The 119,165-nt window shown below is 54.1% G+C and overlaps 5 protein-coding genes across 10 annotated transcripts; 2 read left to right on the forward strand and 3 right to left on the reverse strand.

Annotated features, from left to right (window-relative positions):
- The first annotated feature begins 2,616 nt into the window (after nt 1-2,616).
- Nucleotides 2,617-6,404, forward strand: GAST (gastrin). Its single transcript, XM_032163612.2, has 3 exons — nt 2,617-2,673; nt 5,867-6,082; nt 6,213-6,404. Exons 2-3 carry the CDS (start codon nt 5,872-5,874, stop codon nt 6,314-6,316), a joined length of 315 nt encoding a protein of 104 aa, XP_032019503.1. The 5' UTR covers nt 2,617-2,673; nt 5,867-5,871; the 3' UTR covers nt 6,317-6,404.
- An 8,551-nt stretch (nt 6,405-14,955) lies between these two features.
- On the reverse strand, nt 14,956-24,989 carry HAP1 (huntingtin associated protein 1). Its single transcript, XM_058444891.1, is given in 12 exon segments — nt 14,956-15,725; nt 16,430-16,468; nt 17,157-17,248; nt 17,402-17,536; nt 18,310-18,440; nt 21,789-21,855; nt 21,935-22,040; nt 22,222-22,388; nt 22,499-22,627; nt 22,630-22,668; nt 22,994-23,073; nt 24,407-24,989. Coding segments are annotated over 12 exon segments (1,932 nt in total). The 5' UTR covers nt 24,900-24,989; the 3' UTR covers nt 14,956-15,271.
- Nucleotides 24,990-46,343: 21,354 nt separating this feature from the next.
- Nucleotides 46,344-79,048, reverse strand: JUP (junction plakoglobin). Of its 3 annotated transcripts, none has more exons than XM_032163616.2 (15): nt 78,232-78,305; nt 63,983-64,198; nt 61,730-61,989; nt 61,281-61,519; nt 59,713-59,914; nt 56,684-56,828; nt 56,474-56,577; nt 54,749-55,087; nt 50,445-50,600; nt 50,130-50,249; nt 49,371-49,521; nt 49,152-49,273; nt 47,906-47,945; nt 47,461-47,626; nt 46,344-47,164 (listed from the first exon to the last, which is right to left on the reverse strand). In XM_032163616.2, the coding sequence occupies exons 2-14, from the start codon at nt 64,188-64,190 to the stop codon at nt 47,475-47,477; spliced, it is 2,238 nt and encodes a 745-aa protein (XP_032019507.1). In that variant the 5' UTR covers nt 64,191-64,198; nt 78,232-78,305; the 3' UTR covers nt 46,344-47,164; nt 47,461-47,474. The 3 variants fall into 3 exon arrangements, with proteins under 3 accessions (XP_032019507.1, XP_032019508.1, XP_032019505.1); XM_032163617.2 differs by lacking the exon at nt 78,232-78,305 and adding an exon at nt 65,048-65,118; XM_032163614.2 differs by lacking the exon at nt 78,232-78,305 and adding an exon at nt 78,916-79,048 and having other exon boundaries at nt 46,348-47,164.
- Nucleotides 79,049-95,002: 15,954 nt separating this feature from the next.
- On the reverse strand, nt 95,003-105,247 carry P3H4 (prolyl 3-hydroxylase family member 4 (inactive)). 4 transcript variants are annotated; one of them, XM_032163618.2, is made up of 8 exons: nt 104,512-105,242; nt 104,191-104,343; nt 103,936-104,107; nt 102,785-102,913; nt 100,944-101,089; nt 99,879-99,962; nt 96,352-96,496; nt 95,003-96,044 (listed from the first exon to the last, which is right to left on the reverse strand). In XM_032163618.2, the coding sequence occupies exons 1-8, from the start codon at nt 104,971-104,973 to the stop codon at nt 96,022-96,024; spliced, it is 1,314 nt and encodes a 437-aa protein (XP_032019509.2). In that variant the 5' UTR covers nt 104,974-105,242; the 3' UTR covers nt 95,003-96,021. The 4 variants fall into 4 exon arrangements, with proteins under 4 accessions (XP_032019509.2, XP_058301821.1, XP_032019510.1 ...); XM_058445838.1 differs by lacking the exon at nt 96,352-96,496 and having other exon boundaries at nt 104,512-105,244; XM_032163619.3 differs by lacking the exons at nt 95,003-96,044; nt 96,352-96,496 and adding an exon at nt 98,393-99,660 and having other exon boundaries at nt 104,512-105,245.
- Nucleotides 105,248-106,017: 770 nt separating this feature from the next.
- On the forward strand, nt 106,018-117,269 carry FKBP10 (FKBP prolyl isomerase 10). Its single transcript, XM_032163623.2, has 10 exons — nt 106,018-106,334; nt 110,398-110,543; nt 111,424-111,613; nt 111,717-111,862; nt 112,251-112,440; nt 112,571-112,716; nt 113,322-113,514; nt 114,009-114,151; nt 114,704-114,867; nt 115,255-117,269. Exons 1-10 carry the CDS (start codon nt 106,090-106,092, stop codon nt 115,438-115,440), a joined length of 1,749 nt encoding a protein of 582 aa, XP_032019514.1. The 5' UTR covers nt 106,018-106,089; the 3' UTR covers nt 115,441-117,269.
- Nucleotides 117,270-119,165: the final 1,896 nt, after the last annotated feature.

The following is a 119,165-nucleotide window of genomic DNA, read 5'->3' on the forward strand; positions in this document are numbered from 1 at the left end:
CCAGCTAATTTTTGTATTTTTAGTAGAAACGGGGCTTCACCATGTTGTTCAGGCTGGTCTCGAACTCCTGACCTCAGGCGATCTGCTTGCCTTGGCCTCCCAAAGTGCTGGGATCACAGGCATGAGCCACCGCGCCTGGCCAAATACCTGCAATGTTTCAAGCACCGTGCAGGGCGCTTTATGTACATCATCTTCACGAGACCCTCTTCCCCAAGTTACTTTCCTCATTTCCTAGAGGAGAAAACAGCTCAGAGAGGGGGAGAAATATGCTCAAAGCTCAACAGCTGGAAAAAAACAGGACCAGGAAACCCTTCCTTTTCTATCGGATGAGGTCCCCTCGTGAGGAGAGGGTGCAGTCCGTGACTGGGGAGCTCCTCAGGGTCAAGGATGCTCATCTCTGAATGCAACCCCTCTCCTGCAGACCTGGCAGGGTCTGCAAATAGTGACATTCTTTTTTTTTTTTTTTTTTAAGACAGAGTCTCGCTCTGTCGCCAAGCTGGAGTGCAATGGCATGATCTCAGCTCACTGCAACCTCTCTCTGCCTCCCAGGTTCAAGCGATTCTCCTGCCTCAGTCTCCCGAGTAGCTGGGATTACAGGCGCCCGCCACCATGTCCAGCTAATTTTTGTATTTTTAGTAGAGTCAAGGTTTCACCATGTTGGCCAGGATGGTCTCGATCTCTTGACTTCGTGATCCACCCGCCTCAGCCTCCCAAAGTGCTGGGATTACAGGAGTGAGCCACCACGCCCGGCCAAATAGTGACATTCTAACCATTGCCTGTGGAATAGGAGACATGCTTCTATTTGTTGAAATTGTCATCCCTCATGTAACCAGCCTGGGGACGAACATTCAAGGGGGCATAACCCCCTCCACGGGCACGAACTGAGTCTTGGGCTCTGGTACAACCAGGGTTCTACTGAAAGCTTATCATTTCCCATTAGTGTTACCATAGCAACACGAATGTCTTCATTCATTCCCCTAGTGTATGAACAGAGCTACACCCACCCCACCTGTTCTCCCAAGCCCCCTCAAAGTCCTTTCATCTCTGAGATTCTGTGATTCAATTAATTATCACCAATGCCTGCACTGCTTTTTGTCATTTTCATTTATTCCATCTGCTGAGTCACCGTGTCCTGCTCTAGATTAGAGTGGTTATTCACAACGGTTATTCAGCCGTCGGTTGCCATGGACACCGCAAAGCCTGCTTCCTTCATCATCCATTAATTCTCAGCGAGGCTGGCTGTAAGCGTGGGTACCACTGCCGTTACCCAATACCCAAGGGGGATCAAACTCTCTCAGAAAAGGAGGGGGCCCAATGACGCATGAACAGGAGCAAAATCTCTGCTCTCAACAATGGAAAAATCAAAAACAGCCTACAGCTCATTATATCTGGTCAAACCATGTGGAGGCAGCAGTTTATCAAATAAGTGAACAAGGTACCATTTTGTTTTCTGGTCCATCTTTGGCAAATGCTTTAGTCTGTTTGCTAACCATTTGAAGGTATGTTTTGACACTGAAAAGTTGTTGGCTGAGCGCAGTGGCTCACATCTGTAATCCCAGAACTTTGGGAGACCGAGCCGGGCCGACCACGAGGTCAGGAGTTCGAGACCAGCCCGCCGAACATGGTGAAATCCCATCTCTACTAAAAATACAAAAAATTAGCCAGGTGTGGGAGCATGCGCCTGTAATCCCAGCTACTAGGGAGGTTGAGGCAGAAGAATCGCTTTAACCCAGGAGGCGGAGGTTCCAGTGAGCCGAGATCACACCACTGCACTCCAACCTGCTGACAGAACTAGACTTTGTCTCAAAAAAAAAAAAGTTGTTATGCAGATTACTAGCTTCCCTCGAAAGCAAAATGAAGGAGGCTTGAAAGGCAGGACCCTCCAGGAATTGGTTCTGCATAGGGGGTTTGCAAGTGGTGGTGCATGGGCAGCTGACCTAGGAGACATGGGGCAGCCAGAAGCCAAACCCAGCCCAGCACAGAGGGCCTAAGGAGAAGAAGGCACCGAGGGTGTTCCATGGTAGGGGGAGGGTGAAAGGACTTCAGAGGTGACCAGGATGTGAGCCACTAGAAGGAGAGAACAGGGCCATCAGCCCACAACCCATTGCTCCTGGTAACATGTTATGTTTGCAGAGTCCAGAGGAGGGGACAGGGAATCAATACATCACCCCACATTCACACACTCACCAAACATCAGTGGATGGTGAAATCCACTTTCCCTGAATCTACGCCCATCAGGTTCACTCCCTCACCTACCACCACCCACAAAGGTCCCTATGTAGTTCGAGAGATGAGTGCCAGGCCTCTGACCCCCAGGATATGGTGGGGAGCATTGCTCTTGACCCAGGGAGCTTGGTTCCTGCCCCTCAGGTAGAGCTGGAGAGCTGCTGCCACCCCGCTCCAGCCCCTCACCATGAAGGTCAACTCCCCTGTCCTTCCCCCACATCCTGGATGACTGACCAACACTAAATGACAAGGCGGGGCAGGGTGATGGGCTGTACCTGTGCCCCACCCCATTCCTCTCGCCTGGACTCATATGGCAGGGTGAGGCGGGGGGGCACGGTTGGGAGGGACCTTGAGGGCTTTATAAGGCAGGCCTGGAGCACCAAGCAGAGCAGAGACCTGAGAGGCACCAGGCCCAGCCGCCACACCACACACCTCCCAGCTCTGCAGGTGAGAAAACCCAGGAGGAGAGGGCAGAGGCTGGGAAGTGGGTTGACAGGTCCTCTCCCCCATCAAGGTACCAGGCCACTGGCCAGAGTCTGGGACTCACCCCTTGGGGTCTCCAGAGCTGGGACCCTTTCTTTATCCCAGGATGCAACTAGGTCTTGGCTCCAGTACCTACCCTGGTATTCCCAGCCTTGCCTTCCACCTGCCCTTCTGCCGCAGCCGAGACCCTGCCCTTAGCCTCTCCCTTCACACTTTTCCCAGCCCTGGGAGGTGAGGAGGACTGGGGATCTTCTCCTCTCTCTCAGATGAGAAAACTGAGGCCCAGAGGCAAGATGTGACTTGCCCAAAGTCACAGGGATTATTAGGCAGGGCTGGGATAGGAATCCACAGCTCCTGGATCCCACTTCAAGCCCTTTCCTAGACCAGTGCCATCCAAAAGAACGTCCTATGATGCAGGAAATGGTCTTCATCTGCACTGTTCAATATGGTAGCCACTAGCCACGTGTGTGCTTGAAATGGGGTTAGTGTAAGGAAGTTTTTTGTTGTTGTTGTTGTTGTTTTTGAGACGGAGTCTTGCTCTGTCGCCCAGGCTAGAGTGCAGTGGCGCGATCTCGGCTCACTGCAAGCTCCGCCTCCCGGGTTCACGCCATTCTCCTGACTCAGCCTCTCCGAGTAGCTGAGACTACAGCCGCCCGCCACCAAGCCCAGCTAATATTTTTTGTATTTTTAGTAGAGACGGGGTTTCACTGTGGTCTCGATCTCCTGACCTCGTGATCCGCCCGCCTCGGCCTCCCAAAGTGCTGGGATTACAAGCGTGAGCCACCGCGCCCGGCCACACCCGGCTAATTTTTTATATTTTTGGTAGAGACAGAGTTTCACCATGTTGGCCAGGCTGGTCACAAACTCCTGACCTCAAGTGATCCGACCCCCTCAGCCTCCCAAAGTGCTGGGATTACAGGTGTGAGCCACTGCACCTGGCAGTAATTTTTTAATTTAATTAATCTAAATATAAAGAGCCACATGTGGCTGGTGGCTACAACACTGAACAACACATGTGGTTAGCATCTGACAGTACAGCTCCAGATCACTGATTTTTCAAACATTTCGTCAGCAGCAGAATTCTTTTCTTCCAAAGAAAACCTAACAGAAAACCTCATTATGAAAAACTTAATGGCCAGGCACTGTGGCTCATGCCTGTGATCACAACACTTTGGGAGGCTGAGGCAAGCAGATTGCTTGAGCTCAGGAGTTCCAGACCAGCCTGGGCAACATAGTGAGAACTCGTCTCTACTAAAACTAAAAACAAAAAAAATTAGCCGGGCATAGTAGTGTACACTTGTAGTCCCAACTACTCAGGAGGCTGAGGTGGGAGGATCTCTTGAGCCCAAGAGGTCGAGGCTGCAGTGAGCCAGGATCACGCCAGCCACTGCATCCCAGCCTGGGAGACAGAGCAAGATTCTGTCTCACAAAAAGAAAAAAAAAAGAAAAACTTAAAAGCAGTACAGTATTTTATTAATACAAATGTATTCTGACAAGAGAAAATTTTTATCATTTCCTTATGATAAGGCCAATCAGAATAGTGAGACAAAAAGAATACAAAAATAGTGAGTCCAGGGAAGAGATGACCATTTGAATTTTATGTTTGTTTGAGATTCCAGTTTAGTTCTGTATTATGTTTTCCCCAAACTTGATTCACCCTGATACATAATTGCTAATGGTGACAGCTTAATTTTTTCTTAACTGCTTCATTATAATCACAGGATATTCCTCAGTTAAGCAAAAATGACAGGAGAACCTTTCCTCTCAGGGCTGCACAAAAATCAGTGTGAGCTGGCCAAGGGTTGAATGTGCTGCAGTCTCCAAAGTGGTAACATGCGGTCTGTAACACAGTTGGATGTCTGTGTTCCTTTGGTATTACTATTTAAAAGTTTCACTTTTTGTTTTTATTTTTTTGAGACAAGGTCTTACTCTGTCGCCCAGGCTGGAGTACAGTGGTGCAATCTTGGCTCACTGCAACCTCCACCTCCCCGGCTCAAGCGATCCTCCCACTTCAGCCTCCCAAGTAGCTGGGAATACAGGTACATGCCACCATGCCTGGCTAATTTTTGTATTTTTTGTAGAGATGGGGTGTCGGTATGTTGCTGAGGCTGGTCTCAAACTCGTGGGCTCAAGGGATCCATCCTTCTCAGCCTCCCAAAGTGCTGGGATTACCATGCCTGGCCTAAAAAGTTCACTTTAAATAACAAGTCTTGGGCCGAGCGCAGTGGCTCACATCTGTAATCGCAGCACTTTGGGAGGCTGAGGCGGGAGGATTGCTTGAGCCCAAGAGTTCAAGATTAGTTTGGGCAACATGGTGAAACGCCGTTTCTACAAAAAATACAAAAAAAATTAGCCGGACATGGTGGTGCAAGCCTGTAGTCCCAGCTCTTCTGGAGGCTGAGGTGGGAGGATCACCTGAGCCCAGGAGGTAGAGGCTACAGTGAGCAGTGATTGCACTACCGCACTGCAGCCTGGGTGACAGAGTGAGACCCTGCCTCAGTAAATAAATAAATTACATGACTTAAACACCTACAGAGCCACTAACATGGCCTCAAATTCTGCAGAACAGAACCGAGGGAAACCATTGCCCTAGGATTTGACTTTCTCCAAGAGAAGCAGTGGCTGTAATCTGGGTAGGCAAAGAGAAAAAAACACAAGACTTCGGGGCTGCTGTGGAACTCACAGAAACTGGAGAACTGAACTGAAGAAATAGTTCACAGCTCCACACAGAACTGCAGACTCACGCGGGTGCGGTGGCTCACACCTGTAATCCCGGCATTTGAGAGGCCGAGGCGGGTGGATCACCTGAGGTCAGGAGTTCGAGACCAGCCTGGCCAACATGGTGAAACCCCATCTCTACTAAAAATTACAAAAATTAGCCAGGCATGGTGGCATGTGCCTATAGTCCCAGATATTCTGGAGGCTGAGGCAGGAGAATCACTTGAACCCAGGAGGCAGAAGTTACACTGAACCGAGATCCCGCCACTGCACTCTAGCCTGGGCAACAAGAGTGAAGCTCTGTCTCAAAAAAAAAAGAAAAAAAGAATTGCAGACTCATCAGCAGGTAGAGGCCTGGAGCCACGTGGTTCAGTCCCCTGCCTCTGGGCCTGTGTGGGGACAGCCTCACCCTTAAGCTAGTCCCTTCTCCCCTTTGCAGACGAGATGCAGCGACTGTGTGTGTATGCGCTGATCTTTGCACTGGCTCTGGCCGCCTTCTCTGAAGCTTCTTGGAAGCCCCGCTCCCAGCAGCCAGATGCACCCTTAGGTACAGGGGCCAACAGGGACCTGGAGCTACCCTGGCTGGACCAGCAGGGCCCAGCCTCTCACCACCGAAGGCAGCTGGGACCCCAGGGTCCCCCACACCTCGTGGCAGGTAGGAGCTGCTGACTGCCCTGCTTGCCTCACTCGGCCAGGTTTGGCCAAGGTCTCCCCAGACTGGCCCTGACTTCGGTTCCTGGAAGGTAGGCATCCTTCCCCCATTCTCGCCTCTCTCACCTCCCCAGACCCGTCCAAGAAGCAGGCACCATGGCTGGAGGAAGAAGAAGAAGCCTATGGATGGATGGACTTCGGTCGCCGCAGTGCTGAGGATGAGAACCAACAACCCTAGAACCAAGCTTCAGAGCCCAGCCACCTCCCGCTCCACCCCAGCCCTGTCCCCTGAAAAACTAATCAAAAATAAACTAGTTTCCAGTGGATCAATGGACTGTGTCAGTGCTGTAGGGCAGAGGAGGGGGACTCATTTGGGGGTGAAGTTGTGGCAGGGAGAAGAGCTGAGTGCCTCTTAGGGGCAGGGACCCTGGCTGATTCTTCTTAGGTCCCCCAGAGCCCCACATTGAACAAGAATCCACAGGTGTGGGCGGGATAATAGACGGTAGGGTTCATAGCCAGAGTAACATTTTTTTTATTTTTATTTTATTTTATTTTTGAGACGGAGTTTCGCTCTTGTGGCCCAGGCTGGAGTGCAATAATGAGACCTCGGCTCACTACAACCTCTGCCTCCTAGGTTCAAGCGATTCTCCTGCCTCAGCCTCCCAAGTAGCTGGGATTACAGGTGCCCACCACCACACCTGGCTAATCTTTTTGTATTTTTAGTGGGGACAGGGTTTCACCATGTTAGCCAGGCTGGTCTTTTTTTTTTTTGAGACAGAGTCTCACTGTCGCCCAGGCTGGAGTGCAATGGTGGGATCTCGGCTCACTGCAGCTCCGCCCCCCGGGGTTCACGCCATTCTTCTGCCTCAGCCTCCCGAGTAGCTGGGACTACAGGCGCACGCCACCTCGCCCGGCTAATTTTTTGTATTTTTTTAGTAGAGACGGGGTTTCACTGTGTTAGCCAGGATGGTCTCGATCTCCTGACCTCGTGATCCGCCCGCCTCGGCCTCCCAAAGTGCTGGGATTACAGGCATGAGCCACCGTGCCCAGCCTCACAGTAAGCTTTTTGAAAGATAAACCATGTCACTCTCAGTTTTAATCTTGCAATGTTTCCCAATGCACTTAGAATACAACCTGAACTCCCTGCCACGGCCCTGAAAGCTAGCCCCGAGGGTCTCCTCCCACTGTGCGCCACGTGGCTTCCTTCTCTTTGTCCTCTCGGTCCTTTCCCTTACACAGACATGCCATGTTCTCTCTTGCTCAGGGCCTCCGACCTTGCCGTTCCCTGTGCCTGCAACGCTCTTCCCCAGGCACGAATATGGTGGGCTCCCCTTTCCTCCTTAGCTCTTGGGTGAAATGCCTCTTTCTGAGAGACCTATCCTTTCTGCTCCTCACCCTTCACACACAGACCCAGTTATTCTCTACCACAGGGTCAAATAAAAGAGAAAAAAATCAAGCTTTTGAAAGAATGAATGCTAGTTGTATTCAGAAGTCCTACCAAGGACTATAGATTGAAGCCTCCAGCCCAGGAGCAGGCTCTGGCACAATGTTTCAGCCCACTGCTTATATACAGCTGGGGGCTGAAGGTGGAGGTTCCGTATGTGCAAAATCCCATCAGACTTGCTCACAATTACATGACAGCAGAATCACAGCAAGGTTTGGGTCCTAGATCACACAGGCATCATCACTAACCTCGTCAGATGTCATCTTGGAAATGTTCTATGTCGGAAAAGCCAAGGACTAGGATCGTTTCTCTTTTAAGAAATGTGAAGACTCAAGCCAGGCGCGGTGGCTCACGTCTGTAATCCCAGCACTTTGGGAGGTCAAGGAGGGTGGATCACTTTAGGTCAGGTGTTCGAGACCAGCCTGGCCAACAAGGTGAAACCCCTGCTCTACTAAAAACACAAAAATCAGCCAGGCATGTGCCTGTAGTCCCAGCTACTCGGGAGGCTGAGGCAGGAGAATTGCCTGAACCCGGGAGGCAGAGGTTGCAGTGAGCTGAGATCGTGCCACGGCACTCCAGCCTGGGCAACAAGAGCAAGACCCTCTCTCAAAGAAAAAAAAAAAAAAGAAGAAGAAGAAAAGAAACGTAGTGACTCAGCCAAGAGACATGGGGGGGCCTCAGGCTCTCTACTGTGCTGTCTGCAAAGCATCTTTCCAGAGGGCTGCACGTCTGTCTGTAGTCACAGAGTCAGGGGCTTTGTGAAACTATGCCGACAAGCAGAAAGGAGCAAACACGGCTTCTTAATGTTTGTTGCTTTGTCTCACAATAGCAGAATATTTTCTTTAGAACACATTTCACAATCTGTAGTTGTTTTGTTTGCCAGTTTATTGTCTGCCTCTCTGGTGAAACAGGAAACTGGGAGCGTGACAAGTCCCTCCTCCCTTCTGTATCCCCGGTGGCAAGAATAGGAGGAACCCAATAAATATTTGTAAATAATTGCCCATGAGTGGCTGGTGCAGACATTGCTGGTGTCTCACCCCATTCCATCATTGTTCTTGTGCCTGCTGAAACCATTACCTTGAGCTACCCTCCACCTGAGGGCTGTAGGGGAGGGAAAGTGTTTTTTTTTTACCCATCTTAGGTCCGTGGCTGGGGCTCTGTAATAAAAGACAGATTACAAGAGAAAAGCAAACAAGTTTATTAACATGTGTATCACACATTTAACACACAGAGTACCCAGAGATGAGTAACTCAGAGAGGTAGCTTAGAATTCAGGCTCACACTGTCTACGGCCATCCCACCCTGAACGCGCCCTGATCTTGGAAACTAAGCACGGTGGGGCCTGGTTAGTACTCAGATGGGAGAATTCAGGCTCACAGAGCATCTTCAACAAAGAATGATACATTTGTAGGCAAGATAAAGGACAGCAGTTTTTAGACTTCCAAGGGTGGCTAACTGTGTGTGGGAAACAGCTTTCTGCCCGTGGGAGCTGAGCCCTGTCCCCTCTCAGGGCTGGGTCTGGTAGCCAGTGGGCCTCCCCCGGCTTCTCCTGCCCCCTGGGCTGCCATGTGACCCATATCCAGCAGTCACAGCTCTTGTGCCAGCTGCAGAACAAGGGCTGGGGTTCCTACCGCCTGTCCCAGAAGAGGGCTGAGGTCCAGGCCCCCAAGCTCCAGCCTAGGTTGGACTTCCAAGGGTGGCTAACCGTGCATGGGAAAGCAGCTATATGGAAAACGAATGGTAAATAAAGGCTAGTGAGTCAAGTTTGTTATGTAGATTGCACTGGTGCCACTCCAGGCTGAAAGGAGTCTAAAGTTGTCTCTGACTTGTTCCAGACATTATGGAAGGAAAACATCCTATGTAAATGAAATTGTCAATCTGTGTCCTCCCACCAGAGCAGAAGATGTGTCCTTCCGTTGAGTGAGGGTAACCTTACGTCCACCAAGGATACTTTGAGAAAGTCTATGAGGAACAAGCTTCAGTCCCACAGTTTCAGACTATTTATTCTGTGAACACAAGAGTATTGGTTAATTATGTTCTCAGCTCTCCTCGTTGTTGTAAGTGTGCACTCATTGCAAGTAACTTTTTTTTTTATTTGAATGTATTTTATTTTTTTGAGATAGAGTTTTGCTCTATCACCCAGGCTGGAGTGCAGTAGTGCCATCTCAGCTCACTGCAACCTCCACCTCCCAGGTTCAAGCGATTCTCCTGCCTCAGCCTCCCAAGTAGCTGGGATTATAGGCGGGCACCACCATGCCAGGCTAACTTTTGTAATTTTTAGTAGAGATGGGGTTTCAGCATGTTGGCCAGGCTGGTCTTAAACTCCTGACCCCATGATCCACCCGCCTCGGCCTCCCAAAGTGCTAGGATTCTGGGTGTAAGCCGCCGCACCCAGGCTGAATGTATTTTAAAGCAGTAGATAGAATAACAAAGGAATATGAAAACCATGGATTGAATGGACCATTTTATGTATTCAAAGAGAGAAGCCACCATCATTGCCAGAAATACCATGTAAAAATTGGCAATTTGGCCAGGCGCGGTGGCTCACGTCTGTAATCCCAGCACTTTGGGAAGCCGAGGCAGGCGGATCACCTGAGATCAGGAGTTCGAGACCAGCCTGACCAATATGGTGAAACCCTGTCTCTACTAAAAATACAAAAATTAGCTGGGCATGGTGTTGTGCACCTGTAATCCCAGCTACTCAGGAGGCTGAGACAGGAGAATTGCTTGAGCCCGGGAGGCAGAGGTTGCAGTGAGCTGAGATCATGCCATTGCACTCCAGCCTGGGAGACAGGGCGAGACTGTGTCTCAAAAAAAAAAAAAAAAAAGGCAATTTGGAGATTGCAGTATTTAGTAAATAAATAAACAATCAACATTGTGCAACCACTACCAAAAAGTGTATTGTAATGCATCAAAAATCAACATTTTATTCACTGAGTATCAATAAAATAAGTCCAAATTATGGAAACCAAAAAAATAATAAAAAATAAAGTTGTCTCCAGATATTTAACTTTTTTTTTTTTGGAGATGGAGTCTCACTCTGTTGCCCAGGCTGGAGTGCAGTGGCACAATCTTGGCTCACTACAAGCTCTGCCTCCCAGGTTCACGCCATTCTCCTGCCTCAGCATCCCAAATAGCTGGGATTACAGGCGCCCACCACCAAGCCCGGCTAATTTTTTGTATTTTTAGGAAAGGCGGGGTTTCACCATGTTAGCCAGGATGGTCTCCATCTCCTGACCTCGTGATCCACCCGCCTCGGCCTCCCAAAGTGCTGGGATTACAGGCGTGAGCCACCGCGCCCAGCTTTTTTTTTTTTTTTTTTTTTGACACAGAGTTTCGCTCTTGTTGCCCAGGCTGGAGTGCAATGGGGCAATCTCGGCTCACTGCAACCTCCATCTCCCAGGTTCAAGTGATTCTTTTGCCTCAGCCTCCCAAGTAGCTGGGATTACAGGCATGTGCCACCACACTCGGCTAATTTTGTATTTTTAGTAGAGACAGGGTTTCTCCATGTTGCTCAGGCTGGTCTCGAACTCCCGACCTCAGGTGATCTGCCCACCTTGGCCTCCCAAAGTGTTAGGATTACAGGCATGAGCCACCGTGCCCAGCCCAGAGATTTAACTTTCATCCTTCCTGGTAGATGGACACAGTTGAAAATGTATGCCCTGTTTTTATGCAAATAGGAGGGCAGGGAGATCTTCTTGTATCTGCTTCTTCTCAATTGCCTTCAGCTCAAAATAGTCCCTATGCCAAAGTGGCGTATTTGGAGGTAACACATTCCAGTTTCCCTCAGGGCCAAGTGCAGGGCAGTTAAATGCCTCCAGAAGCATCTCTCAGTGTCAGATGACAGTTAAATACCCCAGCTCCCCAACCCAAGGGGTGGGATAACTCTGAGATATACATATATTTTTTTTTCCTTGAGACAGAGTTCCACTCTTATTGCCCAGGCTGGGGTGCAATGGTGCAATCTCGGCTCACCGCAACCTCCACCTCCTGGGTTCAAGCTATTCTCCTGCCTCAGCCTCCCGAGTAGCTGGGATTACAGGCATGTGTGCCACCACGCCCGGCTAATTTTGTACCTTTAGTAGAGATGGGGTTTCTCCATTGGTCAGGCTGGTCTCGAACTCCTGACCTCAGGTGATCCACCTGCCTCACCCTCCCAATGTGCTGAGATTACAGGTGTGAGCCACCTCGCCCAGGCTACTCTGAGATATATTCTACTGTCCCCCAGAGTTCCCAGCAGGACTGAGACCTGGTTAGCCACAGCAATAGCCTTCTCAATGATATTCTTTTGGCAGGGGGGGCCACAAAGTGTGTTTTATTTTTACTATTCATATAAACAATTTTCTATAATATCCTAGAGAAAACCAGAGAATTTGGCAGTCCCATTTGCGGGTCCCCTCAGAGACCCACAGGCCGGTGGCATCGGTGCGAGGTGCCCAGGTTCACAGAGCAGCTTGTGGCTTGCATCCACCTTGCAGGTTGCTTTTCTTCCACATCACCACTGGGGGCTTGAAGATAACAAGGGCAGGGAATCCTCCAGATTTTAGGAAATTTCACTGCTTCTCCTGCTCAGCAGTCTCTGGTCCACAAGGTGTTCTCCTGCATCTTCATTTCCTTCAAAGCTTTATCAAAGCTGGCAATTTCCCCCATGTCTCATTTGTCCATCATTTTCTTTTGAGACAGGTCTTACTCTGTCACCCAGGTTGGAGTGCAGTGGTGCAACCTCAGCTCACTGCAACCTCTGCCTTCCAAGCTCAAGTGATCTTCTCACCTCAGCCTCGCAAGTAGCTGGGATTACAGGGGCCCGCCACCATGCCTGGCTAATTTTTTTTGTATTTTTAGTAGAGACAGGGTTTCACCATGTTGACCAGGCTGGTCTCGAACTCCTGACCTCAAGTGATCCACCCACTTCAGCCTCCCAAAGTGCTGGGATTACAGGCATGAGCCACCACGCCTGGCCTCCCCCAGATATTTTCTCGTGTTTTCAGATGGAGTCTCGTTCTGTTGTTACCCAGACTGGAGTGCAGTGGCATGATCTCCGCTCACTGCAACCTCTGCCTCCTGGGTTCAAGTGATCCTCCTGCCTCAGCCTCCCAAGTAGCTGGGATTACAGGCGCCCACCACCACGCCCAGCTAATTTTTGTATTTTTAGTGGAGACGGGGTTTCACCATGTTGGCCAGGCTGGTATCAAACTCCTGACCTCAAGTGATCCACCCGCCTCGGCCTCCCAAAGTGCTAGGATTACAGGCATGAGCCACTGCACCCGGCCTCCCCCAAATATTTTCTATCTGTGGTTGGTTAAGTCCACGGATGCAGAGCCCGAGGATACGGAGGGCGACTATACTTGTTCCTAAACCCTGTTCCAGGTCTGCTCTGGGGACTTCACCCTAAGACAGTGGGTGACTCTCTCCCATCCTATCTTTCACAGCCAGGCCACTGAGTCAGTCTCTGGGGTGAAAGGATCAGGGAATCATGAGCTCAAATCCCAGCTCCACACCAGCCATGATCTGCTGGTGAGAACATCACTTAACCTACTCTGGCCTGAGTTTCTCCATCTGACAGACACTTACCACATCACCCACCGCCCTCTAGGAGCTGCTGCTGTGATTAAACAGTGTATTTAATACGAGTCCTTGGCATATCCTTCAATATTAGCATCCACCCTTTCTCCACAACTTCGCCCTGCCAAGTGCACACGCACATGCCTGCACACACACACTCCCTAGTAGAGACAGCTGGAGGCTGGGCCAGGAGCACATAGATCCTTCATTTCCCGCACCACACGCACACAGGCTGACAAGCAATAGGAGATTGAGAGGCGCTGTGTGGAGGGGGGCAGGCACCCGCGGGAGGCCTGAGTCCCAGCCCCTAGCTATTGAGGAACAAAGGTGTGGGAGAGGGCAGAACATGGAAGAGGAAGCCAGGGGCAGGGAGGGGGATCAAGAGGGAGGGGAGAGGGGCTGGGCCATGGGTGGGAGCCTGGACACCCCCAGGCCACTGGCAGAAGAGGGAGGGAGGGAGGGAGGGAGAGGAGACACACCACTGGACAGAGGGGCCCTCACCCACCCACACACAGAGACACTTGTGGTTACAAACAGTGTAAGTAGGGACTGAGAAGAAAGGATGAAGAACAGGGAAGACGGCCAGGTCCCTCAAGTCAACAAGAATCGGAGTGGCCACTGTTAGCATGGGCGTCAAGGGGTGAGGGGCACATTGTTGGGAGGGCGCTCACACCCTACCGGTGGAAGCTGGGCCCTGTTCCCCACTCAGAGCTGGGTCTGGTAGCCAGTGCGCCTCTCCCGGGCTTCTCCCACCCCTTGGGCTGCCATGTGACCCAGGCCTGGCAGCCACAGCTTTTGCACCAGCTGCAGAGCGAGGGCCAGGGTTCCTACCACCTGTCCCTGAAGAGGGTGGAGGCTCAGGTCCCCAGGCTCCAGCCCAGGTTCATGAACACAGAGGGTGGGCTGGTGACAGACACAGGGTCCCATTTCAGAGGATGGGAAGGAGGGTCTGTGGGTGTGGGGCTTGGCCAGGCAGCGGAAGGAGGGGCCTCAAGCTGTCTGTGGGGCCTCTGCAGGCTGCTGGGGAACAGCAAAGCCTAGAAGAGAAGCAGGTGGATGTGAACTGGGGCATTGATGACCACAAGCCTGCCTGGGTGGTGGGCAGGGGTCTGGTCAACTATATTGGAAGGACACGGAAAGTCGCCATTGATAATTATGCAGGTTGCCCCCTGCATGCACCATAAAGGTCATGGTTCAGTTTATAACCTGCACAAACTTACATGACAGGCCTGCTGAAGCCAGTGCTATTCCACCCGGCAGTGACCAAAGGGCCATGAGAATGGGGACAGGCTGGGGCGGGTACCAGGACAGCACTAGAGTGAAGGGATGGGCCAGTGAAGGTGCTACAGCACAGGAGTGGACAGGCTCAGATCTACCCCTCGCTGTGTGGCCCCGAGCAAGTGTCCTTAGCCCTCTGAGCCTCACCCTCCTCACCTAATCAATAGGGACACATCTCCTGCCACAGGGAGTGAGGCTGATGGGAGCTGACTATATATACATTGCACGTGCAAAGGCTGCTGTGCATGAGTGTCATGAGGTCATCTTTCATGTCCGGTGACTCCCCAAAGAGGCAGGGCTCACAAGGCCTGCAGTCAGCAGGTGCAGCTCCCAGACTCTGGGATTTCTGGCTGGGGAGAGGAGACCCTGTTCCACCCCCTAGCCCACCTTCCAATTCACCCAGGGGACTGGTCCAACTGTGGCCCTTGCTGGTGGAGGCCTTTGTCCCTGTAGCCTGGGCAGCCCCAGAAGGCCTCTCTTCCTCCCAGGCCGTGGGAGGGTGGCTGGCCCTGCCCTCCAGCCTGGGTCAGCCCCCGGGCTGCTCCACAATCCCCCCCAGCCACCCCCTAATTTGTTTTGACTGCTGCTGCCACTGCTGCAGGGTTGGAGAGCCTGGGGGATAGAGGAGGCAGGGGACAGGGGAAGCAGGTGGGCAGAGATGGGAAGCTGAGGCGCAGTGTGGGGGTACAGTCCCAGCCCTGACCCCCCAGCACAGCCCCCAGGAGAAAAGTGGATGGAGATCTGGAATCCTAAGCAAATGCCACATAACTGAGCACTGGCGCTACAGTTCCCACTGAAGGGGATGGGAGGTGCCTATGCAAATGATATGCAAAGTCCGTGCAAATCAGCACACCAGGTAGGGCCAGGCTGGGGAGCTGGGCACTCGGGGAGCTTATCCACCCTCTCTTTTCATCGGCACGACGATCTGCAGCTTGTCCCGCTGGCATCAGGGAGGCCCCCGTGGGGTCACTCACCTTTCTGGAGCATCTTCCGCCTCAGCTGCCACCTGTAATGGGCATCCTGCCAGTTGGCCAGCTGCTGGAAGACATACTTCATGTCCAGATGTGAAGGGCCCAAGCTGCTGGCCTCCAGGGCTGACGTCACCACATTCATCCGCGTTGCCTCATCCAGCTCCAGTTCCACCTCCTCCCAGCCCTCAATCTCCTCCGACACCAGCTCTGCCTCTTCCATCACCCCTTCCTCAGCCGGCACCTTCTCGGCAGCTCCCAGCTCCCCCTCGGGCACCAACTCCTCCGCAGGCGTGAAATCTTCCCCCCGCATAATATCCGCTGCCAGCATCAACCCTTCCTCAGCCTCAAACCCTTGCACCTGCTCTCGATCCTCGCTGTAGCGAAAATCATACCTGGGCGGGAGATAGCGACATCTTTTGAGGGGCTGGAAAGTCCAATCCCCCAGGCCCACCCCCACCCCTGTCTCCACACAGACCCTGATGGTTTCTCCCGGTTCTGTCCCAGCCAGGGGAGAGGGGAGCTGGGTACCAGCTCCAAGGCTTCAAACACCCAGCCCATCCCCCTGGTAGGAGGGAGGGAGAATGGTCACCAACACTGCATAGGCCCCACCTTCCTTTATGTCCCTGACCCTGCACAGAAGACACCAACAGGGCTAACACTCCCTTCTACCTCCCTCCTGCATGATTTAACCTTCATAGCCCACCCCACAGCTACCTGCCATAGGAACAAATCCATTCAGACAGGCTCAGACAGGTCAAATGACTTGCCCAAGGACGCACAGTCAGGAAAGGGACCACACTGGGCCTTAGTCCCACGTGTTCCCAGCTCCTAAGCCAGTGCCTGTCACCTCTCAGCCCCTGGTCAGGTGAAGAGAAAGCTTCAGTCCCCACTCAGAGCTGCCTAGAATCAGACAGCCACCCAGGGGGCAAGATTTGAAGGAAAAGGGGGACAGCTCCTTCCCAGAACAGTTCTCAGCTCAGCCAGCCGAGACAGCGGGGCCTTCTCTGGAGTTGCAGGGTGGCAGAACCAGAGGCAGGTGGCTGTCTGGCTGCTGAAAGCTGAGGGCAGGTGATGGGGGAGCCCCTGGCAGGCTGACCTTAGGCTGGACGTGTCCCCTCTGGGCATCTCATAATTCCTTCAAAGAGAAAAGGACCTTCATTATGAGACAATGGAAGCCGAAACTGCAGTCCCTGGGGCTCGGTCAAGCTGAAGAACCTTAGGCAGTGGCTCACGCCTGTAATCCCAGCACTTTGGGAAGCCGAGGTGGGCAGATCAGCTGAGATCAGGAGTTCAAGACCAGCCTAGCCAACATGGTGAAACCCTGTCTCTACTAAAAATACAAAAATTAGCTGGGCTTGGCCAGGTGCAATGGCTCACGCCTGTAATCCCAACACTTTGAGAGGCCCAGGCGGGTGGATCACAAGGTCAGGAGTTCGAGACCAGCCTGGCCAACATCTCTACTGGCCCATATCTACTAAAAATACAAAAATTAGCCGGGTGTGGTGATGGGCACCTGTAGTCCCAGCTACTCAGGAGGCTGAGGCAGGAGAATCGCTTGAACCCAGGAGGCGGAGGCTGCAGTAAGCCCAGATCATGCCACCCGGGGAGACAAAAAGAAACCCCCTCTAAAAAAAAAAAAAAAAAAAGTACCTCAGGGAGAAGTGATGGGTCCATATTCATAGAGAAGCAATGAGTGGAGGGGCTGACGCAGTGAACGAGGCGGGTATAGGGAAGCGTGGAAGGTCAGAGTATGAGGACAAACCTCCTCCCCACTACAGGAAAGGCCATGGCCTACGGGGCAGGGGAGGGCCCCAGCCACACACCTTTCCATAAAATACACAGGGTCTGAGATCATCCTCCTTAGAGACGTTCTGAGCTCCTCAGCCAGCGTCTCCTGGAAACCAGGAAGAGTCTCCTATGGTGGAGAGAACAGACGTTACCAGACGACCCCCACAGAACCCCCACCCATAGGCTCAGGCACAGAACGGAACTGGGATCTCAATCAGCCACCAAGGCTGAGACACAGGCACAGACGTAGAAAAGTGGGCAGCCAGGGGAGGGTCCTCACCAAAGGCACGCTGTACGGGTAATGGGTGGCAGATCCAGTGGACACCGGGGGTTGCTGGCGGAGGGTCTTCACCTCCTCCTGCGTCTCAATCAGCATGCCCCCACAATCCATGTACTTCTCCCGCAGGTCCTGCAGCTGGGAACCCACCCGCAGGCTCTTCTGGGACCCAGGCACACCCAGTCCAGCACTCCTGCCTATCTGCTCTCAGGCTGAGGCCAGAGGCCCAGGTTCTGGACTCTTGAGTGTCATGTAGGGGACCCAGGGCAGGTCCCTGCACTCCACACCACTCAGACCTTGATGGAACTGTCACCTGCTGGGCTGTGCCAGGCATGGAGGGGGTGGAAAGGGACAAGACTCAGTTCCTGCTAGTCCTCTCCAGAGTCAGGTAGCTGCCAAGGGACTGGGGTCCCCACTCTGGGCCAGCGGTTCTCCAGGGTAGGGGCAGGAGCCGGCAGGGAGACTCACCTCTTCCTGGAGCTGCATCTGGATTTCCTTCTCCGAAGCCAGCTGCTTCTGCAACCTTTCAGTCTCAGCCCCATACTGGAAGGACCCAAAACCAGTGAACCCCTATCTGAGGCCTACCCACTCAGGGCACCCCCTTCTTCCAGCAAGTCTTCCCAGGCGCATCAGTGAGTCCTTGGCAGTCCATGAAGTGAGAAGTCACACGGAAGGAGGGCAAAGAAGGCAGGGGAGTCACACAGCCTGGTTCCTAGAAGACTCCAGGACCCTCTCTGGGCCTTGGTCTCCTCCTTAAGACAACAAGGGGTCAAGATAAGGGGCTCTCTGAGGTCTCCTCTGACTGACACACAAAGGGACCTTGGGCCTGGTGGAGCCAAGTGGAGGCAGGGAGCAGGAAGCTAGGGTCCCATGGGGCCATGACAAGAGGGTTCCACACACACCTGACTCACCATCCGGCAGTGCTGCTGCAGCTTCAGCACCTGGGCCTGCAGCCGAGCGACCTCCTGCTGCTGCCGTTCATAGTTTTCCAGCCTGAGCACCAGCACCTCCGACAGCTCAGCCATCTGCTGGCTGGCCTCCGCTGGGAGGGCAGAGGACAGGTCAAGCCCTGGCTCCCCTGGCCTTCGGGGACCAGCTCTGGCCCTCCCAGATGCCTCTGTCTGCCCCACTCTCGGCTGCTGCGCTGTGCCAGCGGGTCCCACAGGGCTTTGCAGTCCTCACTCTGGTCTTCAAGAAATGTTCAAGGCCGGGCGCGGTGGCTCACGCCTGTAATCCCAGCACTTTGGGAGGCCGAGGCGGGCGGATCACGAGGTCAGAAGATCGAGACCATCCTGGCTAACACGGTGAAACCCCGTCTCTACTAAAAATACAAAAAATTAGCCGGGCGTGGTGGTGGGCGCCTGTAGTCCCAGCTACGCGGGAGGCTGAGGCAGGAGAATGGCGTGAACCCCGGGGGGCGGAGCCTGCAGTGAGCCGAGATCGCGCCACTGCACTCCAGCCTGGGTGAAAGAGCGAGACTCCGTCTCAAAAAAAAAAAAAAAAAAAAAAAAAGAAATGTTCATTGACTGATACTGAGCAGGGCACCGGGGTGAGTGGTCAATAAGACCCAGCCGCCACACTGAGGTAAAGTTGGTGGGGAGACAGACCACAATCACGCACCATACAGGCCATGATGGGCAAATGTCAAGGGTGTATGGGGCAGGGGCATCACAGTTACGGCACCCAACCCAACCTGCAAGGTATAGGAAGGATTCCTGGAGAAAGGAACCACTAAGCTAAGACCACAGGGCAAGTGAAGCTCAGCCAGGCAAAGAAGGAAAAACATGGGCCCAGGCTGACTGGAAAGGCCCAGAGGCCATCATAAGACACTGGGAGGGGGAGGGCCCAGAACAGTGCACAGGGGCCAGACCACAACGGTGGGCAAGGGGGTGGGGTTTATTCTTTGGCCAATGGAAAGCTATTTGGGAGTTTTAGGTACAATAATGACGTGGTCAGACTTGGGTTTGTTGGTTTATTTATTTATTTGAGACTGAATCTCTGTCGCCCAGGCAGGAGTACAATGGTGCAATCTGCACTGTAACTGCCTCCCAAGTTCAAGTGGTTTTCCTGCCTCAGCCTCCCGAGTAGCTGGGATTACAGGCATGTGCCACCACGCCCAGTTAATTTTTGTATTTTTAGTAGAGACAGGGTTTCACCATGTTGGCCAGGCTGGTCTCAAACTCCTGACCTCAAGAGATCCACCTGCCTCTGCCTCCCAAAGTGAGCCACCGCACCCAGCTACTTATTTTTTAAGAAACGAGGTCTTGGGCCAGGCACAGTGGCTCACACCTGTAATCTCAGCACTTTGAGAGGCCGAGGGGGATGGATCACTTGAGGTCAGGAGTTCAACACCAGCCTGGCCAACATGGTGAAACCCCATCTCTACTAAAAATACAAAACTTAGCCGTGCGTGGTGGCGCACACCTGTAATCCCAGCTACTCGGGAGGCTGAGGCAGGAGAATCGCTTAAACCCAGGAGGTGGAGGTTGCAGTAAGCAAAGACCGCACCACTGCACTCCAGCCTGGGTTACAGAGGGAGCCTCCATCTCAAAAAAAAAGGAAATGAGGTCTTGGCCGGGCGCAGTGGCTCACATCTGTAATCCTAGCATTGTGGGAGGTCAAGACAGGCGGATCACTTGAGGTCAGGAATTCAAGACCAACCTGGCCAACATGGTGAAACTCCATCTCTACTAAAAATACAAAAATTAGCTGGGCACGGTGGCACGTGCCTGTAATCCTAGCTACTCAGGAGGCTGAGGCAGGAGAATCACTTGAACCTGGGAGGCGGAGGTTGCAGTGAGCCGAGATCACGCCATTGCTCTAGCCTGGGCGACAGTGAGACTCTGTCTCAAAAAAAAAAATTTTGCCAGGCATGCGTGATGGCACACACCAGTAGTCCCAGCTACTCAGGAGGCTGAGGCAGGAGAATCACTTGAACCCAGGAGGCAGGGGTTGCAGTGAGCCAAGATGGCACCACTGTACTCCATCAAAAAAAAAAAAAAAAGAAAGAAAGAAAGAAATGAGGTCTTGCCAGGTTCCCAGGCTGGGGCTGGAGTACAGTGGCTATTCATAGGCACGATCCTATTACTGATCAGCATGGGAGTTTTGACCTGCTCTGTTTCTGATCTGAGCCAGTTCACCCCTCCTCGGGCAACCCAGTGGCACTCCACTCCCTGGACCATACTGACCCCATTGGCATAGTGTACTACAGCCCAGAATTCCCAGGCTCAACCAATCCTCCCACCTCAGCCTCCTGAGTAGCTGGGACCACAGGTGGGAGAGCCCCTGCACCTGGCCAGGTTTGGTTTTAGAAAACTCATTGAGGCTGTGTGCAGAAGTTCCTGGTAGGGCACGGGTAGAGGCAGTGCGACCAGTTAAGAGGTATCCTGGGCTAGAGGCAGTCAGAGTGGGGAGGGGGAAAAAGACTTAAGCCATTCCTAGGAGGTAAAAGCAACAGAGCTTGGGGACTGGTTCCTACTCCAGTAGCCTGGGGACCAGTGGGGCCATTCAGGGAGTTGCAGAACCCGGCAGGAAGGAAGGTCAGGTCTGGGGTAAAGGGAACAGCAGGAGTTCAGCTGTTGCCACTTCGCGTCTGCATCTCACCAGCTACACTTGAACTCCTCAGGCACAAACACTGCTCCTCACTCATCTTCATAAACACACATCACCTAGGATGATTCCAGGCACAGCCACTGCCCCGTGCATCACTCTGAACTGTCCCAACCCTGGGTGCCTGGTCTCTGGCAGCTCATGGCTCCCTCTTGCCTGCCCCAAATAAGAGGAGACAGGCTTGGAGGAGACCCACCACTTTTTTGTGTGTGTGTGTGTGTGATAGAGTCTTGCTCTATCGTCCAGGCTGGGGTGCAGTGGCGCGATCTAGGCTCACTGCAAACTGCCTCCCAGGTTCAAGCAATTCTCCCACCTCAACCTCCCAAGGAGCTGGGACTACAGGCTTGTGCCACCGCGTCTGGCTAATTTTTGTATTTTTAGTAGAGACAGGGTTTCTCCATGTTGGCCAGGCTGGTCCCAAACTCCTGACCTCAGGTGATCCGCCCGCCTCAGCCTCCCAAAGTGTTGGGATTACAGGCGTGAGCCACCGTGCCTGGCCTGAGACCCACAAATTCTGTATAGCTCTGTATAGTTTGCACAAAGTACTTCCTCAGCTGTTGACACTCTTAATCTTCATAAACCCTGGAGAGATCAGTGGGGCTGAGAAAAGTAATCCCCATTCTAAAGACAAAGGTTCAGAGAGGTCAAGGAATGTGTCCAAGTTCACACAGCTAGGAGTGCCAGATCTGGGACTTGAACTTGGATCTCCATACTCTGCATCTTGAGTTCTTTTCTCTGCTCCTTGGGACAACCCCCCACCCCAAGTGACAACATTACGTACAAAACTGCTCCACACACTCCAGAATGAGCATCTGTTCCTCATCCTCAAGGGTGTCGAATTAAGAGGCCTGGAGGGAGGCAAAGAGGAAGGGACAGGGAAGTCAACACCCTCTGCTAGCAGGGACACCCTCCTCCCCCCATTCTGACCTCTTCTCTCAGCTGATGATTCTCCTCCTCCAGCAGCCTCAGCTTCTCCTGCAAGGCTTCCAGCTGTGGGCAGTGGTGCTGGTGCAGCAATGCCTCCTGCGAAATCCTAGGGGAGGGAGGAATGGGAGTCAGGGTGCAGGGAGTGAGCCTCCCCACCAGGGCTAAGGGCAGTGTTCTCAATTAGTTCCAGCAACCCTGCTGGCAAGCACATCATCTGTGCCCCTCTTAACAAATGAGGAAATTGAGGCACAGAGAAAGGACTCGCAGATGCAAAGGCAAGAGCTCACAGCTTAGGGGCAACACAGGGATGAGCATGCTGCTGGTCTTCCTCTGCTTCCTCTTCTGCCTCCTCTTCTTCCTTCTCCTCTTCTTCATCCTCATCCTCCTCATCAGAATCTGAGTAGAGCTGGAGGAGGTCATCCCGCAAGTTCACCTGGTGTCTGAGGTGTAAAATCTGGCAGGAAGAGAGAGGAGCCATGGGCTGGGAGTGGGCAGGGACGGGAGAGGGTCCTGGCATGAGGCAGGTGTAGACTGGCCCCCATCCTCTCCTCCCCACCCAGTTACCTCCTCCTTGGCTGAGCCCAGCAGGGCTTCCAGCTTGCTGTTCTCCTCCATCAAAACACTGTTCTGTTTCACCAGCGACTGGCCGATGCGAGCTGCAGTGTTCAGGTCCCTCTCTCTCTGCAGAAGAACCATCACCCATAGGTAATGCTCTCCCAGACAAGTGGGAGAAGCTGGAGGGGGGACACAGGGGTCAGAGGGAGGCTAGGCACCTAAGAGAACTCTCCCCATCCCCTAGTTCTCTAGGGTACCAGACCAGAGTCTGCCATTAACCCACTGTGGAACCTGGCTCAGTTTCCCCTTTTGGAAAAAGAAGATCAGATCAGATTGGCTCTGAGAGCTCTTCCAGCCTGAACATCCATATCGACCTGTCTTCCATAAGAAGGACCCTTACCTGGGTCCCCAGAGAGACTGCCAATCAGGAAATAAACAAGACCCCCACCCCTACAGGACAAAACTAGAATAAGGGCCTGCCTGGATCAGGAAGGCAGTACACACCTCCTCCAGCAAATATAACACCACTTTGACGTCTTCCTGGGTGATCTTTTTGACTGGCGGAGGCAAGTTAGGACACAGTGCTGCAGGAGGCGGCAGGTGGGGAGAAAAGGCCCAGCCACGTCAGGAAAAAGGAGCAGATGCTACCAGCAACCAGCTGTTTCCCGTCCTATCGTCAGTTCTCCAACAAGGGTCATCGGGAGAGAAGACTGGGCTCCCCTCCTGCCCCCCACATCCTCCCCTTACCCCTCGGCACTCAACACTCCCTTCCCTGCTCCCAGGGCCAAGTGGACGGGGTTTTTGGGGGTTTTTGTTTTTTTGGGTTTTTTTTTTGAGACAAAGTTTTGCTCTTGTCCCCCAGGCTGGAGTGCAATGGCAAGATCTCGGCTCACTGCAACGTCTGCTTCCAGATTCAAGCAATTCTCCTGCCTCAGCCTCCCAGGTAGCTGGGGTTATACATGCCCGCCACCACGCCCAGCTTATTTTTGTATTTTTAGTAGAGACGGAGTTTCACCATGTTGGCCAGGCTGGTCTCGAACTCCTGACCTCCTGATCCGCCCGCCTCGGCCTCCCAAAGTGCTGGCTGGGATTACAGGCGTGAGCCACAGCGCCTGGCATTTTTTTTTTTTCTTTACCCCTGGAGGAGCCTGAGGTAAGGGGGTCACAGTCCTCCAGGCTCAGAAACTGGGCTCTGCGGACACCTGGGTCCCTGGCGTCTAGGAGAATGGAGACAGCCAGGGGAAGTACAGCCTCAGACTGGCTCATCACCCCCTACCCAGAAGGCAGTGCAATGGAGTCTCCTGGGTCATACAAACAGACGGAGCCACTCACCCTGCACCTGTTGCGTGTGCAGAGGGCAGGAGGAAGACTTCACCAGATTAGCCTCTAGGCCCAATCCAGAGATCGCTCCCGACCCGCAGGAGGATAGAAGGAGAGAGAACGGGCAGGAGAAGAGCGCGACCTTGCCCCCATACCCGCAACCAAAAAGTGGGCAAAACTTCCCGCTCCGCCCGCCCACCCACCCCTCCATCGCACGCAAGCCCGGTCGGCCAGCGCAGGCTCAGAGAGCGCGGGGCAGCGCCCTCCCGCAGACCCCCGCCCCTCTCCTGGCACTGCGGTAGACCCAGGAGAGGGGCGCTGAGGGGGTGCAGATCTGCCGCAGCAAGAGGCGCATGGAAGTGGGTGGGCGAGCGCGCAGGCCCCAGGACCTGACTCACGGGCACCAACCAGGGGACAAGAGCGGAGGAGGAGATGGAGAAGGGGCGACCAGACAGACGCCACAGTGACATCGCGGGGGTGGTGGACGGGTGACACTGAGTGCCAGAGGGGGCGGAGCGCCTGGACTCGATGGGGCCACTTCCTCCCTGGAGCTGCCCCAGTCCCCACCCCGTCCAGTACCCCGGGGGCCCGGTTTACCTTCCTCCAGCTCCCGAATAAAGGCGGCGCGCTCAGGGCCGGACACCCCGGGTCGCCGGCCTATGTAGGCGGCTGGCGTCTTCCAGATGCCGGCTGCCTTTCCAGTCCCCAGGCCAGTGGCCGGGGAACCAAACGGCCCTTGGAATACGAAGCGGGTCCACCGAGCGTCCGAATTGTCGGGCATAGACCGGACATCCCCTTGGATGGCCGAGAATGCGGACGGGCGCCGGGCTCCTGCCTTGGCTCCAGCCTCGGAGGCCGGGCGAGCTCCGGTGCGGGCTTCCGAGAGGAACTGGGATCCAGAGGCGGCTCGGGATCCTGCTCTCTGTCCAGTGCCCCGTGCCTGCGGCTGCGCAGAGGGCTCCGGAGCGGGACTGGCTGAGGGTGAAGGTGCACAAGTGAGTGCTGCTGGGTCCCCGGGTCCGAGCCCGGGTCCCGGTCCGGGTCCCGGCCGGCTCCCCGCGCAGCCCTGCCCTGAACCCTTCGGGCGCATCTCGAGTCCACTGTCCGCTGCTGCGGCGGTACCTTTATAACCTGCGCCAGCCGCCGGGCCGGACCACGCGTAGGGGTGGGAGCTGCCGAGAAGCAACTAGTGGCAAGCGGGACTCAGAGCCGCGCGGGAGGGAAGCTAATGGTGACGGAACAGAGCACAGTAAGAAAAGGACGGCAAGAAGGGCGAGTGCAGGTTCCGGATGGCTCCGAGTTGGGATGGGAGCGAAAGATTTCTTCTCCCCTCTCCATCTCCGGAGAATGGTTCTGCCCAAAGCCGCGGCTGCCCCAGGACTCGCGGGTCCCTGGCTGGGGGCAGCCCCTCCCCGGCTGCCGCACCGGGGTTCGGGTGCCTTCCCTGGTGTAGAAGCTGCCAACCCAACGTTGTGCATACGGTCTGGGGTGGCCAGTGCATTAGGGCAGCGCTGCGTCTTTCCCGGTTGACTGGAGAGAGACATTCCAAACTCCACTGCGCTTCCAACGTGCTGCAACCCTGCCTGGCGCTGCAACCCTGACCCTCGCGCTCACACCCCAGTGCTCGCGACAGTCGACATCTTCCATTTGATTGGATTAACTGTTCTTCACCTCCAACCCTAATTCGCTTTGTCCTCCTCTTGCCATGCTGGCGAACCCCTGTTCTCCTTGGGAGACGCCGCTTAAAATTCTCCCTGTAGCCGGGCGCAGTGGCTCACGCCTGTAATCCCAGCACTTTGGGAGGCCAGGGCAGGCGAATCACCTGAGGTCAGGAGTTCCAGACAAGCCTGGCCACCTGGTGAAACCCTGTCTCTACTAAAAATACAAAAATTAGCCGGGCATGGTGGCATGTGCCTGTAGTCCCAGCTACTCAAGAGGCTGAGGCAGGAGAATTGCTTGAACCTGGAAGGTAAAGGTTGCAGTGAACCGAGATTGTGCCAATGCACTCCAGCTGGGGCTACAGAGCGAGACTCCCCCTCAAAATAAATAAATAAATAGAATACTTTTTTTTTTTTTAAGTATCTTACTGGAAATGTTGGGTAGACAATTAGATGTATAAATCTGAGTGTAGGGGAGAGACCGGGCTGGAGATTTAAATGTAGGAGTCATTGTTCTTTGATGACCATTTAAAGCTATGAGACTGGGTGAGATCCCCGAGAGACTAAGACAGATAAGAGCGCCCAGGACTAACACCCCTAGGATTCAGAGGGCAGAAAGGAGGAGGAGGCATCAAAAGGAAGACTGGGATGAGTGCGGCAGTGAAGTAGAGGAAAACCAGGAAAGTTGGGTCCTAGAAAGTAAAGAAAATGTTTCATGTAGAGAGTGGCCACCTGTGTTGGGTGGTGCTGCTGGGCCAGGCAAAGACTGAGGACAGAGACTCAGCTTGGCAAACTGGGGTCATGGGCAACCTTGGTGAGCTGGGGTCATGGCCTCGGCAACAGCGGTCTTGCAGGGCCAGGCACAGTGGCTCACACCTGTAATCCTAACACTTTGGGAGGCCAAGGCGGGTGGATCACCTGAGGTCAGGAGTTCGAGACCAACCTGGCCAACATAGTGAAACCCCATCTCTACTAAAATACAAAAATTAGCTTGATGTGGTGGCACAAGCCTGTAAGCCCAGCTACCCGGAAGGCTGAGGCAGGAGAATTGCTTGAACCCAGAAGGCAGAAGTTTCAGTGAGCCAAGATTGCCCCACTGCACTCCGGCCTGGGAAACAGAGCAAGACTGTCTCAAAAAAAAAAAAGGAGTGGTCTTGGTAGTGGGGGTGAGAGAGACCAAAGAGGAGTGAGGAAATAACGAGAGGTAACAAAATGAAAACAGAAAAAAGGCTAGGCGCTGTGGCTCACACCTATCATCCCAGCACTTTGGGAGGCTTAGGAGGGTGAATTGCTTGAGCCCAGGAATTCGAGGCCAACCTGGGCAACATGGCAAAACCCTTTCGCTACGAAAAAATACAAAAATTGGTCGGGTGCAGTGACTCACACCTGTAATCCCAGCACTTTGGGAAGCCTAGGCGGTGGATCGCCTGAGGTCAAGAGTTCGATACCAGCCTGGGCAACATAGTGAAACCCCATCTCTACTAAAAATACAAAAAATTAGTTGAGCATGGTGGCGGGTGCCTGTAATCCCAGGTACTCGGGAGGCTGAGGCAGGAGAATCGCTTGAACCTGGGAGGCAGAGGTTGCAGTGAGCCGAGATTGTGCCATTGCACTCCAGCCTGGGAAACAAGAGCAAAACTCCGTCTCAAAAAAAAAAAAAAGAGCTGGGCATGGTGGTGCATACCTGTACTACTTCAGGGGCTGAGGTGGGAGGATCACCTCAGTACAGGTCGAGGCTGCACTCCAGCCTGGGTGACAGAGCAAGACCCTGTAGGAAGGAAGGAAGGAAGGAAGGAAGGAAGGAAGGAAGGAAGGAAGGAAGGAAGGAAGGAACGAAGGAACAAAGGAACGAAGGAAGGAAGGAAGGAAAGAGGGAAGGAGGGAAGGAGGGAGGGAGGGAGGGAAGGAAGGAAGAAAGGAAAGAAGGAAGGAAGGAAACAGTATAGAAAACTGTATTGAAGAAATCTGCAACAAAGGAGAGCTGGAAAAGGGCACGGGAGCTGAAGGAGGACATGAGCGCCGGGGAGTGTGTTTTGAAGATGGGAGAGAGGACAATATGTCTACATGCTGATGGAAATGTTCCCTCAGGGAGGAGAAAACAGGTGCAGAAAAGAAAGCCCATCTCCCAGAATAATTCTGGAAATGGAAGAACTTTCATAACATAACCCGTTCTTCTTGTTCAAAGTCTGCATGTTTTCTTTTTTTCTTTCTTTTTTTTTTTTTAAGACGGAGTTTTGCTCTTGTTGCCCAGGCTGGAGTGCAATGGCACAATCTTGGCTCACCGCATCCTCCACCTCCCATGTTCAAGCAATTCTCCTGTCTCAGCCTACCCAATAACATGTGTCACCACGCCCGGCTAATTTTGTCTTTTTAGTAGAGACGGGGTTTCTCCATGTTGGTCAGGCTGGTCTCGAACTCCCGACCTCATGTGATCCACCTCCCCGTTGGTCTCCCAAAGTGCTGGGATTACAGGTGTGAGCCACCGTGCCTGGCCCAAAGTCTGCATGATTTCTATAGTTTCTTTGTCAGCAGAAAGCTTGAAGGAGACACAACCCCAGGGTTTGCTACGACAGTGAGGTTGAAGAACATGAGGAGGTGGCTGTTCGGGCATCGGCACAGCCAGGCTGCAGCCCTGTAGGCTCTGCCGAGTGGTCCTCCCAGAGCCCAGCTCCCTTGACTGTCTCTCTGTGCCTTGGATATCTCTGCAACTCCAACCACCAAGCACAGAACAGGGCATACAGAAGAAGCCTATTACACTCCTGCTAAATTAAATTGTTTCTGGCCCATGAGGAAGAAGCCTTGGGAACCCCCTGGAGAGTTTGACGGGGAAGAAGGCAGAGGCAGTGGGATGGAGAAGACAGTGATGAAGTTAGGAGACCCTGAAAGCTCCCCCAGCTGACCACACCTCCAGGTCAGCGCACTGGCAGCCAGCAACTCTGGCTACGGCCACCAGAGGGCAGTGCCTGCCCGTGTACCTCCCCAAGCGGCTTCCTCACCTACAGGCTGTCGCCCTACAGCAGGTGGAGTAGGGGGGACAGTGACTCCATTTTACAGATGGAGAAACCAGGGCTCGGGCCCGTCATTCTGGAAGTAAGCATTTTGGCCTTTCCATGGCCTAGGGCTGTCCAGGAGACCGGGGGTGGTCTCTGATCCAGGCCTGTCGAGTGGTTTTCCTCTGTCCACCGCCCCCTCCCTCTCCTGCTTCTGGTCTAGGGGGAGAAATCAGACACAGCAAAGACCCTCGGCCTCCTGCCCTCCCTCCCAGTGTGCACCCATGGACCCTCCTGGATCCGAAAGAGGATAGGAGGGTGCAGAAGTCTTGCCAGGCTGCAAAGCCAGACCACCCACCACCTAATTGTGCACACCCCCGAACCTGGGGCACATTCACTCCAGTGCCCAGCCTTGGGCAGCACACAGGTGGCTCAGGCCCCTCCTCCTGCCCCCTCCCCTGGCCTGACCCTGGGAAAAAACACCTGGAACAGGGTAGGTCATAGAAAGAGCCCCTAAGGGTCGGTGCCAGGGACCTGGCGGGGATGGGGGGTGCAGGCACCAGGGTTACTTTCTGCAGGGGAGCAGGGTGGAGGGGCACCCTGAACTAGGGACAGGGGAGAACTCCTCACCCCTGCTGTCTCCTACAGGCTTTTCGGGGGCCATCCCCCATCTCTGATCCAGGCCTTCCCCTCCAGAACCAGGCAGTGGCCGCCATAGCCCTCACCCCCACCCCAGCACCCAGGTACAGTCCCTCCTCACATCAACGGAGAATGGGGGGCTTGAGGGCCTAGGCCCTCAGGGGTTCCCCTTTAACTTTTCTGTTTTTTTGAGAGGGAGTCTCACTCTGTCGCCCAGGCTGGAGTTCAGAGGCATGATCTCGGCTCACTGCAGCCTCTGCCTCCTGGGTTCAAGCGATTCTCCTGCCTCAGCCTCCCGAGTAGGTGGGACTACAGGCACATGCCACCATACCCATCTAATTTTTGTATTTTTAGTAGAGACAGGGTTTCACCATGTTGGCCAGGATAGTCTCAATCTCTTGACCTCATGATCCGCCCGCCTTGGCCTCCCAAAGTGCTGGGATTACAGGTGTGAGCCATCGTGCCCGGCCAGTTTTTTTGTATTTTTAGTAGAGACAGGATTTCACCATTTTGCCCAGGCTGGCCTCGAACTGCGGACCTCAAGTGATCCACCTAGCCTCGGCCTCCCAAAGTGCTGGGATTATAGGCGTGAGCCACCACGCCTGGCTCCCTTTAACTTTTCTCGTCTTCTTAAAGAGCGCAGCCCAACTCCTGGGCCACTGAGCCCCTCTGGCCTGGAGCAAGGAGGTAACGAGGTGCTGGGGGCAGCTGGGGGCACCTGGGGGCCTGAGCCCTCTGCCTGCTGTCTTCCACAGCCCCGCTGCTGGCCAGGACCGAAAGGGAGAGAGGCAAGGAGAGAAAGGACAGAGAGCAAGTGCCAGGGGCGAGGGCAAGGGGCTGAGGTGGCCGGGACCTCAGGTGGAGAGTACTGACCCCCACTCCGAAGTTCTTCCCCACCTGGGGGCTCCTATCCCGGAGGAAGGCCCCGCCTCCCACACAGGCTCACTCCTGCTCTTGGTTCTGATGTCTGACTCCTCCTCCGAGAAGCCCTTCCTGGTGGGGCTCACCTGTGTTAGGTCTTCTGTGCCAGATCGGGCCTCTCTGTGTCCTCCCCTCCCCTGGCATTCTCTCCCGACTCTGCCCGCTCACAGGGTAAGATGATGTCATTGACAAGATGATCTATTTAGTAACAATGAGAGCGGTATCTGTTTTGCTCACTTTTGTGTTCTCAGGACTCTAATGAGGCGTCCAATAAATATTTGTTGAATGAACACATCAGTGGATTCTCTGGGTATGGACGGCGGGAGTGGTAATCGCCCTGGGGAAGTGACTTCTGGTAAGGGTGAGATCCTGGACTCTGGACTCCCAAACCAGGGCTCCACATCCCCTGGCACAGGGGAGCCCCACCAGGAACCCTCCAGGGGCACCTGTGGGAGAGAGTGGAGACAGTCCAGGACGTGAGCCACAGATCCCCAGGGAGTGGCCCTCGGCACAGCCGGGTGCCCACTTCTTCCCTAGAGCCCTCAGCCCAGCCCCGCTCCTTTCCCCAGGGACCAGAGCAGGAGGTGTGGGCTGGCCTGATAGGGAGCTGGGTCCAACAGGTCGGCAGTACCCTGACCTGCGAGGCTTCGCGGGAAGCAGCTGGGAGTGAGGGGGACCACAGCACCCTCTGTGAGGGGGGCAGGACCATCAGCTGTGTCCAGCCTGCTGGACAGGCAATGCCAGGTGGTGGCGAGCCTAGAAGGATGTTCTCTGGCCCTTTGGCCTCCCTGAGCTACCTTCAGCCTCAGGGATAACACCAAGGAGCCCTTCGCTCCCTGACCTCTGTCCCCAGAGTCAACAATTCCCTCTCATCCCTGTGTCCATGTCCAGGCTCTGAGCCCTTCCAGGGACAATTTGTGGGTTTGGGGATAGAGACAGAGGGATAAATACACATTCACTGAGACCTGACTAGGTGCCGTATGGATTTTGGATATATTTCATTTTATCATCACTGGAAGGAAAAAAATATTACTGTGTTATAGATGAAAAACAGAAGCCCAGAGAAGTCAAGCAACTTATCCAAGGCCACACAGCCAGGAAGTATCAGGGAGGGAAGATCACAAAGGCTTGTCTTACCAACAGCCCATGTGCTGTCCATGGCCTCCCAGTTCAGAGAAGAAGCTGGGCGACCCTCCCTCTCCCATACCCGGGGGCTGCCCTGTGCTCACTGGATTTGCTTCCACATAATAGTACTTACGAGCCAACTGTTAGGTCTTATAATTTAGATGCCCACCGTGGGCATCTCCCCCCATGGCCTCTGGAGAAATCCTGCCAGAGGATGGAGATAAAGGAGGGACAAATACCATGTGCTTTTGCAGATGCTATGTCCGCTGTTCCTTCTTCAAGCCTCAGCTCAGACGCCACCCAGTCTTGGGAGCCTTCCCTGATCTCACCTGGCTGGATCTGGGTCCCTGCCTCCCAGATCCAATGTGCTTCCCTCTAACCCAGCCTTTCACACACTGGGGCAAAAGCAAGAAGGGCTTCTGTGCCCAGCTTTTAGTATCTGAGCCTGCCTTGGCCCATGCTTGATGGGCTCAGAGGGAAACACTTGTACTCTGACATAAATCCAAAATAACAGACTCATCCTGACTGGTTCCAGTCTTCAAAATAAGAAAGACTGAGTTTTCACCACAAACCTGGACTCCTGGCCAGGCGCGGTGGCTCACACCTGTAATCTAGCACTTCAGGAGGCCAAGGCAGGCAGATTGCTTGAGCCCAGGAGTTTGAGACCGGCCTAGGCAACATGGTGAAACCCTGTCTCTACAAAAAATACATAAATTAGGCCAGGCGCGGTGGCTCACGCTTGTAATCCCAGCACTTTGGGAGGCCGAGGCGGGCGGATCACGAGGTCAGGAGATCGAGACCACGGTGAAACCCCGTCTCTACTAAAAATACAAAAAAATTAGCCGGGCGTGGTGGCGGGCGCCTGTAGTCCCAGCTACTCAGAGAGGCTGAGGCAGGAGAATGGCGTGAACCCGGGAGGCGGAGCTTGCAGTGAGCCGAGATTGCGCCACTGCACTCCAGCCTGGGCGACAGAGCGAGACTCCGACTCAAAAAAAAAAACAAAACATAAATTAGATGGATGTGATTGTGCACGCCTGTAGTCCCAGCTACTTGCGGGGGCTGAGGCAGGAGGATTGCTTGAGCCCAGGAGGTCAAGGCTGCAGTTAGCCGTGTTCCCACCACTGCACTCCAGCCTGGATGACAGAGTGAGACCTTGTCATAAATAAATAAAGAAACAAACAAATAAATCTGAACTCCCTAACAAAAAATAAGCCTATTCCTAAAGCTAAGTCGTGACCTTTGTGATAAGGCAGTGAAATCATTGTGGTTCCCATGGCAGAACAGATAATGTCAGGCTTTCCTTTACATCCTTGCCGTGTTTTGTATCTGCCCCATCCAGGCCTTCTGAAAAGGAACCCCCTTTACTCCTCATAAGTAAACGTTCTTTTCCTCTATGTGTCTGTCTCTTTCTTTGACCTGGGCTATAAACACTGATTTCTCACCTGTGGGCCCCACTCAAGGCAGGGGTTGGCAGTCTTTATCTGTGCATTCCACAGCCTGGTGCAGGCTAGCAAGCTTGAGCGCTCAATAAATACTTACTGGATAACTTAGCAAACAAGGAGAGCAGGCTACACCCTGACCCCAGGCGCTTCCTCAAGGCCCAGCTCTCCCCAAACCCTCCTCCAGGAAGCCCAGAGCATCCTTTGCCTTCTCCAATCACATCACGCCCATTGGGCTACAGGAGGGCCTTGGGCTGCCTCGCAGGTGGCTATTTACACTCTCCTGTTTGTAGAGGTGTCAGCTTGACCAAAAGCTACAGCATCAAGAACAGAGACAGCTCCTCACATGCTTGTGGTCACCCCACCTAGGCACCTCGTACCTAGCAGGGGCTCCAGCAATGTGCGCTGATTCCTTAGTCTGGAGGGCAGGCTGTCATGGTGTAGGTGGGGCAAAGTGGCACCAGGGATGCCCTCAGGGCCTGGCTGGGCCGGTCACTGCTACAAGTGGTCTCCAAAGTGGAAGATGTTCACTGCTGCCCTGACCTCTCAACCTCTCAGCTCTCACTCAGCGGTAGACATCACAGAGAGTCTTTGCAGAGGTTTTTTTTCTTCTTTTTTTTTTTAGACGGAGTCTCAGTCTATCGCCCAGGCTGGGGTGCAATGGCATGATCTCGGCTCACTGCAACCTCCGCCTCCCGGGTTCAAGTGATTCTCCTGCCTCAGCCTCCCGAGTAGCTAGGATTACAGGCACACACCACCACGCCCAGCTAATTTTTTGTATTTTTAGTAGAGATGGGGTTTCTTTCTTTCTTTCTTTCTTTCTTTTTGAGACGGAGTCTCGCTCTGTCGCCCAGACTGGAGTGCAGTGGCGCAATCTCGGCTCACTGCAAGCTCTGCCTCCTGGGTTCACACCATTCTCTTGCCTCAGCCTCCTGAGTAGCTGGAACTACAGGCGCCTGCCACCACACCTGGCTAATTTTTTTGTATTTTTTAGTAGAGATGGGATTTCACCGTGTCAGCCAGAATGGTCTTGATCTCCTGACCTCGTGATCCGCCCGCCTCGGCCTCCCAAAGTGCTGGAATTACAGGCGTGAGCCACCACGCCCGGCATAGAGATGGGGTTTCATCATGTTGACCAGGCTGGTCTCGAACTCCTGACCTCAAGTGATCTGCCTACCTTGGCCTCCCAAAGTGCTGGGATTACAGGCATGAGCCACTTTGCCGGCCCCTTGGCAGAGATTTTTTTTTCTTTTTTCTTTTTTTGAGACGGAGTTTCGCTTTTGTTGCCCAAACGGGAGTACAATGGCACGATCTCAACTCACTGCAACCTCTGTCTCCTGGGTTCAAGCGATTCTCCTGCCTCAGCCTCCTGAGTAGCTAGGATTACAGGTGTGCGCCATCACGACCGGCTAATTTTTTGTATTTTTAGTAGAAATGGGTTTCACATGTTAGCCAGGCTGGTCTCAAACTCCTGACCTCAAGTCATCTGCCCGCCTCGGCCTCCCAGAGTGCTGGGATTACAGTAGGCATGAGCCACCACGCCTGGCCAGAGATTTTTATAAGACCTCCCTGGCTTTCAGTTTCCCTCATCTGTAAAATGGGGATAACGAATCCTAAGTCCTGCTTAGTAGAGACTTCCTATTAAGTGGGATAAGGAAAGTAAGGCACTTAGCAGCCACATAGCAGGTGCTCAGCAAGGGCTTCCCCTTTGACTCCCCAGCTGGCTCTTGGAGGGGAAAGGAATCCTCACCCGCTTCTCTCCACAGTGGAGGGCAGAGTGGGCAAAGCCGGGCAGAGGTAGGGCAGGGCCGAGCAGGCAGAGCCTAGAGGTCCCTTCCATCCCAGGGCATCAGAGTGCCGTGGCAGACCCAGGAACAGAGAGGCAGGAGGAGCCAGGACAGGATGTGATGGGAACCAGGCGTTCTCCACTACCCTCCAATCCTTAGCTCCCTGAGGACCAACTGGAGTTGGGCCTAACAGGAAGCCCAGGGACATACCTGGGCTCAAAGTCCACCTGCCCCCTGCCCTGTAGCTTTAACTCCAGCAGGCAGCTCCGTCTTACTGCAGTCGGTTTCTCCACATGTGAAATGGGGATAAGACCGCCTATATCACAGGGTTCATTCGAGAACGAATGAGACCACACACGCCAAGTTGCACTCCAAGAGCTCCCTCAACAGTGGTGGCTGTTGGCCAGGTGCGGTGGCTTACACCTGGAATCCCAGCACTTTGGGAGGCTGAGGAAGAAGGATCGCTTGAAGCCAGGAGTTCAAGAGCAGCTTGGGCAACATAATGAGATCCTGTCTCTATTAAAAAAAAAACTTTTTTTTTTTGAGACAGAGTCTCGCTCTGTCGCCAGGCTAGAGCTCAATAGTGCGTTGTCAGCTCACGGCAATGCAACCTCCACCTCCCGGGTTCAAGTGATTCTCCTGCCTCAGCCTCTCAAGTAGCTGGGACTGCAGGTACACACCACCACGCCCAGCTAATTTTTGTATTTTTTGTAGAGGCAGGGTTTCACCATGGTGGCTAGGATGGTCTCAATCTCTTGACCTTGTGATCCGCCCGCCTTGGCCTCCCAAAGTGCTGGGATTACAGGCATGAGCCACCGCGCCCAGCTGTTGTTGTTTTTTTTGAGACAGAGTTTCACTCTGTCACCCAGGCTGGAGTGCAGTGGCACAATCTCAGCTCATGGTAACCTCCACCTCCGGGTTCCAGCAATTCCCTGCCTCAGCCCCCTGAGTAGCTGGAATTACAGGCACATGCCACCATGCCTGGCTAATTTTTGTATTTTTAGTAGAGATGGAGTTTCACCATGTTGACCAGGCTGATCTCGAATTCCTGACCTCAGGTGGTCCACCTGCCTCAGCCTCCCAAATCCCAGTGCTAGGATTACAGGCATGAGCCACCGCACCCAGCCTAATTTTTTTTTTCTTTTTTGAGAGAGAGTCTCGCTCTGTGGCCCAGCCTGGAGTGAAGTGGCGCAATCTCTGCTCACTGCAACCTCAGCCTCCCAGGTTCAAGCAATTCTCCTGCCTCAGCCTCCCAAGTAGCTGAGACTACAGGCATGCATCACCACGCCCGGCTAATTTTTGTATTTTTAGTAGAGACGGGGTTTCACCATGTTGGCCAGGATGGTCTCCATCTCCTGACGTTGTGATCCGCCCACCTCGGCCTCCCAAAGTGCTGAGATTACAGGTGTAAGCCATCATCCCCGGCCTGATTTTTGTATTTTTAATAGAGATGGAATTTTGCCATGTTGGCCAGGCTAGTCTTCTTTTTTTTTTTTTTTTTGAAACGGGGTCTCGCTCTTTCGCCCAGCCCGGAGTACAGTGGCGCAATCTCGGCTCAGTGCAAGCTCCGCCTCCCAGGTTCACGCCATTCTTCTGCCTCAGCGCCCCCCCGAGTAGCTGGGACTGCAGGCGCCCACCACTGCGCCCGGCTAATTTTTTGTATTTTTAGTAGAGACGGGGTTTCACCGTGTTAACCAGGATGGTCTCGATCTCCTGACCTTGTGATCCGCCCACCTCGGCCTCCCAAAGTGCCGAGATTACAGGCGTGAGCCACCGCGCCCGACCTGGCCAGGCTAGTCTTGAACTTCTGACCTCAGGTGATGCCCCTGCCTCGGCTTCCCAAAGTGTTGGGATTACAGGCGTGAGCTACCATGCCCGGCCCTGCTTCTTGTATAATTGACCTTCATATTGCACAGCTGGCAGGGCTGTGGCACTTGAGATTATGCAGTAAAGCACCCAATGAGGGCTCAACAAATGGTAACAGTTATTGTTAATATGATTATTAAAAACAATAGAGTTGGCCAGGTGCATTGGCTCATGCCTGTAATCCCAGCACTTTGGGACACCAAAGCAAGTAGATAGCTTGAACCCAGGAGTTCGAGACCAGCCTGGCCAACATAGCAAAATCCCATCTCTACAAACAAAAAACCCCACAAAAATTAGCCAGGCGTGGTGGCACATGCCTGTAGTCCCAGCTACTCAGGAGGCTGAGGTGGGAGGAACACTTGAGCCCAGGAGGCAGAGGTTGCAGTGAGCCGTGATTTCGGCACGCCAGCCTGGGTAACAGAGTGAGACCTTGTCTCACAAAATAAAAGTCGGGGTGGGGGGCTGGGGGCAGTGGCTTACGTCTAATCCCAGCACTTGGGAGCCAGAGGCAGATGGACTGCCTGAGTCCAGGAGCTTGAAACCAGTCTCGACAACATAGAAAGACCCCCATTTCTGTTAAAAAAAAAAAAAAAAAACAGAAAGAAGAGGCCAATAGGGTCACTAGGCATGTCACTCAAACTTTTTTGGCCTCCAAAGTGAAATAAAGGAGAAACATCTCCAACCTCAAGGCTGTTAGAAGGAAGGTACTTACTTAGCACAGGGCCCAGCACAAAGAAAGCTTAGTCTATGATGGGCATGATCAGTAAGTGTCACCAGTCCCTGGCTCTCCAAGAATGACCCAGGACAGAACCTCACCTTCCAGGACAGGTCACAGCTACCTTGCAGTTAAAACCAATCAGGGGAATCAGGGGTTCCCACCCCCATCTTCTTTTTTTTGAGACAGAGTCTAGCTCTTATCACCCAGGCTGGAGTGCAATGGCGCGATATTGCTTCACCGCAACCTCCTCCTCCCAGGTTCAAGTGATTCTCCTGCCTCAGCCTCCCGAGTAGCTAGGATTACAGGCATGTGCCACCACGCCTGGCTAATTTTGTATTTTTAGTGGAGACGGGGTTTCACCATGTTGGTCAGGCTGGTCTCAAACCTCTGACCTCAGGTGATCAGCCCACCTCGGTCTCCCAAAGTGCTGGGATTACAGGCGTGAGCCACTGTGCCTGGCCTCCCACCCTCATCTTCTGCAGAACCAAATTCACAGACCTTGGTCTGACAGACAAAGGCCTCCCCATCTGACTTTTGCTTTACTTTCCAGCCTTGTTTCTGGCTGTCTTACCAGTTCCTCTCCCAGGCTGGTCACGTCAACCCACTGTCACTTCTCACACCCTCCCACCAGGTAGGTCTGATCTCCATGTCTTCAGTGCTCCAGCTGCCAGGAATGCCAATGCCTTCCCTGGGGCCCAGCGAACACCTCCTCCTCAAATCTCACTCACTCCTTCCTTCATTTGAATGACCCTCTTGCCTCCAGCTCCCAGACTCTTAAGCGCAATGCTCTCTCCCACACTTTTCTGTGGATTCTCATTGGAAGACAAGAAGGTTGGGCATCTCTATTCCTAGGACTTTGAACCAAGGCTGGCAAAGAGCAGCCCTTAGGACACATTTAGTGAAAGAATGAATGAATGACCAATGAATGCAATGAATGTAGCCAATGCAGTGCCCATTGCTTTCCTTGGGAGATATTACACTTCTCTTTTTTTTGAGACAGTTTTGCTTCTGTTGCCCAGGCTGGAGTGCAATGGCGCGATCTCGGCTCACCACAACCTCCGCCTCCCAGGTTCAAACGATTCTCCTGCCTCAGCCTCCCGAGTAGCTGGGACTACAGGCATGCACCACCACGCCCAGCTAATTTTATATTTTTAATAGAGATGGAGTTTCTCCATGTTGGTCAGGCTGGTCTTGAACTCCTGACCTCAGGTGATCCGCCTGCCTCGGCCTCCCAAAGTGCTGGGATTGCAGGCATGAGCCACTGCACCTGGATGGGAGACATTATACATCTATCAATACGAAGTAAGTGCCATGGTTAATTTTATGTGTCAACTTGACTGGCACGGGGTGCCCAGATTAAACATTATTTCTGGCCAGGGGCAGTGGTTCACGCCTATAATCCTAGCACTTTGGGAGACCGAGGAGGGCAGATCACTTGAGGAGTTTGAGACCAGCCTGGCCAACATGGTGAAACCCTGTTTCTTTTTTTTTTTTTTTTTTTCTTTTTTTTTTTGAGACGGAGTCATGCTCTGTCGCCCAGGCTGGAGTGCAGTGGCACGATCTCCACTCACTGCAAGCTCCGCCTCCGGGGTTCACACCATTCTCCTGCCTCAGCCTCCCGAGTAGCTGGGACTACAGGTGCCCGCCACCACGCCCGGCTAAATTTTTGTATTTTTAGTAGAGACAGGGTTTCAACGTGTTAGCCAGGATTGTCTTGATCTCCTGATCTCGTGATCCACCCGCCTCAGCCTCCCAAAGTGCTGTGATTACAAGTATGAGCTATTGCACCTGGCCGAAACCCTGTCTCTACTAAAAATATAAAAATTAGCCAGGCATGGTACCATACACCTGTAATTCCAGCTACTCAGGAGACTGAGGCACGAGAATCACTTGAAACCAGGAGGCAGAGGTTGCAGTGAGCTGAGATTGTGCCACCGCACTCTAGCCTGGGTGATGGAGTGAGACTCTGTCTCAAAACAAACAAGCAAACAAACAAAAAAAACCCACATTATTTCGGCTGGGTGCGGTGGCTCATGCCTGTAATCCCAGCACTTTGGGAGGCCAAGGCAGGCAGCTCACCTGAGGTCAGGAGTTCAAGACCAGCTTGTCCAACATGGCGAAACCCCGTCTCTACTAAAAAATACAAAAATTAACCCGGCGTGGTGGTGGGGGCCTGTAATCCCAGCTACTAGGGAGGATGAGGCAGGGAGAATTGCTTGAACCCGGAAGGTAGAGGTTGCCGTGAGCCAAGATCATGCCACTGTACTCCAGCTTGGTCGACAGAGCGAGACTCCCCCCAAAAAGAAAAAGGGGGGCCGGGCACAGTAGCTCACGCCTATAATCCCAGCACTTTGGGAGGCCAAGATGGGCAGATAACCTGAGGTCAGGAGTTCGAGACCAGCCTGACCAACATGGAGAAACCCCGTCTTTACTAAAAATACAAAAAAATTAGCCAGATGTGGTGGCACATGCCTATAATCCCAGTTCCTCAGGAGGCTGAGGCAGGAGAATCACTTGAACCCGGGAGGCAGGCGGAGGTTGCAGTGAGCCGAGATCGCGCCATTGTACTCCAGCCTGGGCAACAAGAGCGAAATTCCATCTCAAAAAAAAAATTATTTCATGCAGGTGTTTCAGGATTAGATGAAAGCATTTAAATTGGTAGACAGGCCAGGCACAGTGGCTCATGCCTGTAATCCCAGCACTTTGGGAGGCCGAGGCGGGCGGATCACAAGGTGAGGAGTTCAAGACCAGCCTGGCCAAGATGGTGAAACCACGTCTTTACTAAAACTACAAAAATTAGCCAGGCGTGGTGGCAGGCGCCTGTAATCCCAGCTACTCAGGAGGCTGAGGCAGGAGAATTGCTTGAACCCAGGTGACAGAGGTTGCAGCAAGCCGAGATCACGCCACTGCACTCCAGCCTGGGCAACAGAGAGAGACTCTGTCTCAAAAATAAATAAATAAATAAGTCAGTAGACAGCAAAGTAGATTGCTCTGGCCAATGTGGGTGGGTGTCCTTCAGTATGTTGAGGGCCTGAAGAGAACAAAAGAAATTGTCCCCTTTCTTCCGGCTTCACCACTTGAGCTGAGACATTTCATCTCATCTCCTGGGATTTACATCATCGGCTCCTCCAGTTCCCAGGCCTTTGGACTTAGATTGAATGGCACCCCCAGCTTGCCCATCTCTCTAGCTTATCATGGGGCTTCTTAGTCTCCATAATCAATTCCTCATAATAAATCAACTGGGCTGGGCATGGTGGCTTACACCTGTAATCCCAGCACTTTGGGAGGCCGAGGCAGATCACTTGAGGTCAGGAGTTCGAGACCAGACTGGACAACATGGCAAAACCCTGTCTCTACTAAAAATACAAAAATTAGCCGGGTGTGGTGGCATGTGCCTGTAGTCCCAGCTACTCGCGAGGCTGAGGCAGGAGAATCACTTGAACCCAGGAGGCACAGGTTGCAGTGAGCTAAGATCACACCACTGCACTCCAGCCTGGGCGACACAGCAAGCCTCCGTGTGAAAAAAAAAAAAAAAACACTGAGTCCTCATAATAAATCTCCATATATACGTGTGTGTGTGTGTGTGTGTGTAAGTCTCACTATGTTTCCCAGGCTTGTCTCATATTCCTGGCTCAATTGATCCTCCCACCTCAGCCTCCCAATTAGCTGCGACTATAGCCCCATATATATATATGCACACACACACATATACATGCACACACACGTATATATACACATGCACACATATACACACACTGACATACACACACAAACATATATATGTCCTATTGGTTCTGTTGTCTGAAAACCCTAATACACTGGACTGCATTTTTAGCTATTTTCCATTATATAAAATCATTGTATTAGTAATTTATTGTGAACTTGAGAGTCAACTGAGTTTCTCAAATCTGTCCCTCATGTCCTGGGTATAGCAGAATTTCCCCATACTTTCTATATGGGCATAGATGTTATTTATTTATTTATTTATTTATTTATTTATTTTTCAGATGGCGTTTCACTCTTGTTGCCCAGGATAGAGGGCAATGGCACGATCTTGGCTCACTGCAACCTCTGCCTCCCGGCTTCAAGTGATCCTCCTGCCTCAGCCTCTCAAGTAGCTGGGATTACAGGCATGCACCACCACGCCTGGCTAATTTTGTATTTTTAGTAGAGACAGGGCTTCTCCATGTTGGTCAGGCTGGTCTCGAACCCCCAACCTCAGGTGATCTGCCCGCCTCAGCCTCCCAAAGTGCTGGGATTACAGGCGTGATCCACCATGCCCAGCCTAAATAAAATAAATAAAATTTATTTATTTATTTATTTATTTATTTAATCTTGGCTCAATACAAGCTCCGCCTCCCGGGTTCACGCCATTCTCCTGCCTCAGCCTCTCCGAGTAGCTGGGACTACAGGCGCCCGCCACCACGCCCGGCTAATTTTTTGTCTTTTTTTTAGTAGAGACGGGGTTTCACCGTGGTCTCGATCTCCTGACCTCGTGATCCGCCCGCCTCGGCCTCCCAAAGTGCTGGGATTACAAGCGTGAGCCACCGTGCCCGGACAATTTATTGTATTTTATTTATTTTATTTATTTATTTTGAGATGGAATCTCACTCTGTCACCTAGTGGAGTGCAGTGGCATGATCTCGGCTCCCTGCAACCTCCACCTCCTGGGTTCAAGCGATTCTCCTGCCTCAGCCTCCCGGGTAGCTGGGATTACAGATGTGTGCCACCATGCCTGGCCAATTGTTTGTATTTTTAGTAGAGACGGGATTTCACCATGCTGGCCAGGCTGGTCTCGAACTCCTGACCTTGTGATCCACCTGCCTCGGCCTCCCAAAGTGCTGGGAGTACAGGTGTGAGCCACTGTGCCCAGACTTGGGCATAGATGTTTTAAGATTTCCTACCTATTGTTATTATTATTATTATTATTTTGAGACATGGTCTTGCTCTGTGAGTCACCCAGGCTGGAGAGCAGAGCGATCAAAGCTCACTACATGTCATTCACAGCTTCTCAAAGAATGAAAAAAACCAAAACCAAAACAAAACAAAACAAAAAAGCTCACTACATCCTTGACCTCCTGGGCTCCAGCAATCCTCCCACATCAGGCTCCGAGTAGCTGGGACCATAGGTGCCATCCGTGCTGGGCTAATTTTTTTTGTTGTTGTTTAATTTTTTTGTGGAGACAAGGTCTCACTATATTGCTTAGGCTGGTATTTTTTTTTTTCTGTCCTGCAGTGGCCTCTGTCCTGTGCCTCTGTCCTGCAGTGGCACAATCTCTGCTCACCACAACCTCCGCCTCCTGGGTTCAAGTGATTCTCCTGTGTCAGCCTCCCGAGTAGCTGGGACTACAGGTGCGTGCCACCATGCTGGCTAATTTTTGTATTTTTAGTAAAGACGGGGTTTTACCATGTTGGGCAGGCTAGTCTCAAACTCCTGACCTCAGGTAATCTGCCCACCTCAGCCTCCCAAAGTGCTTGGATTACAGGTGTGAGCCACTGTACCCGCCGACTGTCCTCTTTTAAGCCCAGTGACAGACTTTCTGGGATGAGATTGTTTACACGTTTTACAGTTTTTTGGTATGACTTTAATGACATTTATTTTTGAGCAACTGTTTTTAAAATGACACTTTTTTTTTCTTTTTTCTTTTTGAGACAAGGTCTCACTATGTTTCCCAGGCTGGTCTCAAATTCTTGGGCTCAAGTGATCCTCCTGCCTCAGCCTCCCAAGTAGCTGGGACTATAGGGCCGTGCCACCACACCTGGATTAACACAATTTTTAAGAGCAGTTTTAGTTTCACAGCTGATACATTATTTTTAAGACTTGTTTTAATAACTTGTCATTCAGTGTGGCACCTGCCTTTTTGATAGGTCTATCTCTGTCTCCACTGGTTCTGTAGATTCTGACATAGAAATGTTGGCCTTGGCAGATGGCAGATAGAGAGCTTCCTCCAGATGGACAGGACCACGTCTGCTACTCCCTGGGGACGGCTGCTCCACCAAGCCCGCTCACATCACTGAAGCCTGCATTTGCCCTCTGGTCTTGCTGAAACCCGGACACTCAGAGCTCTCCTGCCATCTCCCTGACCAAGCCTACCCAAGAAGAGGCAAGGTTAGTCTGGGGAGACTTGTTCCTAGCTGCGGCAGTCCCCTGTGGTGATGTACCCAATGCCTTACCCATCTTTTTCTTTCCTACTGTCAGAACCCTGAGTTTTATACCAGGTGCAGTGGCTCACACCTGTAATCCCAGAACCTTAGGAGGCCAAGGTGGAAGGATTGCTAGAGACCATGAGTTCAAGGCCAGCCTGGCCAACATAGCCAGACTTATCTTTACAAATCATTTACAAAAAAAAAAAAAATAGCCAGGCATTGTGGTGTGTACCTGTAGTCTGTAATCCCAATTACGCATGAGGCTGAGGCAGGAGGATCACTTGAACCCAGGAGTTTGAGGCTGCAGTGAGCTGTGATCATGCCACTGCGCTCCAGCCTGGGCAACAGAGCAAGACCCCGTCTATTAAAAATAAAACAAACAAAAAACCCTGATTCTTATCAAGGGGGCATGTGTGCAGCTAAAATAGTCTCCATTTCCCAGCTTTCCTTGCAGCAAAAGATGGGCATGTGACATAGCTCAGGCCAAGGTCCAGATAAGTCCCCAGGGTAGATGTCCCTTCTGAAAATCAAAAAGGCAAAACCTTTCCGGGAGATAGCCCATTGCCCTTCCCCCCTTCTGCCTACCTGGAATCCCTGTGCTTTCTCATTTCATCCTCACATTAGGTACATGAAGAAGGGATCATCCTCATTTTACATGTGAGGAAACTGACGTTCAGAGAAGCGAACTGACTTTCTCAAGGTTGCAAGGCTCAGCTAGCTCTTCCATGAAAACTGAAGTGGCCAACTCACTGCATTGAAATTAACTGGCCTGGCCGCGTGCGGTGGCTCACACCTGCAATCCCAGCACTTTGGCAGGCCGAGGCAGGCAGATCACCTGAGGTTGGGAGTTTGAGACCAGTCTGATCAACATGGAGAAACCCTGTCTCTACTAAAAATACAAAATTAGCCTGGCATGGTGGTGCATGCCTGTAATCCCAGCTACTCAGGAGGCTGAAGCAGGAGGATCTCTTGAACCCAGGAGGCAGAGGTTGCAGTGAGCTGAGATTGCGCCACTGCGCTCCAGCCTGGGCAACAAGAGTGAAACTCTGTCTCGAAAAAAGAAAGAAAAAAATTAATTGGCCTTAAGTTTCCCATTTTGGCCAGGCTGCCAGGAAGCTGAGGGCATACTGTGAAGCTCCAATCTAGCACTGCCCCTTAGCATGGGGACTTAGCTGTCTCCTTTCCCTTGTCCTCAGCACCTGTCATGAGGCTTGAGAGCAGTCCTTTTCTGTGGGGTGCCTCCGGCACTCTTTTGGAAAGCTGGGGTGGGGAAATGGCATTAATGTGTCAGTTATCTATCTTCATTGGCTTCTCCAGACCTTTTCTCCACTCTGCGCTGGGTGGTGGGAGATGACACAAATGGACATGAATGGGCTCTCGTTTCTGCTTGGGCTGGGCCAGTAGGGAGCTCTGGTAGGAGGGAGCACGGTCACAGCCTCCCCTTTTCAGGAAGCCTCATCCACAGGGTCTTGTCCCAGGGAGCACCCCCTCCTCCCAGTATCAGGCCAGAGGTGATGTCATTATAAATAGCCCAGCGCCCTGTCCTATCCCTTGCTCTTTCCTATACATGCCCACACCTTTGTAAACTGTCCCCTTACCACAGTCTCCTCAAATCACCCAATTCGAGTGTTTCCTGCCAGGGTCCTGAACACAGAGCACATATAAAGGGCATTGTTGGCTGGGGACGGTGGCTCATGCCTGTAATCCCAGTACTTTGAGAGGCTGAGGTGGGCAGAGAACCTGAGGTCAGGAGTTCGAGACCAGCCTGGCCAACACGGATAAACCCCATCTCTACTAAAAATACAAAAATTAGCTGGCCGGGCACAGTGGCTCACACCTATAATCCCAGCACTTTAGGAGGCCAAGGTGGGCGGATCACGAGGTCAGGAGATCAAGACCATCCTGGCTAACACGGTGAAACCCTGTAGTTCCAGCTACTCGGGAGGCTGAGGCAGGAGAATGGCGTGAACCTGGGAGGCGGAGGTTGCAGTGAGCCAAGATCGTGCCACTGCACTCCAGCGTGGGCGACAGAGCAAGACCCTGTCTAAAAAATAAAGAAATAAAAAATTAGCCAGGTGTGGTGATGCACGCCTGTAGTCCCAGCTATTGGGGAGCCTGAGGCAGGATAATCACTTGAACCCAAGAGGTGGAGGTTGTAGTGGGCCGCGATGGTGCCATTGTACTCCAGCCTGGGAGATAAGAGTGAAACTCCTCTCAAAAAAAAAAAACATAGGGTGTTGTTAAAAGATTTTCAGATCTTCCAGAGCTCTGAAAACTCTGTCCCCTCCCTGCTGCCCCAACTCTAGTCGGCAGAGCTCAGCTCTGTGTCTCATCCCCTCGTGTCTGGACCTTACAGCCAGCCCCAGCCCCGTATCCCACCAATCCTCTGTGAAGGAGGCCACGGCCTCCCTCCACTGCCCTGAGCTCCAGGTGGAATAGAAAGAAGGCATCGGGCCCTGGGCAGGCACACAGGCACCACAGGTTCTCAGGTTTGCTGGGTGCATTGTAACTAGCACCCCCTCAGAAAGGAGAATTTGGGGTTGTGGGCGGGGGAACTGTCACATGAGCTAAAGGACAGACCAACGTGATGGGGGAAATGACAGTTGTGCAAAGGGGCACCGTGGAGGACAGCAGGAGGGGCACCTGCTCATCCCTGCTGGGGGTGGAGGTCATGGAGCAAGCGTTTCTGGAGTCAGGTCTGAGCCAATCCCGGCAGGTGAACAGTGGAGGTACCCAGACAGTGGGAACAGCATGGACAAAGAACAGGAGGGGGCTGCTGGCTGTCACAGGCATGGCTGAGAGCAGAGTAGGTGGTGGGGGGAAGGAAAGGGGGAGGTGGGCAGGAGCTGGGGTGGGCCCACAGCTGACCAACAAGGGGCCTGGACTCAAAGCCATAAGCCTCGGGGAGCATTAGGCACAGGGCATCTGCCATATTCACTTTAAAGTCTGGACGGGAGGAGAGCCAGCCAGGAGCTTGCCTGTTTGAGAGAGAAACAAGGCCTGGCCTCCCGAAGTGAGGGACTCACCCCCATTCACCTCCTTCCCCGTCCTCGCCCTACAAGCACATATGGGGTTAAGTCCACTCCGGCTTCCCCAACACTCCTGGCTCCCCAGCTTGTCTCTTCTAGTCCTTCCCACATGCAAGGCAGCCCTGAGGACCCGCAGGACCCAGCCAAAGAGGGCGCCAGGCCGCTAGGGAAGCCCCTCAACTTTCCCACCCCACTCCCCTAAACAGCCTCCAATGCATCTGTGTTTTTATTTTCTTTGCTTTGGTCTATACAAAAAAACCAATAACCAAAAACATAAAGCGATAATAATAAAACACTCTGCTGGGACCTCCCCCAGTCCCCCACACCATGTGTGGGAGATGGGGGGGGTCTGAAACAGGAAGGGGAAGAGAAAGCCCCTCACCACACACCAGAGGGGTCAGCCAAGAGCACTTCTCGGGGTCAGCTAGGGCAGCTGTGTGGGTGGGACAGGGGTGTGAGGGAGCTGTCCCCAGAGCTCCCTGGGGAGTGAGGGGTGGGCAAAGCCAACTAAGCACCCTGGAGAGAGAAGCTGGCATCTTCTGGAGCGGGTGACTCACTCCATATCTCCTCCCCATCTCCCCTGGACGGTCCCTCAACTTTTCAAGAGAAGCTTTGGATTTTGGGGGTTTGGGTCTTGAACGTGGGCCCTGGAGATGCTGGGGGCTTAGGACAGTTGGTCAGTGGAGTTCAGTGAGAAAATCAGACCCAGAGAAGGAATCAAAGCCCTTCCGGGCCCAGGCAGCTGGAGACAGGAAGGCTGGAGGTTTGGGGGGGGTTGCTGGGGGAAAACAGAATGGGTGCTTGAGTCTGAAGCTTTAGTGGCCAGGGCCACAGGGGCAGGGAGGGGGTGTCAGGCCCTGGACCCATGCCCAGGACAGAAAAGCAGGAGCAGAACACTATCCCAAGAAAGACCCTATGGAGGACCTCTGGAGGCGCGGGGTGCAGCAGGAAGTTGCGCCCCGGCTTCCCCAGCTCAGGCACTTTTCTGTCTTGCCCCATCGCCTGCACGGAGAGCCTCTCAGATGAGGAACCGCACCTGTTAGGGGAGCGGGGACAGACAGGGGTCAGGGGCTCGGTGGACCTGCATCCCCAGAAGCTCAAGCCACTCCGTGTCACCTGCCCACCACCCCCAGAAGGGGACAGCAGGAATAGGCCTCCCCATCCCCACCAAAGACACAAGAAGAAGGCAGGCCAGGGCACACCGTGCTTGGGGAAGCTCAGCAGCAAAGGATCCCCCCAAAAAGGAGCGCAGATTTCAGCGGGGAGATGGGAGGGCCTCCAACAGAAGGAGGTTCTAGAGAGGAGGAAAAGCCGGCAAAGAGGGGGCCGTACTGGGGCCAGGCCGTCTAGGCCAGCATGTGGTCTGCAGTGGGGTACGGGGGCCTGAGGCCGTCGCTGTAGGTGTCGATGGGGTAGTCTCCGTCCATGTCCATATGCATCTCCAGCGGGTCAAGGGGCACATCGCTGGAGTACATGGGGCGGTAGGTGGCATCCATGTCTGGGGATGAAAAGTGGGGCTCAGTCCTAGGGTCTGCAAGCTACCCTGCAGGGGGCAGTTTGCACAGCCTTCAGTCGCCTCCTCTACCCATGCCCACCCCTGGTGGGCCTGACCCCCTCCCCAGACCCCACACTAGGGCATCTAGACTGGGGTACATGTGGATGCCACACAGCAGTTGCCACTGGTCCTCTGGCCGCAGAGACATAATATTGCCCCCTCACATACACCCACACAGCCGCCCAGGATCTCCAGAGTCCTGAAGAGCCCGCACACACTTACCATCTCCGTAGGGCTCATTGATGGGAATCATGCTCTGGGCCTGAAAAAGGAGAGAGAAACATGGAGGAGAGGTTTGAAAATGCAGGCTCCGAGCTGGATCTCAGTTGGGGGGCAGGGAGAGATGCTTCTAAAAGAGGGGGCCAGGCTGGGTGCCATGGCTCACGCCTGTAATCCCAGCACTCTGGGAGACCGAGGCAGGCGGATCACTTGAGGTCAGGAGTTCCAGACCAGCCTGGCCAACATGGTAAAACCCTGTCTCTACTAAAAATACAAAAAAAATTAGCTGGGCGTGGTGCTGCATGCCTGTGATCCCAGCTACTTGGGAGGCTGAGGCAGGAGAATTGGTTGAACGGGGAGGCAGAAGATGCAGTGAGCCGAGATTACACCATTGCACTCCAGCCTGGGCGACAAGAGTGAGACTCTGTCTTGAAAAAAATAAAAAATAGACCGGGCGCAGTGGCTCACGCCTGTAATCCCAGCACTTTGGGAGGCCAAGGCGGGCAGATCACAAGGTCAGGAGATCGAGACCATCCTGGCCAACATGGCGAAACCCCGTCTCTATCAAAAATACAAAAATTAGCTGGGTGTGGTAGTGTGCACCTGTAGTCCCAGTTACTCAGAAGGCTGAGGCAGGAGAATTGCTTGAAACCAGGAGGCGGAGGTTGCAGTGAGCCAAGATCATGCCACTGCACTCCAGCGTGGCGACGGAGCAAGACTCCATCTCAAAAAAAAAAATAAAAATAAATAAATAAATAAATAAAAGAGGGGGCCGGAGAAAGCAAAGAGGCCTTGGAGGAATAGAGGATGATGAAATGGGGTCACCCAGTGCCCTGATGTACTCGTGTCCTCGGTACTCCCCAAGGAGGAGGGTTCCCCATTCATGAAGCAGGGACTCCTGCCGAACTAGAGCAGCTCAGGGGAGGAGGCAGAGGACTCAAGAATGGGTGCAGGGCACTGCCCCACCCTGGAAAAGACCGCCCGTAGCCTATCCAGCACCTCCACGCAAATTAGGAAAAGGTACCCCCTCCTCAAACACTGTATACTCATTTGGGCAAAATAAAAATTGGCATTTCGTGGATATATGGTTCAACCCACTACTTCCATCTGCTAGGAATTGTTATAAATGATCCAATTACAAAATAAAAATCTGTAAAGTTGACAGTAGTAGGAGACCCCCAAAAGTGTTGCCCTTGGGCAGTGCACAACTTGTGTATCCAACTACTGCAGTCCAACCTAGGATACTCACAGCCTCCCAGGCAGCCGGGTCATGCTTGAAGAGGGAGTTGGTGAGCTCCACAGACACACGCTTCCGGTAATCTGGGTTCTTGTCCTCGGAGATGCGGAACAGGACAGCAGCAGCGTAGGTGGCTGGGCAGAGAGGAGAGGAAAAGCCAGGTTAAACGTCGGCCAGCCTCCATCATGGCTGGGGGAGTGGGACCCAGCCTCCTGCCCTCCCCCAGCTCACCAGTGCCCTCGTTGCGGGAGTGCAGCAACTCCATGAGTGGGGCCGAGGCCCCCTCTGCATCAATGGCGTCAGCCGCCTCCTTGTCCTGGGCCAGCTCACACAGCACCCCGGCAGCCACGCGCTGGATGTTCTCCACCGATGAGTACAGGAGCTGGGGAGAGGGGATGTGGGAAGCAGGGGAGAGGTGGAAAGGGGTGAGGCAGGCCGGACAACACACCCCACAGCCCTGCCCACCTCCACCCTGTAGCAATTCCATAGTGGAAAATGGGCCATCACTAGGGAGTAAGTGTTACTGCTTTAAACTGGGCTGAGCGTTGTTCATGAGCTACCTTGAAATTACCTGTGACTCTGCTTCTTATCTAACCATTGGAATCTAGTGTTAACGAGCTCACTGATATGAAAGATGTTAGACTCTTTCTGTTATGGTACTTGCACATATTCTCCCAGTTTGCTGATTTTTTAAAAATGCTTTTTAAAGGTTCTTTCTGAAATACAGATGGTTTTCATGTTTATATGGTTGAATCTCAAGTTTTTTGTTTTGTTTTGTTTCCACTTGTGATCTCTTTCCTTGCTTTGAAGCTTAGAAAGCCATGCCCATGCAGGGGGTTGCTAAGTAGTCAATCTGGAGTGGCAACTTTCCTCCAAACTCCTCCAAAGACCTCTTGATGCCTGGTCCAGGCCTCCCAAATCTGGCACTCCTAACCTTGCCCTCTAAGCAGTGGTCGGGGGACCTCTCCTGCCCACCTGCCCCAGACTCACCTGCACAAACAGGGGAATGGTGTTGAGCCGGAAGATCTCCATGCGGTTCATGGGGTCCCGGGCGAGGATGTGCAGGGCTCCGGTGCAGCCCTCCACAATCTCCTCCATCCTCACACCATCCTGCGTGAGACGAGGCAGGGGGCATGGGACAGGTGCCTTGGACATGGCCACAAGTCCTCCCCATGACAGCCGAATGAACTTCACAGGCTCTTGGAATTGGCATCAGTTGCAACTGACCTCCCATTCACACACACACCCACAGAGGACACCCTGACCCCCCAGGAAGGCTGTCACAGGCACCACCAGCTCACATACCGTGTAGGGCTGCTGTGTGCCTGCAGCTACATGGCGCTGGGCATCCTGGTGGGCCTTGACCAGCAGTTGGACGAGGCGGGGGATGACCGCTGCCTCCTGCAGTGGGGCATGGTTGGCTGGGCACAGGGCCAGATTCCTGATCAAGCCGATGGTTGCCTGGCAAAAAAAGGGGCAGTGATCAGGGGCACTTCTTGGACATCTGAAGGATCCCAGCTTCCCAGCTTCAGGTATCCCCTCCCTCCTTCACTTCTTCTGTCCCCGAGGCCAGACACAGACATACTGGAAAATATCCAGAGAAGGAGACCATCCCAGCCTTGTCACTTAATCCACAGGATCTGGGGGTGCTCATGGCTAATTCTTATTTTTTTTTTTTTTTTTTTTTTGAGACAGAGTTTCGCTCTTGTCACCCAGGCTGGAGTGCAGTGGTACAATCTCACCTCACTACAACCTCCACCTCCTGGGTTCAAGTGATTCTCCTGCCTCAGCCTCTTGAGCAGATGCGATTACAGGTGCCCGCCACCATGCCCAGCTAATTTTTTGTATTTTTAGTAGAGACGGGGTTTCGCCAGGTTGGGCAGGCTGGTCTCGAACTCCTGACCTCAGGTGATCCACCTGCCTCAGCCTTCTAAAGTGCTGGGATTACAGGTGTGGGCTACCGCGCCCGGCTGCTCATGACTAATTCTAATAGCCCTTGCTAAAATGACACCCCATTCCAGAACATCCTGCCAGCGCCATGCCTGGACCCTCACCCTGTCCCCTCTTTCTTAACCACCCCCCTACAGACATCATCATGCTTGCTTTTCTGATAGTTCCCCAAGCCTGATTCTCAGGAAGTCTTTGCTCTAGGTGGCCCTGAAGCCTCCTGCTTGGGTGGTGCTCACATTGTCATTAATCCCCAGCAGGGCAGCTCTGGAAAGAGGTGTCCTGAGATCTCCTCCCCAGGGTCCTTGACCCACAGGAGCCACTCTGGCCTCCCAGAGCCTCTCAAGGTGTCATCTACTTCATCCTCAAAACAAGACGCCAGGAGGGCAGGGATGAAAATCATGTGAGATGGGGATGTGAGCACAGGGCAAATGACTTGCCAAAGTCACTTGCCACTTAGCTGCTGGGTTAGGATGCAAAGTCCCACCTCAGGTTTGCAGCAGGGACCAAGCATCAAGGAGGGGTCACAATGATATTTTTTTTCTAAACATGGATTTTCTTTTTTTAATTCAATGTATAGGCCGGGCACAGTGGCTCACACCTGTAATCCTAGCACTTTGGGAGGCCAAGGCAGGCAGATCACTTTAGGTCAGGAGTTCGAGACCAGCCTGGCCAACATGGTGAAACCACGTCTTTACTAAAAATACAGAAATTAGCCAGAAATTGCTTGAACCTGGGAGGCAGAGGTTGCAGTGAGCTAAGATCATGCCACTGCACTCCAGCCTGGGCAACAGAGCAAGAATCCATCTCAAAAATAATAATAATAAATAATAATAATTCAATGTATAGAATCACTTAGAGTCATTCTTACCTGCACTTTTTTTTTTTTTGAGATGGAGTCTCGCTCTGTCGCCCAGGCAGGAGTACACTGGCGTGATCTTGGCTCACTGCAAGCTCCGCCTCCCGGTTTCATACCATTCTCCTGCCTCAGCCTCCCGAGTAGCTGGGACCACAGGCACCCGCCACCACGCCCAGCTAATTTCTTTGTATTTTTTTAGTAGAGATGGGGTTTCACCATGTTAGCCAGGATGGTCTCGATCTCCTGACCTTGTGATCCACCTGCCTCGGCCTCCCAAAGTGCTGGGATTATAGGCATGAGCCACCGCGCCTGGCCATGTTTTTTGTTTTTGTTTTCCAAGACAGAGTCTCTCTCTGTCACCCAGGCTGGAGGGCAATAAGCAATCTCAGCTCACTGCAACCTCTGCCTTCCGGGTTCAAGTAATTCTTCTGCCTCAGCCTTCTGAGTAGCTGAGATTACAGGCATGCCACCATGGCCAGCTAATTTTTGTGGAGGTGGGGACTTACCATGTTGGCCAGGCTGGTCTCGAACTCCTGACTTCAGGTAATCCTCCCGCCCCGGCCTCCCAAAGTGCTGAGATTACAGGCGTGAGCCACTGCGCCTGGCTTGTCTGTACTATTAAATTGTCTTAAATGTAGCTAGCAGATGCCCCTGCCAGCTGGCTCCTGTGCCCATTGACAAGACCCTCATCTATGGTAGCTTCCTCACTCTCTGGCATAAGATGCCACCTTGCCTTTGGCTGCCTTCCTTGTCTCTACACATAGATATATACACACACAAACGCCTTCCTCCATAACTCTGTCCCTTGGGTCTGCCCACCCCCTGACCCACTCTCACTTCCTCCACCTGACAGGGAAGGGACACACATCTCTCTTCCACCTGGGTAGCCTCAAGAAGACCCCACTCCTTCACACACCCAACTCCCTATGGGAGAGGCTAAGCGTCCCCCAGAATCCTCTCTGCCTTGTGTCTCTGTAGTGGCTCTCCTGATTTTCAGCAGGACACACGGCCATCTGGCTGGTGATCACATTTCCTAACCTCCTTGCACCTTGATGTGGCCGAATGACCTCCTGTGAGCAGGAGGGATGTGTGCCACGTTCTGGTGGCCGCTAGCCATCCCAGTTCTCAGGGCTAGAACACATCCGTGGGGATGATACAGTCCACTCATTCGTGTGAGGACAACCCTCTCGTCTACACCCAGTGGCATAAGAAATGTGCTCCATGGCCGGGCGCGGTGGCTCACGCCTGTAATCCCAGCACTTTGAGAGGCCGAGGCGGGCGGATCACGAGGTCAGGAGACCGAGACCATCCTGGCTAACACAGTGAAACCCCGTCTCTACTAAAAATACAAAAAATTAGGCCGGGCACGGTGGCTCACACTTGTAATCCCAGCACTTTGGGAGGCCGAGGCGGGCGGATCATGAGGCCAGGAGATCGAGACTACGGTGAAACCCCGTCTCTACTAAAAATACAAAAAATTAGCCAGGCGTGGTGGCGGGCGCCTGTAGTCCCAGCTACTCGGAGAGGCTGAGGCAGGAGAATGGCGTGAACCCGGGAGGCGGAGCTTGCAGTGAGCCGAGATTGTGCCACTGCACTCCAGCCTGGGCGACAGAGCGAGACTTTGTCTCAAAAAAAAAGAAATGTGCTCCATGGACCAGTAGCAGCAACTGCGAGCTTGTTAGAAATACAGAATTGGGCTGGGCGCAGTGGCTCACACCTGTAATCCTAGCACTTTGGGAGGCCAAGGTGGGTGGATCACCTGAAGTCAGGAGTTCGAGACCAGCCTAACCAACATAGAGAAATCTCGTCTCTACTAAAAAATACAAAATTAGCCAGGCGTGGTGGTGCATGCCTGTAGTCCCAGCTACTTGGGAGGCTGAAGCAGGAGAATCGCTTGAACCCGGGAGGTAGAGGTTGCGGTGAGCCGAGATCGCGGCATTGCACTCCAGCCTGGGCAATAAGAGCAAAACTCCGTCTCAAAAAAAAAAAAAAAAAAAGAGTAAGACAGAAGCGGCTGGGCCCGGTGTCTCACACCTGTAATCCCCGCACTTTGGGACGACGAGGCTGGTGGATCACTTGAGTTCAGGAGTTCAAGACCAGTCTGAGCAACATGGCGAAATCCCATCTCTACTAAAAACACAAAAATTATCCGGATGTGGTGGCGTGTACCTGTAATTCCAACTACTCAGGAGGCCAAGGCAGGAGAATCACTTGAACCCGGGAAGCAGAGGTTTTAAGACACGGGTTCTTGCTCTGTCACCCAGGCTGGAGTGCACTGATGCAATCATAGCTCACTGTAACCTCCAACTCCTGTGCTCAAGCGATCCTCCCACCTAAGCCTCCCCTCTCCAGTAGCTGGGACTACAGGCGTGCACCACCACACCTGGCTAATTTTTGTTGTTGTTGTCGAGACAGGTTTTGCTATGCTGTCCAGGCTGGTCTCAAATTCCTGGCCTCAAGCAATCCTCCTACCTTGGCCTCCCAAAGTGTTGGGATTACAGGCACGAGCCACCATGCCTGGCCCTGGAACCTGCAGTTTAATGAAACCGCCCAGGATACTCGTGCATTTTGAACTCTGAGCTCTGCCCTAGGGTCTGGTGGAGCTACAAGATAGAAATCCCAGTTCTGGAATTTTGGAGCAGAGCCATTGTTGAGGTCTAAACTATTACACAAGAGAGAAATAAATTTCTGTCTTATTCGAGCCACTGTATTTAGGGCTTCTTTGCTACAGCAGCTTTGCCTATACCAATACAGCACCTAAGCCTGCTGCAGGGAGCTCCTTCCCCTCGCCTAACAGCAATACCTTGACCAGTGGCCACTGGTTGGGCTGGTTGAGCAGCTTCACGATGGCCGGGATGCCATAGTTGAGACGCACAGAGTTCTGGGCCATCTCGGCCTCAGGGTGGCGGCTAGTGAGGTGGCGCAGGGCGCAGACAGCAGGCTCCGTGATGTCATCCTTGTCACCAGCACGCAGGATGGCATGGATGAGAGCCTCCACACCGCTGTTCTGTGTCACCAGCGTCTTGTTCTTGCTGTTGTTGCATGTCAGGTTAGAGAGTGTGCCTGTGGCACAGGTGAGAACGTTGACGTCATCCACGCTCAGCTGGTTCACCAGAATCTTCAGCACACTCTCCAGGCCCTCCTGGAGGGTAAGGAAGGGACGGGGGAGTCAGGGAGCAGCCAACTCCAAGGAGCCTTCTCGAATATGTCCAAGGGGAGTGGGATGACCTAAAGGGGTCAGCCCTGCCTGTGTGTGCCTGGGAATTTTCATCCCCATGATCTGCCACACCCTGTGAGAGGGCTTTACTATCCTGTGGTGCAAGTGAGGCAATGAGGCTCAGAGAGGTTGGGGAACTTGCCCACAGACACACAGCTAGTGGCTGGATCTGAACCCAGGCTTGGCTCTAAGCCCCACATCTCTTCCCTCCAACCCATTAGCCTCTCCCTGGGGCCCTCAGACCCAGGCAGAACCCTCCTCAGGCCAAAGTACGGTGGCCAAGGGAGGCCTCGAGACCAGGAGGCAATTGTTGAGGGGGCCGCATGCTTCAGTGGCCCAGCTGAGCCACGTCTACTCGCTTGTCACCTTTCTGGGCCTTCACTGCTACCCACCACCCTGGGGCCCTGAGCCAAATCCACTTCCAGTAAAATCACTAACTCAGACATTTATCTATCTCACTTCTCCCAGGGAGACACATGGGCCTTGTGGTGGGACAGAAAAACCCCAGCTTTGGGGACGGACAGTCCTGGGTTCAAATCCCAGTTCTGCCATTTACTACCTGTGACCATGGCCATTAGCTCCCCGAGCCTCAGTGTCTTCATCTAACCCACAGGGTCCCACACTCTAACCCCAGGTTGAACAAGCTAATGTCCACAAATGCCACGCAGAGGGCCAGCACAGGGTGGGCACTTGATAAACAGCATATTGCTGGGGGAGGCCTGGGGAATGGTTGCTGGAAGGAGGCACAGGGCACTTGCCCTGGAGCTGCATTTTTCCTTAAATTGTATTTTCAGTCATGGAGGCCTGTCTCTTGGTACACTATTGCTCCAGCCCAGGGCCCAGGTCAAAACTGTTCTTTTGCTGGATGTGGTGGTTCACGCCTGTAATCCCAGCACTTTGGGAGGCCAAGGCGGGTGGATCACCTGAGGTCAGGAGTTCAAGACCAGCCTGCCCAACATGGTGAAACCCTGTCTCTAAATAAAAATAAAAAAATTAGCCAGACATGATGGCAGGTGCCTGTAGTCCCACCTACTTGGGAGGCTGAGGCAAGAGAATTGCTAGAGCCCAGGAGGCGGAGCTTGCAGTGAGCCGAGATTGCACCACTGCACTCCAGCCTGGGTAACAGAGTGAGACTCCGTCAAAAAAAAAAAAAAGAGAAATGAGGGTCTTCAAGGCATTTCCAGCCTCAGTCACAAGGAAGAGAGATTTAGAGCCCCCAGTCCTCCCACAGTACCTAAGGTCAGATGCCCAGACAGGAGGCTGGATGGGGCAGCTGAAGAGTTCAACCCCAGGCCCAGACACCTCCCTCACCTGCTTGGTGGCCACATCCGAGAGGTTGCGCAGGGTCCACAGGCAGTTCTGCACCAGGCGGGGGCTGTTACTGGTCAGGTGCTTGCCCAGGGCCTGCATCCCACCTGGGGCAGGGATAGGGGTGCCATCAGCCACGGAGAGCATAGCTGACTGAGCCTGGCAGCTGGGCAGAGCTCCCACCCCAGTCGCCCTCAAGGCCATCATACTCACCAGCCTCCACAATGGCAGGCTTATTGCTGGGACACACGGACAGCACCTTGAGCACACGACTGGTGGTCCAGAGCAGCTTCTCATAACTGTAGTTACGCATGATCTGCACGAGGGCCTGGGGCCCACCATTGGCCAGGATGATCAGCTATGGGTAAAGAGGGAATGAGTGTGAGACGGACGGGGAATATGACAGGAACAAGGAAGCGCGGGACAGGAGACAACTGTCATTACTGAGCTTCAGCGAAAGCACTAATAGTTTGTTTTTTTTTTTTAATATATTTTTTTCTTTTTATAAAGATAGGGGTCTCGCTATGCTGCCCAGGCTGGTCTTGAACTCCTGGCCTCAAGTGATCCTCACACCTCAGCCTCCCAAAGTGCTGGGATTACAGATGTGAGCCACCATACCCAGCCAAACACCCCAATAAGTTTTTGTTTTTGTTTTTGTTTTTGAGATAGAGTCTCGCTCTGTCACCCAGGCTGGAGTGCAGTGGCACCATCTCAGGTCACTACAACCTCTGCCTCCCGGGTTCAAGCAATTCTCATGCCTCAGCCTCCCAAGTAGCTGGGATTATAGGCGTGTGCCATCACGCCCGGCTAATTTCTGTATTTTTTGGTAGAGACGGGGTTTCACTATGTTGGCCAGGCTGGTTTCAAACTCCTGACTTCAGGCAGTTCACCCGCCTCTGCCTCCCAAAGTGCTGGGATTACAGGCGTGAGCCACCACACCCAGCCCACCCCAATAGTTTCATGACTGTTATGTAAGCCAAAATTTTGAAAAAAGGGTAATACCCAGTGCTGACAAGGATGTGACAAAACTGTATGCACACCCATTACCAGTTATGGCACTGGAAATTAATCCAATCCTTCCGGAAATCAATCTGGCCATTTGGGTAAAAGCCTAGAAGTGTTAAAAATTGATGAGAATTTTTTCTGCTCTTTGACAAATGCTAGACATTCGTTACAGCATTGTTTATAAAGGTGGAATAGGAGCAATCTAAATACCCTCCCTCAGAATAAAGCCTAAGGTCTCCACTTAATGAAATGCTATCTATAGGCTGGGTATGGTGGCTCATGACTTTAATCCCAGCATTTCGGAGGCTGAGGCAGGAGGATTCCTTGAGGGTAGCCTGGGCAACAGAGCAAGACCCCATCCCCACAAAAAATTTAAAACTTAGCCCGGGTGGGCCGGGCGCGGTGGCTCACGCCTGTAATCTCAGCACTTTGGGAGGCCGAGGCGGGCGGATCACGAGGTCAGGAGATCGAGACCATCCTGGCTAACACAGTGAAACCCCGTCTCTACTAAAAATACAAAAAATTGGCCGGGCGCGGTGGCTCACGCTTGTAATCCCAGCACTTTGGGAGGCCGAGGCAGGCGGATCACGAGGTCAGGAGATCGAGACCACAGTGAAACCCCGTCTCTACTAAAAATACAAAAAATTAGCCGGGCGTGGTGGCGGGCGCCTGTAGTCCCAGCTACTCGGAGAGGCTGAGGCAGGAGAATGGCGTGAACCCGGGAGGCGGAGCTTGCAGTGGGCGATAGAGCGAGCCTGGGCGATAGAGCGAGACTCCGTCTCAAAAAAAAAAAAAAAAAAAAAATTAGCCGGGCGTGGTGGCAGGCGCCTGTAGTCCCAGCTACTCGGGAGGCTGAGGCAGGAGAATGGCGTGAACCCAGGAGGCGGAGCTTGCAGTGAGCCAAGATCACACCACTGCACTCCAGCCTGGGCGACAGAGCGAGACTCCATCTCAAAAAAAAAAGAAAAAAAAGAAACTTAGCCGGGGTGCTAATTAGCTCAGTGGTACGTTCCCATAGTCCTAGCTATCAGGAAGGCTAAGGTGGGAGGAATGCTTGAGCTCAGGAGTTTGAGGTTGCAGTGAGCTAGGATCATGCCACTGCACTCTGGCCTGGGTAACACAGTGAGACCCTGTCTCAAAAAAGAAAGAAAAGGAAGGAATGGGAAGGAAGCAAGAAAGAGAGGAAGAGAGGGAAAGGAAAAGGAAAAGGGAAAGGGGAAAGGAAAGGCAATCTGTCATTATTAGAGGGTGGTTTTGAGGACAATATAGCAAAAAAAAATTTTTTTTAAACATCATACAGGCCAGGCACAGTGGCTCACACCTGTAATCCTGACACTTTGGGAGGCCAAGGCAGGCAGATCACTTGAGCCCAGGAGTTTGAGACCAGCCTGGGCAACACGGAGAAATCCCATCTCTATAAAAAATCAGTTGGGGGTGGGGCACGGTGTCTCATGCCTGTAATCCCAGCACTTTGTGAGGCCGAGGCAGATGGATCACCTAAGGTCAGGAGTTCGAGACCAGCCTGGCCAACCTGGTGAAACCTTGTCTCTACTAAAAATATAAAAATTAGCTGGGCGTGGTGGCAGGCACCTGTAATCCCAGCTACTTGAGAGGCTGAGGCAGGAGAAATCACTTGAACCCGGGAGGTGGAGGTTGCAGTGAGCCGAGATTGCGCTACTGCACTCCAGCCTGGGCGACAGAGCGAGACTCCGTCTCAAAAAAAAAAAAAAAGAAAAGAAAAGAAAAAAGAAAAAAAAATTAGTCGGGTGTGGTGGCACACGCCTGAAGTCCCAGCTACTCTGGAGGCTGAGGTGGGACGATCATCTGAGCCCAGGAAGTCAAGGCTGCAGTAAACCCTGATTACACCACTGCACTCCAGCCTGGGTGACAGAGTGAGACCCTGTCTCAAAAAAAAAAAAAAAAAAATCAGGCAGAAAACAGATGCAGTGTTGCAGATTGTTATGATGACAAGGATGTGTACATATCTGTAATCTGCCCACAGAACAGCTCTTAAGGAAGCACATCGAAATGACAATAGTGGCTATATGAGGATGAGTGATTTTTTTTCCTTATCCTCAAAATAATAATTCTGGGCAATTCAGTCGCATGATGATGCATGTATATCTGCACCTATATCTCATCTAAAAGGAGTAAGGGGGCAGCGGCCTGAGGCTATGCAGGATAGAAGGTGGCGCAAGGGTGGGCTTCAGGCCTCGGGAGGGTTGGGGAGGGCTCACCTTGCTCTCCTGGTTGCCGTAGGCCAGGAGCTGCAGGCAGTCGGTGGTGATGGCCAGGAACTTGGGGTTGTTCTTGTTGAGCAGGGGCACCATCTTTTGCAGCCCGTCGGCCAGGCGCACGGCCATCTTGGCGCCCTCCTGGTACAGGAGCAGGTTGTGCAGCGTGGTGATGGCGTAGAACAGGACCGACTCCACAGGGGAGCTGGGGGCGGTGGGCAGGGGTTAGTACGCTGAGGTCCCAGAGGCCTGGCATACATGTGAGCCTGGCATGGGTTCCCACCTCCCCCAGGAAGCCTCCCCCCTACTGACTCCCCTCTGGAAATATCCCTTTACTAAAACCTCATCACTCCTTGAGCCTGCCCTGCTCTTAAGCATGAAGCAAACAGCACCTCTCTTTTCCCAACTGGGACAATGACTCCTCCTGCTTGAGCCCCCAGCCCTGTGCTGAGCGCACAGTAGGTCCCCTAGACACTGATCCCTACTAAGTAACTACCATGTGGAAGGCCACATATTAGAGACGCCTTGCAAGGCGTTCAGAGGGGAGTGAAATCAGTGTCTCCCCTTCAGGGAGCTCCCAGCCTAGTATAGGGATGAGAAATGAGGCCAGGAGCAGTGGCTCACGTCTGTAATCTCAGCACTTTGGGAGGCCGAGGCAGGTGGATCACCCTGAGGTTAGGAGTTCGAGACCAGCCTGGCCAATGTGGCAAAACCCCGTCTCTACTAAAAATACAAAATTGAGCTGGGCATGGTGGCAGACACCTATAATCCCAGCACTTTGGGAGGCCAAGGGGGGCAGATCACCTGAGATCAGGAGTTCAAGACTAGCCTGGCCAACATAGTGAAACCCCATTTTTACTAAAAATACAAAAATTAGCCAGGCATGCTGGCGGGTGCCTGTAATCCCTGCTACTTGGGATGCTGAGGCAGGAGAATCGCTTGAACCTGGGAGGCAGAGGTTGCAGTAAGCCGAGACTGTGCCATTACACTCCAGCCTGGGCAACACTCAAAAAAAAAAAAAAAAAATTAGCTGGGCATGGTGGCAGATGCTTGTAATCCCAGCTACTCAGGAGACTGAGGCAAGAGAATCATTCGAACCCAGGAGGTGGAGGCTGCAGTGAGCTGAGATCACACCACTGCACTCCAGCTTGGGCGACAGAGCAAGGCCTCATCTCAAAAAAAAAAAAATAAAGAAATGAGGCCAATCACCGTTTTGTAGGAGGCCAGGAAACAGAAAGTTTGCAAGGGACTTTCCATTTGCTGTTCCCTCTGCCTGGGACACTCTTCCTTTCCTCTACACTAGCCAAACTCCACTCATCTGTCAGTCCTCTGCCATTAAGCGATTCCACCTTTGAGCAATCTCAATGCTCTTCTGCCATAGCCTGTGTCCTATCCTGTTTACATGCCTGTGTTCCCTGCTGGGCTGTGAGCCACTGAGCACCCGGATGGGGTGTGCTTCTGCCTGGCACATAGTAGGTGCTCACTGGGTATTTATGGAAGCCCAGGGAAGGGAGGGGAGAGGCCCAAGTGAGAGGGGGTCCTGAGGTCCTGCAGTGAGCAGGGGTGGGTACCTGAGCATGCGGACCAGAGCAGGGATGCCACCCGACTTGAAGATGGCGAGCAGTCCCTCCCGGTGGTGGGAGAGGTTGTGCAGGATGCTGGTGGTGCAGCGGGCCGTGTCCAGGTCGCTGGTATTCTGCATGGTGCGCACGACAGCGGCCACCAGCTGGGGCGAGCCCATCAGGGCCCGCCGTGATGCCTCCTTCTTCGACAGCTGATTCACAATCATGGCCGCCTTGGTCACCACCACCTGGACGGCAAAGGCAGGTGCGGGGACGTGAGCACTAAGGAGGGGCCGGGATACCCTTCCACAGAGCTGAGGAGGGCCCCAGTCAGACTCGTCACACACGGGGGAATCTGGGTCATAACCTCCCTCCACCCCTACAATGTCCCTCCCCTGAGGACATCTGCTCTCTCCCCTCCCTGCCCGGCCCCCACCCTAGCAGGGACTCTCACAGACCGGGTCCTCGTCGTTGAGCAGTTTGGTGAGCTCGGGCAGGGCGCGAGTGGCCAGCTCGGCATCGTCCTGGTAGTTGATGAGATGCACGATGGCTGACTTGAGCAGCTGGGACGGCTCGGCCAGTCGCTGCAGGTTGGTGGCCTGCCCCTCTACCTGGGTGGCCAGCAGGAGCGAGCTGTCCTCGCCTGACACACCAGGGCACATGGCCTCCCGCACCCGTTTGGCCCTGGCTGTTGTGGACATCTGGTACTCCAGGTCACCTGGGGGCCATGGGGACAGGGACTGAGTGCAGGCAGTGGCCTGGGCAGACACTGGGGAGCAGGGCAGGCTGCAGACAGCCCCATCTAGGTCCTCTGAGCTACCTCTCGCACAGCCCAAAGCCCCAGTGCATGACTGGCCATTCTACCTCTCACCAGGGACCTTGGGGAAGTCACCATCACCTCAGTAATCTCATCTGTAAAATGGGCCCCACATGTTCTGTCCATCACGGGAATTTTTTTTTTTTTTTTTTTTTTTTTTTTTGCACACTTATTGTGTGCCTGGCAGTGAATTCAGTGCCCTGCTTATATTTTCTCATATAACCTGACAACAACCCTGCAAGGTAAGTACTATCATTGGCTCCACTTTACAGATGGGAAAACTGGGCACAGAGGGGTTATAAGGCGGCCTGACTCAGGGGCCCAAACCCCTACTCTATTCTCCTCCCTTACCCATCAGGTCTGTTTTCAACCCTGAAATCTCAGGAGTCTAATTACACCCTCATCATCCCCAATGGTAGCAATCCTCCCACTATACAGGCAGGCAAACAGAGGCCCAGAGAACCACCAACATCACATCTCACAGCAGATCAGAGGGAAAGTCAGGGCTGTGGGTTCAGAGGGCAGGAGCTGGGTCCTCAGCTGAGACGTCAGGTTCCTCTCTAGCTTCCATCCCCTGGGTGGGTCTGGGCGTCCCACAGGCAGGTGCCCAAGCAGCCACACCCTGGCAACTGTCCTGATGCCCCCAGGGAGAGGGACGCAGAGGTTCCACCCTCTAATTAGTCGGGAAGGAGGAGACAGCTGCATGGCTTTCCCACCTGGATGCTGTACTTTTTGCTACCAACACAGTGCCTGGCCCTGCCCAGCCAAAAGGCCCCCTGCTACCCCTACCAGCCATCAGGGAGGAGACTGGCGTGTGAGGGCTGAGCTCTGTAGAGCCCCACCAGCCGCTGTCCACCCACACTACTCCCAGCACCCACAGCCCATCCCCTGGCATGTTCAGGGTCCTGGAGGCACCTGTGGCCAACAGTTCTAGGGCCTGGCTACTCCTCTCCCCCAGAGGGGCAGGGGAGGCTTGGGCTGGCGGGGCATCCCCATCCCAGACTAAGTCTCAGAGCTGAGTCAGTCACTCGTCCCACAGCCTCGGCCTATCTGCATGTCAGCAGCAGAGGCCTGGTATCCCTCCAACCCCAATGAGGGGCCCTCAGGCTTGACACCTACACCCCTCTACCCAAAGGGGAATCCCTGGGGGGTTCCTGGGGGCTACGGCCCTGGCTCTCCCATCAAACGTGAGGCTCCTGCAGCCAAAGGGCTGTGTCCTCCCTGCCATCCATGGGCTCCCTGAGAGCCACAGTGATACCTCCTCATCACATTCTTTTTTTACTATTTTTTGAGATGGAGTCTCACTATGTTGCCCAGGCTGCAGTGCAGTGGTGCAATCTCAGCTCACTCCAACCTCTGCCTCCTGGGTTCAAGCAATTCTACTGCCTCAGCCTCCCGAGTAGCTAGGACTACAGGTGCATGCGCCACCACACCCGGCTAATTTTTGTATTTTTAGTAGAGACGGGGTTTCACCACGTTGGCCAGGCTGGTCTCGAACTCCTGACCTCAGGTGATCTGCCCACCTCAGCCTCCCAAAGTGCTGGGATTACAGGCGTGAGCCACCACGCCCAACGTCTTCATCAGATTCTTATGTTCACAGAAGGCAAGGACTGTGGCTCTTCCTTCAGACTGGAGGCACCCTAAGGGCAGGGACTATGCCTTCCCTCCCCTCCCTACTGATGGTTCACAGAAGAGGATTCTGTGACCCTCCCAGATGCAGCACCCTGAAGTAGCTGCACCTCCTCCTTCAGACTGGGTGGGCCCCTAGTTAGCATGAGCCGTGCCTCCTCCCTCAGACCAGAGACCCCCTACAATCTGCCTCCTTTCACTCTGACCTCTCTCCAGGACCCAGGCAGGTTTTCTGCCCCATGCAATAGTCCCCAGGGGTCCTGACCTTGGCTGGGGGGCAGCCCCTGAGTGTAGGTGGTGGTTTTCTTGAGCGTGTACTGGCGCCCACAGGCCTCATCCTCCTCCATGATGCCCTTGCTGCTGACAGAGGGCACGCAGGTGTTGGCGCCCGAGTGGATACCCGAGTCGTAGGTGTATGTCTGCTGCCACTCAGTCACCTTGATAGGCTGCTCCATCAGGTTCATCACCTCCATCGTGGCTACTGGGGGCACAAAGGAGGAAGTCAGGAAGCAGGAAGTCACCTGGCCCAGCCCCCAGCTTCAGCCCATCTCCAAGTCCTGCCTGTTTTCCCACATCATCACCATGGCCCCAGGGGTTTCAATGAGGATGCAGGCTGGGGATGGGGGGAGTGCCCAGAAGGGCACCGGGCCCAGGGAGGGGCTGCCCATGATGAGATACCCTGGGAGCAGTGAGCCCCAGGGGTGGAGCCGTGTGTGTGTCCTGGGCTTGCATCTCTGACCTCTCAGGGGGATGAGCCCCAGGGGGCAGGACAGTAAAGGGCCAGCTGCCGCCAGAAGCCCCTGCTCACTCACCTTGCTGCCCTGACCCAACTCTCCCAGGGGCAAGAGAAGGCACTCAGGGCCTCTAGCAGCTTCTGAGGTCCCCTGGGCCCACCCTCAACCACTGGGGCTCCCTGGGAAAGGCTGCAGGGAGGAGGCACCCCAGCCATTGGGCAGGAAACTGGGTGGGGCAGGGAAGCGGTCTGACAGGTTTCTCTGGAGCGCCCCAGGCTCCCTCAGAAACTCCAGGATCTGGCTTTCCTACAGGTTGGGCAGGTCACACATGGCCCTGAGGTCCAGGCCCTAAGGCCCCCTCCTTCCCAGCCCTCCCAGTCCCTAGAAGCCTCTTTGAGTCCCACAGAGCAATTCAAATCTCAGCTACTCACTACTGGGGCAGTTCCCCTCCCCACAGAACCTCAGTGTCCTCATCTGTAAAGCGGGGTCACGCCACCTCCCTCAGAAGTGGTTGCAAGGACCTGGTGCATAGCAGGTGCTCAGAGGCCACGGCCAATATCATCAGCACCGCCTCTCCTCCAGAGGTGCTTCCTTACCTCCTGGTCTCCTCGAGCCCAGGCTAGGGATCTGGAGTGGGGCAGGCCTATGGGTGGCCACTGCTGTTAGGAACCCCTCTCTCTGCAGAGGTTTAGGTGCACCTGAAGGTTAATGAGTAGCAGGGCTGTACTTTGTACCAGGGAGGTGAACTTCCCGCTTGGTCTGTGTTTGGCTCCACTGTCCTGGGAACTGACCTGCAGAGGTCAGAGGCTGCGGGGAGAATGGACGCCATGATCCCATGAGGGCCTACTACGAGCCAGACCTCTCACAGACACCATCATGCTCATAGGCGGGTTTCAAAGCACATGCACTGTTCCCCCGCGCATAGATGCAGAAACTGAGGTTAGAAATGGCAGAGCTGGGACTGGGACCCAGTACAGGTGTGAGGGCACTGAGGTCTGTGGTCTTTGCACATCCCCGTGCAGCCTCAGCGAGTAAGCAGAACTCACGCTGGTCCACCCATGACACCAGGCAGCACCCAGGTTGTCTCACTGTGATGGGGACCAGGTGAGGGTGGGGTGGCTGGGGCAACCTTGCCCCACCCCAGGAACAAGATCACCAAGGATAAGTCTTCCCTGTGACAGCCCCAATGCCACCCTCCAGGAGGATGACGAATGGTCCTACAGGTCTCCCAGCCTTTTATGGCAGGCAGCCGTGAGCATACCTGGAACAGGCAGAGGCAAGGGCCAGGCCGGCTCCCAGCTGCCTCATTCCTCTCCTCCCGCCATCCCTAGTGACTCAGAGTTTCAGGGTGATTAAACAGAAGCAATCCCACAATCCCAGACGGCAGACCCCAGACGACAGGCTTGGGCTGCCAGATGTGCACAGCTGCTTCCCAGGCACTCGTAAGTGTAGCTATTTCAGGAGGAGCCCCCCCACCAGCTCCCTTTCCACAGGCACCCCTTCCCCAGCAGCAGAGGGGAATGGCCACTGGCAGGAAACGGGGCAACGGTGGGTGGCGGGGGGGGGCCGGTTGCTAAAATCCTGAGCTCTTCGTGCTGTGCCGCCTTCCCCAACCATTTCCCTGCCCCAAGGGCGAGTCCCAAGAGAGAGTAGAGGAGAATTTGGAAGAGAAGCTGCCCCTGGGAGAGGAGGAAGGTGCAAGTGTACCAGTAAACATGGTGGCAATAACCCGCTGAATGCCGCTCTGCTGGGCTCAAGGCTAACGACATCTGGACGCTGCTGGACATCTGCAGCTCTGGTTAATAAACACACTGCATCCCAGCCAGAGGGCCCTCCTCCATAGACAGCGCCTAACCCGGGGGCTTCTCAGCTAAGGGAGAGGGAAGCGGACCTCACTCCAAACAAGGGTCACTCCTTGCCAGCCTCACGTCTAAAGGGACCACCACAGTCAAGCTGAGGAACTTCCTCAGCAGGCCCCTCACCACCCCCACCAGCCTAGGTCGACCGCCAGGAGACTGCTGAGGGCTGGACAGCTACCCAGGGAGAGACAGAAGCCACAGGATGCCATGGGGGGTGGGGGACGCCCAGTGGCCTTTATTATGTGAATCTCATCCTTCCCTCAAAGCAACCCTGGCAGATGTTTTATTATTCCCAATTTCTTTCTTTCTGGGTTTTTTTTGTTTTTTTTTTTGAGACAGAATCCCTCTCTGTAGCCCAAGTTGGAGTGCAGTGGCACGATCTTGGCTCACTACAACCTCCACCTCCTGGGTTCCAGCGATTCTCCTGCCTCAACCTCCCAAGTAGCTGGGACTACAGGCGTGCACCACCACGCCTGGCTAATTTTTGTATTTTTAGTAGAGACCGGGTTTCCCCACGTTGGCCAGGCTGGTCTTGAACTCCTGACCTCAGGTGATCCGCCCGCCTCGGCCTCCCAAAGTGCTGGGATTATAGGCTTGGCCCACTGTGCCTGGCTTTATTCCCAATTTCTAGGTGAAGAAGCTGTGCCTGCACACTGAGAAAATGGCAGTACTTGTGGTAGGAACAGCAGCCAGTCCACTAGACAAGCCTGAGTGGAGCTGAGCCCTCTTGCCAAGGGGAGGAGGGGACCAAGGTGCTTGCAGAGCACCCGGCTGCAAATCAAGTGTCCCAGGTTCAGGCCGGGCGCGGTGGCTCACACCTGTAATCCCAGCACTTTGGGAGGCCGAGGCAGGCAGATCACGAGGTCAGGAGTTCAAGACCATCCTGGTCAACATGGTGAAATCCTGTCTCTACTAAAAAGTACAAAAATTAGCCAGGCATGGTGGTGCACACCTGTAATCCCAGCTACTTGGGAGGCTGGGGCGGGAGAATTGCTTGAACCAGGGAGGTGGAGGTTGCAGTGAGCCGAGACCGCGCCACTGCACTCCAGCCTGGCTGACAACAGAGCAAGACCCTGTCTCGAAAAAAAAAAAAAAAAAAGAGTCCCAGGTTCTAGTCCCAGCTCTGCCACAAACTTGCTGAGTGCCCTTGTGTCCCTGGATCTCAAAGGAATGTTGATGTCTAAGATTCTAGGAATAAAAAACCAGGATTCCCATGACAGACAGAAGACGGCTGGGGATGGGCAACGTCAGAGTTGGGAACCAGTTCAGAGAGACGACACACTCCAGAACTCCTCCTGAGGAAGGGGTCATGGGAGCTATTCCTGCAACAGGAAGGCCGAAAGTCAGACCTCAGGCAGGACTGTCAACCAGCCCCACCCTTCCCCTTACCTACTGCCCAGGAGAACAAGGGAACTTCTCTCACAAGAAACAAAAGTGCTGGTTTTACAGTTCCCAGGGTGAAGGGGGCCACACCCAGTTCAGTCTTGTCCCTCTCCACCCTGGACCTGGAGTCAGACCTCCCGCAATGCCCCTGGACAGAGCCAGGGTGGAAGCGAAAGAGACAGATGTGGGCCCTGCCCATTCACCCCAGCCAGAGACGGCAGGGACAGAGACAGGGCAGGTTTCTGAGTTGAATGGGGGGCCTTTGTTTAGAGTGTGCTCTATTGTTAGCAGCACGGGAGGAAGAAGCCAGATCAGAGACTGTAGGGACAGCCCAAGGACAGGAAGAAGGAAGACGGGCCCTGGAGAGGGGGTGCAGAGGACCCTTCCCCACAGGGCCCACACCAGGTAAGTGTGAGCAAGTAATAAGGCTAGACTGGGTGCACCCCTACCCTTCATTCCTGCCTCCTCCTCTGCGCAGCCAACCCAGAGGGCTGGCACCAGGCACCCTAAATCCACAACTGACCTGGCAGAGTGTGGCCCAGCCCTGACATTAAAAATAGCCCCACCAGAGCTACACCAGGCTCCTTCCCCAGCCAGCACCTGCCAAGGATAGTCAGCAAGGGGCACATCTAGGCTGGGTTGCAGGGCACCAAGTGCCAAGACACCTGGAAATAAGGACAGGAAAGGGTTACCCCAGAGGCCGTGCTGGAAGCAGGCTCAGAAGCATTGCATTTAGGGACAGAGGAGCAGGGCAGAGCAGGGCAGGGCTGGGTCCCCCAGAGGTTCCTTAGGCTAGAGGCCAGCATCCTGTGCAGACACAGGTCCCCAGGCTCAGACAGTGACAGGGTGAGCACAGGATTCTGAGTGAGGAGAGGGGCTCAATTTCCTTAAGCCTCATTTTCTCATCTGTAAAATGGAGATGATCAAGTGACTTCTTTTGTCACTCTGACTCTGGAAGCCCTCTGTCCACAGGAAAGGCATGCATTCTCATACTAGAAGAACAAAGAAATGGCAGAGGAGGCGGAAGCCAGCTGGCGCAGTGGCTCATGCCTATAATCCCAGCATTTTGGAAGGCGGAGGTGGGAGGGTCGTTTGAGCCCAGGAGTTCGAGACCAGCCTGGGCAATGTAGTAAGACCCCATCTCTACAAAAAATAAAAATAAATTAGCCAGGCATGGTGGCACACACCTGCAGTCCCAGCTACTCTGGAAGCTGAAGCATCACTTGAGCCCGGGTGATTGAGGCTGCAGTGAGCCAGGATCACGCCACTCCAGCCTTAGCAACAGAGCGAGACCCTGTCTCAAAAAAAAAAGGTGAGGGGGCCAAGCGCAGTGGCTCAGGCCTGTAATCCCAGCATACTGGGAGGCCAAGGTGGGTGGATCACAAGGTCAGGAGTTCAAGACCAGCCTGGCCAACATAGTGAAACCCCATCTCTACTAAAAATACAAAAAATTAGCCAGGCGTGGTGGTGGGCACCTGTAATCCCAGCTACTTGGGAGGCTGAGGCAGGCAAATCACTCGAACCCGGGAGGCAGAGGTTGCAGTGAGCCGAGATCGCACCAATTGCACTCCAGCCAGGGCTACAGTGCAAGACTCCGTCTCAAAAAAGAAGAAAAATAATAAAAATTTAAAAAGGCGAGGGCCGGCACAGAGACCTATCGGGTAAGGTGGCTGGCAGTCTGTCTGGGGGAACCCTGGCTGCTTTCTCTGACCCCTGAGATGGGGACTAGGTAAGGAGCTGCCTCCCAGGCCCTGGGGAGGTGAAATGAACATGGCTGAGGAGAAGGGAAGTGGAACTTCGCTCAGGCCAGGTGGAGACACTGGCTGCCCCATGCCCAGTCCATGCTGCTTCCTGCAGCCAGGGGCAGCTGCACAGCCAGGCGCAGCTGCACAGCCAGGCGTGAACATTCCCCACATAGCAGTCCCGGGGGAAGCTGGGCTCAGCAGGGTCTCCAGCCCCCACCTTCCCCACTCTGTCCCTGGCTCCTGCTGAGGTCTGGCCAGCAGTTCCAAGCACAGACACAGACTCTAGAAAGTGCAGAGAGACGGACATGACGGCTTTCCTTGAGGGCCTGTCTCCCTCTCAGGCTGGGGCTGCCCAAGGAGGCCTCTCCCCTCTGGCTGGCAGCTCCAGGACGGAACCTCCTGCACACTAGAGGTTCTCTGGCAGACACTGTGGTCTCCATCAGCAAGCTGGTCCATTCCAAGAGGGCAGAACTAAAGCAGGAGCTATCAGAGAAGCTGGTCTTAGGCTTCCGGAGGAAAACCCTCACTTCCAGTCTGGAGGGCAGCCCGGGCTGTGGCCTGAGGATGAGCTGGGGCCTGGGGGAGGCTCAGGCCTGCCGACCCAGCTGCTGTTTATTTTCCTCCTTCTGGGCTCCTTCCCAAAGCAAACAAACCCGGGTGGGAAAATGAAGGGGATTTGTAGGAGAGGGAAATGCCACGGCCAAGTGGCTCGACCCAGGGACCTCTATGCTCCCCTGGAGAGGGCTCCAGCTGGAGCTCCGTTCCCTGCTGGTGACCCCCGTGGGCAGATTCCCAAACTGGCAGACGACCCCAAACCGGGACTCCTGGGAATGGAAAAACACTTCACCCCACACCAGGAAACAACAACAAAAGGATGACGTGTGTTGGTGACGCAAAATACACAAGTACTCTCATTCCACTGCCTCCAACCACCACCAGTGGGGCTTGGGCAGCCTGGGGTCCAGGAGCGGCCCACTTCTCAATAATAGCAGCTCTGACCCCAGCTGACTGAGGCCCACTCCCTGGGGTGTGATTCTGCAAGGATCCCTACATATGACCCCCTCCTGGGAAGATCCATCTGTTTATTGTACAACACATGACAGAAAACCAGGATTGGAATAAAGGTTTGGCTAAAATCTGTTACTGTAGGCAGGGTGCAGTGGCTCACCCCTGTAATCCCAGCACTTTAGGAGGCCAAGGCAGGTGAATCCCCTTGAGCTCAGGAGTTCCAGACCAGTCTGGGCAACATGGCGAAACCCTGTCTCTACAAAAAAATGCAAAAATTAGCTGGGCGTGGTGGCGTGTGCCTGTAGTCCCAGCTACTTGGGAGGCTGAGGTAGGAGGATCGCTTGAGCCCAGAAAGAAGAGGTTGCAGTGAGCCGAGATCTGCACTCCAGCCTGGGCAACAGAGTGAGACCCCATCTAAAAAAAAAAAAAAGTTACTATATACAGACGATGAGCTCATCAAGATCAAAGCTAAAGAACAAAAGGATGTTGCCGAGCGCGGTAGCTCACGCCTGTAATCCCAGCACTTTGGGAGGCAAAGGCGGGCGGATCATGAGGTCAGGAGATCAAGACCTGGCTAATACGGTGAAACCCCGTCTCTACTAAAAATACAAAAAATTAGCCGGGCATGTTGGCGGGTGCCTGTAGTCCCAGCTACTCAGGAGGCTGAGGCAGGAGAATGGCGTGAACCCGGGAGGCGGAGCTTGCAGTGAGCTGAGATCCCACCACTGCACTCCAGTCTGGGGGACAGAGCAAGACTCCGTCTCAAAAAAAAAAAAAAAAACAAAAGGATGCTAAGAAAAGAGGAAGAGAGACTTGGCTGGGCGTGGTGGCTCGTGCCTGTAATCCCAGGACTTTGGGAGGCCGAGGCGAGTGGATCACAAGGTCTGGAGTTTGAAACCAGCCTGGCCAACATGGTGAAACCCCGTCTCTACTAAAAATACAAAAAACTAGCCAGAAGTGGTGGCAGGTGCCTGTAATCCCAGCTACTCAGGAGGCTGAGGCAGGAGAATCGCTTGAAACCAGAAGGCAGAGGTTGCAGTGAGCTGAGATTGTACCACTGTACTCCAGCCTGGGCAACAAGAGCAAAACTCCGTCTTAAAAAAAGAAAAAAAAGAGAAGAAGAGACCTTAATGAAAGTTGCCTTTTAGGATTATGGGCGCTTTTTTTCTTTTCTCTTAAACTTTTCTAAACTTCCCAGTTTTTTTTTTTTTCAATCAGAGTCTCGCTCTGTCGCCCAGGCTGAAGTGCAGTGGCGCAATCTTGGCTCACTGCAAGCTCCGCCTCCCGGGTTCACGCCATTCTCCTGCCTCAGCCTCCAGAGTAGCTGAAACTACAGGCGCCTGCCACAACGCCCAGCTAATTTTTTGTATTTTTAGTAGAGACGGGGTTTCACCATGTTAGCCAGGATGGTCTCAATCTCCTGACCTCGTGATCCGCCCGCCTCGGCCTCCCAAAGTGCTGGGATTACAGGCATGAGCCACCGCGGCCGGCCCCCAATTTTTATTTTTATTTTTTACAATGATCAGATATTACTTTTTTTATTATCTTTCTCTTTTTTGAGACAAGGTCTCGCTCTGTTGCCCAAGCTGGAGTATAGTGGCACAATCATCGCTCACTGCAGCCTTGAACTCCTGGGCTCAAGCAATCCTTCTGCCTCAGCCCCCAGACTAGCTAGGACCACGTGCACATGCCACCATGCTTGGCTAATTTTTTTTTTTTTTTTTTTAGAGATGGGGTCTTGCTATATTGCACAGGCTGGCAGGCTGGTCTCAAAGTCCTGGCCTCAAGCAATCCTCTTTGCCTCAACCTTCAGAGTGGTTGGGATTACAGGTGTAAGCCACTGCCCTAGCCAGATATTACTTTCTCAGTCAAGGAAGAGGAGGAGTCTTCCCTAAATAAGCAGCTTATTGATTGCCAAGCCCCTGTTCCAACTTTGCTCTGGTCCCTGCTACTGTCTCCATAGTAGGGAAAGACAGAAAGCTGAGCTTCAGCTGGGCATGGTGGCTCATGCCCATAATCCCAGCACTTTGGGAGGCTGAGATGGGACAAATGCTTGAGCTCAGGAGTCCAAGACCAGCCTGGGCAACATAGCAAGACCCTGTTTCTACACAAAACTTTTAAAATGAGCTGGGCATGGTGGTGCACACCTGTGGACCCAGCTACTTGGGAGGCTGCACAGGAGCATTGCTTGAGCCCAGGAGTTCAAGGATGCAGTGAGCTGTGATCATTGCCACTGCACTCTAGCCTAAGGGACAGAGAGAGTACCTACCTCAAAAAAAGGAAAGAAGGCCGGGCGCAGTGGCTCACGCCTATAATCCCAGCACTTTGGGGGGCTGAGGAGGGTGGATCACTTGAGGTCAGGAATTCAAGACCAGCCTGGCCAACATGGTGAAACCCTCATCTCTACTAAAAATACAAAAATTAGCTGGGCATGGTGGCGCATGCCTGTAGTCCCAGCTACTTAGGAGGATAAGGCAGGAGAATTGCTTGAACCCGGGAGGCAGAGGTTGCAGTGAGCCGAGACTGCACCACTGCACTCCAGCCTGGGCAACAGAGCAAGACTCCATCTCAAAAAACAAACCAAAAAAAAAAAAAAAAAAGGAAAGAAAAGAGAAGAGGAGAAGGGAGGAGGAAAGAAAGCTGAGTGCCAAAAGCGGTGGCTCATGCTTGTAAACCCAGCATTTCGGGAAGCCAAGGTGAGTGGATCACCTGAGGTCAGGAGTTCAAGACCAGCCTGACCAATATGGTGAAACCCCATCTCTACTAAAAATACAAAAATTAGGCCAGGCGCGGTGGCTCACGCCTGTAATCCCAGCACTTTGGGAGGCTGAGGCGGGCGGATCACGAGGTCAGGAAATTGAGATCATCCTGGCAAACACGGTGAAACCCCGTCTCTACTAAAAACACAAAAAATTAGTGGGCGTGGTGGTGGGCGCCTGTAGTCCCAGCTACTCGGGAGGCTAAGGCAGAATGGTGTGAACCCAGGGGGTGGAGCTTGCAGTCAGCGGAGATCGCGCCACCGCACTCCAGCCTGGGCGACAGAATTAGACTCCGTCTCAAAAAAAAAAAAAAAAAAAAAAATTAGCTGGGCGTACTGGCAGGCGCTTGTAGTCCTAGCTACACGGGAGGCTGAGACAGGAGAATAACCTGAACCCGGGAGGTGGAGGTTGCAGTGAGCCAAGATTGTGCCACTACACTCCAGTCTGGGTGACAGAGTGAGAGACTCCGTCTCAAAAAAAAAAAAAAAAAAAGAAAGAAAAAAAGAAAGTTGAGCTTCCTGCCCTGCTGGCCCCTGGCCAAGATGCCAGAAGGCTGAGCAAAGGGGAGTGGTCCACGAGCTTTCCCTTCAGGCCTGGCAGAGGAAGTCGCTTCACAATGAGGTATTCCAAGTCCCCAGACTCAACCATGTCCCAGGAGAGGCCGCTCAGTGTCACTTGCAGGAACACAAGCCCTGGTGACCTGCCCAGCCACACGGCTTGCTTTTCCTCTTCACAGGGGTCACAGGGCCAGCTCACAGATGCCTTTCCCTCTCACTGCCAGGTCGCTCTTCTCCCAAAAGGTACAAATGAGGAGTCTCCCCAAAGGGCAGCAATTCCTGCCTGGCCTCCCTGCCGGACAGGATGGCCCTCATCAAAGAGTCAGTGCTCAGTCTCCACTTCTCCCTCTTACTTCTCAACTCAAGATTTCATCTTTAGCAGGCAGAGAGCCCTTCCTCCTGTCTAGACTGCGTCCCTTCAGTAAGTGCATCGGGCCTGTAGCTCTCATGTCCTCGGGGGAGATGCAAAACTGCAACCTCATGCCCTCTTTGTCTTAGTCAGTGGAACGGGGTTCATTCTGTTTTCTTCTCTGTCTCAAGTCCCATTAGCCTTCTCCACGATCAATAATCCCCTTGCCTGGGGTCCCCGCCTGCCCTCAGGGAATCCAGAAGCATGGTAGTGACAGGCTCAGTACTCTGGCTGCACCATCACATAAAGACAACCCATTTCCCAGACCCCAAATCCAGGCCCATTCTGGTGTCAGATGTCCAGTCGGCAGAGACACCAGAACCAGGCAGGTCTGGAGAACAATCTGACACCAGCTCCTCCCTAGAGGGCCAAGGCTCTGGCTGACAGGCAGCACACATGACAGTGTGTTGGAGGTGGGGACCTCCATCACCAGAAAGGCCCTCCCAGCAGCTGCCTATCTCAGGTCTCTTGGGCTTCAGAGCAGAGGACAGCCAGTTCCCCATCAAGAGCAGCCTGGCAGCACTGCCTGGTCCACTCCAGCAGGACACTAGCCCAGGCCTAAATTGGACTCTCGTTTCTCGCCACTCCCCACAGGGCAGCACCCCTTTATCTTGGCATAGCCCCAGCCCCCAGCAAAGCAGGCAACTCCCAATTCCTACACATGAACAAGCCCAGAACAGCCATGGTTCTACCTAACCCAAGCTAGGAGGCAGCACAGCTTTGACCCCTGCCTCCTCTTTCCCTCTCAACCTCCCCCCAACACTCACCACAGACCTGGCCTTGGGGAGAAGCCTCTTCCACTGGAAACTAAAAATCAAGCACTGGGGAGATTTAAGTGGGCTGGTGGCCAGGACAGGTATCACCCCCACCTACCAAACCTGCCCTATATTCACCACTCACACATGCCTTCATGGGCCCTTCTAAATTCTCTTCTCCCCAGTCAGGCAGAGGCTCTCAAAAGGGGGTGCAGAAAAATACTTTCCACTCACATCTGTAATCCCAGCACTTTGAGAGGCTGAGGCGGGCAGATCTCCTGAAGGTCAGGAGTTCGAGACCATCCTGGCCAACATGGTGAAACCCCATCTCTACTAAAAATACAAAAATTAGCCTAGTGTGGTGGTGCATGCCTGTAATCCCAGCTACTCGGGAGGCTGAGACAGGAGAATCGCTTGAACCCAGGAGGTAGAGGTTACAGTGAGCTGAGATCGCACCACTGCACTCCAGCCTGGGTGGCAGAGCATGACTTTGTCTCAAAAAAAAAAAAAAAAAAAAAAATCCTTTCCAGAGCTGCATGGGGCAATACAGCAGGATGGGTTCTGGGCTTGGAATCAGAGGACCAAAACGTCAGTCTTGGTGCTGCTTGGGTCTCGCTGTACAACCTTGGGGAAATTACTTAAGTTCTTTGACTTTCAGTTTCCTCATCTGTAGAATGGGGATAATGATACGCGCTTTTTTTTTTTTTTTTTTTTTTTTGAGTCAGGGACTCACTCTGTTGCCCAGGCTGGAATACAGTGACACAGCTCACTGCAGCCTTGACCCCCTGGGCTCAGGTAATCCTCCCACCTCAACATTCTCAGTAGCTGGGACCACAGGCATGCACCACCACGCCCAGCTAATTTTTCTATTTTTTTGTAGAGATGGGGTTTCTCCATGTTGCCCAGGCTGGTCTGGAACTCCTGGGCTCAATCAAGCAGTCCACCCTTCTGGGCCTCCTAACGTGCTGGGATTACAGGTTTGAGCCATCCAGCCTGGCCAGCCATAAGGATTAAGTAAAAATAGTTAATGAAAGTGCTTGGTTTGGGCCAGGTGAGGTGGCTCATGCCTGTAATCCCAGCACTTTGGGAGGCCAGGGCAGGCGAATCACAAGGTCAGGAGATCAAGACCAGCCTGCGCAACATGGTGAAACTCCATCTCTACTAAAAATACAAAAATCAGCCGGGCGTGGTGGCACGCGCCTGTAATCCCGGCTACTCAGGAGGCTGAGACAGGAGAATCGCTTGAACCCAGGAGGCGGAGGTTGCAGTGAGCCTGGGTGACAGAGCGAGACTCCATCTCAAAAAAAAAAAAAAAAAAGAAAGTGCTTGGTTTCCGTGAAGTCTTACCTTGATCTTGAGTTACCGTTTGTCAAGTACTTACTGGGTAGATAGGTATTAGGTATTAGTATTCCCATTTTGCCAAAGAGGTCACTGAGGCTCAGGTAATGAGAGACAGAGCTGCATCTCAAACCCAGCTCAGTTCAAGCCCAAAGCCCTGTGCTCAGAACTGCCCCACTGTCCCATCTCTCCAAATAAACAGTCCTTCTGTAGACTAGTCAATTGACCCATCTCATTCTAAGGTGGCTCCAAGACGGGAAAAAGGTTGGCAGCCCTAGCCCGACCTTTTTCGTTCCTATGCACTGCATTCTCAAAGCCTCTGCCCTGGCAGCCCAGAGGCTCCAGAGGGAATGGGGTGGAGCTAGGGTGCAAGGGAGGGGTGGAGTGGGGGTGGGAGGGCTCAAGTCACCCAAGCTGGGGCTTGATCTAGCAAGAAATGACTAATTGGGTCCTACCTTCTCCTCCTCCCCCGCGTCCCCCAGTCCAGTCAGTGGCCAGTTTTCACCAGGCACCTCCTAGCAGTACTTCCTCAGTATTATCTTTTCATCACAGCCACAAACCAGATTAGCTAAACTAATCATTTAGCCAACATAATTACAATGCCCTCCCCTCCTCCACCTTGGCACAGAGAAGAGGGAAAGCAGGTTATTTTTGCCCAAACTCCGTGCTCCTGTTGCTCCCCAGGGGTGCACAGCCCCCATCCCCCAGCAGAAAAGGATCTGAGTTCCCACACTGACTTCCCCCTAGCACAGGGCTGAGCGTGATCCCCACCCAGGACAAAGGGGCTGAGGCTGGGCCCCCAGCCTCACTGCCCCATCTACAACAAAGGAAGAGGTGGTAGACTCTTCCCCTCCAAGCACTCTCGATCCCCGCCCCCCACAATCTTTCTCCCACCCCCAGGACTGAGAGAGAACCTAACTGTTGTATTCTCTCTCTGTTCCCCAAGGAGGCTGGGCTCCAAATCCTGCAAAAAGACTACACTTCAGATTTTTTTTTAAACCGGGGTAGAAAGCCTGATCAAGACCCCCAATTCTGGAGGGGGGGGTCTCAGGAAATTGGGTGCAGGGAAGGCGGGGGGCCCGATGCAGCTCTGCCCGAGAGAGTCTAGCATTGAAGAAACCTTCCCCCCAAAAGCCTTCCTGCGGTCTCACTTTCCCTGTCAAATTCTGTCAGGAAAGCGGGTGGGAAAGGTCTGTGCAGGCCTCCAGAAAGCATGCACCTTCATAATTCAGAAACCAAATGGAAGGCAAATCCCACAGCCTCATGCTCTTCTGCCTCAATAACCAGCCAGCTAAGTAATGTGGGGGATGGGGTAGAGGAAAAAAAAAAAAGGCAAGAACAACCACTCCCCCCACCTTCCTCAGTTTGGCCCAGCCCTGCCCCACCCCCATTCCTGGGGAGGGGGCAGAGCTTGAGAGAGAACCACTTAGGCAGGCCTTGTCTGAGGGGGTGTGGTGGTCCCCGGAGGCAGGAAGAGAAGGAAGAAGCTGCTTCCCCTCTCAGCACTTTCCACCCCCCACCCCGGCCCCTACCTCAGGCCCCTGGGGCCCAGCGAACAGGATGAATGTGGGGGCAGGGAAGAACAGGGTCGGAGCGCAGGCACCGGCCCAGGTTCAGCCAGGGGCCGGCTGGGGGAAGGGGCTTTGCACCAGGAAGGACCCCCTAAGCCTAAAGGAAGTTTTGGGCAAGGAGACGGGAAAACCCCCAGATAAAGCTGCTGTGAATACTTCCTCCTGCAAAGTTTGTTTTGGGTGATTTTTTCCAACAATAAGAGGTTAGAGAAGACGGGTCCTGTTCCCCTACCAACACTCTGGCAGCTACAGCTACTGAAAACTGGGCCAGGTGACCCTGAATTCTTCATCCGTGCACAGACCCCACCCCCCAGACCCCAGGGCGAGCCACGGGTGCCAGACACCAGCTGGACACTGAGCCGAGCCCTGCACCCCCCCACTGTCACTCCATCCCACCTCCGCTGAAGAAGCCAGAGCCGGGCTTCCACCGGCGTGGAGGGAGGCGCCGCAGGTAGTATCGACGAGGCTCTGGGAGCTGGAGGGCAGGGCCTCTGGACTCCGTGCGCTCACCTGCTCGGCAGGTGGGGCCAGCGTCGCTGGGAAAATGTGCGCTCGGCCCCCACAGTTGGGCAAGCTGGGCGCAAACAATAGGGCCCCACCCAGGCCTGGGGGAGTAGGGAGGGAGGGAAAGCGAAGATGACGCGTGGGGTGGGGTGAGGGTGGCCCCAAAGAGACCAGCGGCGGCAAGTTTCCCAAACGGTAAATTCCTGACTGCAGCGTGAGCCCTGGGACGCAGTCAAAGCAGGGCAAAGTCTCCCCCGCCAGCTCAGGGCGAGAGTCAGGGGACGCGGCGTCAGGCGAGCTGCGCGGGCCCCGGGGGAGGCGCGACCCCGGAGGCACCTGTCCGGATCCCTCCCGCCTTGCTCAGATCTCTGGTTCGCGGAGCTCCGAGGCGCGCTCGGCCCGAACTGCGCGACCCCCAAGTCGCCGCGCCCAGGACCCCAGCGCGCCCCCTGCCGCCAGTGCAGGGTGGCGCTCAATGGCACCCGCCCTCACCTGCCCAGGGACGGCTGGGACCGGCCCCGCGGCCGCTCGCCACCCCTTCTCTCCCCAACGATACCTGCCCCCGATCGCCCGCACCTGAGTATGGGGCCTGGCCGGGCCGGGTCGGGGTCGGGCCGGGGTAGGAGCCGGCGCGGACAGCGAACTGAGCTCGGCGCGGTCGGGCGGCGGCTGCTCCGGACTCTGGCCAAGGCAGCAACTCAGTATCCGAACAAAAGGCGAAGAGACCTGACAGCCAAGCCACGCCCCTCGCCACCTCGAAGCTCCGCCCCTGGGGGAGACGCCCACCCTCTGGTGCGAGCTCACTGGCTGTCTCTCCTGACCGTCCCGTGGAGGGGTGGAGCCTCGCCTCCAGTCCTCTTCCACGGCCTCCTCTGTTTATCCGCTTGCCATTGGCCCCAGGGACTGCCAGTCGGCTCTAAGGATGGACTCTAACTTGAGGTCTCATCCTAACACTGCATCTATTGGCAGATAGAAAGTTACTTCCTCCTGATTGGACAAGGGGCTGTCAGTAAGACTAAGGAAAAAACCAATGGAAGGGATGGGGTGTGTCTTGCCCCACCCTTGCTCTGAGCAGGTGAGACTCATTACTCTCCCCTTCCCCCTACCTGTCCAACAGGTAAGTCTGGGGGATACCAAGGGAAGGGATAGACGCCTTCACCGGTCAGCCAACTCAGCGTCAGGCATGATGCTTCTTTGGGCTTATTCATCCTTGCCCCAAAGTAGTAATCACATATTTGTATAACATTTCATAGGCTTTGTGCTGGGTTGGGATTTTTTTCCCCAAAGATGGAGTACTCCTGGGATTTAGAATTAGAAGGCCAGGGTTTGTGTTCTCCCACTTAGAATGATCTTAGGCAAGTTACTTCACCCTGTTTCTCCTCATCTGTAAACTGGATACATTAGCCATATCTACTTCACTGGAGTATGTGGGGATTAAATGACATCAGGTTTGTGAAAGCACTCAGAAACTGCTAAAGGTTAGAATTTAAATTAATGGTATGTTTTTTTTTTTTTAATTATTGTGACAGCTCTGAAAAATAGTTAGGATGAGAAAACGACCCTCATTGTAAAGATGAAGAAACCGAAGTTCAGAGAAGTCACAAAACTACAAAGTGGCACACCCCAAGCTAGAACCTCCTTCCTCTCATTTGAAAGACCACCAAACCAGCTGTTCCCCTCATGGAAGAGGAGCATAGACATAAAATGTCAAGGCAATGTGGAAGGGGCAGAGAAAAGGCACAAACACTTGGAGGAGAGAGAACAATTAATTGGCACAAAAATACAGTATTGGTGTCAGGAGGCTTTGGTGGGCTTGGAAACATCAAGCAGCAGATCTGAAGGAAATCCAGCCCTGGCATCAAAGAAACGGGGCAGGCCAGGCGCAGTGGCTCACTCCTGTAATCTCAGCATTTTGGGAGGCCAAGGCGGGTGGATCACCTGAGATCGGGAGTTCAACACCAGCCTGGCCAATATGATGAAGCCCCAACTCTACAAAAAATACAAAAAGTTAGCCGAGCGTGGTGTCGGGCAACTATAATCCCAGCTGCTTGGGAGACTGAGGCAGGAGAATTGCTTGAACCCGGGCGGCGGAGGTTGCAGTGAGCCGAGATCATGTCACTGCACTCCAGCCTGGGCGTGACAGAGCGAGACTCCATCTCAAACAAAAAAAAAAAAGAAAAGAAAAAAATAAAAATAAACCGGGCAGCACACCCCTCCGCGATAGGAGAGCCTGGGGTAGAGATCAGAAAGAACTTCTCGGCCGGGCGTGGTGGCTCATGCCTGTAATCCCAGCAATTTGGGAGGCCAAGGTGGGCAGATCACTTGAGGTCAGGAGTTCAAGACCAGCCTGGCCAACATGGTGAAACCCCGTCTCTACTAAAACTACAGAAATTAGCCGGGCATGGCAGTGGACACCCGTAATCCCAACTACTCGGGAGGCTGAGGCAGGAGAATGGCGTGAACCCAGGAGGTGGAGGTTGCCTCATCATGCCATTGCACTCCAGCCTGGGTGACAGAGTGACACTCTGTCTCAAAAAAATAAAAAGAACTTCTCACAGGCAGCTTAAGAAGACAAGGGCACTTCCTTTCTGTGGTTGATGACATGAATGCTGCTCGTGGCTGTATGGTGTGCCAAGGGCCCTACAAACATTCCTTCATTCAACACTTGAGTATTCAGTGTCAACTGTATGTTAGGCACTGGTGAACACAGAAAATAAAACCTGGTGACACAGAAAATAAAAATGATCCGAACCTTCAAAGAGCTCATAGAAGGATAAGCAGAAGCAGCCTGTGTGGGTGGGTGTTGGGGGAGTGGTGGTTTAGAAAACAGTCCCCCATCAACAAAGCTCTACAGCCCCAAAGCTAGCACACAGGATGGGCTGGATGAAGGTACCTTAGCAGCATCCTTGACCACTTTCCCCACTGGAGAAAAGAATGGTAGCTGAACATTCTCCGTTCTGAAGTTGCGCCATCCAAAAGCAGGGCCAGGGAGATACGGACATCCCTGAACTAGTGGCCGTCCCATAACCAGGGCCACTGCCCTTTGCCTGTTTCTTCAACTCCCCATCCTCCAGCTTACCTCCCTATATCCCTGCCTTACCCCTGCCCCATCCACCTGCTTTTCACCCTGTCACATAGAGCTGTAGCCAGGCCACAGCTGGGGAAGGAATGGGCTCACAATCCTGGACTGCTGCAGCTGCCAGGGTTTCATTTCTTCCCCCTTCTGCCCTCCTCCCACCTCCACACGTGCACACACACATACGTCCCAGCCCCAAGCCTGGCCTAACTCCTTCCTATATCTCTTGACCTCAGCAAACAGGCAGGGTAGGGCTGGTTGACTGCAGAGAGGGGTGGAGGAGCCCATGTGGGTGGAGGAGCAGAAATAAGGTTTCAAAATAAACCGTGTGTGTGTGTGTGTGTGTGTGTGTGTCTCCCCAGAATGCCCCCTGCGTGTCTTAGCATGGAACATGTTGCATCACACCAGCCCCAGAGCTAAACATACAGGCTGGGACTGGTGGAAGCACCACCGCAGCAGCGGCAAAGACTGGGATTAGAGCTGAGTCTCTCCTCCCTGATCAAGGGATTCTCTTTAAGCACCTACTGTGTGCCTGGCAGGCACTGAGGATTCATCTGTATCTGAGAATACAGAAAAGAATCAGAAATGATGTTTCCTAGACTCAGCTGTCTGCACAGGCAATTTGGTCTCTTGTGAAAGGAGGTATGTAAGGATAGGATTGGGGGTTGCTGTGACCACAGTCTCCCCTGTAGCTTGAACTTGAAGAAAAGGCCGCAAGATCATCTTATCCAGTCCCCTGCCTGCAAACCTTTAAAGGCAAGAATTCTCTGACAAATGTCCAGGAAAGAAGATCCTGCAGCCTCCCTTATGGTGAATGCCCCTGTCTGCTTGTTCTAATGTCCAGCCTCGATTCCTATTCCTGCAGTTTCAATTCCTTCCTCTTGCCCAGGGCTCAGTGGAAGCAGAGTCCGTGGGCTGCCAAAAATACATATGGGTAACTCAACCTTGCAGCTTGCTAGTGCTTCAGAGTAGAGAATATAAGGGTACCACATGGCCCATCTCAAGCTGCTGCACAGACAGAAGTAACTGGCACAGAGGGGTTCAGTGAGGGGCTGGTGGGAGGGAGGCTCTTTTCTAGGGGAGGGTGCACACCATCAGCCAGTGTCCAGGACCACCAGGCCACCCTCCTCTCCTTATCTCACAACCTCCCTCATCTTCCACAAGGCCTCTGGGCCATACAAGGAGATGGAAGAGTTTCTGTTCTCTATTCAAACATAGTCCTTAGGGCCGGGCACAGTGGCTCATGCCTGTAATCCCAGCACTTTGGGAGACCGAGGCGGGTGGATCACCTGAGGTCGGAAGTTCGAGACCAGCCTGACCAACACGGAGAAACCCCATCTCTACTAAAAATACAAAAAATTAGCTGGGCGTGGTGGCACATGCCTGTAATCCCAGCTACTCAGGAGGCTGAGGCAGGAGAATCGCTTGAACCCGGGAGGCAGAGGTTGCAATGAGCAGAGATTGTGCCATTGCACTCCAGCCTGGGCAACGAGTGCAAAAATCCGGCTCAAAAAAAAAACAAGAAAAAAGAAAAAAAACCCATAGTCCTTATTCTATGGGGGCCCTTTCCCCAGAGACAGGTAGAAATTTAGATCTACACAAGCCACACACACACACACACACACACACACACACACACACAAAACCTTCTATGCTCACACCTCAGGGATATACACTTGTGGGTGCAGATTCAGACACACACACACACACACACACACACACACACACACACACACACCCTTCTTCCTGCCTCTTCAGCCTCAGGTAGCCTAAGACATAACCACTTCTATAAAGGGGAGCCCAGGGTGAACAGCTGGGTTGCCAAACTTCAGGCTGATGATGGTACCTTTTCATCACCCAGTAGCCTCTTCCCCACGCTTTGCAGCAGCAGAAAAGGAAATCACACAACAGGAGGTTCTTCCTGGATGGCAGACTTGAAAGAAAGGCAAAAGGGAAAGCTAGAGGCACCTTGGGTATGAGCCATCTCTCAGCCCAGGGACAAAGCCAGCCTTTTTTTTTTTTTTCTTAGAGACAGGATCTCACTCTGCTGCCAAAACTGGAGTGCAGTGGCGAAATCACAGCTCACTGCAGCCTCAACCTCCTGGGCTCAAGGGATCCCCCAGCCTCAGCCTCCTGAGTAGCTGACCACGGGCGCTACCACACCCAGCTAATTTTTTTTCTTTTTTTGGGGGGGGGAGAGATGAGGTCTCACCATGTTGCCCAGGTTGGTCTGGAGCTCCTGGCTTCAAGTGATCCTCCCACCTTGGCCTCCCAAAGTGTGGGGATTACAGGTGTGAGCCACCATACCTGGCCAGAGCCATCTTTACACCCAGTTTCTCTCCAGGTCCTGGCCTTTTTTTTTTTTTTTTTTTGGAGTCTCACTCCGTCACCCAGGCTGGAGTGCAGTGATGTGATCTCGGCTCACTGCAACCTCCGCCTCCCGGGTTCAAGTGATTCTTCTGCCTCAGCCTCCTGAGTAGCCGGGACTACAGGCACGTGCCACTATGCCTGGCTAATTTTTTGTATTTTTTTTTTTTAGTAGAGACGGGGTTTCACCATGTTAGCCAGGATGGTCTCGATCTCCTGACCTTGTCATCCGCCCCTCTCGGCCTCCCAACGTGCTGAGATTACAGGCCTGAACCACCATGCCTGGCCGATCCTGGCCTTTAAAAGGCCTCCACTCTGGCCCTCCTGGGGTTGCCCCCTCCACACAGGGGCAAAGGGACAGAGGAGCCTACATGGACTTCACATCCCTTCTAGACCGCACTCCAGGGACCAGCACCACAAACTCTGGAATTCCTGCCCAGCACTGACCCTACTTTCTAGGCCTGCAGGTCGCTGACTCTGGTCCTTCTTCCCAGGAGCAGCAGCACCAGTGCTACTGTGCATGGAAACACTTGGGCCAAACTAGGGACGTGACAAGGGGCAGTTATTGCTGGGGTGGGGAGATAGAGGCAGCATGGACACGCGCACTAGGGAATCTCCGTGCACGGGCTGCAGGACCTTGTGGCGCAGGCAGAACCAGAGGTGCTAAGGAAGGGGAAATGGTCCAGGCCCTGGCTGGGGGCCAGGGAGGAGCCCTTCTCCATGGGGCTGCCATGCCCTGACACAGTGAGAACTTGGGGCTCCATCATGGACTTTCAGGTCATCGGGGGGGGGTGCACCTGTCAAGATGTATCTGACCTAGCAGTTTGGGACCATGCTCCATTTTTTGTTTTTTTGGGTGTTTGTTGAGACAGAGTCTTGCTCTGTTGCCCAGGCTGGAGTGCAGTGGTGCAATCTTGGCTCACTGCAACCTCCGCCTCCCAGGTTCAAGTGATTATCATGCCTCAGCCTCCCAAGTAACTGGGATTACAGGCACGCGCCACCATGCCAGGCCATTTTTTGTATTTTTAGTAGAGATGGGGTTTCACCATGTTGGCCAGGCTGGTCTTGAACTCCTGACCCCAAGTGATCCACCCACCTCGGCCTCCCAAAGTGCTGGGATTACAGGCATGAGTCACCACAACCGGCCTGGGAGTGTGCTCTGTCACTTACCTAGATCTATGGCATGTGGGCCTCATTTGTGCTCCTGCCCCTGCCCACTGGCTTTGGGGGTGGGGGCTTACTCAGAAGGCCCCCTTCAGGGCTGGGGGAGGACACAGCTGCAGAAGAGCCTGCAGCTCCCAAACTCTGCTGGCTAGAGTGGGCCCAAGCATGGCCAGAAGCTGGGAAGGGAGCAGGAGGGTGCAGGGCCCTGGAGGGAGGCTGTGGGGAGATGGACTCCTGCCTTTTTTCCTGCCTTGTGTCCAGGGGAGGGGCCTTGAGGCCGGAGGCTGCCCACAGCCTGGTCCTGTGGGCGTGTCTTTTAATTACAGATGTAGCTCCAGCGACACTTCACTGCAAGGCGTGTGGGTGGGGATGGAATGTCAGAAGGAAAACAGGAGACAAGAAAACAGAGATAGGACGGGCCAGAAATAGTACAGGCCAGGGTGAGATAGCAGCGGCCAGTGGTGGTGTAGGGAGAGGCTGGAGGAGGGTCTGTCGAAACTTCTCCAGAGAATGCCTGTCCCAGGCTGCCCCTCCTTATTCACCCCAAGCCCCCCAAATTGAAACTCCAGGACTGCTGGCATCTAGATCGGGCTCTGGAGCTGGTTCACCAACTCTCTAAGCAACACCCTCCTTCTGAGTGGGGAGGGGGTAGCCGAGCCTTTGTCACCTGAGTCACCCACTTCCTGCTCCTGGTCTGGGCAACTCCACTCACAGGCTGACACAGCTGGGGCCCCACCTGCCCTGCCAGCCTGCCCCGCTCCTCCCTCTTTCCACAAGCCAGGAGAGATGCCTGCCCTGACAAGGCATGCTTCCCACGGAGAAGCCATCCCTCTCACGCGCACACACGGCTGGAGGCAGCCATTTCTCCCTGACCCATGGAGAGCCTTGGGAAGAGGAAGAAGGCATAGTCTAAGCGGAGCCCTCTTTTCCCTGCATCTATGAAGAAACTGAGGCTGGAGCCAAGAGAGGGACTTCCTAAGATCACACAAGAAAATTCCTGGCAGGGCTGGGACTTGAACCTTGGTCTTCTGCCAGCCAGTTCACCTCCCCCACCAATGTAGGTCTCTTTCCACCCCAAGGAAGGCAAAGACAGGCTGCAGTCAGGGAGGAGACGAGAACCGATTTTGCCAGCTTGATTTTGTCAGCCCGAGATGTGACTCCAGGAAAACCTTGGCGTTAGAGAGCCAGGGCTGGGGGAGGGGTGGGTGGCTCTGGGTGGTCCATGACCCAGGCCTTACTTCCCCTAAGCCAACCAGCGGATGGCACCACCCAGAGCCTCTAGCCATTGATTATGCAAAGAGACCCTTCCCCACCCCCGCCTCTCGCCCTCCTGCCCTCTCTGCTTCCCAGGTCTCTGAGCGCTGGACTCCACCTGGCTGAGAACTGGGACAGGACTCAGCAGCCCCTGGCCTTGTACTTTCATCCCGTCTTTCCCAGTCCCATCCCTCGGCCCCCGAGGAATTTGAGAGTTGAGATCCTTGAATATTTCATCAGCACTTCAGCCTCCAGTGGAAACAGCAGCCAACTTACAGCTCCTGGAGCATTTATGGTCCCAACAGAGAACCTATAAGTAGCCAGGGGGAGCGGCGGGCGCATGGGGGAGGGTGAAGCTTGGGCCAGGCTGCCAATAAGGGTTGATGGAGAAGAAGGCTGCCGGGTCCAAAGTGTGTATGAGCTGGGGGAAAGGGGCTCCAAAGCCGGGGACATTTCCATGTTTGAGAATACAGATGTATTTTAAAATAAAGAAACAAAATGGCGTTATCAAAACAATTAAGCTCAAGGTTAAAGTCATATGACAGGGTTTTCTGACTTCAGTCCTGCCCCTGTCTCTGTGACTGGGTTTATAACCTCATCCGGAGATAATGTAAAAAATTTTAATGGGAGCTTTTTTTTTAGGGCTGTGAGGCCCTCAAATGACCCCCTACTGCCTGGGGCCAGGGAGGAAAGGCCAAATTATCCAGTTACATTGGCTGAACCTTGCCCCTTCCCAGCCTCCTCCCCCAGGAAGGTCAGAAGAATTTTTTTTTTTTTTTTTTTTTTGAGACGGAGTCTCGCTCTGTCGCCCAGGCTGGAGTGCAGTGGCGCAACCTCGGCTCACTGCAAGCTCCGCCTCCCGGGTTCACGCCATTCTCCTGCCTCAGCCTCTCCAAGTAGCTGGGACTACAGGCGCCCGCCACCACGCCCGGCTAATATTTTTTGTATTTTTAGTAGAGACGGGGTTTCACCGTGGTCTCGATCTCCTGACCTCGTGATCCGCCTGCCTCGGCCTCCCAAAGTGCTGGGATTACAAGCGTGAGCCACCGCGCCCGGCCAGGTCAGAAGAATTTAGCCCAGTAGTCGAGGGAAAATAAAGTAATTTGGCTTAGCTACCCCTTATTTCACCCCAGAAACACAATATCACACTTTTCTTCTGAAAAGAAAGATGAAAAGGGTGACCCCAAGTGGAAAATGTCAAGTTCTCTTGGCCTCTTCTTTGCACATGACCTCACTTCTGGAGAGCAAAAGGATCAAGGCTGGGCGAGGTGGCTCACGCCTATAATCCCAGCACTTTGGGAGGCCGACGTGGGCAGATCACTTGAGGTCGAGAGTTCGAGACTAGCCTGACCAACACGGAGAAACCCTGTCTCTACTAAAAATACAAAATTAGCTGGGCATGGTGGCGGGCGCCTGTAATCCCAGCTACTCAGGAGGCTGAGGCAGGAGAATCGCTTGAATCCGGGAGGTAGAGGTTGTGGTGAGCCAAGATCACGCCATTGCACTCCAGCCTGGGCAACAAGAGCGAAACTCTGTTTCAAAAAAAAAAAAAAAGAAAAGAAAAGAAAAAAGAGCCGGGTGCAGTGGCTCACGCTTGTAATCCCAGCACTTTGGGAGGCTGAGGCGGGCAGATCACGAGGTCAGGAGATCGAGACCACGGTGAGACCCCGTCTCTACTAAAAAATACAAAAAATTAGCCGGGCGTGGTGGCAGCAGCCTGTAGTCCCAGCTACTCGGAGAGGCTGAGGAGGCTGAGGCAGGAGAATGGCGTGAACCCGGGAGGCAAAGCTTGCAGTGAGCCAAGATTGCGTCACTGCACTCCAGCCTGGGCAACAGAGCAAGACTCCATCTCAAAAAAAAAAAAAAAAAGAAAAGAAAAAAGAAAGGATCAAAGGATCAAGTGCAGATGCTCCTCAACTTCAGAGGGGGTTATGTCCTTATAGACATTGTAAGTTGAAATGCAATATAGGAAGACCCCATCTGTATAAAACGTTAAAAAATGAGCTGAGCATGGTGGCACATGCCTGTAGTCTCAGGTGCTCAGAAGGTTGGGGGTTACAGTAACCCGAGATCGTGCCACTGCACTCTAGCCTGGGCAACAGTTCGAGACCCTATCTCCAAAAAAAAAAGAGGAAGAAGAAGATTGTGAGAGGAGACAAGGGGAAAACATTAAAATTTAAAAAAAGAAGAAAATGTACTTAATACACCTAACCTACATCATGGCTTAGTTTAGCCTACCTCAGATGGGCTCAGAACACTTCAGCCTACAGTGGGGCAAAATCGCCTAACATGAAGCCTATTTTATGAGAATTTGTTGAATATTTTGGCTGGGCGTGGTGGCTCATGCCTGTAATCCCAGCACTTTGGGAGGCCAAAGCAGGTGGATCACTTGAGGTCAGGAATTCAAGACCAGCCTGAGCAACATGGTGAAATCCCATCTCTACTAAAAATACAAAAAATTAGCCTGACACGGTGGCGTGCGCCTGTAATCCCAGCTACCCGGGAGGCTGAGGCAGGAGAATTGCTTGAACCCGGGAGGCGGAGGTTGCAGTGAGTGGAGATTGCACTACTGCACTCCAGCCTGGGCAACAACAGTGAGACTCTGTGTCAAAAACTAAAAAGAAGAACTTGTTGACTATCTCATGTAATGTACTGAATACTATACTGAAAGTGAAAAAACAGCATGGTTGTTTGGGTGCTTGAAGTACAGTTGCTACTGAATGCTTATCACTTTTATGCCATCCTAAAGTCGAAAAATCCTAAGTTGAATCATTGTAAGCTGGGGACTGTCTGTACAGTGTATGCATGTTGAGGGAAGGGTAAACAACCTTATCCTCCAAGTTATCTGTTTCGCCACCTGAGTCACAGCCATGAGGTATTCCCATCCCAAGGGCTGTTTGCGGGACAGAAGAGATGCTATCCAGGAACCTGGCGCCAGCTGGGACCCCGGCAGGCAGTGATTATGCAGTGATGTGTCCATAGGTCAGACCTGGGGTTTGGGATGGGGCTGGTACCAGGGGGCTGTCCCCAGCCCTCAGCACACTCCCATCTAATTCCCAAGTCATCTTGGAACTTGTGAAGGGAGCTGGGCAGGGCTGCGCCAGCCTAGCTTAGAGTGAGCCTCAGCCCTGGGGGCCCAACCCAGACTCTCTGGGCCTCAGTTTCCCCATCCACAAAATGGAAGCCATCTATCTGCCAGGGTTGTCCTTAGAGATAAGATACAAGAGAAGGCCTGGAGCAAGGCCCCAGAATGGGGAAACTGTTTAAGAGTTGAGTCCTGTGGCTGCCAGGACCTCCCCAGTCATGTTGAGCTATTGGCTCCAGCGACAGCTGGCCACAGCCTTCTGACAAGGGGAAGGGGGCCATTCTTTGTTCCCAAGGGAGTTTCTATTCTCCTAGAGACAGAGAACCAGGTTGAGACTTCAAGAACTACTTTTCTTTTTTCTTTTTCTTTGTTTCTTTTTTGTTGTTGTTGTTGTTGTTGTTGTTGTTGTTGTTGTTGTTGTTGTTTGAGACGGAGTCTTGCTCTGTCACCCAGGCTAGAGTGCAGTGGCGCAATTTCCACTCACTGCAAACTCCACCTCCTGGGTTCATGTCATTCTCTTGCCTCAGCCTCTGGAGTAGCTGGGACTACAGGCACCCACCACTACGCCTGGCTAATTTTTTGTATTTTTAGTAGAGATGGGGTTTCACCGTGTTAGCCAGGACGGTCTCGATTTCCTGACCTTGTGATTCGCCCGCCTCGGCCTCCCAAAGTGCTGGGATTACAGGCAAGAGCCACTGCGCCCGGCCTTTTTTTTTTTTTTTTTTTTTTTTTAGTTGTGACGGAGTCTCGCAGTGGCCTGATCCTGGCTCACTGCAACCTCCACTTCCCGGGTTCAAGCGATTCTCCTGCCTCAGCCTACCAAGTAGCTGGGATTACAGGAGCCCACCACCATGCCCAGCTTATTTTTTATATTTTTAGTAGAGACGGAGTTTCACCATGTTGACCAGCCTGGTCTCAAACACCTGACCTCAGGTGATCCACCTGCCTCAGCCTCCCAAAGTGCTGGAATTACAGACATGAGCTGCGCCTGGCAAGAACTACTTTTCAAATCCAAGAGTGGAATTTCTTCTGCTGGAATGTACTGAATTTGCGGGGAGCCCAAGGGACTCCCTCCCACCTCCCCAATCATGACTCTCAGGATTCAGGAAGTTGTTAGTCTAAGTGATCCCAGCAACTCTGTCCCCAGGCCCCCCTGCCTGCCTCCCTTCATTTCTTCCTTCTTTGCTCCCTTCCTCCTCCTTTCTTCCTTTCATTTTTTTCTTTCCCCCTCCCTTCCCACTCCTTGCCTCCTTCAGCGAGAGCTGAGCTATGGCATTGCAGGGGCCTTTTTTTTTTTTTTTTTTTTTTTTTGAGACGGAGTCTTGCTCTGTCGCCCAGGCTGGAGTGCAGTGGCGCGATCTCGGCTCACTGCAAGCTCCGCCTCCCGGGTTCACGCCATTCTCCTGCCTCAGCCTCTCCAAGTAGCTGGGACTACAGGCGCCCGCCACCACGCCCGGCTAATTTTTTGTGTTTTTAGTAGAGACGGGGTTTCACCGTGGTCTCGATCTTCTGACCTCGTGATCCACCCGCCTCGGCCTCCCAAAGTGCTGGGATTACAAGCGTGAGCCACCACGCCCGGCCCCTGCAGGGGCCTTTTTTTTTGAGACTCACTCTGTCACCCAGGCTCCAGGCTGAAGTGCAGTGGCCTGATCTTGGCTCACTGCAACCTCCGCCTCCCAGGCTCAAGTGATCCTCCTACCTCAGCCTCCTGAGTAGCTGGGATTACAGGCATGTTCCACCACACCCAGCTAATTTTCTTTTTTTTTTTTCTTTTGAGACAGAGTTTTGTTCTTGTTGCCCAGGCTGGAGTTCGATGGTGCGATCTTGGCTCACTGCAACCTCCACCTCCCAGGTTCAAGAGATTTTCCTGCCTCAGCCTCCCAAGTAGCTGGGATTACAGGCATGTGCCACCACGCCTGGCTAATTTTGTATGTTTAGTAGAGACGGGGTTTCACCATGTTGGCCAGGCTGGTCTCGAACTCCTAATCTCAGGTGATCTGCCCGCTTCGGCCTCCCAAAGTGCTGGGATTACAGGCGTGAGCCACCATGCCTGTCCTAATTTTCGTATTTTTTGGTAGAGACAGGGTTTCACCATGTTGACCAGGCTGGTGTTGAAATCCTGGGCTCTAGTGATCCACCCGCCTTGCTTGGCCTCCGAAAGTGCTGGGATAACAGGTGTTAGCCACAGCGCAGGGCCCTGTAGGGGATTTATCTCCACATCCTGCAGCCCACCCTCTCCTCTCCCTGGCCCCAGCTGACAGCCTAACAAAACCAGGCCGGCCAGGTGGGGTGGCTCACGCCTGTAATCCTAGTACTTTGGGAAGCTGAGGCAGGCGGATCACGAGGTCAGGAGATCAAGACCATCCTGGCCAACATGGTGTGTCTCTACTAAAAATAAATTAGCCGAGCGTAGTGGCGTGTGCCTGTAATCCTAGCTACTTGGAAGGCTGAGGCAGGAGAATCGCTTGAACCAGGGAGTCAGAGGTTGCAGTGAGCCGAGATCACGCCACTGCACTCCAGCCTGGGCTGGAGTGAGACTATGTCTCAAAAACGAACAAACAAACACACACCAGGCCAGCCCCTGCGACCAGGGCATTCTCTCTCTTCTCTGAGCAGCACCGATTTAGTGAGAAAAGATCCAAACCCAGCTCAGTCACCAACCACCTCAAGGAACCCTGGACAAATTGCTTCTCACTCCTCAGCCCCACCTGGAGCAGAGGGGAACTGACATGTACATCTGAGGACTGTTTTGAGGGTTATCAATAATTTGTCAAGAGGCCTGGGGGTGGCTCATGCCTATAATCCCAGCACTTTGGGAGGCCAAGGCAGGAGGATCACTTGAGCCCAGGAGTTTGAGACCAGCCTAGGCAACAGAGCAAGACCCTGTCTCTACCAAAAATCAAAAAAATTAGCTGGGTGTGCTGGCACGTGCCTGTGGTCACCGCTACTCGGGAGGCTGAGGTGGGAGTATGGCTTGAGCCTGGAAGGTTGAGGCTGCAGTGAGCCGTGATTGTCACTGCACTCCAGCCTGGGTGACAGAGCAAGATCCCGTCTCAAAAAATAAGCTCCCAAGTGCCTGGCACACAGTGAGCACTTAGTACATCGTAGTAGCTCTGATTTCCTTAGGATGGGGTCTTCCTGCGGCATCTGAGTCTGGTCCTGCTGCATGAGGCCAGCCTCCTCAGAGCCCTTTCGGTCATCCCTAACCTCCTACCCATTATTCCAAGATTCTAGGACTGGTGAGGTGCTGGGTGGGGTGTGGGGGCGGGTGGGGAGGTGGCCACCTGAGACGGAGGTGTGGAGGAGGTGAAGCTGTCTGGATGGGTGGAGTCAGGAGAATGAGCTGGAGGGCCCCAGAGGGCCCACACTGGGACTGGCTGGGAGTAGGTTTCACCGGTTTGCAGAGCTGGCTGGGCTATGGGGAGACGCTGGCATCAGGGGAGGCGGGAGGGGCTGGCGGCTCTCCTGGGAAAGGGGAGCTGAGTAAGGCAAGGCTGGGCCAGTGGCCTGGGCTAAAGGGCTGCACAGGAGTGGTGCCTAGAGAGGGCGGGCCTGCTCCCTAATACATACGCTGCTTCACCACACACTCGGAGACGCCATGCTCAGATGCGCACTTGCACAGCTACCAACACACCTCAACTGCAACCCCTCAGCTCTCAGATCTTTTTCCCACCTCCGTATATGCCATACCTACCTAATTCATACGTTCTGACATTTATTGTTTTCTGCCTGCCTCCCTGCTGGAATGTAAACCCATGTGGGCCTGGTGTTTGGCCTGATCTGTTCATTAATCTACGCCCAGCACCTCAGCATGCCTGGCACATAGTAGGTGCTCAATAAATATGTGCTGATTGAGTGAATGAATCCCTCTAAAAACACGTTTATTCCCAGCACTTCGGGAGGCCGAGGTGGGTGGATCACCTGAGGTCAGGAGTTTGAGACCAGCCTGGCCAACATAGTGAAACCCTGTCTCTACTAAAAATACAAAAATTAGCCAGGCACAGTGGCGCGCGCCTGTAATCTCAGCTATTCGGGAGGCTGAAGCAGGAGAATTGCTTGAATCTGGGAGGCGGAGGCTGCAGTGAGCCAAGATATGCCACTGCACTCCAGCCTGGGCAACAGAGTGAGACACTGTCTCAAAACAAAAACAAAACAAAACAAAACAAAACAAAAAAACCCACAAAAATTAGCCAGGTGTGGTGGCAGGTGCCTGTAATCTCAGCTACTTGGGAGGCTGAGGCAGAAAACTGCTTGAACCCAGGAGGCAGAGGTTGTAGTGAGCTGAGATCACGCTACTGCACTCCAGCCTGGGCGACAGAGCAAGACTCTGTCTCAAAAAAAAAAAAGAAAAAAAGAAAAAAAAACATTCATGCATGCACGCAGGCAGGCACACATTCACACCCAGACCCGCACATTCACGCAACACACAAGCACACAAGCACACGGGCACTTTCAGACCCACACCCAGCCGTCCAGATTCCAAAGCTTGTGCTCATGGCAGGTTCACCTCTGCGCAGACACGCCACAGCACATCCTGCTCCCCACCCTCTGAAGGGCCAACCCCTCCCAGAAACAGGGGCTGGGCCTTCGTGGACCTGACAACACTGCAGCTTGAAAGAGGTAGGGTGGGGCGGGGCCACCCTGCACCTGGAGGCGGTCAGGAAACGCTACCACTGCAGATGTGTTTCCCTGGAAGACCCACCTATGGGAGGAAGGAGTGAGGTCACTGAGCCCCCAGCCTTGACCCAGCCCTTTTTCCAAACTCAGACTCTGCCCTTTTAGCTCTCATCCCGATCAAAGGCCTAGGGGAGGGGCTTGGGGTGGGACAAGGAGTCCTCCTGGGAACCGAGGTGGACAGGTCCCAGGCCAGATCACCTGGCACATCTGGAGAGAAGGTAGGGGTGGGGCAGTGAGAACTTGGCTTCCCAGCCTTGACTCCACCTTCGAGTGGGAAGACAACTCTACCACCCTGCCCCCAGGAGGCTGGAAATATGGGGCAGAATTGTCACCCGCTGGCCTTGGCCCTGGGTTCCTCCCAGAGAGACCCCCTTTGCCCCCACCTCCCTGCTGTGGAATAGGGATTGGGGTTTAGCGGTGAGTCCCAGGCTAGGAGGTAGCCACCAGGCACCATCGTTGCCTGCACACCCTGCACACCGGGACCCACTGCCCTGGTAGCCCATGTAAAATTGGTCAGGAGGGATCTGGCTGTCCCACTGCACCCCAAGAAGCCCAAAGTAATCAAACCACATCCCTGGGACTCCTCTGGCTGCCAAGTTGGGGCCCCAACCCGGCTCTGGAATGGGGGAATAGAGGGCAGCGGCAGGGCCAGCTCCCTCTGACTCTAAGGAAACTGGGTCAGTAAATGCCCACAAAGTAAACACTAGGAGCAAATGTCCTTGGCCCCCTCCCACACTTGCCACATTCCCCGAGGGAAGTGATCCTGAACTAGGAAAATACAGGACGTCCCATCTTAGAAACCTGAAACCATCGTCTTCCCAAGCCTGGGGAGGACTGTGTTCTCCCGCCCCCTGGCGGTAGATCTGCACACTGCGTCCTCTCTCACACAAGCTTCAGCCCCAGGTGCAGAGGACCAGCCAGGGCCCAGACGGTGCCCCTCCGCCCCACATTTTACAGATGAGGGGACACAGGTGCGGAGAGGGAGGGAAGGACCTGTACCCTTACAACTGAGCTCCGCGGAGACGACCACGGGTACTATGACTCATTCAACAACAAACATTTATTGAGCACCTACTGGTCAGGGCCCTGGAACCACTAGACTCTTAGTCCAGTGCTCTTCAGGACCCTGGAGGACCCTCTGCAATTTGGCCTGAGACTCCAGCCAGCAGCTGGAAACTCCTCGTCCAGGAGACTGTCCAGGTGAGGAGCTCAGCAGTGAGGAGGGCGGACCCCATCAGCCCACTAGCAGACCTGCAATGCCACCACCATCCTGTGGTCCAGAGACATAGAAGTGGCAGGATGGGTCTGGGGTGGGGCAGGATGGGGGCCCAGTCAGCTGTGTCCATCTTCCATCTTAAGTTGTTTTTTTGTTTGTTTGTTTGTTTTTTGAGATGGAGTCTCACTCTGTCGCCCAGGCTGGAGTGCAGTGGCACGATCTCGGCTCACTGCAAGCTCCGCCTCCTGGGTTCAGGCGATTCTCCTGCCTCAGCTACAATCACAGGTGTGCGCCACCACACCCGGCTAATTTTTGTATTTTTTAGTAGAGATGGGGTTTCACCATGTTGGCCAGGCTGGTCTTGAACTCCTGACCTCAAGTGATCGGCCTCCCAAAGTGCTGAGATTACAGGCGTGAGCCACCGTGCCCAGCCCGTCTTGTTTTTTTTTTTTTTTAAAGATGGAGTCTCGCTCTGTCGCCCAGGCTGGAGTGCGGTGGCGCAATCTCAGTTCACTGCAACCTTTGCCTCCCAGGTTCAAGCGATTCTCCTGCCTCAGCCTCCTGAGTAGCTGGGATTACAGGTGCCTGCCACCACACCCAGCTAATTTATGTATTTTAGTAGAGATGGGGGTCTCATCATGTTGGCCAGGCTGGTCTTGAACTCCTGGCCTCAAGTGATCCACCCACCTTGGCCTCCCAAAATACTGAGATTACAGGTGTGAGCCACCGCACCTGGCCCATCTTAAGTTTTTAATAAATAGTTCTTGCTGCTGCCCAGGCTGGTGAGGGTGGGGCCATCGGGACCAGGCTTCCCAAGCTTGAGAGGTGTGGGGTGTCCCCTTCTCATGCCAGTTCAGGCTCTGGCTCTGAAAAGGAAAGGAGAAAGCACTGGGGTTGGTCCCCCACCCACTCCCAATGGGTGTCCAGGTGCTGTCCTGATGGGAGGTGGGGTGAGGCTCCCCAGGACAGGTCTCAGCTGGTCCCAGCTCGAGGGGAGATGCTGCACCACCACCCCCAAGCGGGACAGGGGTTGCCAACAGGCTGGAGGCCCCTGGAGGATGGGCCCCGGCACCCACACACACCCTGGGCTCTGGAGCCCAGCGGGTGAATCCATCTGTCCCCAACCTCCATCCCAGGCTGCATCCCCACCCCCCAAGGACTCGTGTCACTGACCAGCCTCGGCCTCATCACCCTTGGCATCCGGCTCCTGCCACCAGTCAGCATACATGCCCTCCTCGTAGTCACCCTCCCCCTCAAACTCGGCGTCAGATAGGGCATCCTCAGGCTCCAGGGGCGGTTCTGTCTCCTCCAGCTCCATCTAGAGTAGCGCCACGGTTGTGGGAGAAACCGGGTCACAGTAGGCCCAAACACATATGGGCTCCCTTCCTGGCCAATGGGACTTCCCATCCCATCTCTCGGTCCCCAAAGCCACTCCCCTTCCCCAGTCTCAAGATCTAATGAGACAGTCCTGAGGATTTTTCCCAAACTGCCCTCCCTGAGTGGCTGCATAGGGCACCACCAGTAGAATTTGGTGTCAGCATAAACATCGCCCCTGCACAGCCCCACCTTTTAAGCATAAAGACCCTGGCAAGAATATTGCTAGTCCATGCATAATGGTTGCTCATACTGTTTCCCTGCCAGGAACTACTGCTGTCCCCTATGCCTGCGTAGCCTGCACTAATCCCTCCAAAGCCAGGCATCAGTTCCAGGCTGAGCCCTTGCTGGTGACTCTGGCTGGGCTGGAGACCTCCCCTGGTGCCATGTGCTGCCCTCTCCAGCAGCAGTTTGTGCTTCCCCCACTAGACTGTGAGCTGCACGTGAAAGGGACCATGACTTCCTTTTTTTTTTTTTTTTTTTTTGAGACGGAGCTTCGCTCTGTTGCCCAGGCTAGAGTGCAGTGGCATGATCTCGGCTCACTGCAAGCTCCGCCTCCCGGGTTCATGCCATTCTCCTGCCTCAGCCTCCCCAGCAGTTGGGAATACAGGCGCCCGCCACCACACCTGGCTAATTTTTTGCATTTTTAGTAGAGACGGGGTTTCACCGTGTTAGCCAGGATGGTCTCGATCTTCTGACCTCGTGATCAGCCCACCTCGGCCTCCCAAAATGCTGGGATTACAGGCGTGAGCCACCGCGCCCCACCGGGACCATGACTTTCACTAACTTACTCCAGCCCCTTGTCTGGTGTCTGGCAAACCACAAGAAATAAGAGACAGCCGTCAAAATGGCTGCCATACGCCAGGCGCGGTGGCTCACACCTGTAATCCCAGCACTTTGGGAGGCTGAGGTGGGTGGATCATTTGAGGTCAGGAGTTCAAGACCAGCCTGGTCAACATGGTGAAACCCCATGTCTCTACTAAAAATACAAAAATTAGCTGGGTATGGTGGCACATGCCTGTAATCCCAGTTACTCAGGAGGCTGAGGCAGGAGAATCGCTTGAACCCAGGAGGCGGAGGTTGTAGTGAGCCCAGATTGTGCCACTGCACTCCAGCCTGGGTGACAGAGCGAGACTCGGCTGCCATTCACTGTGCACCTACCAGGTGCTGGCTCTTTATCAAGTGCTTTACATACTTGATCTCAGCCAGGCGCGGTGGCTCACGCCTATAATCCTAGCACTTTGGGAGGCCGAGGCAGGCGGATCACTTGAGGTCAGGAGTTTGAGACCAGCCTGACCAACGTGGTGAAACCCTGTCTCTACTACAAATACAAAATAAAATTGGCTGGACATGGTGGCGCGTAATCCCAGCTACTCGGAGGCTGAGACAGGAGGATCTCTTGAACCCAAGAGGTGGAGGTTGCAGTGAGCAGAGATCACACCACTGCACTCCAGCCTGGGTGACAGAGTGAGATTCTGTCTCCAAGGAAAAAAAAAAAGAAAAATACATACTTGAGGCCGGGCGTGGTGGCTCATGCCTGTAATCCCAGCACTCTGGGAGGCCAAAGCGGGCGGATCACGAGGTCAGGAGATCGAGACCATCCTGGCTAACACAGTGAAACCCCGTCTCTACTAAACATACAAAAAAAATTAGCCAGGCATGGTGTGGTGGCAGGCGCCTGTGGTCCCAGCTACTTGGGAGGCTGAGGCAGGAGAATGGCGTGAACCTAGGAGGCGGAGCTTGCAGTGAGCCGAGATCGCGCCACTGCACTCCAGCCTGGGTGACAGAGCGAGACTCCGTCTCAAAAAAAAAAAAAAAAAAAATACATATTTGATCTCACTTAATTCTTTTTCTTTTTTCAAGACAAGAGTCTCAATCTGTCACCTAGGCTGGAGTGCAGTGGCGCGATCTCGGCTCACTGCAACCTCTGCCTCCAGATCAAGCAATTCTCCTGCCTCAGCCTCCCCAGTAGCTGGGATTACAGGTGCCCACCACCACACTTGAGTAATTTTTGTATTTTTAGTAGAGACAGGGTTTCACTATGTTGGCCAGGCTGGTCTTGAACTCCTGATCTCAGGTGATCCCTCTGCCTTGGCCTCCCAAATTGCTGGGATTACAGGCATGAGCTACCACACCCGGCCAGATCTTGTATTATTCTCACCACAACAATGTGAGATGGGCATGATTCTCCCCATTCAATGGATGAAGAAACAGAAGCTTGAGAGGTTGCCTGACACTTGTTTGGAGGCCACCCAACTGGTAAGTAATGGAGCCAGGTCTGGCTAGTCCCTCATCCTGGGTGCTGACAGTGTAGATTCTGCCCTCCTCCCGCGGGGTTGGATGGGTGGGGGCGTGGGGGCATGAACAAAGGAGAGGATACATAAATGAGCACTGAGCAGCAACACCTCAGAGAAATTAAGGCTGTCAAACCCTCACTTGAAATTAATGTTAATAGGGTCGGGCGTGGCTGCTCACGCCTGTAATCCCAGCACTTTGGGAGGCCAAGGCAGGCGGATCATGAGGTCACCAGTTCGAGACCAGCCTGACCAACATGGTGAAACACTGTCTCTACTAAAAATACAAAAATTAGCCAGGCGTGGTGGTGCACGCCTGTAATCCCAGCTACTCAGGAGGCTGAGGCAGGAGCATCGCATGAACCTGGGAGGCAGAGGTTTCAGTGAGCTGAGATGACACCACTGCACTCCAGCCTGGGTGGCAGAGCGAGACTCCATCTCAAATAAATAAATAAATAAATAAATAAAAATAAATAAAATAAAATAAATCAATGTAATACAATACGGTCCTTCTGTCCTGAGGTCCTGCATTCATTCATTCATTGGTTCATTCAAACTCAGTTTCTGAGCCCAAGCTCTATGCAGGATATGGAAGAACAGGGAAGAACGTGGCCCTATGTCCTGCAGTGCGGTTCTCCTGGAGACTGGCTGGAGAAGGGGGCCAGGGCTGAGATGGACCAGGGCTGCAATCACCCAGGTCCAGGCTACAGGTGGCCAGGGAGGCACCCAGGTCAGAGTGGGCACTGCTAGCCCAGAACAAAGAGCCACGGCATGCAGCAAGGGCTTCCTGGAGGAGGCACCATGAGAGCTGGGCCTGGGAGGAACAGGATTGAGACATGTACAGAAGAAGGACATGAGAATACTAAGGCTGGGGAAGGAACGGACAGTCTAGACAAGGAACAGGCAAACCTCTCCGCTTCATGACAGTTGACCGCCAGGGGCTGGGGCTGAATTCTGGCACACTGGTGGCCCCAGGAAAATGTCCAAGGTGTCCCCATCACAGCCCAATCCTGGAAAGCAGGAGGCACTCACCTCATCATCTGACTGCAGGTACATGTGGGTGAACTCCAGCAGCTCCCGCAGCTCAGCAGTCTGGTTGTGGTAGAGCACGGCCTCCTGGAAGGAGGGAAGGACGGGGTGGGGGTGAGCCATACCCTGTTGCCAGATGGCAAGAAGCCAGGGCTCCTAGGATCTGGGCCCACTGGCCCTCTTCTAGCTCAAGGATCAGAGAATATGTATCAGCTCACAAGCTAATCAGATCATCGTGGCTGCTTGGAACACTGGCTTAAGAAGGATTCTGAGGGTTTGGTGAGAAAGAGTCCCTCAACCGTTTAGCAATGTCTGCCACTGACAAGGAAGGCAGGAGTGGCACCATGTGCCCCATATTTGCCAGCCTGGCCCTCAACTCCAACGGGTTTCCTCCGTTGGTTACCTAGGGTGTTCCTGGGGAAGAGGGACAAAGGTCAGCAGTGAGGGTAATGAAGGTAGGGAGGGGAGCAGGCAGGAGTGGATGTGTACCTTCATACCTCCCTCGTCTGGACACTGCTGGTGAGGTGGCAGTACCACTGCCATTTTGCAGGTGAGGCAATAGATTAGGAAAGGGCCATGGTCTTCCCAGGACCACACAGCAGTGGGGCTGGGCTCTGAACCCAGGACTCTAACCTCAACTCATATTCTTTCTTTCCATTTCCCATCCTGCCTTCCATGGAAGCCAGGAGTTTATTTTTTTATTATTTATTTATTTATTTTTCTTTTGAGACGGAGTCTCACTCTGTCACCCAGACTGGAGTGCAGTGGCGCAATCTCTGCTCACTGCAAGCTCCGCCTCCCGGGTTCATGCCATTCTCCTGCCTCAGCCTCCCGAGTAGCTGGTACTACAGGCGCCCGCCACCACGCCCGGCTAATTTTTTTGTCTTTTCAGTAGAGACGGGGTTTCACCGTGTTAGCCAGGATGGTCTTGATCTCCTGACTCGTGATCCACCTGCCTCAGCCTCCCAAAGTGCTGGGATTACAGGTATGAGCCACCGTGCCCGGCCACCAGGAGTTTATTTTTTACAAAGTGCATGTCCAGCAAGTGCCCCAGAAAGCAGTGCCCACCTCCCGGGGCTGGAAGTCCTCCTCTTCCAGGCCCCAGCGAGCCCGGTGGAACCGGTAATACACCAGGTTCTGCTGCATGATGCTGTCCTTGGGGTCGAAGAGCATGTAGCTGGCGGCGCTGCGGGCAGCCTGGCGCACATCATTCACTGCAGCAGGACAGGGGTGAGGAATTGCTCTGGCACTTCCCCTTCAGAGTCAACCCCATCTCCCAGTTCAGTCCAGCACCCCTGCTACCCAGCCACCTCCCAGAATACCTAATGGGCTCCTTATCTCACCCAAGCATAATGCCGGCTAGCATGTAGTGGGCACTTACCCTATGCCAGGCCCTGACTAACTCATCTAAGCCTCACTCTTATTGTCTTTTTATTGTTTTTGAAACAGGGTCTCACTCTATCACCCTGGCTAGAGTGCAGTGGCGCAATTATGGTCACCTCAGGCTTGATCTCCCAGGCTTAGGTGATCCTCTCATCTCAGCCTCCTGAGTAGCTGGGACTACAGGCAGGCACCACCACACCCATCTAATTTTTTGTATGTTTTTGTTTGTTTTGAGACAGGGTCTTGTTCTGTCACCCAGGTTGGAGTGCAGTGGTGTGATCTCGGCTCACTACAGCCTCTGCCTCCTGGGCTCAAGCAATCCTCCCACCTCAGTCTCCCCAGTAGCTGGGACTACAGGCACGCGCCACTATGCCTGGCTAACTTTTTGCGTTTTTTGTAGACACCGGGTCTTGCCATATTGCCCAGGTTGGTCTCGAACTCCTGGGCTCAAGCCATCTGCCTGCCTGGGCCTCCCAAAGTGCTGAGATTACAAGTGTGAACCACCATGCCGGGCCATGCCTATTACCGTCATCCCCATTTTACAGTCAAGAAATCTGAGTCACAGAGAGGTTAGATAAATTGCTCAAGCTCACACAGCTGGAGGACGATGGCTCTAGGGAATTAGAGGCCCTTAGCGTCTCTGCTATCTGTACCCAGGAAGGGTCTCCTGGCCCCTGGGTTCTCAGCCCCTCTGCTCTGACTCCCGGCTCTGTCTGAATCTTGGCATCTCCGAGATTCAGGAACACTGGAGGCTGTCCATTCCAGCCCCAGTGGATGCCAGGATCTCTCCAGTGAGGAGAGCCACAAGTCCTGGTGCCACTTTTTATTAGTCATGAGACTAACAGCCCTTTGCCCTATAAGCCTCAGTTTCCCCATCTGAAAAATCCGTCCAGTAATGCCAGCTGCATGGTGTTGGTGAAAGGACCACATAAGATAAAGTGACTTATAAACTCTCAAGTGTTGGCTGGGCGCGGTGGCTCACACCTATAATCCCAGCACTTTGGGAGGTTGAGGCAGTGGATCACCTGAGGTCAGAAGTTCAAGACCAGCCTGGCCAACGTGGTGAAGCCCCATCTCTACTAAAAATACAAAAATTAGCTGGGCGTGGTGGCAGGCACCTATAATCCCAGCTACTCAGGAGGCTAAGAGAATCACTTGAACCCGGGAGGCAGAGGTTGCAGTGAGCCGAGATCGTGCCCCTGCACTCTAGCCTGGGCAACAGAGTGAAACTCCGTTTCAAAAATAAAAATAAACTGTCGAGTGCTCTGCAGTTGTTGATTGTCTAGTCATTTGCCCAAAAGACCCTCTCCTTCTCCCTGAGGCTGCTGTCTGTTCCCACTCAGAAGCCTCTCACCTGCCCCAGACTTCCAGGGTGCCGTCCCCATATTTCCACCACCCCTAGCCTTTCCTCTTATCACCCAGGGTCCTCAATACTGAAGGAAAGCTCCCCACAACTCTGGGAGGCTCCCATGCAGTCCTCTCCCTTATCACCTCGTCCCCTGCCCAAGCCCACCCAGGGGGCTCACACTTATAGTAGGCAAACTGCAGGTAGTGGTACATGGTGGCCACGAACTTGTCCACGAAGTAGCCGCCCACATTGGGGGTCAAATTGGCCTCACAGTCCACCTTGCACTGCAGGGACTCTGCAAAGAGATCTGAGGGTGGGAGGCAGCAGTGAGAGGCTGGCGTTGCGGTGAACATCTCCGTCCCCCCAGTGGAGAAGACTCCAAATCCAAGCTCTGCCTACTAAGCCAAGCTGCTTGTCCAGAAAATGTGTTGCTGTTGCAATCACAGGAGAGAATGTGTGTAAAGTGCTTGGCATACTATATGACAAGTGATGGTGAGGAAGATGACTGTGGGCTGGGCTGACTCACCACCCCCGCCACTCAACCACCACCCCAAGCCAGAGGGAGCCAGGGCATTCTGGGAGAACAGCAGGTGAGGTCCAGAAGTGGGGCAGAAGTCCAAACAGAGAAGCTAAAAGACAGTCTTTTTTTTTTTTCTTTTGAGACAGAGTCTCGCTCTGTCGACCAGGCTGGAGTGCAGTGGCACGATCTCGGCTCAATGCAACCTCCGCCTCCCAGGTTCAAGCGATTCTCCTGTCTCAGCCTCCCGAGTAGCTGGGATTACAGGTGCCTGCCACCAAGACCAGCTAATTTTTTTATTTTTAGTAGAGACGGGGTTTCACCATGTTGGTCAGGCTGGTCTTGAACTCCTGACCTCGTGATCTGCCTGCCTCGGCCTGCCAAAGTGCTGAGATTACAGGTGTGAGCCACCACACCTGGCCAAGGACAGTCCTTTCTGCCCCTGCTCGAGGGACCCCAGGGTTAGAGATCCCAAGACTAGGTGTGATTTCTGGTTACCACCTGCTTTCTGCATACACCTGCTGGGCTACTTCTTACCGCTGCACTTTTGCATCTGCACTGCCCTCTGCCTGGAACGCCTATGAACCCAAGCTTCCCAAACCCTTTAGGGATGTCACTGCCTCTCCTCACTGATCCAGCCCCTTGGACACTCCCACCTGGGGCCCCTGCACCCAGCGTCTTTCTCAACAGACAAGGCCTTCCTCCCGGCTGGCTCCTCCGCATTCGCAGTGCTCCACGTGCAGGGAGGGGGCATCTGCCTTACCGGGCCTGTGGGTGAGAGGACCGCCCACCGTGGTCTGGGTGGCGGATACCTGCTATGGCCGGGTAGAAGTCCTTGAAGTCCACCTGCTCATGGGCCCCTTCACAGCCGGCCAGGCACCGGGCAAAGACTGCCAGGTACTCTGCCAAGGCCCGCTCCATGTCCTCCGTGCTGCTGCGGAAATCCCCGCTGTTGTAGAGCTTCACAGCCCGGAGGAACACAGCCTGGAAGGGGAGTGGCAGGGGGAGTCAGGGTGCCCCCAACATCTCCCCTCCTCTACAAGCCTCCTCCTGCCCCTCCACCCCACCTCGTAGGGCTGGGCCTCTAGGTCCGTGAGGGACTCGTCGGCGACGTCCAGCATCCCCCGATAGTAGTTGAGATACTTGGCGGTCAGCTCGTGCTTCGGGTTCCTCTGGAGGAAGGTGTAGGCCGCCGCCACCGCCTTCTCCAGCCGGTTAGCCTGGTCAGGGGGTAGGGGGTGGGGGAGCGGGTCAGCAAGACCGGAGCTCGCGGCCCCGAGCGCACGGCGGGCTTCGTGCCTCGGGAAAGGCAACGCTCCTTCGACCGATCGGTGGGGAGCCACGACGCCCAGCCCGAGACGGGTCCCCGGGTGGGGGCGGGCTCCCACCTTGAACAGCGCGTAGTGCAGGTACTGGTAGGGCAGGCGGCTCTGGAAGTCACGCAGCAGCTGCCGCGGCGGGTAGGGCACCTGGAAGGCGGGCAGCGTCCGCTTGCAGCGCCGCAGGCAGGCGGCTCGCTCCAGGACGCGGCCAAAGAGCCGCAGCTCGCGGGCCCACTCGTCGGCGCGGCCGCCGTCGGGGTCGGGCTTGGGCGCGGGCGCGGGGCCGCTGCAGTTGGCGTGGCAGAAGGCCTCGCTGTCGCGCAGGAGCCGGTGCAGCCGCAGCGCCGCCTCCAGGTAGCGCGCGCTCTCGCGCCAGCTCTCTCCCTCGTACTGCTCCAACGCGTGCCCGTAGGCCGCGGCCAGCGGCATCAGGTCCTCGGGCGGGAAGCCCCGGAAGCTATACTTCTCGTACTGCGCCCCGGCGCTGCCCAGCAGCAACCACAGCAGCCCCCACGCCACCCGAGCCATGCCCGCCGCGCCGCCGGCTCTCCGGAGCTGAGCTGGCGGCCCCGCGGACGGAAGGGGACAGGGCTGGGCCCCGGGCGGGCGGCGCGCCCGCTGGGTCTTAGCGCCGGGCACGAGGGCGGCAAGGCGGGGCGGGGCCTGGGTCACGACTTCTCTCCTCTTTTCCCGGAGGGTTCGATAGTGTCCTAAGTCCTCTCCGTCGGCCCGGGCTCCTGCCTTGGGGGTGTCCCCTACGTAGAGAATGAGTCGGGGAGCGCTTCCCGCCAGAGATAGGAAGCCCAGGAAGCCCTTCCCACACAAACAGTGGCCCCGCCTGAGATCAGGACACTGAGTGAGGGCCGCCTCCTCTGCGCTGCCCATACAAGAGGGAAGCCCTGGAGCCGGGCCTTCCGTCGTTGCGCCCTCCTGCACCCTCCGAGTGTCTCCCCCGCCCACGTCGGAGGCACACACCTGCTGTCACCTGCACACCTTGCGCTGCCACCACCCCCCACTCCATCTCCGTGCCCGTCACATCCCAAGTCACAAAGTCCTTCTTGCAGTCCAGCTTTTGCGGGACCAAGCTGCTCTTCCCTGGAGATGCCTTCCCTTGGAGCACAGCTGGGGTCACGGATGAGCATGGAGATGCCTCTCGCACTCCGCGGCTTCACCACCCACCTGGAGGGGACTAGAATTGGAGGTGCCCGCAAAAGAAGCGAGGGGCATCTCCGCCCGGCTTTAGGACCCGGGGGCTCCGGAAAAAGACCTTGAACTTTTTTTTTTTTTCCTTTGGTGTCCACTCAGAGTTCTCATCTTTCCCGAGCCTCTCTCCCTGGCCAGGCCCCAGGTCTCGCAGCCAGGGATGGAGATGGGGGGAGGGGGAACCTGGAGTTCTTTGTAGTGCCTCCCTCCGACTCTAACACACTCAGCCTGGCCCCCTCCTCCTATTGCACCCCCCTCCCGCGCTCCTCCAGGCCAGGCCAGCTCAGTCTTCCCAGCCCCCATTCCACGTGGACCAGCCAGGGCGGGGGTAGGGAAAGAGGACAGGAAGAGGGGGGAGCCAGTTCTGGGAGGCGGGGGGAAGGAGGTTGGCGGCGGCTCCCTCGCTCGCCCTCACTGCCGGCGGTCCCAACTCCAGGCACCATGTTCCCCGCGGGTCCCCCCAGCCACAGCCTCCTCCGGCTCCCCCTGCTGCAGCTTCTGCTACTGGTGGTGCAGGCCGTGGGGAGGGGGCTGGGCCGCGCCAGCCCTGCCGGGGGCCCCCTGGAAGATGTGGTCATCGAGAGGTACCACATCCCCAGGGCCTGTCCCCGGGAAGTGCAGATGGGGGATTTTGTGCGCTACCACTACAACGGCACTTTTGAAGATGGCAAGAAGTTTGATTCAAGGTAACCCCGGTTGGGCGCCCCGGGATTCACCACTCTGTCCCCTGAACCCGGGGTCCTGTTTCCTTGTTGCCTCTTTTAAGCTCTGCATCCCAATACTCTAACCCTAGACAGCACCCTTGGGGCCTCCCAGACACCCAGCTCCCCAAAGATGCCCTCCTGCCCCCACTTCCAAACCCTCACTTCTCAAAGGATCCCATTTCTTTCTCACAAGCTCTCCACATCCCGGAAAGGACTCGATAATGAAGGTGAACTGCCGTGTGTAGTTACCAGGGCTGTATTTAATGACCTGATGGAGAGGGGTGTTCTGGTCTACAGTGTTGGGGGGAAGGGGGTGGTCCCTGCTGCTTAAGAACCCTGGGATGGTCTATCAGCCTGGACCCCGTGACCTTTCCACCCACCCTGACTCCCCTTCTGGTTCCACTGTTTTCAGTGTCTTTGTGGTCACAGAAGAGGGAATAGAACTTTCTTTTGGAGCGGGTGGGAGTTTTCAGCGGCCTGGTGAGCAGGGAAAAAGGCTGGTGGGCATTATAAGAAGACAGCCGACTGGACCTGGGGGTAGGGCATGGCTCCCTGCGGAGGCCCTGTCTGTCTACGTGTCACACAGTTGGACATGCCACCCTGGGCTCCTTGGAGGAATTTCATTCCTCCCTCTCTGGTTCTCCTGGAACCCTCATCTCTCTCCATTTTAGGTACACCAGGCCAGAGGTGCAGGCCGCCCATTTTTGCCAGCCTTGGGGTTTGTAAGGTGGCTTCCTGGTCTGATCCAGGCCTTTGGTCTGCTCCAGCAAGTCCACTTTTGTTAGCAGGGACAGGGCAGGGCTGTGTGCCAGCCTTGGGGGTAAACCTAGGGTCCCAGTTACACACAGACCCCACAGCACACTGAAAGAAGTCAGTGTTTCTTAGACCCTCCTCTGAAACACACAACTCAGCCCACAGGAAATTAGTGGCCATGACTTTAGAGGCAGGCATATATTGGGGTAAGCCTACAAACTCCAAGAGTCCCAAGACCCTGGTTCAAATCCAGGCTATGACCATGGACAGAGAATTTTGTCTCTTTAAGCGTCACTTTCCTTATCTGAAAAGTGGAGGCAAAAACAGGACCTACTTGCTAAGGCTGATGTTAGGACTCCAAGGACACGGATGAATGAACGTAGGCTTCTCGCAGGGCCTGGCAGTCCTCCAGCCACTTCAGCACACATTAACATTGACCCTGAGGAAAACCGTATGACCTGATGCTGTTGAACTTGTACAAACTTCATACAGAGCTTAAGCCTTCATAACAACACTGAGAAGGAAACAGTCCAGACTTAAAACCTGTCTGCTTGGTGGGCAAATTCAGATACAGGGTAGTAGCCAGAAGCACAGCCCTGAGCCCTTGACTGCTAGGAGTGAGGCAGGGGTTGGGATTTAGGGGTTGTCATCCCTGATGGGGACTCTGGGAGCCCAGCTCATGAGTGTTGAGCTTGGAAAACTTTTTTTTTTTTTAGTTGTAGTCTCACTCTGTTGCCCAGGCTGGAGTGCAGTGGCGCGATCTCAGCTCACTGCAACCTCCGCCTCCTGGGTTCAAGCAATTCTCCTGCTTCAGCCTCCCAGGTAGCTATGATTATAGGCTCGTGCCACCATGCCCGGCTGATTTTTGTTTGTTTGTTTTTGTTTTTTTGAGACAGAGTCTCACACTGTTGCCTGGGCTGGAGTGCAATAGAGTGATCTCAGCTCACTGCAACCTCTGCCTCCGCCTCCCAGGTTCATGCTATTCTCCTGCCTCAGCCTCCCGAGTAGCTGGGATTACAGGTGCACACCACCACACTTGGCTAATTTTTTTGTATTTTTAGTAGAGAAGGGTTTCACTATGTTGGCCAGACTGGTCTCGAAAAAGGCGGGTGGCATTTTAAGAAAACAGCCAGCTGGACCTGGGGGTAGGGCATGGCTCCCTGCAGAGGCCCTGTCTGTCTACGTGTCACACAGTCGGACATGCCACCCTGGCCTTGTGATCCGCCTGCCTCGGCCTCCGAAAGTGCTGGGATTACAGGCGTAAGCCACTGCGCCTAGCCTTAATTTTTTGTATTTTAGTAGAGATGGCGTTTCACCATGTTGCTCAGGCTGGTCACAAACGCCTGAGCTCAGGCAATCCACCCTCCTCAGCCTCCCAAAGTTCTAGAATTACAGGCGTGAGCCCCTGCGCCCACACAACTTAGAAAACTTTTTTTTTTTTGAGACGGAGTCTTGCTCTGTTGCCCAGGCTGGAGTGCAGTAGCGCGATCTCCACTCACTGCAAGCTCCGCCTCCCGGGTTCATACCATTATCCTGCCTCAGCCTCCAGATTAGCTGGGACTACAGGCGCCACCACAATTTTTTTTTTGTATTTTTAGTAGAGATGGGCTTTCACCATGTTAGCCAGGATGGTCTCCATTTCCTGACCTCATGATCCACCCGCCTCGGCCTCCCGTGAGCCACGCTCGGCCAGAAAATTTTTTTTTTTTTTTTTTTTTTTTTTTTGAGACGGGTCTTGCTCTGTCGCGCAATCTCGGCTCACTGCAAGCTCCGCCTCCCGGGTTCACGCCATTCTCCTGCCTCAGCCTCTCCGAGTAGCTGGGACTACAGGCGCCCGCCACCACGCCCGGCTAATTTTTTGTATTTTTAGTAGAGACGGGGTTTCACCCTGGTCTCGATCTCCTGACCTCGTGATCCGCCCGCCTCGGCCTCCCAAAGTGCTGGGATTACAAGCGTGAGCCACCGCGCCCGGCCCCAGAAAACTTTCTTAACCCATGGCCCCTTCAATTAAAAAAAGAAAAAACAAAACAAAAAACTCCCATCCTCACTTTACTTTTGAAAACTTAAAATAAATTAAAAGTGTATATAATTGGCTGGGCACACTGGCTCACTCCTGTAATCCCAGCACTTTGGGGGGCCCAGGCAGGCAGATCACTTGAGGCCAAGAGTGACCAGCCTGGGAAACATGGCGAAAGCCCTCTCTACTAAAAATACAAAAATTAGCCAGATATGGTGGTGCATGCCTGTAATCCCAGCTACTACTTGGGAGGCTGAGGCAGGAGAATCGCTTGAACCCGGGAGGTGGAGGTTGCAGTGAGCCAAGATTGCACCACTGCAGTCCAGCCTGGGTGACAGAGCTGAGACTCCATCTCCAAAAATATATATGTATAAGTAAAAATAAATACATTAATTAAAAGTGTATTTAACTAAAAACAAACAAAAGCCATGGCATTTTTAGAATAGGCTTTTTTTCTTTTTTTTTTTTTGAGAGGGAGTCTCACTCTGTCGCCAGGCTGGAGTCCAGTGGCGTGATTTCGGCTCACTGCAACCTCCGCCTCCCAGGTTCATGCCATTCTCCTGCCTCAGCCTCCTGAGTAACTGGGACTACAGGCGCCCGCCACCACGCCTGGCTAATGTTTTGTATTTTTAGTAGAGATGGGGTTTCACTGTGTTAGCCAGGATTGTAGAATAGGCCTTTTCAAAATGTGAAACCAATTCCCACCCCACCTCTGCTCTCCCGTCTTTTCCTTGGAGAGCCAATAGTATAATGGCAAATTTTGAACTCAGCTGACTGCATATTAGCTGTGTGACCTTGGGCAAGGCACTGGGTCTCTCAAGTCTCCATTTCTCTCATAAGAAAAATGAGAACAAGAATGCCCACCTCACAGGGGAGAGAAAGAAGATACGGAATGTAAAATGCCAAGCATTTAAACCCATATAGTAATGCTCCTCTGCCCCTCCGTGCTGTACCTACCACTCCCCACTTGCTGTCAGCAAATGGTAGCAGCCATCAGGCCCATGCATCCCACCCAACCCCATCCCAGGGCAATAGCAGCCCTTGTCCTCCTCAGGGACTTGCCTTTCACAACAGTCCGTTCTCTTAAGGTGGGCGTCACGGCCGACCTAGGAGGGGGACTTGAAAAGGAGGTGAGAAGTGTGTGTGCGTATCCACACCTGGGTATAGGGAGGGGGGATTGTGTGCGTGTGTGCAGGCACACCTGTGCACCTATGCCACCATGGGCAGTGTGTGTGTGTCTGAGGTCACTGTATCCCATCTGTCCCTCCCCCCCAGCTATGATCGCAACACCCTGGTGGCCATCGTGGTGGGTGTGGGGCGCCTCATCACTGGCATGGACCGAGGCCTCATGGGCATGTGTGTCAACGAGCGGCGACGCCTCATTGTGCCTCCCCACCTGGGCTATGGGAGCATCGGCCTGGGTGAGAAGGGCTGGGGCACAGACCGGGGGTGGAGGAGACCAGGAGGCAGAATCAGGGATCCTGGGGTGAGAAAACGGAAGTGCCAAGATGAGGAGTGGCTTGCCCAATGTCACACTGTGCACGCAGTATGAAGAGTGGCAGCTCTGGCTGGGGCAGTGGCTGACATATATGGTCCCAGAGTTTTGGGAGGCCGAGGTGGGAGGATTGCTTGAACCCAGGAGTTCCAGACCAGCCTAGGCAACATAGTGAGACCTCGTCTCTACAAAAAATAAAATAAATTATCCAGGTGTGGTGGTGTGTGCCTGTAGTCCCAACTACTCCAAAGGCTCAGGTGGGAGGATTGCTTGACCCCAGGAGGCTGCAGTGAGCCATGATCATGCCACTGAATTCCACTGTGTGACAGAGCAAAACCCCATCTTTTTTTTTTTTTTTTTTTGAGACAGTGTCTCACTCTGTTGCACAGGCTGGAGTTTAGTGGTGCGATCTCGGCTCACTGTAACCTCAGCCTCCTGGGCTCAAGCAATCCTCCCTCTCAGCCTCCCAAATAGCTGGGACTACAGGTGCACACCACCACACGTGGCTAATTTTTTGTATTTTTAGTAGAGATGGGGTTTCGCCGTGTTGCGCAGGCTGGTCTTGAACTCCTGGGCTCCAGCCATCCACCTGCCTTGGCCTCCCACAGTGCTGGGATAACAGGCATGAGCCACTGTGCCCGGCCCCCTATCTCTTAAAAAAAAAAAAAACAAAAATAGTGGCAGCTCTGTGCCTGGTTTGGGTCTCTTGGTGCTGGGATGAGAGGAAGGGGAATAACGGGGCCCTGGATGGGATCGTGGTTGGCAGAGCAGAACTCTGAGATCTCCACGCTGCTGTGCCCTCACAGCGGGGCTCATTCCACCAGATGCCACCCTCTACTTCGATGTGGTTCTGCTGGATGTGTGGAACAAGGAAGACACCGTGCAGGTGAGCACATTGCTGCGCCCGTCCCACTGCCCCCGCATGGTCCAGGACGGCGACTTTGTCCGCTACCACTACAATGGCACCCTGCTGGACGGCACCTCCTTCGACACCAGGTAAGGGGCTGGAGGGGAACCCTGAGGCACTGGGGACTGTGGCATGGGGAGCAGGAATCCGGGGCCCAGCCTGCCTCTCCCACCTCCACCTCATTTTCTGCAGCTACAGTAGGGGCGGCACTTATGACACCTACGTCGGCTCTGGTTGGCTGATCAAGGGCATGGACCAGGGGCTGCTGGGCATGTGTCCTGGAGAGAGAAGGAAGATTATCATCCCCCCATTCCTGGCCTATGGCGAGAAAGGCTATGGTGAGGGTGGGCAAGGACACAAGGGGAAATTCTGCAGAAGAGGGAAAAATCAGGCCTCCACATACAGTTGCTCAGGTTGTATACTGCACGAGGGCATCCAACCGAGGACTCAAGGCGGGATGAAATCTACCCTTGGTGCTACCTCACTAAGAAGGGGTGCTTTATTCTGATTCACACGAAGGCTCAGTATGAGCCGGTGGTGGCCCTGGGGAAAACCCAGCTGAGGCCTTACTGGAGGAGCAAGAAGCAGGGCTACTGATGGGCGGGAAAGGGCTCTGGAGAGTGGGGCTAGTGTCTTCTTGCATGGTGCCCACTGGGTCTTCCTGAGTCAAGAAGGAGCCTCGGCTTGCTCCCCAACTGTATGGTTCAAGCCCTATCCCTTCCCCAGGGACAGTGATCCCCCCACAGGCCTCACTGGTCTTTCACGTCCTCCTGATTGACGTGCACAACCCGAAGGACACTGTCCAGCTAGAGACGCTGGAGCTCCCCCCGGGCTGTGTCCGCAGAGCCGGGGCCGGGGACTTCATGCGCTACCACTACAATGGCTCCTTGATGGACGGCACCCTCTTCGATTCCAGGTCAGGAGGGTCTTGAGGTGGGAGGGCGGGGGCTGGGTGAAATGTGGACGAAGCTGGGGGTCACTCTGAGCTGCCTGGAAGGGGAGGGCCCCTTTGACTCCCTTCCTGGCCCTCCCGCCTTGTATTGCAGCTACTCCCGCAACCACACCTACAATACCTATATCGGGCAGGGTTACATCATCCCCGGGATGGACCAGGGGCTGCAGGGTGCCTGCATGGGGGAACGCCGGAGAATTACCATCCCCCCGCACCTCGCCTACGGGGAGAATGGAACTGGTAGGGGCGTTCCCCAGCCACCACCTCAGCTCCTCCTCTGAACTGCCCATTGTGGCTAGGCCGCCCCCTCCCACAGTGGGATTCCAGCCACGGCTCGGCTCGGCCCCTCTCATCACAAAAACATGCATGCAGCTTACATCTGGTCACCCCATCTGATTCCTGCCACACAGACTCCATCGGTTTCCTCCAGGGCAGCGCCTCACTTCTCCCCTTCTGCAGTGGAGAAGGGCAGCCAACTCCTGAGTCTGGGGAGGGAGGGTGGTTATGGAAAAACAGAACCAGCACACCCCCAGGACCCAGCTGTGCTGGGAGCCTCAGTGTCCTCACCTGTAAAATGGGCAAGCCATGCTGATCCGCGGGTAAGTTACTGGGAGTTTGCAAGATGGTGAGTGGAAAAGGGCTTTCTTACTGGAAAGCCGCCTTCCCCTGCCCCCTGCCCCAGTGAGAGTTTGTTAGAATCGACTCTGGACAAACATCCCGTCCCATCCTCCTTTGGATCCTGAGGGTCGGGAAGGGGTATCAGGTCTGGGGACCTCCATGGAGAGACCTCAAGGAACCTCTCCTAGTGCTCTGAGCTGACCACACTCCCCCATTCTGGCCCTCAGGAGACAAGATCCCTGGCTCTGCCGTGCTCATCTTCAACGTCCATGTCATTGACTTCCACAACCCTGCGGATGTGGTGGAAATCAGGACACTGTCCCGGCCGTCTGAGACCTGCAATGAGACCACCAAGCTTGGGGACTTTGTTCGATACCATTACAACTGTTCTTTGCTGGACGGCACCCAGCTGTTCACCTCGTGGGTCCGGGGTGGGGCCGGGACTGGGCAGGTGGGTGGGCACAGGCATGGGGAGTCCTCCTCAGGGCACCCCCAACGCCTGCTCCTCCCTCTTGGTCCTCGAGCGCCAGGGGAGCATTCAGCCTCTTGCTGCTTCTGTAAGTCCCCATCTTGGAGTATGTCGGGGAGCCATGAGGAGATGAAATTCTCTGCTTCGCAGGGGAAGGGAAGGTGAAGCCAACAGTTGGGGGAGAACGGCTTTTTCCATTTCACAGAGGGGAAACTGATGCAGGGAGCCATGAGCCCTCGAGGCCACACTTTAGCGGGCAGAGGCAAGATGAGAAGGGAACTCCACGTCTGCACCGCTGGGCCCCTGCACTCTGCTGCGTGGCCGAAGTCACCAGTGGGAGTAACTCCGGAACTAAGGGCTTGTTCTGGGCCCACCTCAGAGAGAGTGGGGTGTGCCCTGGCAGGGGACAGGATGGCTGCTGACCTGGGCATCTACTCTCCCCCAGGCATGACTACGGGGCCCCCCAGGAGGCGACTCTAGGGGCCAACAAGGTGATCGAAGGCCTGGACACCGGCCTGCAGGGCATGTGTGTGGGAGAGAGGCGGCAGCTCATCGTGCCCCCGCACCTGGCCCACGGGGAGAGTGGAGGTGAGGGGCTGAGACCATAATCTTTTTTTTTTTTTTTTTGAGATGGAGTCTGACTCTGTTGCCCAGGCTGGAGTGCAGTGGTGTCATCTCAGCTCACTGCAACCTCCACTTCCCAGGTTCAAGCGATTCTCCTGCCTCAGCCTCCTGAGTAGCTGGGATTACAGGCACCTGCCACCCTGCCCAGCTAATTTTTGTATTTTAAGTAGAGGCAGGGTTTTGCCATGTTGGTCAGGCTGGTCTTGAACTCCTGACCTCAGGTGATCCACCCACCTTGGCCTCCCAAACTGCTGGGATTACAATCGTGAGCCACTGAGCCTGGCCCGAGACCGTAATCTGACTGGCATCTGTCCCTTTTGCTCCCGTCCATTGTGGGTCTGATGGCTGGTGGGAGGAGTCAGGAATGCCTTCAGGATGGCTCCTTAAACATCCCATGCCCCACTCTCCAGCCCAGCCCCAGGAGGGGAAACTGGCCTGTGGGCTGGGAAACAGTGAAGCCAGGCCCAGACCCTGGCCTGACTAGGACCCCTCCCTTCTCTCCTGCCCTCCCTCCAGCCCGGGGAGTCCCAGGCAGTGCTGTGCTGCTGTTTGAGGTGGAGCTGGTGTCCCGGGAGGATGGGCTGCCCACAGGCTACCTGTTTGTGTGGCACGAGGACCCTCCTGCCAACCTGTTTGAAGACATGGACCTCAACAAGGATGGCGAGGTCCCTCCAGAGGAGGTGAGTGAAGGTTCAGTCCTAATAGCCATGCCCACGCAATCCCCACACCCAGGAAGCATCGAGGAAGAAGACGTCCCCTGTCTGGATTGCCCACCTGCCCTGGTGCTCCTGCCCGCGCTGAGTCCCGCGCCTCAGGCTCCTCGTCCCTGCTTTTTCCTGGGCACATATGCAGGCTGTTCCCTACCTGAGATCAGTCACAGAATACCCCCCATGCCACGCCTCCACCCCAGCCCCCACCAGGACCCCAGCACCAGTGCCTTTCCCAGCCCTTCCTGAGTTACAGGGTGCGGGGGAGCCTGGGAAAAAAGAAGAAAAAGAAAGCACTCACTGGCCTCCACCCAAGGCTATGACCCTCACTGCCCACTCCCCTGCTCTCCCCTCCCCCAGTTCTCCACCTTCATCAAGGCTCAAGTGAGTGAGGGCAAAGGACGCCTCATGCCTGGGCAGGACCCTGAGAAAACCATAGGAGACATGTTCCAGAACCAGGACCGCAACCAGGACGGCAAGATCACAGTCGAGGAGCTCAAGCTGAAGTCAGATGAGGACCAGGAGCTGGTCCACGAGGAGCTCTGAGGGGCAGGGAGCCTGGCCGGGCCTGAGACACAGAGGCCCACTGCGAGGGGGACAGTGGCGGTGGGACTGACCTGCTGACAGTCACCCTCCCTCTGCTGGGATGAGGTCCAGGAGCCAACTAAAATGATGGCAGAGGAGACATCTCTGGTGTTCCCACCACCCTAGACGAAAATCCACAGCACAGACCTCTACCCCGTTTCTCTTTCATCCTTCCTTAAAATGTTTGGATTTGCAAAGCCAATTTGGGGCCGGTGGAGCCTGGGGTTGGATAGGGCCATGGCTGGTCCCCCACCATGCCTCCCCTCCACATCACTGACACAGCTGAGCTTGTTATCCATCTCCCCAAACTTTCTCTTTATTTGTACTTCTTGTCATCCCCACTCCCAGCCCCTATTCCTCTGTGTGACAGCTCCCTAGGACCCCTCCGCCTTCCTCCCCAATCCTGACTGGCTCCTAGGGAAGGGGACGGCTCCTGGAGGGCAGCCCTACCTCTCCCATGCCCTTTGCCCTACCTCGCCTCCAGTGGAGGCTGAGCTGACCCCTGGGCTGCTGGAGGCCGGACTGGGCTGTAGTTAGCTTTTCATCCCTAAAGAAGGCTCCTTTCCCTAAGGAACCATAGAAGAGGAAGAAAACAAACGGCATGTGTGAGGGAAGCTGCTTGGGTGGGTGTTAGGGCTATGAAATCTTGGATTTGGGGCTGAGGGGTGGGAGGGAGGGCAGAGCTCTGCACACTCAAAGGCTAAACTGGTGTCAGTCCTTTTTTCCTTTGTTCCAAATAAAAGATTAAACCAATGGCCTTAGGGTGTCTTTTGGAACAGGTTGAGGGGCAGGGGGGAATGGCTAGGGGATGAAGTGGGGGTTGTGGGAGGCCTTTAGACCCAGAGATTGGGGAAAAAGTTAAACCAGGCTGTTTCCATGGTCTTGTTAGCTCCAGGCAGCGTGTCCCCAGATCAGGGGCTCCCCATCTGGAGGTTTCCTGCCTGCCCTGGGCTTAACCTGGGGGCTTTGCTGTGGGAAGGGAGCCCTGGTCTGTGGAGGGGGTGAATGTGTAAAGGGGGGAGGCCTCCAGCAGGGTGTGGAGAGATGATCCTCATCCTCCAATTGTCCCCATTGAATGGGAAAGACAAGGTCCCTGACCTCAAACACAACCTACAAAGTTCAAGGATTAAATTAAACCACACAAGTCAGATGATCCTTTTCCGTAGATCATTTCCAATACTATGATATTCCCATCTCTCCCTGCTCCTGGCCACCACCTGTTACCACCTGCCCACCCTTCTCCCTCTTGCTAGGGGAAAGGTAATGGTTCAGATCTCCACAGTGTCTTGCAGGAGGACTTCAGCCGCCAACCAAGCCATCTGTCCTCACTTGCCTGATACGACCCAAGCATTCTGAGGACGGGGTGGGGACTTAGGAAAGAAAATGACAGGACTGGACTCATACAGCAAACTGCCCCCATCAGCACTTCTTGCCCAGGGTCCCTTTAGAGATGTGACTGCTCCCCACGGGCAATGAACGACATTCTCTGGCCCCGAAGCATCCAGAAAGCTCCTTGATTGAAGTCTTTTTTTTTTTTTTTTTTTGAGACAGGGTCTCGCTCTGTCACCACAGCGCAGTGGTATGATCTCAGCTCACTGCAACCTCCGCCTGCCAGGTTCAAGTGATTCTCCTGCTTCAGCCACCTGAGTAGCTGGGATTACAGGCACGGGCCACCAAGCCCGGCTAATTTTTGTATTTTTAGTAGAGACCTCAGGGTCTTACCATGTTGGCCACACTAGTCTCAAACTCCTGACCTCAAGTGATCTGCCACCCTGGCCTCCCAGAGTGCTGGGATTACAGGCATGAGCCACTGTGCCGGCCAAGAAAGCTCCTTGATTAAAGTCTGGAAGTGGTTACTAACCCAGCCTCAGGTGGTGGCCACTCCCTCCTCCCAAAACTGAATGGAACAGGCCTGAAGCAGAGAAATGCAGCAAAAGGCATGGGCTTTGGTCAGAAACATTCAAATCCTGGCTCCAGCTCCCAGCTGTGGAGTTTGGGCAAGTTACCCGTCCTGCCTGAGCCATCTGGAAGCAGGAGGAGCTGCAACTACTTGTGGGGTCATTGTGAGGGTGAACTGGCAGGCACCCAAGTGCCCAGAGTGGCACCTGGCACACCGCAGGCCTTCAGTAACATCTGTATTACTTCCTGCTTCACATCTGCAGAATAATAGAACTTTCCAACGGCTAGCCGAACACTGCAGGAAGGGTGCTGGTGATTTCCTCTAAGGCTAAGTAAGACAATGCTGAACTGGCTCTTCAGGGTCGGCCCAATAATGCAAGACCACAGTGCACACATCACTTGTTTCACCTTGGCACAGTCTCCCTCAGGTCCCTGCTCTAAATTCCCCTTTTCAGGGCATCCACTTTAGTGGCCCCGACCCATAAGAGGAGGGGAAAGGAGATCCTAGGGCATAGGGGGACAGCCACACACGAATGCATCCCCTCAGTGATTCCTAAAGAGGGGGCCCTCACACAGCGTTGCCTCAACCCCACCAGTCCCAAATGAATTTCAAGTTTGATGGCTGAATCAGAATAAAGTCAAACCACTGTAGGCTAGAACATATCCTTTCAGCCCCACACTGAACCAGACAGACACAATCAGGTTGTGCTCGGATGGGGTCTCAGGCCAATTTGTGGTGGTTCTCAAACTGTGTTCCTAGAAGCATCGCATGTGCCCCCAGGACCAAGAGGTCCAGGTTCTACCCCCACCCACATCCCCTGAATCAGAACAGCTTTTTTTTCCATTTTAAAAATGTTGACTGTTTCACACATTATATTTGCTTGAAGAACAACTTCCCATGTTTAAAAATCTTGAAAAAAATCCCTGGAATAGACAATCCCTAGAGCACTGACATGCTGTGGTCCAAGGTTCACCAGGAACAGTGCTTGTGCCCTGCCACATGGCGGGGTTCCTTCAAGCCTCTGGTGATGAAGGTGCTCAGGGAAAGGAGGACGGAGGGGCATGGAAGGACCCAGCCACTGCTGGCCACCCTGGCCTCTGCTCTGTGTTCATGGGGGAGCGGACTCTGGGGAGGCGCCCCTCCTCACCACGGCCTGCAGGCCGGGCTGGAGCCTGCGCCTTCAGGGGCCTTGCATCTCCAGCTGGACCCCCTGGCACAGGATGTGCTGCAGTAGCCCGTTGACCACATCCAGAGTCTCATCCTTCTCCAGCACGATGTCATAGGAGTCCATGTAGCGCTCCCGCCGCTCCTCCACCTGCCCAGAATGAGAGGAAGAAGTCAGAGGGTCCCCAAATGCCCTGCCCTCCGTAGCTCATTCTCAAAGCCCCTGGGGCTGGGGAGGAGAAGCATTCAAGAAGCAACTCCCAGCTCCCTTTTGAGAGCCAAAGGAGTTCAAGGTTACCAGACCTACCCTTTGGAGGCAGTCGAGGGATGGGCATGGGCTATCACAATTAACCCTTTGGTCAATACCAAAGGACAGTAACAAGGAATAAAAACAAAAAACCAGCCGGGCGCGGTGGCTCATGCTTGTAATCCCAGCACTTTGGGAGGCCGAGGCAGGCGGATCACGAGGTCAGGAGATCGAGACCACGGTGAAACCCCGTCTCTACTAAAAATACAAAAAATTAGCCGGGCGTGGTGGTGGGCGCCTGTAGTCCCAGCTACTCGGAGAGGCTGAGGCAGGAGAATGGCGTGAACCCGGGAGGCGGAGCTTGCAGTGAGCCGA

This window comes from Hylobates moloch, unplaced genomic scaffold (assembly GCF_009828535.3).
Source record: "Hylobates moloch isolate HMO894 unplaced genomic scaffold, HMol_V3 SCAFFOLD_10, whole genome shotgun sequence".
Taxonomy (NCBI): domain Eukaryota; kingdom Metazoa; phylum Chordata; class Mammalia; order Primates; family Hylobatidae; genus Hylobates; species Hylobates moloch.

Bases quoted from the DNA above. Each gene is read 5' to 3' on its own strand.
- GAST (XM_032163612.2), top strand. From the start codon at position 5,872: ATGCAGCGACTGTGTGTGTATGCGCTGATCTTTGCACTGGCTCTGGCC. The intron at 6,083-6,212 runs GTAGGAGCTGCT...TCACCTCCCCAG, and splicing joins TCCCCCACACCTCGTGGCAG to ACCCGTCCAAGAAGCAGGCA.
- JUP (XM_032163616.2), bottom strand. From the start codon at position 64,190: ATGGAGGTGATGAACCTGATGGAGCAGCCTATCAAGGTGACTGAGTGG. The intron at 61,990-63,982 runs GTCAGGACCCCT...CATGGCCCCCAG, and splicing joins GGGGCTGCCCCCCAGCCAAG to GTGACCTGGAGTACCAGATG. The intron at 47,627-47,905 runs GTAAGTGTGTGC...TTTCATCCCCAG, and splicing joins CAATGAGCCCTACGGAGATG to ACATGGATGCCACCTACCGC.
- P3H4 (XM_032163619.3), bottom strand. From the start codon at position 104,973: ATGGCTCGGGTGGCGTGGGGGCTGCTGTGGTTGCTGCTGGGCAGCGCC. The intron at 104,344-104,511 runs GTGGGAGCCCGC...CCCCCTGACCAG, and splicing joins TGCACTACGCGCTGTTCAAG to GCTAACCGGCTGGAGAAGGC. The intron at 99,963-100,943 runs GTGGGCACTGCT...CCCTCCTTCCAG, and splicing joins AGGACTTCCAGCCCCGGGAG to GAGGCCGTGCTCTACCACAA.
- FKBP10 (XM_032163623.2), top strand. From the start codon at position 106,090: ATGTTCCCCGCGGGTCCCCCCAGCCACAGCCTCCTCCGGCTCCCCCTG. The intron at 110,544-111,423 runs GTGAGAAGGGCT...GTGCCCTCACAG, and splicing joins CTATGGGAGCATCGGCCTGG to CGGGGCTCATTCCACCAGAT. The intron at 112,441-112,570 runs GTCAGGAGGGTC...CTTGTATTGCAG, and splicing joins GGCACCCTCTTCGATTCCAG to CTACTCCCGCAACCACACCT.